This window comes from Diceros bicornis, chromosome 38, assembly GCF_020826845.1.
Source record: "Diceros bicornis minor isolate mBicDic1 chromosome 38, mDicBic1.mat.cur, whole genome shotgun sequence".
Classification (NCBI taxonomy): Eukaryota; Metazoa; Chordata; class Mammalia; order Perissodactyla; family Rhinocerotidae; genus Diceros; species Diceros bicornis.
Genome location: NC_080777.1, coordinates 7695878 through 7817438, shown reverse-complemented (window position 1 = coordinate 7817438; position 121561 = coordinate 7695878). Strand labels below are relative to the sequence as shown.

General features: G+C 40.6%; 2 protein-coding genes and 1 non-coding gene across 3 annotated transcripts; 1 reads left to right on the top strand and 2 right to left on the bottom strand.

Moving 5' to 3' along the window:
- The first annotated feature begins 28381 nt into the window (after positions 1–28381).
- On the top strand, positions 28382–31442 carry MIXL1 (Mix paired-like homeobox). Its single transcript, XM_058533919.1, has 2 exons — positions 28382–28972; positions 30165–31442. The coding sequence occupies exons 1-2, from the start codon at positions 28559–28561 to the stop codon at positions 30468–30470; spliced, it is 720 nt and encodes a 239-aa protein (XP_058389902.1). The 5' UTR covers positions 28382–28558; the 3' UTR covers positions 30471–31442.
- A 3372-nt stretch (positions 31443–34814) lies between these two features.
- LIN9 (lin-9 DREAM MuvB core complex component) lies at positions 34815–118018 on the bottom strand. Its single transcript, XM_058533597.1, has 15 exons — positions 117884–118018; positions 110963–110995; positions 109294–109388; positions 107428–107532; positions 98813–98946; positions 97197–97322; positions 93661–93818; positions 75866–75999; positions 74097–74216; positions 73701–73802; positions 69781–69861; positions 41099–41224; positions 37038–37217; positions 36786–36883; positions 34815–36297 (listed from the first exon to the last, which is right to left on the bottom strand). Exons 1-15 carry the CDS (start codon positions 117960–117962, stop codon positions 36192–36194), a joined length of 1677 nt encoding a protein of 558 aa, XP_058389580.1. The 5' UTR covers positions 117963–118018; the 3' UTR covers positions 34815–36191.
- Positions 109477–109589, bottom strand: LOC131399609 (small nucleolar RNA SNORA57). Its single transcript, XR_009217168.1, has one exon. It is a non-coding gene; the product is annotated as a small nucleolar RNA SNORA57 (small nucleolar RNA).
- Positions 118019–121561: the final 3543 nt, after the last annotated feature.

Genomic DNA, 121561 nt, shown 5'->3' with positions numbered 1-121561 from the left:
GGTATAATGGGCAGTAGGTGTATTCCAGAAAGCCATTCCTACACCCACGGTGAGCAATAATTTAACAGCATGCGGAAGTGACTGCAAACCACATAAATGCATGCCACTAAACCCAAATTAAATGTATTCCTTATTCAATCATTGTCCCCTTAGCCAGATCCCAAAAAAGCCCATGTCCATTCCTATGCCATCTAATGCAGAGGAGATGTGATGGAAGGAAGTCAAAATGCAAAGAGACAGTGGTCTTAAATATCTTACTTTAGAAACTTTCACAGAAACATTTGACCAGGTGGATATACTGCTAGGACTCCTCCAAGGGCCTTGGAAGGGGCCTGTGTAAGGGAGGGGCCTGAAGCTTAAGCTTCATTCATTCATGGTAAACCCACTTCTAGTTGGAGGGGACTCACAACTAATTCCCCTACTCCAAGCCCGGTGGTTTTTCCACTTAGCTTGGATCTTTTTTTTTTTTTAATTTTTATTTATTTATTTTTTTCCCCCAAAGCCCCAGTAGATAGTTGTATGTCATAGTTGCACATCCTTCTAGTTGCTGTATGTGGGACGCGGCCTCAGCATGGCCGGAGAAGAGGTGCGTCGGTGCACGCCCGGGATCCGAACCCCGGGCTGCCAGCAGCGGAGTGCGAGCGCTTAACCGCTAAGCCATGGGGCCGGCTCTAGCTTGGATCTTTAGATTTAGCTTTAAGTACTTAAAAATATGCATATAATAAGACCTAACCTCCAAGAAATCATAAATATATTACCTTATTGGGTCTAGCACAGTGTACCTTTAGTACTCAATAACTTTTGAGGGTGGTAACGGGATGGGTAAGTATAACTCTACTTCATGGGATTTTAGATTCTGTTTTCCAAGTTTTCTACAAAAAGTATTTCTTTTGTAATCAGAAAAAAACATTTTTAAAGACAATGTCAGCACAAATAATCCATAATCAACCTATAACTCGAAATTGGGGTGAGTTTATTACACAAGCCAATTTGAAGACTATAGCCCAGGGTGAATTTTCCACGGAGGAAGGAAGCTCTCTGAAGAAGTGAAGTGTACAGAGTGGTTATGTACCATCTCGGAACAAAGAACATACATCACACATGACAGGAATATCTCTTTTATTACAGTCACAAGATGTTTTGCTGGCACAGCAAGTCAGGGGTCAGCAGGTCAGTAATTAATCCTTAGTTTCTGGGAAGAAACGCTTATCCTTAAAGAAATGCTGATATGGGGGAGGCAGCATCCCTATCTTTAAGGACATCATTCTTGGCTTTGGGACATTATAAATGTTTAAAGCAGATGTACAATGCATGCTCAACAGGCCACGTCAGGCCTTTCTAGAAAAACAAGTTCAGGCCGAATTAGTTTTAAACCAAATGGCTTCCTCATATACTCCAATATATCCTTTTGCTTTTCATGTATTCATCAAACAGTATAAATATTAAAACCTATAGAATATACCTAGGAAGATGGATAGGTCAAGTATGATAAACTAATCATTGTTGATATTTTTTGATTGTTTGGAATTTAGCATATTGAATATTCTTGAAAAACCTGCACATCCTCTAGATCAAACATTTAAACCTCTTCCTAATAGAGCCATCAAGGAATGTCATGTAGGTAGTTGCTTTTAGTGACCTAAAGAAGATTAGGGAATATAACTTTCCTTTAACAACTCATTGTGGGAAATGAGTTCCAGATGTTCACTGCAATAAGCGGTCAGACTTGAACGTGCATGAGAATCACCTGAGGGTCTTGTTAAACTGCAGATTCCAACACAGAAGGGAGTCAGGTCTCCTAAGAGTCTGCATTTCTAATAAGCTTTCTGCGCTGCTGCTGCTGTCTGCAGACCGCATTTGGATAGCAAGAGTCTAGGCAACTTGTTCACAGCTTTATTGAGATATAACTGATGTCCAATTAACTGCAAATACTCAGTATTTACAATTTGATGAGTTTTGACTTTCGCATATACCTGTAAAACCATTACCACAATCAGGATAACAAACATATCCATCACCCTTCTGTAATCCTTCCCTCCCCCAAGACTTTTCAATAGACATTTGTTATAATGTGCTTGTCATAATAGAATCCGACTTCTGTAAACAGTTCAGAGAAACGACCTCTATTTCCATCCTCCTGTCTTCCATATGTGAGTGCGCGCACCAAGTTAGCAAAAAGGTATATTTTGTGAAACCTTTCAAATATTTTCCCCAAGGCTGTTGCTATACAAAAGAGGGTACTTTTCAACCAACCAGCTTTGCTGTGTGAGTTTCAGTCATGCTCTGTTTCGTTCAATCATTTGCCAGAGGAGTATTACCATTTCTGAAATGCTTTCTGAAGTTTCTTCCCTAAAATCAACCTTGCCCTTATTCTGTCCACGTATTTTCATCTCTCTGTGAAATATTGTTAGATCACCAGATGGACTTGATTCAGTTGTATGTTTCCTGCTTTATCTGGTGAACTAATAATCGGTGCTCAGTAAAATTTTGCAGTTAGTCATATTCAGTAATACAGTACACTTGAGCAGTGATAATTATTTTGTGCTCCTTGACTGCAAGCACCGGGACAGCAAAAGCCATGTCCCTGGACTCCCAGAGTCCCTAACACACGACGGGAAAGGTGGTAGGCACTCAGACTGTTTTACTGAGTGAATGAGTGAAGGTGTAATGACATCTATTACATTCAATATCAGTGCGGCTCAACGTACACGTAAGGAGCACCTCATATGCCAGACACTGTAGGAAATATGAAGGCAGGAGGCTGTGGTGTCTAAAACAAAGGAGTCGCGGTTCAGTAGGTAAGACCTTTCGAGAAGCACTATATTAGGGCCAGGCGACCAGTGCTGGAATGCACTTACGAACTCAGTGACCTTGAGCGAGTTGCTTAACTTCTGTTTCCTCCTTTGTAAAATGCAGATGATAATACTATCTCACTCTTAGACTGTTGAAAAGACTGGATGCACAAATACGTGTAAAGCGCTTAGAAAAGGACCTGCCTGGTGCATAGTGAGCTTCTAATAAATTTGGGCCACTGTCTTCCATTAAAATGTAGAAGAGAGGTTGCACACTGGAGGCTCAGAGGATAAAGCCTGCCTGCTGATGTCCTTTACTTGGCTTGCAAGAGTTGGCACTTATAGTGCTTTAAATTTTAATTGGTTGCTAGCATCTTAAAATCTGCAATTTCAATGTAAAAATCCAGATTTCTGACTTACCTTAAAAAATTAAGAAATTTGGTGACCCTGGGCCTGGCATTGGTGCTAGACAACAATGAGCTGGAACTATGTAGAGGCTGCCTCCTGAGGAGGGACATGTGCTCTCAAGTTTGCAACAACACCCCACACCCCCCAGCTCACTGTGATGGACACTGTCGTTGCTATTTATCATAGGCCTGTATCTGGTGCTGTTTATCATTTGACACCAACTCTATGTATTTGTATTTCTACCTGCCTGGCCGCTGTAGACATCTGTGTTTGTGACTCCCTAATATAGAAGAAAGAGAACAGGGCCGGCCCCGTGGCTTAGCGGTTAAGTGCATGCGCTCCGCTGCTGGTGGCCTGGGTTCGAATCCCGGGCACGCACCAACGCACCGCTTCTCCGACCATGCTGAGGCCGCGTCCCACATACAGCAACTAGAAGGATGTGCAGCTATGACATACAACTATCTGCTGGGGCTTTGGGGGAAAAAGTAAATAAATAAAATTATTTAAAAAAAAAAAAAAAGAAGAAAGAGAACAGCATACTGCCTGGAAGGTTGGGAATGGCTCCAGAGAGGAGATAATTCTGACTGATCACTGTGCATCTTTAGATTTGAAGAACGTGGAAACGACATCCCAGGCAGAGGGAATACCATTTGCGAACGCCCTAAGGGTTAAGAGAACCGAACATATTTTGTTAGCCTTGGCCCAGGAGGTACGAGAAGGGGAGGAGTGCGGGGAGATGAGCCTGAAGAGGTAGGCAGGGGACAGAAGCGCAGGGCCTAGAAGGCTAGGCCAGAGGTTGTCCTGAAGGTGGTGGGAGCCACTGAAGGATTTGACTCAGGGAGTATCATGAATGACTGGGGCGGGGGGAAAGAGAATCTGGAGGGGAGGCTGGCAGCAGGGAGCTCGGGGTGGGAGCTGCTGTTACAGCCCAGGCGAAGACCATGAGATCCTGAAGAGGAGCAGCATAGACCAATGCAAGGAAGAGATGGACTCCAAAGAGACGTACAACAGAGCCAACAGCCAGCCAGCGCAGGTGAGGGAAACGACTGAATCCGTCACTTTTTAGGCTGTTGTGACCTTAGGCCCACTTTCTGGACTGCTGTCTCCTTATCTGTAAAAGTAGAAATTGTTTCTGCCCTGGTTCCGTCACAAGATGTTGATAGGCCTAAATTACTTATGTCTGTGAAAGTGCTTTAGAAACTATAAAATACTGTGAACAGATAAGATCCAATTCATATAGCTGCTATCACCATTCCTCTCTGGCCTTCATGTGCAAACACTCTTAAGGGCCACTGTCCCATTATGAAATTATGTATATTTTTTCAGATTCAAAAGTTAAAATCGGGCCGGCCCCATGGCTTAGTGGTTAAGTGCATGCACTCCACTGCTGGCGGCCCAGGTTCGGATCCCGGGTGCGCACTGACGCACCGCTTCTCCAGCCATGCTGGGGCGGCGTCCCACATACAGCAACTAGAAGGCTGTGCAGCTATGACATACAACTATCTACTGGGGCTTTGGAGGGGGGAAAAAAATTAAATTAGTACAAAAGTTAAAATGATTCGAACAAAAGAAGTTAGAGACTTCTAGAAATTTGCATTTGAAAAATCAAGTCTCCCATAACCCTATTACTGAGATCTAACCAACATTAGCAATGTGGGGCACATTCTTCTATTCGCCTTGCAAATACTAATATCCATATAATAATAATACTGATAATTATTATTAAATAATATCCTTCACCCACAGTAAGAAGAGGCAAAAGGTTTAGGAGAGGCCCCTGATTCCAAGGATCTGTTCAAAAGATGCTCAGAGACTTGAGACTTAAGCTTCAGGGCCCCTCAGCCCCACCTGCTGGCCGGAGGCGGTAGTGCTGCCTCAGATAGGCTCCCTCTCCACGCCCGGTGGTGCTGTGACTGCCAGACTCGCCTCCGCGTCCGAGGCCCTGTGGCCACCTCCTGGGTGGGGAAGGGAGACGAGGGGGAGCGCGGGAAGAGGGGCGGCTGCTGTGGCCCCGCCTGGGAGCTGCAGAGCCGGGGCAAAAGCTGCGGCTCTGGGCGGGTCTGCCCCAAGCAAGACCCTGCGGATGATGAAACTTTTCTAAATGGTGGATATAAAAACCAAAGTTCCGTCAGCCATGCTAGAGGAGAAACTGAATTATCTTTCCATTCTCTCAATAGAAAATTAAATTATGAAACTATTATCATATGGAGGCCAAGGAATATGCAGCCAAAAAATTATAGGAAGAAAAATAAGTATAGAGATGTGTCAGGAAGTCAAATAATAATAGTAATAGTTGTTATTATTGCTATGCTATTTGAATTTTGTGATGCTAGCTAGCATTTTAACATTTGTGACTCATTGTGCTTTCTTTTCTCATTCTAAATAAACGTTCTTTTTTTTTGGTGAAGAAGATTCACCTGAGCTAACATCTGTTGTCAATGCTCCTCTTTTTTTGCTTGAGAAAGATTGGCCGAGCTGACATCTGTGCCAATCCTCCTGTATTTTGTATGTGGGTCACCACCTCAGCATGGCTGACAAGTGGTGTATGTCCACACCGGGGATCCAAACCCACGAACTCCAGGCTACCAAAGTGGCACTCACCGAACTTAACCACTAGGTCACGGGTCCAGGCCCTAAACATTCATTGTTTTTTGTACCTAATTTTCTATTCTTAAAGAATCCCCCTTCTCCCCCATAATTGAATCAACTTCAGGCCCCACAAAGTCTAGATGTGTCCTTGCTTGGGTATATCTGAGGGCTGCTCTCTCTTTTTTTTTTTTTTTGTGAGGAAGATCAGCCCTGAGCTAACATCCATGCCAATCCTCCTCTTTTTTTTTTTGCTGAGGAAGACCGGCTCTGAGCTAACATCCGTACTCATCTTCCTCCACTTAATATGGGATGCCGCCACAGCATGGCCTGACAAGTGGTGCATCGTGCTTGCCCGGGATCTGAACCTGGGCCACCAGCAGCAGAGCGTGAGCACTTAACCACTACGCCACGAGGCCGGCTGAGGGCTGTTCTTGAAAGAACATAGAACTGAAGCAGAGAGACCTGACTTCCGGGCTGACTCAGTCACTCGCTGGTCCTGTAACCAGCCTGTGCTTCCTTCCAGCTCCAGTGCGTACTCACCCATAAAGTGCAACTTTCCTATACCTGCACGTGTGCTTGAGTTCCCCGGTGGCCAAGTTGAAGACTGACCAGGGCTTCCTGAAAAATACCAGCTGTGGCTTAGGAGTGCGGTCTTCCGTTTCCTTACACATTCCCCAGGGGCCTTGAGTTGTTCTCCAGAAAAGTGGGAACACACCAGAAAAGTGGGAACACCCCAGAAAATTGGCAAGTGCAACCAAGTAGCAAGAGTAAAAATTGGCTCCCCAAGTGCTGACAGCATGACCAGAAAGGTCATGAATTGCTTAGTGCACTTTGAGAAGACTTCCTGGGGAAGAAGGGATATTTTCAAGCCTTAATTAAAATCAGCAGGCAGCAAGAGCGAGGAGCGCAGGATAAATGGATAGGTGAGAGGGAGGCTGAGCCGGGGGGAAAAAGTGTGTCAGGGAATCCGTGGTGACTGTCATTACATGTCCCAATGACTGTCATGTGGAGGAGGGGTACTTCTCCCATACACAGGGACTGGTCCTTCTTCTCAGTTGTGCTCACAGGCCTGGCACACAGGAGATGCTCAATCCATGTTTGTTGAATGATTGCAAGACATGCAGATTTCATAGCAATGCAAAGAAGTTACAGGGGACCAATTTCAGCTCAGCAAGAGGAAGAACTTTCTAACAATTAGAACTGACCGTTAAAGAGCACCAACAATAGCTACTAAACACGTTGTATGTGCCAGGGACTGGGCTAAACTCTTTATATACGTTGTCTGATTCAAGCCTCACAATAGCTGTTTGAAATAAGCATCATTGTCCCCATTTAAAAATAAGGAAGGTAAGTCACAGGGGTTAAGCCACATACACAAGGTGACACACCCTTGCCCAGAACCGGTGGAGGAGCCTCAATGTGCAGCCGGGTCTGTCTGACTCCAGAGCCACACCAGACCCCGCCTGGAAGGACTGACGGTGCCTCCAGCCTGGGTCTGCCTGCACCTCAGGGGTCCTGCTGACTCGGAGGGCGCTTGCGTTTCACAGGCGGAATATTCAAGGCCTTTCCCCTGAGGAGGCCCTGCCTGGGTGAGGTCAGCCTGAGTCAGCGGGCAGTTTGGACAGCACAAACTCTGCTTCTCTGTGCTCTGAACTTTGCTGCTATGGAGCCTAAGTCACCACGAGCCGTCACTTTCCCCCTGCAGAGCAGATCAAGAGCGTTCCTCAAGGGGACGTGTCTTTGCAAGACCAGGTCCACAGACAATGCACATCTGGACCCCCCATCCTGGTAAATGGGGCCCCCAGGATGTTAATAGTGGTCAGTTAATTTATTTCACTCATACTATGCCCCAGGGGCTTCACACGCTTTATCCTGTTTGTTTCTCAAAACGCTCACGAAGTAGATGTTATGAACCCATTTTACAGAAGAGGAAACAGAGGGTCAGGGAGATCTGTAATAACAGAACGTTATTTAACAGAGCAGTGAGAGAGAATAGTGCTAAGGACACTAGACTCTAGAGCCAGTCTGCACCATTTTGGAGCTGGTTCTGCCACCGGCCCAGCTGTGTGATCAGGAGCGTGTTACATAACCGCTCTGTGCCTCAGTTTCTTTTTTGAAAATCAGCCCTGAGCCAACATCCATGCCAATCCTTCCTCTTTTTGCTGAGGAAGACTGGCCCTGGGCTAACATCTGTGCCCATCTTCCTCCACTTTATGTGGGACACCGCCACAGCATGGCCTGGCAAGCGGTGTCTCACTGGGCGCCCGGGATCCGAACCCGCGAGCCCCGGCCCCCCGCGGTGAAGCGCGCGCACTTAACTGCTTGAGCCACCAGGCGGGCCCACCTCCCAGACTCCTGAATCAACAAGGGGGTAAGAAAGATCCTGTCACCAAGCCCCCACAACATAGTGAGAAACCCCAACTCCCACCCCACACCTGGGCTGTAGGTAAAGACACTTCCAGGAGCCCTGTGCAAGAAGGAAAGGCATTCCCTACCTCTCTCCAGGCTGTGCCATAAAACGATTTGAGATTCAGTCCAGGTTGCCTTTTTTTTTTTTTTTTCCCTGCTGTAAAAGTACATGTTTGTTGTAGAAAATTTCATCAACATAGAATAATATAAAGAAAAATAATCATGCAGAATTCTGCCACCCAGAGAGTCACTATGAACACAGGCTCTATTAATGGTATTAGCATTGTGTCCTAATGGCTCGCTCTCCTGGCCCAGCCCAGCAGAGGATGCTATTTGAGAGACAAACCCTCCTCCTCATTCCCCTCCCTCTGCCTGGGGTTGGCCAGGCGAGGATGAGATTTGAGTCCAGTCTCTTGGCGAGGGATGTAGAGGCTCCCTCAAATGGGTACCAAAATACAGGCACAGGAATGTTTATTACAACAGTGTTTATAATAGAAAAACTGTTAGTAGCCAGCAAAGTGCCCAGCAATAAGGGACAAGCCACATATGTAGTGGTACATCCATTTGGTGGAGTTCTAATAGCTGTTAATACGGATGCCCCAATGTGGAAAGATCACAGAAATACGTTGCAATGTTACAAAAGCAAACTGCACAGCTGTGTTTATGGTATGGTTCCTTGGGGTTAAAATACTCACGTAGCTAAAGAAATCGATATACATGGCATATATGAGGAAGGCTTTCACCTTTCATTGTCTACCTTTCTGTACTGTTTGAATTTTCTAATCCTGTAGAGGCATTTTTTTTTAAATGTCACTGAGGATGATCTGGGAAGGAAGATTATAGCTAATTTAAAAAATTTTTCTGTTGCGTATTCTTGAATTAAAAAATACACAATTCTCCTATTCTTGTATTAAAAATAACCTTCTATTCTTGTATTTTTAAAGAATTAATCTTTTTATAAAGCCTAGTGTAGGAATTTTTGAGATGGCAGCTGCTGTTGCTACCCAGACTGCTACTCCTCCTGGTGCCTGGCACATAGTAGATACCGAATAAACGTTTGTTCAATGGATGAATAAATGTGGTCAATAGGTGAGCAGCATTTCTTTCTGATCTTTATTTCGCCTCAGAGGACATTTCCTGAATTAAATTCACTACACCACTAGACCTCAGCGCCTGGACCTTCCCCTAATCTCTGAAGAGCAGTTAAATGGCAGGGTTATCTTAAATGTAACGTTTGTAGCTTCTCCTCTGCCCAAAAGCTCAATCATTTTCACACATTCATTTATGAAATATTTACTGGTCACTTGCTAAATGCCCCGGCCAGAGCAAGGGGCTGGTGTTGATTTCCCCAAAGTGTTTTCATAGCTAAGTTAGTCATTCAACACCTATCTATTGAGCACCGTGTATTCCAGGTGCAAGGGCTGATGGGGTGTGCAAAACAGCCGTGCTCCCTGCTCTAATGGACCTGGAGGTCTGAGTGCCATGGATCTGAACCCTGTCAGACCTCACGCCTCTTGGTAAAACAGGTCATTTTTAGCATCCCTTTTACTCTCTGAGAGAAATTCATGGATAAAACAACGTATCTATATGATGCTTTTTTTTGGGGGAGGGGGGTGAGGAGGATCGGCCCTGAGCTTAGATCTGCCAATCCTCCTCTTTTTGCTGAGGAAGACTGGCCCTGGGCTAACATCCATGCCCATCTTCCTGCTTTATATGGGACGCCGCTACAGCATGGCTTGCCAAGCAGTGTGTCGGTGCGCGCCCAGGATCCGAACTGGGAACCCCGGGCCACGGCAGCAGAGCACGCGCACTTAACAGCTTGCGCCACTGGGCGGACCCCACGATGACTTTTTAAATGTCCTAAATGTAATATAAAGGAAAAATGCAGGGAAAGGGATTAATAACAAAACTGCGGATGTTTGCTCATGACTTCTAGGACGATAGTAAAGTGGTCAGAGGCTTGGACCTCTCTGGAACCACCATGGAAACATCTGCTACAAAAGCAGACGGGTGACAGTGTGGCTGTTGGTGATATGGTCTTTGAAACTGTAAACGACTCTGGGGAAAAGAATTTGTTTCTACGTAGATACTTTCCTGGAGAATTTAGTGTATGTTGAAATGTGCAAAAATGTACTGTTTTTATTTGTAAATGCGGGTTCTATGCTCAGATAATTACAGACTGGCTTTTCGTCTCCATGACCTTCCAGCGGGACGCGGGAGGTTGGGTGAACTGAGCCGGGCACTGAAGGATGTTTTGCATCCCCAGCCTCGCCCACAGATCACCGGGCTTGTCGTCCCCATGGCTGAGAAAAGCAGAACTGCCCCTAAGAACACCGGGTCCAGGGGCAGCCGTTGGAGGCTTCAGAGGCAGAAACTCTGCAGAGCCAGGACCAGCCCGGTCACACCGCATGTCTGCAAACAGCGGGAGGTCCTGACACCCAGGAATAACGTGGTGTGTGAGCCCCAGAGCAGGACTGGGGTGTTGGCTTTCCAGGTGTCAGACAGCAGGCTTCCGGCTGAGGCAGATATGAAGGCGATAATCAAATAAAACCCCATTATCAAGAACCTCAAAATAAGTACCAAGGGTGCGCCAGCTCTGCTGCCCCCACGGCACAGGGCCGTGTGCCAGGCTATGTCTGTTTATTTAAAAAAGAAAAACAACATTTTTTAAGCTGCCTGAGCAGCAGGGCTACGGCAGGTCTTGTGTCCGGGTGTGGAACAGGGCCAGAGCCCCAGAGAGTGTACTAATAGTCAAAAGCCAGACTGTGGGACCAGGCAATATTGTCTTCTTATTTTTATTCCTTATGAATTTTATTTACTAATCCTTACTAATACGATATATTTTAATAAATATAAATATATTATATAACTATAATATAATCATTAATAGAATTACATAAATCTCAATAATAATTAACATTAACCCTTAATAAAGGAATATTCTTTATTAACTTATTTCTAATAGATTTATTTATTTATTTTTTGCCGAGGAAGATTGGCCCTGAGCTAACATCTGTGCCAGCCTCCCTCTATTTTGTATGTGGGTCGCCACCACGGCATGGCTGACGAGTAGTGTAGGTCCGCGCCTGGGATCTGAACCCATGAACCTAGGCCCTGGAAGCAGAGTGTGCCAGACTTAACCACTACACCACTGGTCGGCCCTCTTATTTTTTAATTAATCACAAAATAACGTATTTGTGGTAAAAAATATTCACACAGCTCTGAAGGGTATGAGGTGAAAAGTAAAATTCCCCTCCCCTCCTCTGAAACTCCCCCGTCCCACTTCTCAGAGGTGGGAGTTTCTCCTGTGTCCTTCTCTGAAATTTTTTCCATGCCTGTGCAAATATACACACATAGGTATAGTATAGAGCCTTTTTAAAAACATACAAATGTGCTTGTAGTATATATCTTGTTTGGCAATTTGCGTTGTTCATTTCACGATATCTTGAGGGACTTCTTTCCATGGTAGCACATTTAGAGCCACAAATTCTTTTTGTTGGGTCTAGATTTCCTTTGAACCAAGATACCTCAGTTTATTTAACCAGAGAGTAGGGGCTCTCTGGAAACTTGTTGGGGGGAGCACACTGCACACCCGACATGATGAATTCACCCATGCAGGAGTCTCTCAGGCCCACCTGGAGAAGGCAGGGGGGCCACGTTCCAGAAGGTGGCTGTGCTGTGTGATGATCCCTTCTCCCAGTCCCAGCTAGGTAAGGGTTTGAGTCATGGAATTGAAAGGGACCCAGGAGTCCAGCGCTCACATTGTATGGATGAGAAACCTGAGGGGCTAAGGGCTGGCCCAAGTCACTGCCAGCTGGTGGAGGGACCCATACTTGACCCAAGGTCCCCCAGCCCAGCTGACCCAGCAGCCCTCCCTGTGATGTCAGCCCTCCCCACTTCACGTCCCACCATCCCGGCCTTCTGGCGGAGAAAGACGGATTCTCCTGCTCCGGGCAGAGCCTGGAAAACCACTGGGGGCGGGGGGCTCTTCTTGTGCCTCACCGAGAATTGGGGGTCAGGCCAACAGGTAGCCTTTGAGGTAGCTTCTTTGGGGAATGAATCCATCTGACTGACGGATTTTCAGAATAACGTTTATTGGAGTATTTCCCCCCCTATTTAATGTGAGTACACCTTATAATTTCATTATCTAAAAATAAGCAGTGACTATTTTGAAGCATGCCCCTCCAGGAGCTTTTGTGTGATTATATATGTGTGTATATTTTTTATTTGTAGAAGATGGTATATTTTCCAAATTGTTTTGTCGTGTAGCTTGCTTTCCCCCTCAGCAATATATCATTTTCTCATGACAACAAAGGATATTTCACAGCACAACTTTTCACAGTTGCTTAATAGTCTATCTTATGAGTGTACCATAATTCACCCAACCAACACTCTACTGGTGCTGGGTTGTAAGCAAATCAACTGTAGTGGGTCAAGTTATCAACCAACACGTATTTCCCGTGCACCTTTTCTGTGTCCAGCACGTGCTGAGGGGAGGGCAGAAGGCAGGAGATCGAGGCTCCCGTCCTCAGGAAGCCAACATCTGCAAACACAGACCAAGGGTGAGGGGAGACCATGTGTCGCTGTGCTGGGTGATTTCAAATGTGCTAGAGTTGAGAGAAGGGAGTGATGGAGAGTTGTCATGGTGAGGAGGTTCAACTAGCGCCAGGCGGACCTGGGTTGGAGTCCAGGCTGGGCCACTAAGCAGCTTGGGCAAGGGAGTCTTGAGTAAGTTATTTGGTCCCATCCCCAAAGCCTCAGTTTCTTCATCTGTAAAACAAATGGTGATATCCATACACTGGAATATCATCCAGCCATAAAAAAAGAATGAAGGGGCTGGCCCCATGGCGTAGTGGTTAAGTTCAGCACATTCTGCTTCGGTGGCCCAGGTTCGAGGGTTCAGATCCTGGGCGTGGACCTACACTACCCATCAGCCATGCCATGGTGGTGACCCACATATAAAGTAGAGGAAGACTGGCACAGATGTTAGCTCAGGGCTAATCTTCCTCAGCAAGAAAAAAAAAAAGAAGAAGAAGAAGTACTGACACATGTCATAACATTAGATGAACCTAGAAAATATTACACTAGGTGAGGGAAGCCAGGCACAAAAGGTCACATATTGGATAATTCCATTTTTATGAGATATCCAGAATAGGCAAATCCATAGAGAAAGAAAATAGTGGTTGCTAGAAGCTGGGGGAGGGGGAAGGAGGAGAAACTGCTTCTTGGGCCTGGGGTGTCCTTTGGGGGTGATGAGATTGTTTGGAACTTTATAGAAGAGATGGTTGCACAACATTGTGAATGTACCAAATGCCATCGTATTGTACACTTTGAAATGGTTAATTTTATGCTACATGAATTTCACCTCCGTAAAAGAAACAAAATAAATGGTGATAATAATTGTACTTAAGACATAGGGCCACTATGAGGGTTAAATGAGATGAAGTAGAGAAAGCATTGAATGCAGAACTAAACACAGAGGAAGAACTCAATTAGCGTCAGCTATTGTTACAAAGTCCCTCCTCCCAGCAAAGCCTTCTGGGGCTCCCATCTCCCGGTAAAAGCCAAAGTCATTATACGGTCCACAAGGCCCCACTCAATCCAGACCCATTACCTCCCTGGCTTGTTTTCCTACTGCGCTCCCCTGCCTCACACACTGGACTTGCTGTTCCTGCAACCCGCCAGACACACACCGACCCCAGGACCTTTGCATTAGCTTTTCCCTCCCAGATACCCACTTCCAGTATTTGTTCTAACACAACTTCTCCCCGAGGCCTCCCTGAGTATCCCAGTTAAGAATGTCATCTCCACCCCATTCCCTATCCTCCTTCTCTACCTTTTCTTTCTACCACTCCTAACAAACTCCACAACTACACCACACTACATTCCTATATAATCAATCACTTATTTCGTTTATTGTCTGTCTCCCCTCGATCAGAACGTGAGCCCCACAGTGGCCAAGATTTGTGCTGGTTGGTTCAGTTTGGTGTTCCCCGCGCCCAAGACAGGTAGGTATTCCAGGAACACCTGTGAGTGAATCAGCTTGGAAGCCAGGTCGTCGTCCATGAGATGGGCGTCCTGCAGGAGGCCAGGGCCAGAGAGGGTGTCTGAGGCTCACTGAGGGACCTCGGGGCCTCAGAAATCCTAAACGTCTGCTCAAGGGCTCTGAGAAAGTGCAGGGGGGGGGACACATTGACCAGGGGGCAGGCTCCAGCAGAGCCAGGGGACATCTGTTTTGTCCCCAAATTAATTGTCTGAGGACAGTGTTGTCATCTCAAGACTCAGTCCCTTTGGGGTTCGTGTGGAGGGAACAGCTTGATTCCTGGAAGCTCCTAGGTGGCTGAAAGGGGGCAGGAAATCACCGAGGACGGCGGCTCTGGCTTTCCCATCGTCTCCAGTGGAGAGCCGGGAACCCGCAGGGTGGAGGTAGGAACTGCGTGGGGTGTGGAGGTGTGGGCAGAGCCATTCCCACCACACACAAGCTGTGGGCTCTTGGGCTGGTCACCTACATTCTCAGAGCCTCAGTTTCCCCACCTGTAAAATGGGAGTAAAGGTACATGAAGAGTGGATTATTGGGGAATGAATCGAAGTGATACGTGCAGAGCATCTAGAAAGTACCTGGCCCAGCATGGACGCTCCTTCCTCCTGGTTTCAACAGGGCTGAAGAGGTCTGGATTGGGTTGAACCGAGTCACTGAGAGTTTCTAAGTAGACGTGTACGAGAGCTAAGTCTCATAAGAAGGTTTGTAATGTGGGTCGACACTATTGGTCAGGGTCCACGAAGAGATTTCGTACTAAAAGCCCAGTGTATTGAGTCCTAAGGGGTTTTATGAGCAGTCGGATGAAAACATGGCTGCCTCTCCCAACAGAGAGGAGGAAAGGAGGGTGGCTGCCTGGGCAGCCGAGGGCTCCCTGCTGTCTGCCCGGCCTCATTGTATGATGTGCTGTACAACGGGGGCATACGCAGGGCCTGCCACTGAGCCTCAGACGTGGCAGTGGGAGGAGATTCTGGAGCAGCGAGGCTCAGCAGTGATTCTAGCAGCATGAGGGGCCAGATGCCAAAGAATTGGTGCAAATGAAAAACCCGCTGGGCATCTGGCCACCTCTGTCTGTCCCCTCTGTCCCGGCAACCCCAAACACAGCACTTTCCCCGGTTCCCTCAGCTGCCTGGGCAGGCGGCCTGAGCGCTGCGCCGAGTCAGGAGGCCCCCTCGCTGTGCGGGAAGTGGTCAGACCCCTGAGGTCATCTCCTCTCTGACGTGGCCTCTGCGTTAAAGAAAAAATTATCCATCACACTCGTTAAAGATGGTAAGGCAGACTTTATTCGTGACCACCTCGACAAAGACAGGGACCACTATGATAGGATTTTGCAGGGGAGGGAGAGAGATTGGTCTCAACTCCAAACACCAGACGGGCAAGTGGGAAGTAACAGCCAAGGAGCAGGGTGGGGGTCGGTGGATGGAAAATTAAGAGGTAAGTACTAAAATTATGTTAAAATTACTAAAATTACATCAGGGGTAAAGGGGACTCTGGCTAAACCGACCTAAAGGGATTCTTGGTGAAGGCAGGCCAGGGTGGCCAGACATCACCTGGGGATGGTGAGGAGGAGGAACCTGATCAGACATGGAGAGTGACAGATATGGGAGATGGAGGATTCTTGCTAAACTGACTTAGCAGCGTTCTTCCTAAAACTGGATTTTATAAGAAAGTGCATAGACGGGCCTAGGAAAAGGTTCAGGAGCCCAACTAAAGTTTGGTCAAGCAAAGAAGCCTTGTCACCCTCAGGCACTACAGTTTCCCTCTCCGCACCCAGGGTCCTGCAGGTCCAGGGCCCCGTCATGGGGACTTGGTGAGAATCTGAAACCAGTGCCCCTCCAGTCTATCCTGGGCAGGGATGAAGAGTATTAACTTGGAGTCTCCGAGGCAGAGAGGAGGAGAGGAGCCGGACATCAGGCTTAAGCCCCTCCCACTTCTGATGATTTGAGAGCCTGTGGCTCATCCTTGCTCCTCCTCTCTCCTGGGGGCTGGCTTCCAGATCATATCTCGCTGTTTATCGAGGTTTCCACCAGAACCAGGAGAAACGCAGAGATTGCCAACTCAAAGTAGTCTGATGGGAACATCCACTTGCAACTCTGTTTTTAAAAAAAAAAAAAAAAAAAACTGGTCAAGGAGGAGAATAAAACCTGACTATAAGGAGTCCTAGAAAGATTTTGTATGGATTTCACTTCTGCCGTATTCTGCCCTCTAATGTACAGTTGAGAATGCTTGGAAATAAATTAATAACTGAGTTCTGCACACAGGGGCTGCTCCAAAAGCCTCTGATACACGGGTTAGATTTCCAAATTTCCCATCTAATCCCCCAGGGACTCCTCACGGGGTGGGAAAGTGAGTTATGATTAGTGAATCACAGAATTCTAGAAATCCTCTCTTCCAGTCCTCAAACTAGGCTGCACACTGGAATCGCCGGGGAGCTTTAAAAACTTCTGATGCCAGCGTGCCACCCCCAGGGGCTCAGATTCACTCCACCTGAGGCGCAGCCTGGAGGCAGGATTTTAAAAACCTCCCAAGGAGATTATGATGTGCAGCCACGTTTGGGAATCCCTCCTTTACCTTTACACATCAGGACACTGAGGCCCAGAGAACGAACGGGAAGGCTTTGCCCAAGGCACTGCTTCTCTGGCCTCCATCCCTTGAGCCCAGTTACCCCAAGCCCCCCCTCCTCGGGGAAATAGATTTTCCTCCCCATGAGGGCCCGCAGCTCCCCCACCGCCCTCACGCCCGAGGTGTGGCTGATGGGCATGCTAATTCTCCAGCAGCATCACCCTGGGCGGTTTCACAAGTACCTGTCAGCTGGCCACTTCCTCCAGCCGCTCCTGAAGGCTTCAAAACCTGCGGAGAAACTTAACGTGGCCCCAAGAGCCTTTCATCCCATCCAGGTCTTTCATGTGAGCCTTTTAAAGTGCCGTGAAAAGTGTCAACTATCAAAGAACCCCCAGGAAGAAGGCAGGGGGCAGGTACCATTCCCCCCATTTCGCTGTTGGCAAAACTGAGGCTCTGGGAGAAGCTATCAGTTGCCCCAGCTGAGCCCTCCAGTTTATCTCGAGATAAGTCAGTTGATAGAAACCTGCAGGGGCTGAAAAAACCCCACTGCGTCTTCCAGAAAGATGGTGATCAGACAGCTGCTCTTGTATGCATGTTCTCCTGTGTCCTCTTGTGTCTCTGCATCTTGTGTGGGTTGTGCGCTCCTTCCTCTGCACCCTCTGCAGCAGCTCACAGCCCGGCTTTTTGCGCAACCACTGCCCCCGCAGCCACCGTCTGAGCTGGCGCCGGAGTTCAGCATCCACCTGGGGCCCTGCCCACCAGGAGCTCACAGGCCAGATGGGAGCCAAGACGAGCACACCTGAGAAAACACTGACTTTGCAAAGCAGTGCGTGAGATGTGACAGACCGGCAGTGCGGGCGCCCGCCGGGAGCCGGGCCGGGAGCGGGTGGGCAGAGCCGACGTCCCGCCGCCGCACTCAGCCCGCAGGGCCGCCCACAATGCGGTGGGGTCACCGCGATGCCCCCCGGGCCGGGTTCTGTGGCGCGTTCACCTCCACGCCCCCTATGCACCACGCATGTCAGCCACGGCTTGCACCTGGCCTGGGCTGTCCAGCCTAAAAAGCCCTCGCGTGGGTGAGCTCCTCTGCTCCTCGAAGGCACGTTTTGCAGGTGGGAAGAGCAAAGCTCCGAGCGGTTAAAAGACTTGCCTGAGGTCCAACAGCAAGAATCGGCACCTTCCTGGTGTTGGAGTCTTTTTTTTTTTTTAATTTTATTTACTTATTTTTCCCACCAAAGCCCCAGTAGATAGTTGTATGTCATAGCTGCACATCCTTCTAGTTGCTGTATGTGGGATGCAGCCTCAGCATGGCCGGAGAAGCGGTGCCTCGGTGCGCGCCCGGGATCCGAACCCGGGCCGCCAGCAGTGGAGCGCGCGAACTTAACCGCCAAGCCACGGGCCGGCCCGTGGTGTTGGAGTCTTGACCGGGAGAGGGTGGGAACTGACCACGCTCATGCAGTGTGCCAGCCACAGAGGCACTTTACTCATGATGAACTGTTCACTGAGCTGCCGTTGGTGGGAGTGGAGAACAAGTCAGATCCAGCTTCTGACAGTCTCTCCGGGAAGGCAGACAGTTACACAAGGATCCCCCCCCAGTGAGGTGGGCGTACAGACAGGAGGGCTGAGACCCGGTCTCAGGGTCAGCGCTCTCTTTGGGTGTCCGCACCCACACTTCGGCATGGGACAGAACCCCAGGCCATCTAGCTCAGGTCTGGAACTTCGGCGACTGTGTGGAGGAAGGGAGAGTCACTCGGATGGGGCTGTGTGTGGGGAGGGTTCCCCTGTCTGGCCCCAGGCTCTGGACAGGCACCTGGGCACGGTTCAGGGTCATACCTGAACAGACTTGCGCATGAGGAAAAGCTGTGGGGCTCAAACAGGGAGAGGCTTTTAGAGTCTGAGACGGGTGCTCCCCAAACAGCCGCGGCCAGCCCTCCTCATCCAGGCCCCGGCAGACTCCACCCCTTCAGCCCTCAGACTCAAGGATGCCTCATGGACCCCCAAGTCAGAGATGCAACCTAGTCCTCCAACCATCCTCTCCACTCAGCCTCATTCTCTTTCTGGACGTGCCAGGGGGCGGAGGTGTGCTGGCGTTTCTGATCCTCTCCTGACCTAACGGCTTTCAATCTTTGGGTCAAGACAAAGGCGCCAGCTCAGACCAGATCTCACTCAGGCCCTTCTCGGAGGGAACTAAATTACGTTCTCCCACCCCCAGAGCCAGCGTGGGACGCTTTCTAAGCAGGCCTCGCTCCAGGAAAGCAGGGTCTTCCCAGAACTGGAGCGTCCAGGGATTTCCCCCGGGGCATCCTGGGCATATCCTGAGAACTCCCAAAACTAGAACACATGGGAGATTACAAGAGTTTTGGAATGATTGCTGTACAATAAATGCAGATGCTTTAAATGCATGTAAGGTAAAGTGTGGCAGTCCCCCTTCCCCATTCAACCCCCGCCCCCCCACAGATGGGCATACACACACATTTTGGATTATGAGCTCTGACATTTCTTTCAATGAATCAATCAAATACACATTGAGAGCCTATTACAGTACAGGTTTTATAGTGTGCTAGGCACACGTGGGACAACATAATATTATACATTCATGCCCACAAAGAAATTATATTTGGGTTAGGGAAACAAAATTAGTCTACATAAAAACTATACATGAAATTTATATATATTATATATAATTAATATATATTTATTTTATATATATTTATATATTTTTATATATATAACACACACCCACATGGATGGGTGGACCCACACACACATGTAAACACATAGCAAAGGTTTTACATGAAAGGCTTGATAGTGGCTGCCCACAGATAGATTTATTTATGGGGGTCTTTCATTTTCTCTGTTTGATTCTGCACGTTCACGTTTGATTTCTGAAAAACTCACATGAAATGACTGGAGAACACCGCAAAATTAATCCAGGATCTGTGCCGTGGGCGGCTGAAGGCAGGCCCTGAGGGAGGAACCTGTGGCTTCCAGGAGGGAGGAGGACTGAAGCGGGCCTTGCAAGGTAGGTGGGATGTGGACCGAGCATCAGGAAGGTACCGTCGAGAAGGAGTGGGGAGGGGACTAGTGGGATTCGAGAGGTGAGGAGGGATAGCCTAAAGGGGGAGCAGGTGGCACACCCCCTGGATTTGGTCAGCTGGGCTCTGATTCCAACGACCTGGGGCCTCCTGGGCCTGTTTCCTGCTCAGTCACCCCTCACCCCACGGAGCCGCGGGGAGAAAAGGCTCCAAGAAATCACAAGTGCCAAGGAGGGCGCCGTGGGAGAGCCACGCGGGGACCTCCAGGCTGGGCAGCGCCTGGGAAACCTTCCATCAGGCTTACAGGAGGCAACGTGCAGAACTTGCAACAGGGTCTCGGCTGCTGTGAACCAAAGGCCCGTCTTTCCTATTCTGGAAAGCTCCTGGGGTGGACTCTTCAGTTCAGCACCCCCCGGGAGAGGTCCCCTGTCGCCTTCACCCAGCTCCTGCCCAGCGCCCCAGGACCAAGCGCGCAGGAGGCGGGGGTGGGCCCCCCCGCAGCGTGCGCCCCCAAAGCGTACCCCATCCCAGACAGGGCTGCCCAAGGGGATGCGCCTCCTGTGTCCGAGGCAGGAGTGGGGCCCACCCCGTAGTGGACAGGTTTCTTAAAGCCCACGCAGGGTCATTTTTAGGACTGTGGTTGCACCCGGGGAGTCTCCCAGACTTAGGAGGGAACAGTTCTAAGCTGACCGTCTGGCTCTTTGCACCTTTACTGACACGACTTCTGGCACCTTTTCATCTGGGGGAGACAACAGACAAGTCACTGTTCTCCAGACGCCCCAGAACTCAACCCAGAGCCCCCAGAAACTTGCACAGGACGGTGTGGGGGCGGGGGGCGGGATGAAAAGGACCTCCCGGGTGAAGGTTGTCTGCGGAAAGAGAAGGAGTTCTCCAAGAACAGAGGAATCAGAACGTTGATTTTCCCTCTTCGGGGGTCCTAGATCCTGCTCTGGAGTTCTCGGCCCTCGGGGTCCCTGCCCCCGCTAATGCCCGGCGCTGGGGATAAAGTTCAGTCCCCGCACGCCTACCCGCTGGGTTGGCTCTCCGGTAGGCCTTGCATGCTCCTGCGTTTGTAGCTTTGTTCATCCCTCTTCTCCCAAGGCGCTTCTCACAACCTGCCTAAACCCGCCTCCCTGCAAGGCTCAGCCCGGCCGCGCCTCAGCCGGGAAGCGTCCCTGCGCTCGCCAAGCCCGCCCCCTCCCCGCCCACACCTCTCCTCCTCCCCTCCTCCGCGGCACGGAGCACGGCCGGGGGGTCTAGGGGGGCGCAGTCAATACAGCCGTCCCCGGTATCCGCGCATGCTCAAGCCGCTTGTATAAAATGGCCTAGTACAATGAATACAGTTGGCCCTCGGTATCCGCGGGTGTCGCATCCGCGGTTGGTCGAATCCGCGGACGCGAGACCCGCGGATACGGAGGAAGGGCCGACTGGACTGACTTAGTGGCTGTGATTTGTGCAGCCTGGCTGTGGCAGATTCCCCAGAAGAAAAACCCAGCTACCGATCACGCTCATTTCCTGCACTGCCCTCCTCCAGCCCCCAGCTCCAAACCGAGGGACGGAGGCCCGCTCCTCTGCTCTGGGTGCACAAACTCCGTTAGACCCAGGCCAGCAGACGCTACCTTCCCAAAGTGGTATTTCTGTTCTCACGCTCAGTATCTTCAACTTATTTCCAAGATACTGCCTATTGCTTTTTTTTCTTTTTTTTAACTTTTATTCTGGAAAAATCTCTAACATACACAAAAGTAGAGACTAGTATAGTGAACGATAATGACCCAGCTTCAACTGTTATCAATTCATACCCAATCTTGCTGCTTCTGTATTTCCCCACTCTGCCTTTTACCCCCAAACTAGATTATTTTGAAGCAAATCCCAAACATCTTATTTCATCTGCCAATATTTCCATGTATCTCTAAAAGACAATGTCTTTAAAAAAATATAACACATCACTATCGTAATAAAATATTAATCACAATTTCCTAATATTATCTCATATCTAATGTTTAAATATCCCAACTTGTCTTAGAAATGAATTTTTACAGCTAATTTGTTCGCCTCAAGATCCAAACATTGGGTTGATACATCTCTTTGGTCTCTTTCAGTCTATAGGATTTTTTTTTTTCTCTCTCTCTCCCCGCAATTTTTTTGATGAAGCAGCCGGCTGTTTGTCCTGTAGAATTTCCCAAGATCTGGGTTTTGTGGATTGTATCCCTGTGGTGGTGTGTGACCTGTTGCTGTTCCCTGTACCTCTTTTGAACCGGTAGTGAGCTCTAATGGCTGGATTAGTGAGCTCTAATGGCTTCTGTATTTTGGTAAGAATGACTCAGAGGCAGTGATGTGTATTTCTACAAGGAAGTAGATTTAGCAGCCACCATGATTATTGCTTAGGTTTATTATTTCATTAGAAGTTGCAAAATGGGGATATTCTATCATTCCGTCTTCATTTATCAGCAGAACACTTCTATAAGGAGAAACTTTTCTTTATCAATAGTTTCCTTGAGTTAGTCGTATAGAAAAGGCAGGATTATATACTTACTTCTTTCTCTTTGTTTATCAGTTTTCAGGAATAAAGGGTTTGTTCCCTAGGACCCTCCAAAGATGACCAATTTTTGGTTTTTATGATCATTTTGAAATAATGGATTTTAATATAATTGATGTGTTTCAGTCTATTGCTTTTATTATTCTTATCGATGCTCAAATTGCCCTGAATTTGGCTAGTGGGAGCCTCTTCAAATTACTTCTTGAGAGTACTTTCTCAATAGTGTTTAATAGTTTTGTCATTTTCAGATATGACTAAATATTCCAGACTTGTACATTTGCTGTTCAGGCCTAGAATAAACTATTTCTTTTTTTTTTTTTTATAATTTTTTTTTTTATTTATTCCCCCAAAGCCCCAGTAGATAGTTGTATGTCATAGCTGCACATCCTTCTAGTTGCTGTATGTGGGACACAGCCTCAGCATGGCAGGAGAAGCAGTGCATCGGTGCACGCCCCGGATCCGAACCCGGGCCGCCAGCAGCGGAGCGCGAGCACTTAACCGCTAAGCCACGGGGCCGGCCCTAGAATGAACTATTTCTCAAAGGAGCATTTTTTTCCCCTTTTAATGGGAAATGGTAGGTAGATACCAAAATCTAAGTGCTAATGAGTTTAAATAATCCCAGAATAAGCAACCAAATTAAAAGCAGGGCCCCCCTTGGCACTGTTTGTACAAGGGATGAACCCAAAGGAAAGCCTATTTGGGGCAATATATGGGAGGGGGCCGAGTCCGGGTCTACAGCTGGCTCCCCAGAGTGCTGGGTCAGCTGCGGGGAGTGGGCTTCATTAACGCAGATGGCCACTCACCCAGGAAGCCAGGCTGCTGAACCGAAGGCCCAGCAGTAGGGAGATTCTCCTCGCCGTGCAGCATGGTGCCTGGTGTGGGGTTTGCGCTCGGAGCACATGAGGGCAATTGAAAGACCAGGAGGCCAGTGTCACTTCCTCTTCCATCCAAATGAGTGCCGAAAGTTCAGGTTACCACGAGAGCTAAATGTCCAACTGCCTGAAAGAGTGGAACCATTTATTTAAAACCACCCTTCCTAGTGCACACTAAAATGCATTAGAATCTACTTGCAAGTGCCTTATTATACCCTATATTCACCAAGAATCTGTGTTTGATCGGACCAACTGAGGGTAGTATTTTACCTGCACAGATGTCTCCCAGCTGTTATAGGCTTCTAACATCCAGGAAAAGGCAATATTTTGGAAATACACACCCATACATGCTGGCTGGGACACAGAGCTTAGAAGTGATCTTGGGTTACTCTGGGTATCTCCTAACCCTTTAATCAATTATTTGGGGGCAGAAAAGACAGAGATTGGCAGATTCTGTGTTCTCCTGATGCCTCTCTCTTTACTTGTCCTTGTTCACTGAGAGCTCACGCAAGATAGGTGATATGCAACAGCGTGTCACATGCCATCGAGAGCCGGAGAGCTTCTGCAGCAGTTTCATTATACGTAGAAGAGAACAAAATGATCAAAATGTGGTTTAAGTCAAATGACAAAGTTAAAGAAACTTGTATCATAAACCTTTAACCAGCAAGTATTCTGACTGTCACTTTTGAAGAAAGACCATAGATGAATGCTATAGTAATATTTAACACACTGTTTAGCCAAATCTGTATGAGACTGGTTTGAAAATGAGGGAATCATTTTGATGATCCAGAGTTCTGTTTAAACAATAAAAATGAGAGTCTAGAATCCAAATCTAGTGCATGATTGTGCACCAACTGAATACCTCTTTGTATCTATATATAAAAAATTATCAAAGAAATGATTTGCTGGATGATGATATAGAGCTGTGCTGTTCCGTATGATAGCCACCAGCCACATATGGCTATTTAAATTTAAATCAATTAAAATGAAATAAAAAATTCAGCTGCTCGGTCGCATTAACCCCATTTAAAATGCTCAAAAGGCACACTGCAGACAGAAATGTCAGACAAATGGGTTTGAGGATCAAATATTCTGCCAGTTCAGACAAACGAGTTTGAAGATCAAATATTCTGCTAGTTCTTCCTGTCAAGTGTGTAGACCATAAGCTTGGAAATTTATGGTTTCCTTTCTCTGAGGCTGCAATGTTCTTTTAACCTTATTGGTCAGCTATGTGAACGCGGTCGGGAAAGACAGAGGAGGCTTTCCTACTCAGAGGCTTTGGGTAGAAATAACTGAGAGAAGAAAAGGAATCCTCATTTTAAAAAACTCAACCTGTTGGGTTCTAAAGCTATTTTGTGTTTATTTGAATTTATATGGTGCCAACTAAACAACGAAAGAAGCTTCTTAACATTTTATCACTTTCCTGGCACATTAATGCCTTTTGGGGGTGTTGTCTCAATCTCCTGTAACCACTGGCTCTGAAATAAACTTCAGAAACAGACGAGGCCTGGGTCGCAGAGGAGATGAAATCAAAGTGAGGTCGGGATCAAAGCGCGGATCTCAAGGTGGAAGTAGAGCCATTGACCCCCTCCGCTGCCTTTTCCTGGTTCTCTCTCTAATAAACACCCAGGGCTCCGGAGCCAGGTCTTAGGGCCGCGCAGAGGGCCCAACCTGAACAACAAAGGGGGCCGGGAAGAGAGTACTTAGCACTTGGAGAGGAAAGGCAGGCCTCTGTGATATTTTTGGGGGGAGTCAGTGACAGCCACTGTGGCGGGAAATGTTGAGGACGCAGAACAGCACGGCGACCCCAATGGCTCCATCCTCCCCAGTCTGGGCTGCTCCGGAAAATGATTTTTTAACTCATCACTTTTCTACTGTGTTTTTACTTGTATTTACTGGCCTTCCTACTATACAGGAAGCATCTCTGAGGACTGTCTTCTGTTTCACCTTGCCCTCCCTTGTGTCTATTTCAACAGATATTACTGACAGAACAAATATAAATAATGGCCAAAAGCTCTCAGCAGATCAAGTGATGAGAGATTGGAGCCCAGGTGTTGGTGAGGGGGAATCTGACTGCTTATCCAGTGACTGGTGTCTTCAGCTAACCCTGAACTTCAGTTCATTATTCTGAAACCGGTAAACTGACTTGCTTCCGGAGAAGAAAGTACTTTATGGATCCTATTCAAAATGTACTTAAATTTCACAGATTATCTATTTGGGAAAAATAACTTGCAATAATTATTTTTTAAGATATTGCCAAGGATCAGGCTCTTTCCATTTGGGGAAATGGGTGTAGAAGAATTCACAAATATTCATTGTATGTCTGCAGCACGGTAACTGAGTAAGGAATCTAGAACTTGGATTTAGCAAAAGCCACTTCTGATTTTATAGGTGTCTGTCAAGCAGAAGCAGAAAATAACTAACTTTGCACACCTTGGAGCTTCTGTAGAGACTCCTTAGAAGCTGACACCTTGCTAACCCCAGTCAATGAAAATCCCAAGAGAACGGGGAAGTCCATTCCCACAGTGAAGTAGTATCTCTTTCCAGATGCATGACTGCATCCTCTGCTACAGCTGTTTAAAATTAGTTTTTTTAAAAAATTCAGATTTCACCAGTTTTCCCACTAATGTCCTCTTTCTTTTCCAGGATCCAACTCAGAATACCAGAGGGCATTTTGTCGTCAAAAAACTAGGTTTTAAACATGTACTTATAATAAGAATATGTGCACATGATTAAAAAAAGAATAAAGCAGCACCGAAGTGTATAAAGTAAGGTCTCCCTCTCTAACCCTTCACTCCAAGTGCCCTCCCTGGGTTTCCACGGAATCCTCACCCAGGTTAATTTTTAGGTACATACAAGCACACACAAGTAAAACTTCATTTGAGAGCCAAAGGAGGAGAGAAGGGAAGGCTGAAATCTTGTTTCAATATGGAAGATTATAACACCCCACACACTCTCAGGAAATGCCCTGAGAAGATCATGCTTGTTTAGTCCGGTCGGAGGATTATCAAGCTGCAAATTGAATCCTGGAATTTCTTACCAGTTTAAAAGACAGAGAAAGATGGTCTTACATGTTTAATTGCTTCATCAAACCATCACCAGTTTCCACTTAGGACCAGGCACTCTGTCCCTGCAGCCCATTTTCCTGGCCCACGGCAAAACAGGCAGGCTGGGGCGCCCCTTAAAGGGAGCAGACGGCAGCAGAAGGATGAGGCTTGCACAGAGGCCTCGGGGGAATTTCCACACAGGCTGCAGACTTCCTATGACCCTTGACCCCCGGGCAGAGTTTCTGGGTTGCTGGGCCATCTCTGGCTGTTAAACCTCAGCTGGCAGCCAGCAGCCAGCAAACCTCTGGTTTCCTCCCGAGGTTGGCCTCCTGGCCCCCACAGCCGCAGCAACGGAAGTCAGTCCACATAGATCTGGCTTCCTCACCACCGCCTGCAACTGGGGAATCTAATGAGCCCGGTGTGCCTGCAAGACAACGACCCCCGAGACTGGAGAGGGGCAGGGGCTTCACCCTCCTCCTGAGGGTGGCAGGGAGACCCGGCAGTGAGCGCGGAGTCATGTCCGGAGGCCAGCTTGGCACAGCGGATTTGGAATCATTTGGGCCGCGTCTAGATTGGGGAGTATTTCCTGATCTGGAAAATTGGGATAGGAATACCTGCCTCACAGGGACACACATAAAGCGCGACCTAGCACAGTGACACTTCATGATGGTTTTTGAGTTAGTGAAAGAATGAATGAGCATAGAAAAACAGAGGGTCTGACCTCCCATTCCATCCATCCTCTACCTGAAAACCCCAATGTTGGGTCTAAGGAAAAAGGGAGGAAGGGAGGAAGGGAAAGGAAAGAGGGGTGGGGGTGGGAGTAGATGATAGAGGAGCAGGTGGTGAGTATTGTCAGGCTGCCTAGAAGAGCCTCAGGGGCTGTGCAGGGGGTCTGGGACACAGTCCCTGACACCCCCATCCCCACCCCAACCAGGAGAGAATCAAGCACACAAGTCCTTGCAGCAGCCCCAAGAATCCTTTCTGCTGCGACAGCTGGCAAGTCCACTCAGGATGAAAATCTCCAGGCTCTTCCTGAGGTCGTCTTGTAGCATCCTAGAATGGAGAGCAACAGGAGAGGGACTGTCTGTCCCTGCAAGATCCTCCCAACAGAGAGAGCCCCCTTTGAGTCATCCACAGTGAATGGTCCTGGTGACATCAGGGCTCCGGATCTGGGAGCAGGAAGACCTGGGCCTCCTGAGGACCCGCACTGTGGTGGAGCAGTCCCCATAATGGACCACGAGTTTCTCTTTCCATGAAGTGAATCCAGTGACATCCGATTCAACAGAGGTTCACTGAGGGTCCAGCACAGTGCCTTATGCATAGATGTACAAAGTAGACACTCAATAGACTTGAATAAGAGAAACAGGTTCCTGTTAAGACTTTATAATCTTAGATACATAACAATAAACATAGCACAAATCAGGATAAAATGGGAATCTTAAATGAGGCCCAAAGGACCGAGGCAAGAGGGAGCAGAAACTCCACGAGCCCCTCTCATCTCCTCCCTTCTAGCTAGACGGGTCTTGAGCGTTGTTGGGTATCTCTAGAAAGGCCCAATGAGGCGTCTGTTGATGTGGGCACAGTTTCAACGCTGTCCTGCCTACGATACCCTTATTCCTGGGCCCACACGGACAGTCCTGACCAAGGGTCCACACCCCTACACACACCCCCTTCCTCAGGGTGAGTTACTGCCTCCCTCTGAGGTCCCCTTATCTGCCCCCTCCTTCTGATTCAGGATGTGTTAGGGAGGCGTTGGGAGGCCAAGGGCTGGGCTGTTTGACCAACCTGGTACAGGGTCTAGCACATAGCAGGGGGGGATAAATAAATACCTTTGATGAGGAAGGCGGGATAGCGGGCAAGGCTCCCCGCCCTGGTCATGGAGAGATGCGCGGCCCCAGGCCCTCGCCGCCCGGAGCGGTGACCTGACCCCAGAGGAGGGCGGTCCTGCCCGCACTCCGCCCGCGCACCCGAGAGGCGCACACCTCCTCTCGGGATGTGGATTGCGGCGGCGGGGCTGGCGGGCGGATGCACGGGGGAGGGGGCGGGAGGGGCCCGGGCCCGAGTTCACGCCTCCCTCCCTCCGTCCCACGGGCAGCGGAAGCGATTATTCCCCACCGGCGTCTGGCGGGGCCGGGGGCGGGCTCGCACCCCAAGAGACACGGGCCTCCCCCCGTCCCCCCTTTGATCGCGCCGCCGCCTGGGCCCCCTCCCTCGGCCGCGGGCCGTATAACTGGGGCCCGCGCCCTCCGGGCGGCGCACCGGGGTCGCGCAGCGATGGCCGCAGCGGAGCCCGGCCAGCTCCCGTTCGGGGAGGGCGCCGCCTTCCCCGCGTACCGGCCCGCGCGCGCCGGAGGGGCGTTCCCGCCTCCCCCCAGCCCCGCCGCCGCGCTGCTCCCCGCGCCCTCCTCCGGCCCCGGCCCCGGCCCCGAGCGCGGCGCCCCCGCCGCCTTCGCGGGCTTGCTCGGGAGGGGCCCCGGGCCCGCCGCGCCACCCCCCGCCGGCCTGGGCCCGCCGGCGCCCCCCAGAGGCGCGGCCGCCCCGTTGGCGTCGCAGCGCCGCAAGCGCACGTCGTTCAGCGCGGAGCAGCTGCGGCTGCTGGAGCTCGTCTTCCGCCGGACCATGTACCCCGACATCCACCTGCGCGAGCGCCTGGCCGCGCTCACCCTGCTGCCCGAGTCCCGGATCCAGGTGAGTCCAGCGCGGCGCGCTCGCCTGTGCGCCCTGGGCCGGGGTCAGCACCCGGGGCCCGCTTACTTGCCTGACGTTGGGCAAGTCGCTTCCCTTGAGCCTCGGTGTCCTAGGCTGTAAAATAGGGATAATATCAGTACCTGCTGCCTAGGGTCATTGTGAGGCTTAGGTGACATAATTCAGGCACGCGCTCAGCGACTTCGGTCTCTGTTGTTAAGTATCAGGGCCCCTCCGAGGAGGCTCGCTGGTCCCTTGAAACGGTCAGAAAGAGCATCCTCAGCAGGAAGGGGATAGGAAGTCTTGCACACTGTGCCCTTATCCAGGAAGAAGAGAGAGATGAGGCACAGTTGGTGTTTTCCCTGGCACGAGAATGGTAGCCGAGACAGGGCAGGGCTGCCTCCCCAAGTGCCCTGGGCCCCGAGGCCACTCTCTTGGCAGGTATTGGGTCTGGAATTTCGGTTGGAAAGGATGTAGCATCTTGGGGTAAAGCCTGAAACATATGGAGCTCCTTGTCACAGCTTGAAAAATCGAGTGCAAGGTGCGTGTATTGCCCAAAGTAGCTTAAATCAGAATCCTGCAGCTTGGCGGTAATAAGAAGCCAGCCTCTTTGCCTGTTCGTCTGTGGCGCCTTGGTCTGTGTCCAAGTGCAGTTTTAAGTAGGAGCCGTCATTTTAACCCTGGGAGAGAGGGCTTGCTTTTCCACACATCCCTGGTGGCAAGCATCTGTCAGTTTCAGCAGCTGGCAGGGAGTCTTCCTAGGTGGACCCCCTCAGTATTGGTGGGGAAATAGAAAAATGTATTCACAGAAGTGAAGTCCACTGAGCAAAACATCTCCTTGATTAATTTGAGAAGGGAGTACACTTTCAAAAACTGACTTTCTAATTAATTTTAACACCTATCATCCTTCAGCATAGTAGCATTTTCCCCTCAAATTCTAAGTGCTAGTTCTGTGACGCTGTCTTTCATTACAAATGTCCCTATATAATGCCTAGATAGAACCAGGCATTATTCCAGGTTTGCCCCTGGGGATGGTGAGGCAGAGGAAGCCAGGTGCTCTGAACTTCTAACCATCAGCATACGAGAGCTTTCTTAAAACCATAATGTTCTGGAGTGGAGAGCCCAGGCCTGTGAAACTGGAACTTATTATGAACTAGCATAAGGACTCCAACCGTTTTTCTCTGCCCTCTTCCAGGTGTGGTTCCAGAACAGGCGGGCCAAGTCACGGCGGCAGAGTGGGAAATCCTTTCAGCCTTCAGCCAGGCCCGAGCTTTTCCTCCACCACGCTGCTCGTGGGACCCACGAGAAATGTTTGAAGCCCCAGCTGCCTCTTGAGGTAGACGCGAGCTGCCTGCCCGATCCCAACAGAGTTGGAGGGGGCATCTCTGACCCTGGCTCCCGAGGTCAGCGGTTTGAAACCTATTCTCCTCTCTCTGAAGACATTGGTTCAAAGCTGGACTCCTGGGAGGAACACATCTTTTCTGCTTTTGGTAACTCTTGAGGATTCTGGGAGAATTCAGGATAAGCTCAGAGGAGCTGTGACTGACAGCCAGGGAGACACACATCAGGATACTGTCCTTTCTGGCTTCCATGTGAAGGACACATCCATGTCAACCTTGCTGATGGTTTTGAGTCATCTCTCACCTGTGAAGCTCCCTGCTCTTTCACCTATGAACCTTTACCCATGCCCAGTTCTCTCTCTGTAGCCCACACACCCTAGGAGTTCTGGCATTCATTTTTACCTACGTATCTCCAAATTTGCACATTCAATTCAATCTGCATCCCTGCTCTTTCTTGCTAGTCCTGTTCTTATTTTTTGGACTAGTTTTTCAGAACTCACTATCTTGTTCACAAGAATTCCTCAGCTTGACTCAGTTTCTCTCGTGCTTGACAAGCTGCCGTCTTCTCAGAGTTCCTCCAAGGCTTCTAACCCTACACTCACTCTAACCCATCTCCTTCGATCCTCATCCTCTCCCGGAGATTTAACACTTTTTACATTTGGCCTGTCATCTTGACACTCATTTGTACCTCCAGTGATTCTGCATCCAAATTATTTATTTCAAGAGCTCCCTGCCTCTAGCTTCTCAACTTTTTAAAAATGACTCTCTTTAGAAATCCATAGTAGCCTCTAATTGCTACCAAATTACAAGAACCTTTTGGTGACTCTCCCAGATAACTAAATCTGTAGCCTACAGGACAGTTATGCAGATCTTAAGGTCACCCATCCCCACTCTGTGCCTCTGTCTCAAAGCCATTCCTTTCAGTTTTGGAACCAAATGAATACCTCTCTATCTCAGAACACTCGAGAGCTCCCTCTTTCTGAAGTCTGAAGCTTTCTCTAATCCCGATTTTGTGCGTGTTACTTCAGTCACCCCAACATCACCCTTAGCACTTGTTATTGTACTTCCGTGCAACTTGAGTGGGTTATTAAATGGTTTCCACAAATGTTTCATTGTAATTCTGTTGAAATGAATTCTGCTCTACAGCACTTAGCACAGTGCTTCATTCCATGATTGCTCAGGACATATGATGTGGCCGTGAAAAACATTGCTAAAAGAAACAAGTTTCTGCAAATGTAGTTTATAGCCAGTAATCATTATATCAGCAGGCCACTGTGCTGAGAAATTTAACTTAGTTAGAAGCATATCTTTGGCTTGTTCAAAGTTTAGTAACGTGAGTCTTTTGGTTTCAGGAGATGTCTCTTTCTCAATTTATACATGAAGAATGTATGTCAATTACCGTTTCTAAATTAGCCTGAGATAAATTATTGTTTTCATATGTTGAGGGATCCCAAACTCCTGAGGACCGAAGGAAACTGTTTGTATATGAGGTAACCAGAGGTGAAGTTCCTTTGTAAACTGCACTTTGGAGGAGGCTCATGGCGAGGCCAGGACTCACGTCTTGATGGTTCTAGAAGAGTCCAACCTGCGTTGAATGGCTTAGAGATCATCCACGCCAGCTGTCGTAATTTTCATAGAGGTGTTATTCAGATGGCTTGTAGAGTAGCAAATCCACTATTAAAAGCAACCAGGACATAGTTCAGGCTTTAGTAGCAGACCTGACTTCTGAACCTGTCAAAACTGTCTGAAACCAAAAATGAGATGATAAACATTAGCTATCATTGTTTTTACTATGTGCCAAACCTTGTGCTCAGGGCCTACTGTGGGGGTGGCCAGGAGGTCTCACAATCATTTTCTATCTCATTTAGACTTGTGACGTGGCCAAATGATATGATACATTCACAAACTTACCGTTCACTAAGGATCACATTTTCGAGTAAATCTTGTATTAGCTTATTTATTTATTTATTTATTTGTTTGTTTGTTTTTGTGAGGGAGATCAGCCCTGAGCTAACATCCGTGCTAATCCTCCTCTTTTTGCTGAGGAAGACCGGCTCTGAGCTAACATCTATTGCCAATCCTCCTCCTTTTTTTCCCCCAAATCCCCAGTAGATAGTTGTATGTCATAGTTGCACATCCTTCTAGTTGCTGTATGTGGGACACGGCCTCAGCATGGCTGGAGAAGCGGTGCATCAGTGCGCGCCCGGGATCCGAACCCGGGCTGCCAGTAGCGGAGCGCGAGCACTTAACCGCCAAGCCACAGGGCCGGCCCTTGTATTAGCTTATTAATTGTACTATTGCATTTACGTTGTGTTGTTTTCCCCAGTGAACAATTTGAAAATCTACAGATATTTAAATCTGGTCACATTTTTAATTTCTAAAAATTGTGGGATCGTCTAAGAACAGTAGACTGCACCTCTCTCAAACTCTTGAGACCCTAACTGCTAAATGTGTTACAAGTATTATATGTTTAATCCTCACAACTGCCATAGGATGTAGGGACTACTATCATTTTAAAGATCAAGAAACTTAATTTGGGGCCAGCCCACTGGCCTAGTGGTTAAGTTCAGAACACTCTGCTTCGGCAGCCCAGGGTTCGGTTCCCAGGTGTGGACCTACACCACTTGTTGGCAGCCATGCTGTGGCAGTGACCCACATAAGAAATAAATAGAGGAACACTGGCACAGATGTTAACAGGGTGAACCTTCCTCAGCAAAAAAAAAAAAATAAAAATTAAGTAGTGGTTCACAATCAAACAGCTAATAAACGACAGCTGGGTCTCAACCTAGGACTAACCCAGTCCATCCATTTATCCCCCACCATATAATGCCTTCTATTTTGGCCTGGCCTTTGTAGTCAGGACTAACGATAGTGTGATGGCTTTAAAGACACCCCTTGAATTGGAATTTCTACCTCCAGGTGAGTACTGTCTCATCTTTCAGAGCAATCATCATGGGAGACTGGACTCTTATTGCAGGGACACTAATGTCGCTCAGCGCTCTTTTGAAACTCTTCTTTGTTGAGTCCACAAATATTTGGTGCCTCTAAACAGGCGCTTTACCAGGGCCTGGAAGTAAAATGGTGAGCAAAACCAGAAATGGTCCCTCTCCTCATGGAGCGAAGAGGCCAGTATGGAAACAAAAGAAGATACATAAAATTGCAGATGTGACAACTGCTGGAAGGAGAGGTACACGAGCACCTGGAGATGATGTGGTCCAGGAAAGCTTCCCCAGAAAGTGATGCTGAAGGTAAGGTCTGTAGGATGGTCAGGAGTTACCAAAGTGAAGAGGAGAGGGAACACAGAGGGCACTGCATGTGCAAAGGCCCTGTGGAGTAAGGAGCAGGATGCAGAAATTGGTAGGGGAGGCCAGACCATGCATGGCTTTGTAGGTCTTGTAAAAGAGTTCTGAATTTGTTCTGACAGCCATAGACTGTAGATGGGGACAACGTGACCAAATCTGCATCTTAAGAATATCACTCTGGCTGCCTTTGAGGAGGGCTGAGTGGATACTGGAGATAAGTTAGGAGATGACTGCCATGCTCCAGGCTAGTGATGACGGAAGCTGGGCTGAGAGTAGTGGTGATGATGAAGATGGAGAACGTGCGTGAATTCAAGAGAAAAAATGTAACAGGCAGATTTTTTGGTCGATTCTCAATGGTGAGCAAGTGAGGCTGACTTTTGGAACTAACTTAAAGTAATTCAGAACCAAATCTACACAACACGTGGTGTGCTTGTTTGTTTTTGCTCAATCTGGCTTTGATGGCTCTCTTTAGAGCTCCAAAAATGTGTTAACCAGTAGCAGCATCATTCAAATTAATGTACAGCTGACCCAAAGCGACTACTTTGAATATATAGCTTTCTTCTTCCTAAAATAAAACTCCAACATAATCTTAGGCACAGTTACTACCATCAACACATGATAGCACTGAAAGACACAGTGCTTGATTAAAAAACAGCTGTCCCTCGGTATCCACGGGGGATTGGTTCCAGGACGCCCTGTGCAGATGCTCCAGTCCCTTAGCTGGCCCTCTGAATGGGCCAGTTCTGCCTCCGTGGATTCAACTAACTGTGGATTGTAAACGTATTACACAGACCGATCAGCGGTTGGTTGAAGCCGTGGGTGCGGAACCCGCGGATACAGAGGGCCGACCGTATGTGCAAACGGAGGTACGTATAATTTAAGTGAGATGAGTAAGGCTTAAGTAATGGAAAAGGAATAATGCTTACCTAATTTCTAGGCAGAATATATTAAAATCAACCTTTCACTAGGTCTATAGTAAGCCAAGTAACTTACTTGCTTAGTGTTTTCCACAGTGATTTACTCAGATGGAAAAAAAAACCCTCCCTAAAATAATATTGGATGGTATCGTAATTCAAAATGACTTGGTAATTAATCTGTGCCATTTCCCCTCAGAATATAATTTAGTGGAAATTGCAATTCTTTAAAACTTTTTTAATAGAAGGAATACTTACTAACTTATATTAAATGAAAATGTAGACAATATTAATTTTCATAGATCAATTTATTTAAAATTACAAATATTAAGAATAAAAGATTTATGCATTTCTTAATTAACATAACAGTTTAGCTAAATATAAACTCTGCACTAAAGTTTTGCAGTGGCACAATACCAACAAAGAATATGGAAGCATTTTTAAACTATACAAAAATTTCAAATGGAAAATAATCTTATTTCAGTTTTATTATACATTAACATATAAAAAGTCTCATTTTATGAGACATCTAAAAGAATCAAAGCCACTTCTACAGCTATATCTTAAACTCCAAATCTGAAAACAATTTATTATATTTTGACTTTATAATATTCTATATTAAAACAAAGGAAATTCCAAATACACACTTTTTACAAGATTAACATTTTAGGCAGGGTTTTCCTTAAAAAAACAGAAATCAAAAACAAAAAAACCCCCACAACCGAATACAAACCTTTTTTCTGCATTTCACAGCACTGGTTATTATATTTGTTTTCCTTATAAAATCTTTTTACTTTATAAATTGTGTACTGTTGGATTTTAACCAGTAATCTGGTTCAAAAGTTGTGCAAATAAACAAAAAATAAGAAAATAGTGTATCAGTCTTTTTTTTTTTAATAAATCTCATAACAATAGCACTTTTTGCCCTGAATTGATGGGAAAAGACATGCCAAATCCACTTGCTGAAATTTAGCATTTTGCAGTAATTTTTTTTCCTGCTCCTTCATTTTCTTTCAACAAACAACAAAGGTTTCTTTTATAAATTATGATAAATTAAAATATTTATTATTATAAAATGATTTATAGAACCATGTCACATCACAAGTATATATCATATATACTTGTAAAGTCCATATTTCCCATCTATATTCCAGTGGCTTCCTTAATACTAGGACTTCTCATATCGCATGATGTTATCTTTTGAAGACTGAGATGGCGATCAACTAAATAAACTGGAGTTGTAATTTTCTAGATGGAATTTCCACATTGCCACGCGTATGCACAAAAAGACCATGTTTCTTCATGTTCTCCATTGCAGTAGTTGTCTGTATGTGTTGGGTTGAATTCATGCACGTTAAAAAATGGTCAACATATTCTTCCATGAAATTATATTATGTTCAGACATTTTCAGTTTAAAAATAACTTGCTAATAAACCTGTAACATAAGCAATGCTACTGCAGCTGAATAATAAAAGAAAAATAAATATAATGCTGGTCAGCAATGCTGGTTTAAGAAGCAGTACAGTATATTAAAATGCCTTATTTGGAGACTTAAATTTCTCTTTATTTTCCAGCAGTTAGGTTATTTGGTGTTGGAAGCCTATATAAAGGAAAAGAACTTCTCAAAAACAATGTCCTAAGCAGTTGGAGTAATTAAATCTTCTATTCAGTCTCTGTTGGTGTTATTTGCTGCAAAGGCATGTAAGTTTCCCATCTGGCTTAGGCCGCTCTGAATATGTGCAACATGGATTTCTACGTTATTCTGAAAGCAACTAAAGAAAGAAGAAAACATGGTTAACAACTTTATTTCACAAAATTAAGAAAAACGAGTTTTAAAAAAGGAAGAGCTGAATTGTAGTTAGGGAATAGCTAAGATAATGACCCCAGGGGAGGAATAAATCTCCTCTTTCCATTAGCCATAATTCTACTTCAGTACTAATTTAAAAAGTATGCTCAAAAGAAGCAAAGGAGCCACGGGAGTGCTGGAAAGACTGGGGAAGCTCTGTTTCCAAGTTTAAGTTTCATGCCAAACCCAAACCTAAATACTGTATGTCTTCTCATTCCTTTATATCAGAAATATAAAAAATCCATGTGAAATTTGTATTCTGTCAACAGATTGGATATAACTGAAAAGCTCTTTTATAATTTAAAGGATAAAAATTACATGAATGCTTCACAAATATGCGTAAGTCTTAAAACTTGTGCTGGAAATCACTATGAATTTAATATAAAAATGACTAGGGTACAACTTATGAATTACCTGATATTAGAAGCATCTATTGTACTTTTGATATCATTTAATGAATCTGTAAGTGATTTGAATTCAAAGGAATTCAGGTCTCCTCCTTCTGCTAGACACTAAAGGAAAAAAAAATTTCAAACTTTAATTGAAGTATAGTTCAAATACAGACAAAAATATCTGATATAATCTATGGATTATAATTTTTTAGTATCAAATTAGCATAGATTGTTTAGGTGTCAAAATTAAGAAAATATTTTCTCTGAAATTTACCTTAATTTGTAATAAAATAGCTGTAAGCTTGGAGATTAAGTCTGTCAGGTTTTCGTTTTCAACACAGGGCTGTCCTGTTGAGGAATTTGCATGCCGAACAATTTCCTGCGCTTCTTCCTCGCACCTTCGTCTCATGTCTGTTGGGTGATCTGCAGGCTGCAGCCCCTGGTCTGGAGCAAGCTGAATACAGATGATTGAAACATATGACGTACATTCATAAGGCCATGATAATTTCTGTGTGTTTGTGCCCTGTCTTCAGATTTGGATTTTTACAAAACTATTATTTATAACAAAAATGTTAACTCTTACCTTAGAAATTTTTTCTCCTCTAACAGTTTTTTTTTTCTGATTTGTTTTATTTTTTTGGTAACTTTTAATTTTGATATAATTTGAAACTTCTAAAAAAGAATAGAACAAAAAACTCTTGATAACCTTTCACCCAGATTCACTATTTATGGTTTACTCCATTTGTCTTATTTAACATTTGATCTCTGTGTGTATATAATTTTTTTCCCGTTAACTATTTGAGAATAAGTTGCCTCTTACCCCTAAATACTCCAGTTTGTATTTCCTAAGTACAAGGATATTCTCTTACATAACCATAGTGCAGTTATCACAATCAGGAAATTTAACATTGATATAACACCATTTTCTAACAGTCCATATTCAGATTTCATAAATGTCCCAATAATGTCCTAGACATAGCTATTTTCCCCTGAATGCATTTGGCTGTCATGTCTGTTTAGATTCCTTTATTCTGGAACAGTTCCTCAGTCTTTCATGACCTTGATATTTTTGAAGAGTACCAGCCAATTATTTTGTATAACGTCCCTCAATGTGGGTTTGTTTGTTTCCTCATGGTTAGACTGAGGTTATGCATTTTTGGCAGGAATACCACAAAAGTGATGCTGAGTTCCCAGTGCATCGTGATTAGGAGGTACATGATGTTGATCTGTCACATTACTGGTGATGTTATCTTTGATCACTTGGTTAAGGTAGTTAAGTGTCTTCCAGATTTCCCCACAGTAAAAGATTTTCCCTATGTAACTGATAAGTATTTGTGAAGGGATATTTTGAGGCTATGTAAAGATTCTGTTCGTCACCAAACTTTTACCCACCAGTTTTAGCATCTATTGATGATTCTTGCCCTTACCAGTCATTACTATGATGGTTGCCAAATGCTGTTTTACTCACTTACCATTCTTTCTACATTTATTAGCTGGCATTTTACAATTAGAACTTTTCCTTAAAAATTAATTAGTTAATTAATATTATGGACTGATGGATTCTTATTTTATTCAATGGGTTATGATCTCTTACTGTAATTACTTATGCTGAAGCTCAAATTGTCCCAGATTTGGCCAGTGGGACCCCTGTCAAGCTGGATCCTTTTGACCTGACCCCATAATTTTTGGGGCACATTTCACTTCCCTTGCACAATAAGATGGTCCAGGCTCATCTTCCACTTTCTCTGTGCTACCTCTGGAATCAGTCTCTTTTTCAAGAAGCCCTGTCTCCTTTTACTGGAGAACAGTGTTTAGAAACTAAGATCTGGTGCTGGGTGTATTCACTGCTATCAGGGTGTCACTGCTTCTAGGCTCTCTCTACAGATACACACCTTACTTACATCTGTATTATAAAAATAAGATGAACCATGAGTTCATACTGATTCTTCCTATTCTAATCTAACACCACAGGGTTTGTTCTAGTCTTCCTCTTCTCCATAACTCCCTACTCCAAAGGTGAGAGACCTGGCTCCCATTATCTTCAATAAACTTATTTACTCATGTGCCCCATCCTAGAATACACAGAGTTTCAGAACTGCTAATCCATACCACTATGAGAAAAAGTCCTACTAACTAGAGTTCAGTATTTGTTTCAAGTTTGATTTACCTTTAGACCAAGGGTATATAGTCAATACTATGTTCCAGTTACTTGGATTAGTTTTTGCCCCCTTCAGTGTGTTTATGTTATTCCTTTGAAATATAGTTAGGTTCATTTATTTCTGTTTGGATTCCATTTTACCTGTATTTGTTGGGGAAACAGACACTCAGAGAAACGTCACTCCTCCTTGCTCCCCAGTCCCCACCCCATTCCCAAATTAGTTTCTGGTTTATCCTTCCTGTGTTTATTTTTGAAAAACTAAGTAGACACATGTATATTTTATTTCTGCTTACCCAAAAGGTAACATACTATACATCCTTTTTTGTACTTTACTTTTTTCACTTAACATATCCTGGAAATCACTCCATACCAGTAAACAGAGAGCTTCCTCATTTGTTCTTCTAGCAGCACAGGAGTCCACTGTGTCGATGCACCATAAGTTATTTACCCAATTCCCTATGTATGGGCATTCAGGTTTTTCCTAATATTTTGCAATTACCAGTAAAGCTGCAATCAATAACTTTGTCCTCTAACACTTTTTAAAAAATTTTAATTGAAGTATACATAAATACATAAAAGTTCACAAAGCATAAAGTGTATGGGTTAATGAATTTTCACAAATCAAACATGCCTGAGAAATCAGCATCTCGATTATGAAACGAAACATTTATTACCAGCCCCTCAGAGGTCCCCCATAATGCCACCTTCCAGTGTAATACCCTAAGGGTAACCACCTTCCTGACTTCCAGCATCATACATTAGCTTCTGCTGGCTTCTGAGCTGTATATAAATGGAGGCATGCATTATATATTCTTCTGTGTCTGACTCCATCTGTTCAACATTATATCTGAGTTCATCCACAGTGCTCCATGTAGTTGAGTTCACTCATCCTCACTGCTGAGCAGTCTTCCATTATATAATTATATGACAGTTTACTGATTCATTCTAGTACTGATGGGCATTTGGCTAATTTCTAATTTTTGGCTATAATAAACAGTGATGCTATGAACATTCCAGTGTATGTTTTTTGCTAAATACGTGTTCACATATCTGCTTGGTATATTCTTAAGAGTAGAACTGCTTAGTCAGAGTGTTCTCTCTGAGATGTTCTTATTTTAAAATCAATATTGTACTTCCATGAGAGGTTTGTGAAAATTAAATCGTTTTATTTTAGAAAATGAGCCTATCACAAAAGGCCTTGTGTACATAATGAAATTATATATACAAAAAGATCGATGAGCAACCCACTTCTGCACCTATCATCAGCTTTGTTAAGTGTCCTCTTGAACACATTTGCTATGTAGGTAAGTGACAACTACCAGGAAAATAAAAATAAATGATAATGGATGGCTAGAGGAATGAGCAAAATATACTCAGAGTTTAGTTATAAGTAACCACAGTTCATTTCCCTCAGTTCAATTCAAGTGGATTGAGAACATCACCTATGGCAGATCTTGGAGATTTATCTATGAGGCTAGTTATCATAAAAAGCTAACAGTTTAAGAATCTCCTGTCACACATAGTGGTGGTTTTACTGGAAACATAAACCTCTAAGAATGCAAATGCAGGGGCATTCTAAACTCATCTCAATCATTTAATTCTGACCTTGTAGTAAGAATTTCTTAAGTAGTAAGAAACTTCAATTTTCGGTGAAATGGTTAAACCACCTTCATATGTATCATTTTATGTGCATGATAATGATAATTCACAAATAAGCCTATGATCTATGTGTTTGAAGTTCAAGAAGCCATAGTTCTAATGTAAAGTTTAAAGAAAGAGCAAACAAAATTGTATATACAGCATGGTCATAACTTTGTGAGAAAAAGCATGTATTTAAAAAAAAAAGCTGAGGTGAAATAAATCAAAATATAGTCTTTAGGGTAGTGGAAATAAGAGTAAATATTTTTCCGGATTTTTCTAAATTTTTTTGGAGAGCTGTATCATTTGTAATTCAAACAAATAAAACATCAACAGGATTGATAGCTTACTGTGTGAAAATCATTCTTCAACACTGATGCTGTAAGAAGTAAAAATATATATAAAATATGGTTCTGCTAAAGGACCTCATACATATATTCGCTTAGTTTAAGTTTTCTAAACTGTGAAGGTAACAGTATTAAGCTTCAAATAAGAGTGGAGGGCGCAGCCCCCAAGGGAAATGCATACAGATGACCTACCTCATAGCAGTACTGCTGAACTTTATGCAAAACTTTGTTTAGGTCCTTGTTCAGTTGTTCAAGCTCCAGAACAATTGTCGCATATCTCCGCTGAAATTCAATGCCAATGGGCATGGAATATGACTTCTGAGAAGGAAAAAAAATCAGATTTTGATCAGGGTTTTTTTGAGCAGTGCAATTTCAGTTATCTCACAGGAGATTTGACTTATTTTTTTTTTTAATTTTATTTATTTATTTTTCCCCCAAAGCCCCAGTAGATAGTTGTATGTCACAGCTGCACACCCTTCTAGTTGCTGTATGTGGGACGTGGCCTCAGCATGGCCGGAGAAGCAGTGTCAGTGCGTGCCTGGGATCCGAACCCGGGCCGCCAGTAGCGGAGCACGCGCACTTAACCATTAAGCCACGGGGCCGGCCCGAGATTTGACTTATTGAAAACAAACTAAAGGTTACTGAAATTGTCTATACTCAATATGATACTTCTTGTATGTGATAACAGTATTATGGTTATTTATGAGATTGTCTTTGTTCTTAGGAGCGTTGTGATGTCTGCCATTTACTTTTTTAAAAAAAGAGATGTTATATATAGAGAAATTAAATGAAGCAAAATTTTTGAATCTATATACATGTTCCTTATATTAGTCTTTCAATTCTTTCATAAGTTTGTCATTTTTCAAAATAAAAAGTTGGTATAAAATTGTATGTGCTCATTTAGACTGATTCTCTATCTGGAATCAATCCAATACAGCATAATGGTTAAGAGCATGGGTTCCAGAATCAGATTATATATGTTCAAATCCCAACTCGATCACCTACTAGCTGCGTGACTTGAAGCAAGTTCCTTAATCTCTGTGCTTCAGTTTCCTCATCTGCAAAATGGGGATAATAGGAATATATACCTAATGAGATTATGGCAAAGAGTAAATGAAATAATACATACTAGCATACTGCCTGCCACATGGAAAATGCTCAATAAACGTTAACTGTTATCATCAGTGCCACCACCATTCCATATTCGCTTCCTACCAGAAAGTGTAAATGGACTTGGGTTTGATGTGCTTGCCTCTCTTCACAATACCGCCAATAAATTACACTATCCATTTCACTCCAGCTACAAATGCTGCAATGAGACTTCTCCAGTCAGGCCAAATTTCACATTTCTTTTTCCAGAGGACTTCTGAGAAGGTGGATCATCATATACTGGGGAAGCACAACTGCTCCTTCTAGGAGGTACAGTTAAGGAAGGAAAGTGTACCTAGACTGTATAGGGAGAAACTGCTTACACCAGCTCCAAATCACAGAATTATAACTGTTTGAACTAACAGAAACCTTCGAGATCATCGAGTTCTGCCTTGTCAGAACTCGATGTCTTGTTGAACAGCACACACCATTAATAACGTGTTGACGACTTAATGATGAAGATGGCTAACGTAGTGACTAGGGCTGACTAACATGCCAGGCGCTGTTCTATGTGTTTGATGGGATCTTACTGAATCCTCGCAACAAGCCCACGAGGAGGGTACCATACGTCATTATCCCCATTTTGCATATGGAGGAATCGGAGGCCCATGCACGACAGCCAATAAGCACGTGGGATCTGAAGCCAGACTGCATCAGTCAGAATTCCTCCCCCACTGTGGGTCTGACGCAGTGAAAGAGGAGGAGGGGAAAGAATGTCACAGGGAGAGTAGGGAAGGGATAAGTTCTGTACAAGCCTGGAATCATCCAGGACATCCTACTTTTTAGTTTACTGTTGGTGTTTCCTGAGTTGTTTTCCCCTTCCTAAGGCTCAGTTTCTGTGAAGTTAAGCCCACTGCACTAACCAAAGGGTTAGTATTTTATAAGAATGCATGAATGCAATAAACAGGACAAGGTGAATTTAACTTCATTTCCCTGTTGGGCTGGATTAGGGATTACTGAGGACATGGTGTTGAGTTTAAGCATTTGATCAAGTCTTTCCTTGAGGATATGTGTATATTTTGGCAGATTCAGAACTAGTTATTCAAAATCAAAATGATTAAAGGCTCTGTATCATCCTGCATAGAATTCAGTAGAGGGGGTCAAAAGCCTTGATCCTCAACTTTTGTGTTCAACGTACTTATGAGTTATTTAAACAAAGGCATACAAGGACTTTACACTTGTACATCAAAATGTACAAAGCTGGGAGACGGCTAATTTGTTAGATAATAGAGTGAGGTGACAAATGAACGATTAAAAAAAAAAAAAACAAGCCTAAAATGAAATGGATATCATCCTCTTCAAAATTATCATCAGGTTATATCTCTAATTTCTCAAAATACTTTTGGAGCCCCCCTTTCTTTTCTTTCTTTTTTTTGTGAGGAAGATCAGCTCTGAGTTAACATCCATGCTAATCCTCCTCTTTTTGCTGAGGAAGACCAGCTCTGAACTAACATCTATTGCCAATCCTCCTCCTTTTTTTTCCCCAAAGCCCCAGTAGATAGTTGTATGTCATAGTTGCACATCCTTCTAGTTGCTGTATGTGGAACGCGGCCTCAGCATGGCCGGAGAAGTGGTGCGTCAGTGTGCGCCCGGGATCCGAACCCGGGCCGCCAGTAGCAGAGCGTGCGCACTTAACCACTAAGCCACGGGGCCAGCCCATCTTTTTTTTTTTTTTTTTTTTTGGTGAGGAAGATTGGCCCTGAGATAACATCTGTTGCCAATCCTCCTTTTTTTGCTGAGGAAGATTGTCTCTGAGCTAACATCTGTGCCCATCTTCCTTCATTTTGTATGTGGGACGCCATCACAGCATGGCTTGATGAGTGGTGAGTAGATCTGCACCCAGGATCCGAACCTGCAAACCCTTGACTGCCTAAGCAGAGTGCATGAACTTAACCACTACGCCACCAGGCCAGCCTGGAGCCCCCCTTTCTAAAACTGTTCTCAAAGTCTTCAGCATGTTTTTCTTTTTTTTTTTTTTTTGAGGAAGATTGGCCCTGCACTAACATCTGTTGCCAATCTTCCTTTTTCTTTTTTCTCCCCAAAGCCCCAGCACATAGCTGTGTATCATAGTTGTAGAGTTGTAGCTCTTCTATGTGGGATACCGCCTCAGCATGGCTTGATGAGCGGTGATTAGGTCCACGCCCAGGATCCGAACTGGTGAACCCCGGGCCGCTGCAAGAGAGCACATAAACTTAACCGCTACACCACTGGGCCAGCCCTGCACATCTTCCTGAATATCCCTAATGATGGCAAACGTTTTCCCCTATGTCTTTAAATATTCAAACTATGAAGTATTAATCTATAAAAATAAACGTAAAAGAATGACCAAACCAATTTTGGAAAAGGAGGACAAACAGGGAACTTGTACTGGTAGACAGACTAAATAGTGTGGTAGTGGCACGGATGACAAATATATCAATGAACAGAACAGCAGGCAGTCTTTATACAGTAAACGCCCATATATATGTATATGTATGCCTGGCACATATGCTTGTGTGTGTGTGTATATATATGTTGTTTATATATATATGTGTTTATGTGTTTATATATGTGTATATATAAATCTTAGGAATTTAGTATATAATAAAGTTGCCCTTTCAAATCAGTGGAAAAAGATGAACTATTAATAAATCGGGACTATTAGCTATTTGGGAAAAAAATAAAGTTAGATCTCTAACTCACATCATTCAGAAAAGTAATCTGAGGATGGATTGAATATCTAAATTAAAATAAACCACTATAAAAGTATTGCAAGAAAATACAGAAGAATATGTTTATGAACAAGAGGTAGAGAAGCTATTTTCTTTCTTTCTTTCTTTTTTTGTGAGGAAGATCAGCCCTGAGCTAACATCCATGCCAATCCTCCTCTTTTTGCTGAGGAAGACTGGCCCTGGGCTAACATCTGTGCCCATCTTCTTCCACTTTATATGGGGCGCCGCCACAGCATGCCCCGACAAGCAGTGTATTAGTGCGCTCCCGGGATCTGAACCCAGGCTGCCAGCAGTGGAGCGCACGCACTTAACCACTACGCCATCCGGCCAGCCCCCAGAAGCTATTTTTAACAAAACACGAAAACCAAAAACTAGAAAAGGGAAAATATTGATATATTGACTACATCAAAATTTAAATTTTCTGTACTATAACATCATGAACAAAGTTAAAAAAAAAAAAATACATAGCCAACAAACATACAAAAAGATGTTCAGGGGCCAGCCCCATGGCCTAGTGGTTAAGTTTGGCATGCCGCCCTTCGGCGGCCCGGGTTCAGTTCCCGGCGTGGACCTACACCACATGTTGGCGGCCACGCAGTGGCAGCAACCCACATACGAAATAGAGGAAGACTGGCACAGGTGTTAGCTCAGGGCGAATCTTCCTTAGCCCCCAAAAAAAGATGTTCAATTCTACTAGTAGCCTTAGAAATGAAAAAATAAATCAATGAGCGATTTGGTTTTCACCCACAATTGTTAACAATTTAAGAATCTTATAATACCTAGGATTGAAGAGGATGATCTACATTTACTGATATTGTGAAGTGAAAAGAAGAATACAACTTAGTATAACAATTATTTTAAAAATGTATCCCCACCCAAGAAAACCCCAAAAGTATATATTCTATAGGTACTTATACGTACAAAAGTGAATAGAAGGAAGAAAAAATACACATCAAATTCAATAAGAATAATAATTTTTTACAATACATTCAGGTTTTACATGTATAAATTTTTTTAAAAGCAAAAAATACAACATTGAGTTAGGTCTGCATGAATAAAGTGAGCCATAAAGTCAGATATTAGGTTGAGCCATATGCAATAATTTAATACTTAAGACAACTTTTGGTCAGAAACAAGGTATGATAGCAAAGTAATCAATAATTTTCTTGTGTGGCTTATAAGGGGATCCTGAAGGCAAACACTCTACAGACGTGCTTTTAGGGGATAAGATGGAAAATGCCAGGCTTAGCAGTTCATGTGTAAGGGTGTGGGAGTTTTAGCTGGCCATAAATTTCTATAAGCCACCATTGCAATAAGGCCAATGTCAACCTACACAGCAAGCGTACAGCACCCAAATATTGGATAATACTAATTCCACTGTATGAAGCATTAGTCTGACCTAATCTGCATTACTATATCCAACCTGGGCTCCACATTTTAAGACAAATCAAAATAACATCCAGAGGAGAGGAAGTAGAATTGTAAAGGGATTCAAAATCACATAATATAAAAAGTAACTCAAGGGAAAGGGATCTTTTAAAAAATTAAAAAATAAAAAAATTGGGAAATATTTATTACACAAGTAGTTCCTGAATATATTCCCACTGTGACAGAATAAAACAATATGAAAATAGAGCACAACAAGGAAGTCCCCAGTCACCTATCTGTGCCCGACACACTGCCCTCCAAGGCACCATTGTCAAGTTTGCTGTGCAGCTTTCCAGTCTCCTTTTTGAGGCACTTCATCACATACACATACAGCTTTTATAAAGATGGGATCCTGCTGTAAATATCCTTCTACAATTTGTCCAATTCACTTAATGTGTTTTGGAGCGCTTTCCGTGTCGAGTGAGATCAAGGTTGTTCCCTTGAGGAACTCCAAGGGCTCCAACAAAACGGCTACAGCCATGATTCGTTTGACTGGTCCTCTTTAGATGGACATTTAAATTGTTTCCTTTTATTCTTTTTGCTATTACAAACAATGCTGTGATGAACATTCCTGTATGCAAATCTTTGTGCATATACATGATTAATTCTCCAGAATGACACCCTAGAAGAATTGCTGGCTCATCAATACGGCCAAGGTGCCTTCCAGAAAGACTGTAATCACTTACATGCCCACCTATAGTGCATGAGTGTGCCCATTTCTGCACACATTCACTAACGCTTTATTTGAAATATTTACAAAACTGATGGGAGGACCAGGAATAGTTAATCTGAAAAGGAACAGAGGACGGCAGAGGTGTAAGGCGTCTTCACATATTTTAAGTTACCACACAGAAGATGTTCATACTTGCAGAGGGTAAAACTAGCACTAACGGAGGAGAGTTACTGAATCAACATAAAGAACTAACAATGAATTAGGCCACTTTCTTCTTCCGTTTTGGGAAATTTTCTTCTATTATTGTTTTGATAACTCCCTCTTCTCCATTTTCTCTGCCCTCTCCTTCTGGGTATCCTATTGGACCTTTTGGGATTGGTCCTTAATCTTAATTCTCTCTCAATTTTAATTTTGCTCTTATACTTTCTCTCTTAATTTTTCTCTCATACTTTCCATTTCTATTTTTCAATCATACATTTTGGGAGAATTCTTCAACTTTTTCTTCTTAACCTTCTATTGAAAATATTTAAAATTTTCTTGGAATAGAAAACACATTTGCATGTTTTAAAATTTAAAAGTTAAGTTTCCCTCTAAACTCAGCCCTCTAGAAAGCCGCTCACTTTCTTCTCTTCGGAAGCAACCAATATTATCAGTTTCTTCAGCATCTTTCCAGCGAGAGTCTAAACATCCTCAAAGAAAAAATATATATATATTTTTGCTCTCCTGACCCCACTCTTTTTTTCAAACAGATGGGAACATGTCATATACATACTCAGCACTCTGCTTTTCTCTCTAGACATCGTATCTTGAGGATTGTTCTATATCAAGTATTTTAAAAAGACTTTCCCTGTTTGTTAGAGTTGCATGGTGTTACACTGTAGACGAATTACAAATTTAACCAGTTCCTTACTGATGGGTATTCAGGTTGTTTCCAGTCTTTAGGCACTGTCAACAATGCAGCAATAAGTAACTGTGTATGCATTTTGGACAAGGGCAAATATCACTGTAGGAGAAGCTCCTAGAAGTGCAATTGCTAAATCAAAGGGCTTGTGCATTTTTAATCTTGATAGATATTGCCAAAACGCCCTTCGTAGAAGATGTACTAACTCACATGTAAGAAGGCCTATTTCCCCACATCCTCACCAATAATGTTTGTTACAACTTTTTATTTTTGCCAGTCTCATGGGTGAAAAGTAGGATGTTGGTATATTTTTAATCATTTCTCTTAATTATGATTGACTTTGACCACTTTTTCACATATTCAAGAGTCATTTGTATTTTCTTCCCTATGAACTGTCTATTCACAGCCTTTGCTCACTGCCTTCTGGGTGATCTTGTTTTTATTTTTGTGAGGAAGATCAGCCCTGAGCTAACATCTGATGCCAATACTCCTCTTTTTTATTTGCCAAGAAAGATTGGCCCTGGGCTAACAACCGTGCCCATCTTCTTCCACTTTATATGGGACGCCGCCACAGCATGGCTTGACAAGCGATGCGTCGGTGCACGCCCGGGGCGGAACCTGCAAACCCCGGGCCGCCGCACTTACCCGCTATGCCACTGGGCTGGCCCCTGGGTGATCTTTATCTTATTGCTTTGAGGGAGCATTTTCTATTTTAGAGAAATCAGCCCTTTGCGATATGAGTCGCAAAATCTTTCCTCAATTTGTTGTCTTTTGATTTTACTTACATGGTGATTCTTGCCATGCAGAAATTTTTACTTTTATGTAGGCAAATTTATCAATCTTTTATGACGTCTGGATTTTGTGTCATGCTTAGAAAGTTTTCGTATTCTTTAAATCTGTAAGCTCTTTTTGGTTCTTTGCTTCTTTTAATAGCATCCCATTTACGGACTCAATATTTTCTTTAATCTCTGAATATATTAGTTTTTAAAATTTATCTTCTTTTCCCTGAATTATGTTTCCTTAGGTGTTGGTTTTCTCTTTCATGCTACTTTCCTTGAATGGCCAGTAATCTCTGGTTGTTTATTCATATTTACTAAAGGAATGGGTAGCCTCTATGGGTTTCCCTAGTGTTGCTCTCTCTCTAGGTCCTTGTGAGAGGCAAGTGTAACTATGTATACAATGAGATACGTCAACTGTCAGGTTGTGTTTTAGGGTGAGTGGAGAAGGGGTACCTGCCAGGCTGTGGGCTCCCTAAATGAGACCAGAATGAGACCTCTCATTCTGGTATAACTTCATGCTAGAAAACTTAGTATTTTATTTTTCATTGAGAAGTATTACATACATGGAGAAAAGTGTACAAAATATAAATGTACAAGTCAATGAATTATCAAAAGTAAACACTTGTATAAAAACAACAGTTCTTAAAAAGTTAAACACACCTACCATATGATCCAAGAGAAATGAAAACACATGTCCATTCAAAGACTTGTACATGAATGTTCATAGCAAGTTTATTTGTAATAGCTAAAAACTGTAAACAACCCAAATGTCCATCAACAGGTGAATGGATAAACAAATTGTGGTACATCCATACAATGAGATACTACTTAGCAATAAAAAGGAAGGAACTATGTTGTGTGAACTTTGAAACACACAACCAACTGGATGAATCATTATACTGCAAGAAGCCAGGCAAAAAAAGAGTATTTACTGTATGATTCCATTTATATAAAATTCTAGAAAATACAAACTAATCTATAATGACAGAAAGCAGATCAGTGGTTCCCTGGAGCCTAGGGTAGAGGGAAGGATGGATTAGAAAGGGCTTGGGGAGATTTGGGGGGAAGGGGAGAAGACAGAAACATTTTTAATCTAGCCTATGGTAATGGTTTCATGGGTACATATGTGTATACATACATATACATATATACCTGATCAAGCTGTACATTTTAAACAGGTGTAGTTTATTGTACATCAATTATACCTCAACAAAGTTGGGGAAAATAATAATGGGAAAAACCCACCCAGATCAAACAATAGAACATTGTTAGCACCCCAGAAGCCCTCCTACCTTACAATCATCTCTCTCTTTTCTCTCCAAAGTAACCACTATCCTGACATCAGACATGACAGTTTAGTTTTTGAACTTTATATGAAATGCAATTATACAGGATATATTCTTTTGGTACTGGCTTCTTTCCATTAACATTAAGTTGGTGAGATTCTTCTACACTGTTGTGTGTATCTGTAGTTAATTCATTCATTGCTGTATAATATTCCTTTGTAGAAATATGATATATTCAGCCATTCTACTGTATTCGTTGCTGTGCATTTGGGCTGCTTCTAGTTTTTGGCCAATATGAATAGTGCTGCTATGACATTTTGTACTTTGTTTAGTTTTAGTAGATAGAGCTGAACAGATTCCCAAAGTGACAGAAAAAGAAAGTTCTGGTTGCTTCATGCTTTGCCAATCTTTGATACCGTAAGTCTCTGAATATTAGTTACTTCAGAGCGTGTGAGTGGTATCTCATTGTGGTAACAATCCGCAGTTCTCTGATTACTAACGACCTTGGGTATCTTTCAAAAAAAATTTTTTGTACATTTGAATATCCTCTTTTTAAAAATTATCTGTTCAATTCTCTTTACTGTTTTCTACTGGGTTGTATATCCTTTTCTTATTTACAGTTCTTTATATCTTCTCGATGCAAGCTTTTTGTTAATTATATTTGCTGTAAATATTTCCTTCCATTCTGTGGCTTGCCTTTAATTTTCTTGTAGTCATATCTTTTTGATGAACAGAGGTTCTTAGTTTTTTTTTTAATATATATATATTTTTTTATTGTGAGGAAGATCAGCCCTAGCTAACATCCGTGCCCATCTTCCTCTACTTTATATGGAACGCCGACACAGCATGGCTTGACAAGCAGTGCCTCAGGGCGTGCCCAGGATCAGAACCTGCGAACCCTGGGCCACCAAAGCAGAGCGCTCGCACTTAACCGCTTGTGCCACGGGGCTGGCCCCCAGAGGTTCTTAATTTTAATGTAGTTCAATTTATCAATCTTTTCCTTCAATTTATCAATCTTTTCCTTTATGGTTATTACTTTCTATATTCTATTCATCTCATTTAGAAAGCTTTACCCCAAGGTCTTAAAAATATTCTATAGTATCTTCTAGAAGATTTATAGTTTTGCTTTCAGATTTAGATCTAAAATACCAGTCATTTTGACTATGGTGTGAGGTAGAGGGTCGAGATTCCCCCCGCCCCATACTGATATCCAATTGCCTGAGCACCATTATTTCAAAGACCTTTCTTTCCTCACTGCTCTGCAGAACCACCTTTGTTATGCATAGATCAAGTGTCCATACGTGTGTAAGTCTATTCCTCGGCTCTTTATTCTGTTCCACGATTTATCTGTTTTGCCAGTACCACACAGTCTTTAATAACTCTAGCTTTGTAATAAGTCTTGATATCCAGGAGTAAGTCATCCCACCTTGTTCTTCAAGAATATTTTGGAGGGGCTGGCCCCGTGGTGTAGCAGTTAAGTGCACGTGCTCCGCTGCTGGCGGCCCGGGGTTTGGATCCCGGGCGCGCACCGACACACTGCTTGTCAGGCCATGCTGTGGTGGTGTCCCATATGGAGTGGAGGAAGATGGGCATGGATGTTGGCTCAGGGCCGGTCTTCCTCAGCAAAAGAATGCTTTGGAGATCATGGCTCTTTGCAGTTCCACATCAATTTTAGAATCAGCTTGTCAATTTGTATGCACTTATGCATGCACACACATACACATACAACCCAGTGGGACTTGGATTGAGATTACATTCAATCTATGGATAAATTTGGAGGAACCTGACACTTTTACAATATTGTGTCTGAAATCATGAACACGATATATCTCTCTTTTTATTTAGATCTTTTTCTCAACATTTAATAGTTTTCTATATAGAAGTTTAATACATCTTAACGTTATATTTATATCAAAGTATGTAATTTTAAGTGGTATTTTTTTTTAATAATTTTATTTATTTATTTATTTCCCCCCCAAAGCCCCAGAAGATAGTTGTATGTCATAGCTGCACATCCTTCTAGTTGCTGTATGTGGGACGCGGCCTCAGCATGGCCGGAGAAGCGGTGTGTCGGTGCGCGCCCAGGATCCGAACCCAGGCCGCCAGCAGCGGAGCGCGTGCACTTAACTGCTAAGCCACGGGGCCGGCCCAAAGTGGTATTTTTTTAAAATTTCATTTTCTAACTGCTTATTGCTGATATATAGAAACAAAACTGCTTTTTTAAAAAAACTGACCTTCAATCCAGCAACTTTGCTAAACTCACTTATTAATTTTAAAAGTTATCTGCAGGGGCTGGTCCTGTGGCTTAGCGGTTGGGTGCACACGCTCCCCTGCTGGCGGCCCGGGTGCGGGTCCCAGGCGCGCACTGGCGCACCGCTTCTCCGGCCACGCTGGGGCCGTGTCCCATATACAGCAACTAGAAGGATGTGCAGCTATGACATACAACTATCCACTGGGGCTTTGGGGGAAAAAATAAATAAATAAATAAAACTATAAAGAAAATAAAATAAAAAAATAAAAGTTATCTGCAGATTCTTTTAGATTTTTCTAGGTACATCTCCACATCATCTGTGAATGAAACAGTTTTACTCTTCCTTTCCAATCTTTACAGCTCTTACTTCTTCTTCTTGCTTTATTACACTGGCAAGGACCTCCAGTATACGCTGAGCAGAAACTGTGATAGAAGGCACTCTTATCTCATTCCCCATCTTCAAGTTTTTAACACTTCACTAAGAAGTACGATATTTCTTGTAAGGTTTTTGGTAAATATTCTCTATTGGATTAAAAAAATTCATTTCTAGTCGTAGTTTGATAAGAGTATTTGCGTTTCCACCACGAAGGGATGTTCAATTTTGTAAGATGGTTTTCTGCATCTATTAAGATGATCTTGTGGATTGTCTTTACTTTCTTAATGTGGTAAATTATATTTAAAATTTTTTTTCATTAATACATGATTATCTTCAAGAGTCTTACCTGCTGGTCTTTTAAACAAATATCTAAGGCAATTTTTTAGTTCATTTAAAGGTTAATAATCTACACTTTTACAAGCTTGGCCACTTTACAAAACAGATAAAAATTGCATCAGATCTGTTTTCTTTTTAGAAAGTAGCCTCGCAGTTCCTCAAAAGGTTAAACATAGAGTTACCATACGACTCAGCAAGTTCACTTCTAGGTATATACTCAAGAGAAATGAAAACATATGTCTACACAAAAACTTGTACACAAACCTTCATAGTAGCCTTACTCATAACAGCCAAAAAGTGGAAGCAACCCAAATTCCTATCAACTAATGAATGGATAAAATGTGGTATATCCATACAATAGAATACTATTTGGCAATAAAAAGAAGTACTGATACATAATACAACATGGATAGGTCTTCAAAACATTATGCTACATGAAAGAATTGTCACAAAGGATCACATATTGCAGGATTCTATTTACATTAAATGTCCAGAATAGGTGGACAGAAATTAGATCAGTGGTTGCCTAGTTAGGGGAGGATGAGGGGAAGTGAGGAGTGACTGCTAAAAGGTACAGGGTTTCTTTGGGGGATGATGAAAATGCTTTAAAATTGATTGTGATGGTGGCTGCACAGCTGTGAATTGAACTGTAAACTAAAATTGTCCACTTACTATAAATGGGTGAATTGTATGGTATGTGAATAATATCACAATAAAGGTGCTATAAAAAGAACCTGTCCTTTTAAATATGTTACTATAAGTAAGCATGGTTTTCTACCAATCCCCCTTGTAATCAACTAGTGTGCTTTAAGTTGCCACATACAGGTTGAGTGTGACACACAAAATGGATTCTACTTTGAAGACTGGTTAACTGGTAAGTAGAGTTCCGCAGAGATCCATAATCCCCAAAATAAAAGAAGTCTAACAAACATGATGAGGACAATTCTGACAACATATTCAGGGCAAGAAAAGACAAACTTTCATGGTGGTGGATATGAGAGAAGCAAGGAGCACAGAGAGCATAGTATCCAGAGTTTCCCAGAATTACTAATATATGGTTTTAAAAATGGGTAAGACAGAACTCTCAGGGATAAATCCCCTTTCCTATTCTTGAATTATTATTAATGTCCACGTATGACAAGACAAATTTTCAAAGTGGAAAAGCAATTATTAGAGACTGACAGTTCAATATCTACTTTCATATAGTGCTGAGGCAATTCAAATCTATATTAATCCACATGCACTATTCATTTGTATGTGAATGCTCTGTATACGTATCTTAAAAATATTTGAATAATCCAAAATACAAAAGGCAGATTGAAATTAATAAGCTTAGACAAACTTTCATTGACTTTAATATAGTATATAATTTGACCAAGAAAAGGTAGCTCACAGCTTTAAGTCTGAATGAACTTAATACAGACTTCTCAGGTATACGGTTGAGAAATTTGTCCTTGTTGTATCATAAAAGTGACTAAAGTATTTTAATATAATCTAAAGTAGTCCCCCCACCTTCACTTTACAAATTGAAAGTCTGAACATCTAATTTCATATTTTGACTACTTTGGCTTAGGTTGCTTTTGGTGGGTAAAGTATGAGATAAACAATTAAGCTTTCCAAAATTAAAGGAGACCTTATCAGACCAAGGTTCTATTTTCTTTATAAATTCCATAAGAAAATATACTTTGAGCAAAGAAGTATGTCAGTCCTTTGGGGTCAAAACCAAGGAACTACTCAGGTCATTTTGGTAAGAAGAGAACATAAATTAGCTTTCAACTTCAAAATTAAGTTAAATTAATTAAATAAAATGAAATATTTATTAGGACAGAGGCCAAGTGGATAGAGTAGATAAAATTACTCCTAGTTAGTGCTAAAAACACTTGGGATTAACAATGTAAATATTCAGTTAGTTCAATGTCATTAACCTGAAGCTTCACAGAAAAATAAGGGGAAAGATGTGATAAGGAACAAATGGAATGTATACCAAGAAAACCGGTAATCCAGAAATATGAAAGAATTGCTATGAAGGTTTTTTTAAATAATAGTTCTGAAGATATTAAAAATAAAATCTCACACTATAATACCTGGATTCTTCATTCTGCAAAGAAGGAATTAAACTAATTGAATAATTTGTTTTTGTCCCTGAAATATTTTGCAAACTTCTAATTCACAATATACAAAATAGGATAAATAATAGGTGTGTTAAGATTAAAAAACATAATTTGATTTTTACTACCTCTACAACGCATTGTACACATATTACAGCGATATAATAGAAATGGCACAGTCTCTGAGGATACTTTCTACATTTTATTTTCATTTTAAGACAAATCTCAAAATTACATATCATACAACTATTTCCTTTTTGATGATTCCACTTAAACTTAAGGGTATGGTTTGTCAAACAAAGGTTATAAACAAATATTTACCATGTTTGTTACATGTAATACAAAGGAGCTACTCTGAATAGAAATCCATCCCTCTCCACTATTTTTTTATTTTAAATTTTTTCTTATTGAAGTATAACTGACATACAATATCACATTAGTTGCAAGTATACATCATAGTGATTTGATATTTACATACATTACGAAATGATCACAATAAGTCCAGTTACCATCTGTCACCATACAAAGGTATTACAATATTATTGACTATATTCCCTATGCTGTACATGACATCCCCACGTCTTGTTTATACCTGGAAGTTTGTACTTCTTAATCTCCTTCATCTATTTTGCCTGACACTCCCAAGTCCCCTCCCCTCTGGCAACCATCAGTTTGTTCTCTGTATCTATAAGCCTGTCTCTGTTTTCCTTTGTCTGTTTATTTGTTTTGTCTTTTAGATTCCATATATAAGTGAAGTCATCCACCATTTGTTTGTTTTTATTTTCATTTTTTGGCTGAGGAAGACTGGCCCTGAGCTAACATTTGTTGCCAGTCTTCCTCCATTTTGTATGTGGGACGCTGCCATAGCATGTCTTGACAAGCAGTGTGTAGGTTTGCGCCCAGGATCCAAACCCGTGAACCCCGAGCTGCCAAAGCAGAGTGCACAAACTTAACCACTATGCCACCGGGCCAGCCCTCACCATTTGTTTTTAATAAATACAGGCATCGAAACAATCCTGAACATACTCTTGATTAGAAGTTAGCATCTTTTCAAAAGTCAACATGGTTAGCAATAGCATTCATTTTACTTGCTACTTTAAACAATTAAAATTTCACCCCCCCCCCCATTTTTTTTGTGAGGAAGATCAGCCCTGAGCTAACACCTGCCAATCCTCCTCTTTTTGCTGAGGAAGACTGGCCCTGGGCTAACATCCATGCCCATCTTCCTCCACTTTATATGGGACGCTGCCACAGCATGGCTCGACAAGCGGTGCATCGGTGCACGCCTGGGATCCAAACTGGCAAACCCCGGGGCCGCTGCAGCGGAGCACGTGCACTCAACCACTTGCGCCACCCGGCTGGCCCCAAAATTTCAACTCTTTGACTAAGCGAGCATGTGATTTATGCTTTTCCTTCTTTTGAAAACATATATTATTCCATAGCAATCTGATACTTCTTGCCTTGATCCTATCATGTAAACCTGAATTCCAGGTTTATGTTTAAATGACAGTGCCTTGATGTGAGAAAAAATACTGTGGTATATTTTTCCTCCTGCTGTCTGAAAACATAATAAGTGTACATGTTTTAAATATTTTATTACTAATGACCAGGTCATATTTACCAGTTGGAATTATTTTATTAAATGTTTGACTGTTTTGTACTGTAATACTCAATCAAGATATTAACATGAATGAGTAGAAGGTTACTGATTTGAGACAAGTTGGAGATCCTCTAAAATCACTTGTTGCATGTTTGCTCTTTTGATGCCTGTGGAAGTTTCATATTTTCTTTGGATGTCATTAGACTTCCTAGCTCTTGAAGTAATGTTTTAATGCTGTATGAAGTTGCCATGTTGCTAACACTGCTATGGTCTGTGAATCTACCATCTCACTGGAAATACTCTATCTATATTAAAATTTCTTACAAATCTAACTAACGGAGGAGCTTCTGGATATTTAGGTCATTCTAGTTTCCAGGCTTTATATTCTGTTTTCGTAATTTGTCTGTGGAGACCATCATCATCTTCTGTGTCTCTGGACTCCATTTATTATTTCTGAATGTAAAACCACCCTTACATTCCTGGAATAAACTCTATTCGGCTGTGATGATGTCCCTTTTTTAATATATACTAACATTCTCATTTGTTAATATTTTGTTTAGGATTCTTGCCTATGTTCATGAATGAGATTGGCTAGTAATTCTTCTCTTTTAAAACATTTTCGTTAGGTTTTTATATCAAATTGTACAAGCATTATAAACTTAATTGGAAAGTGTTCCAGTTTTTTTCTATTCCCTAGAAGAGGTTTTTGAGAGTGGACGTTAACAGTAAACACTTGGTTGAATTCATTGGTTTGGAAGAATTCATCCGGAGTTGTAGTTTCTTTGTGGTCAAGTTTTATTTTTATTTTTGATTCCTATTACTTAAAAAAAAATTGTTTTATTGAGGTAACACTGGTTTATAACATTATATAAATTTCAGGTGTACATCATTATATTTCGACTTCTGTATAGACTTCATCTTGTTCATCACCAAAAGTCTAGTTTCCATCCATAGCCATACACATGTGCTCTTTTACCCCTTTCACCCTCCCCTACCCCCTTCCCCTATGGTAACCAGCAATCTGTTCTCCCTGTGTGTCTGTTTATCTTCCACATGAGTGAAGTCATATGGTAATTGTCTTTCTCCGTCTGACTTATTTTGCTTAGCATAATACCCTCAAGGCCCATCCATGCTGTCGAAAATGGCAAGATTTCATCTTTTTTTTATAGCTGAATAGTATTGGGATTGCTGAATATGATTGGGATTGCACTGAATCTGTAGATTGCTTCAGGTAATATGGACATTTTAACTATGTTAATTCCTCCTATCCAAAAGCACTGACTATCTGTCCATTTCTTCATGTCTTTTTCAACTTGTTTCAATAATGTCTTATAGTTTTCAGTACACAGGCTTTCACCTCCTTGGTTAAATTTATTCCTAGGTATTTTATTCTTTTTGTTGCGATTGTAAATGGGATTGTATTTGTGATTTCTCTTTCTGCTAGTTTGTTGTTAGTGTATAGAAATGTTACAGATTTTTGCATGTTGATTTTGTACCCTGTAACTTTATTGTATTTGTCAATTATTTCTAATAGTTTTTTGGTGGATTCTTTAGGGTTTTCTATATATAGAATCATGTCATCTGCAAACAGTGACAGTTTTACTTCTTCCTTTCCAATTTGGATAACTTTTCTTTCTTTTTCTTGCCTAAATGCTCTGGTTAGAACTTCCCATACTATGTTGAATAAGAGTGGCGAGAGCAGGCATCTTTGTCTTGGTCTTGTTCTTAGAGGAATAGCTTTTAGTTTTTCACCGTTGAGTATGATGTTGGCTGTGGGTTTGTCATATATGGCCTTTATTACGTTGAGGTACTTTCCTTCTGTACCCATTCTATTGCAAGTTTTTATCATAAATGGATGCTGAATCTTGTCAAATGCTTTCTCTGCATCTATTGAGATGATCATGTGATTTTTATTCTTCATTTTATTAATGTGGTGTATCACACTGATTGATTTGCGGATGTTGAACCATCCTTGCATCCCTGGAATAAATCCCACTGGATTGTAGTATATGATCCTTTTACTGTATTGTTGTATTTGATTTGCTAATATTTTGTTGAGGATTTTTGCACCTATGTTTATCAGCAACACTGGACTGTAATTTTCCCTTTTTGTGTTGTCCTTGTCTAGTTTTGGTACCAGGGTAATATTGGCCTTGTAAAATGAGTTAGGAAGTGTCCTGTCCTCTTCAATTTTTTGGAATTTTGAGAAGGATGGGCATTAAATCTTCTTTAAATGTTTGGAAGAATTCACCAGAGAAGCTGTCTGGTCCTGGACTTGTTTTTTGGGCAGTTTTTGATTACTGTTTCAATCTCTTTACTTGTGAATAGTCTATTCAGATTCTGTTTCTTCTTGATGCAGTTTTGGGAGGTTGTATATGATTCTCAGAATTTATCCATTTCTTCTAGGTTATCCAATTTGTTGGTGTATAGCTTTTCAGAATATTCTCTTATAATCCTGCGTATTTCTGTGGTATCCGTTGTAATTTCTCCTCTTTCATTTCTGATTTTATTTATTGGAGCCTTCTCTTTTTTTCTGTGAGTCTAGCTAAGGGTTTGTCAATTTTGTTTATCCTATCAAAGAACCAGCTCTTAGTTTCACTGATCCTTTCTATGGTCTTTTTAGTCTCTATTTCATTTATTTCCACCCTGATTTTTATTATTTCCTTCCTTCTACTGATTTTGGGCTTCATTTGTTCTTTTTTCTAGTTCTTTTAGGTATAATGTTAGATTGTTTATTTGAGATTTTTCTTGTTTCTTCAGGTAGGCCTGAATTGTACCACTTCTGCTACGTCCATAAAGTTTTGGCATGTTGTGTTTTCATTTTCATCTGTCTCCAAGTATTTTCTTTATTTCTCTTTTGATTTCTTCATTGGTCCAATAGTTGTTCAGCAGCATGTTGTTTAGTCTCCACATATTTGTGACTCTTCCAGCTTTCTTTTTTTTTTGTGAGGAAGATCAGCCCTGAGCTAACATCTGCCAATCCTCCTCTTTTTGCTGAGGAAGACTGGCCCTGGGCTAACATCCATGCTCATTTTCCTCCATTTTATACGGGACGCCACCACAGTATGGCTTGACAAGCGGTGCGTCGGTGCGCGCCCGGGATCTGAACCGGCAAACCCCGGGCTGCCACAGCAGAGTGTGCGCACTTAACCGCTTGCACCACTGGGCCGGCCCCACAGCTTTCTTCTTGTAGTTGATTCTGATCTATCACTGTGATCGGAAAAGCTTCCTGATATGATTTCAAACTTCTTAAATTTATTGAGGCTTGTTTTGTGTCCCAACATATGGTCTATCTTTGAGAATGTTCCATGTGCACTTGAGAAGAATGTGTATTCTGCTGCTTTTGGATGGAATGCTCTATAGAGATCTATTAAGTCCATCTGGTCTCATGTTTCACTTAAGGCCACTGTTTCCTTGTTGACTTTCTGTTTGATTGATCTATTCACTGATGTAAGTGGGCTGTTAAAGTCCCCTACTATTATTGTGTTGCTGTCAATTTCTCCCTTTAGGTCTGTTAATAGTTGCTTCATATACTTTGGGGCTCCTATGTTAGGTGTAAATATATTTATAAACGTTATGTCTTCTTAGTGGAATGTCCCTTTTATCATTATATAATGTCTATCGATGTTTCTCATTACCTTTTTTGGTGTGAAGTCTATTTTGTCTGATACTAGTTTAGCTACACCCGCTTTCTTTTGGTTGCCATTTGCTTGGAGTATCATCTGCCATCCCTTGACTCTGAGCCAATGTTTGTCTTTAGAGTTGAGATGGGTCTCTTGGAGGCAGCATATTGTTGGGTCTTGTTTTTTAATCCATCCAGCCTGTGTTTTTTGATGGGTGAATTCAATCCATTTACGTTTAGAGTGATAATTAACATATGAAGGCTTAATATTGCCATTTATCTTTTGTTTTCTGCTTGTTCTATATTTCCATTGTTTCTTTTTCCTTGTATTTCTGTCTGGCATTTCAGTTTGGTGGTTTTCTGTGACGTGTTTCTGAGTTTCCTCTTTTTTTACGTTTTGTGACTCTGCTCTGATTTTTTGTTTTGTGGTTACCATGAAGTTTGTATAAAAGATCTCATGTTATAAACCAATGTTACCGCAATAAAAAAAATAAAAGATCTCATAGATGAGATAATCTTTTTTCTGCTGATAGCATCTTATGTTCATTAGCCTATGCAGGTTTGATCATTTTCCTCTTCCCCTTCTATGTTTTTGTTGTCACAAATTACCCTTTTTTGTATTTTGAGTTTGTTACCAAATTGAAGTGGGTAATTTTTTTTATTGATGTTTTAATGGTTTTTAACATTGTGAAATTTTGGGTTGTGCATTTTTGTTTGTCCATCACCATATATATGACTTCCTTCACCCCTTGTGCCCACCCTCCACCCCCAATGCCCCTGGTAACCACAGTACAGTTTTCTCTGTCCATGTGTTGGTTTATATTTCACATATGAGTGAGATCATACAGTGTCTGTCTTTCTCTTTCTGGCTTATTTCACTTAACATAATACGCTCCAGGCCCATCTATGTTGTTGCAAATGGGACGATTTTGTCTTTTTTTATGGCTGAGTAGTATTCCATTGTATATATATACCACATTTTCTTAATACAATCATCAGACGAGGGACACTTAGGTTGCTTCCGCTTCTTGGCTATGGTGAATAATGCTGCAATGAACATAGGGGTGCATGAGACTCTTTGGATTGTTGATTTCAGGTTCGTTGGATAGATTCCCAGTAGTGGGATGGCTGGGTCATAGGGCATCTCTATTTTTAATTCTTTGAGGAATCTCCATATCGTTTTCCATAGAGGCTGCACCAGTTTGCATTCCCACCAGCTGTGTATGAGGGTTCCTGTTTCTCCACATCCTCTCCAACACTTGTTTTTTGTCTTGGTGATTATAGTCATTCTAACAGGCGTGAGGTGGTATCTTAGTGTTGTTTTGATTTGCATTTCCCTGATGATTAGCGATGTTGAACATCTTTTCATGTGCCTATTGACCACCTGTATATCTTCCTTGGAGAAGTGTCTGTTCATTTCCTCTGCCCATTTTCTGATTGGGTTGTTTGGTTTTTTGTTGTTCAGTTGTGTAAGTTCTTTATATATTATGGAGATCAACCCCTTGTCAGATGTATGTTTTGCAAATATTCTCTCCCAGCTGGTTGGTTGTCTGTTCATCTTGATTCTGGTTTCATTTGTCTTATAAAAGCTCTTTAATCTGATAAAGTCCCACTTTAGTTTCCCTAGTCTGGGTAGGCATGTCATCCGAAAAGATTCCTTTATGACCAATGTCAAATAGTGTGTTGCCTATATTTTCTTCTATGAGTTTTATAGTTTCAGGTCTCACCTTCAGGTCTTTGATCCATTTTGAGTTAATTTTTGTGAATGGCGATAGCACATGGTCCACTTTCATTCTTTTGCATGTGGCTGTCCAGTTTTCCCAACACCATTTATTGAAGAGGCTTTCCTTTCTCCATTGTATGTTCTTAGCACCTTTGTCGAAAATTAGCTGTCCGTATGTGTGTGGTTTTATGTCTGGGCTTTCAATTCTGTTCCATTGATCTGTGTGTCTGTTTTTGTACCAGTACCATGCTGTTTTGATTACTATTGCTTTGTAGTATGTTTTGAAGTCAGGGATTGTGATGCCTCCTGCTTTGTTCTTTTTTCTTAGGATTTCTTTAGCTATTCGGGGTCTTTTGTTGCCCCATATAAATTTTAGTGTTCTTTTTTCTATTTCTGTGAAGAATGTCATTGGGATTCTGATTGGGATTGCATTGAATCTGTAGATTGCTTTAGGTAATATAGACATTTTAACTATGTTTATTCTTCCAATCCACGTACATGGGATATCTTTCCATTTCTTTATGTCATCATGGATTTCTTTCCATAATGTCTTGTAGTTCTCATTGTATAGGTCCTTCACCTCCTTGGTAAGATTTATTCCTAGGTATTTTATTCTTTTTGATGCAATTGTAAATGGTATTATCTTTTTGAGCTCTCTTTCTGTTAGTTCATTATTAGCATACAGAAATGCAACTGATTTTTGTAGATTGATTTTGTACCCTGCAACTTTGCTGTAGTTGTTGATTGTTTCTAATAGTTTTCCAACAGATTCTTTAGGGTTTTCTATATATACAATCATGTCATCTGCAAATAGTGAGAGTTTCACTTCTTCGTTACCTATTTGGATTCCTTTTATTCCTTTTTCTTGCCTAATTGCTCTGGCCAAAACCTCCAGTACTATGTTGAACAGGAGTGGTGAGAGTGATCAGCCCTGCCTCGTTACTGTTCCCAGAGGAATGGCTTTCAGTCTTTCCCCGTTGAGTATGATGTTGGCTGTGGGTTTGTCATAAATAGCCTTTATTATGTTGAGGTATTTTCCTTCTATTCCCATTTTGTTGAGAGTTTTTATCATAAATGGATGTTGTATCTTGTCACATGCCTTCTCTGCATCTATTGAGATGACCATGTGGTTTTTCTTCTTTGTTTTGTTGATGTGATGTATCACGTTGATTGATTTGCGGATGCTGAACCATCCCTGCATCCCTGGTATAAATCCCACTTGATCATGGTGTATGATCTTTTTAATGTATTGTTGTATTTGGTTTGCCAATATTTTGTTGAGAATTTTTGCATCAATGTTCATCAGCGATATTGGCCTGTAATTTTCCTTCTTTGTATTGTCTTTGTCTGGCTTTGGTATCAGGGTGATGTTGGCCTTGTAGAATGATTCAGGAAGTGTTCCATCTTCCTCTATTTTTTGGAATAGTTTGAGAAGGATGGGTATTAAATCTTCTTTGAATGTTTGGTAAAATTCACTGGAGAAGCCGTCTGGTCCTGGACTTTTATTTTTTGGGAGGTTTTTGATTACTATTTCACTCTCTTTACTTGTTATTGGTCTACTCAGATTCTCCATTTCTTCTTGGTTCAGTTTTGGGAGGTTGTATAAATCTAAGAATTTATCCATTTCTTCTAGATTGTCCAATTTGTTGGCATATCATTTCTCATAGTATTCTCTTATAATCCTCTGTATTTCCATGGTATGCGTTGTAATTTCTCCTCTTTCATTTCTAATTTTATTTACTTGAGCCTTTTCTCTTTTTTTCTCAGTGAGCCTGGCTAAGGGTTTGTTGATTTTGCTTATCTTCTCAAAGAACTAACTCTTTGTTTCATTAATCCTTTCTACTGTTTTTTTGGTCTCAATTGCATTTATTTCTGCTCTGATTTTTATTATTTCTCTCCTTCTGCTGGCTTTGGCCTTGTTTGTTCTTCTTTTTCCAGTTCTGTTAGATGTAATTTAAGGTTGCCTATTTGGGCTTTGTCTTGTTTGTTAAGGTGGGCTTGTATCGCTATGAGTTTCCCTCTCAGGACCGCTTTTGCTGCATCCCATATGGTTTGATATGGCATGTTATCATTTTCGTTTGTTTCCAGATAGTTTTTGATTTCTCCTTTAATTTCATCAATGATCCATTGGTTGTTCAGTAGCATGTTGTTTAATCTCCACATTTTTGTCACCCCCAGTTTTTTTTTCATGGTTCATTTCCAGTTTCATAGCCTTATGGTCTGAAAAGATGCTTGTTATGATTTCAATCTTCTTAAATTTATTGAGGCTTGCTTTGTTTCCCAACATATGGTCTATCCTTGAGAATGTTCCATGCGCGCTTGAGAAGAATGTGTAGTCAGCTGTTTTTGGATGGAGTGCTCTGTATATGTCTACTAGGTCCATCTCGTCCAGTTTTTCATTTAAGTCTACTATTTCTTTATTGACTTTCTGTCTGGATGATCTATCCATTGATGTAAGTGGGGTATTAAGATCTCCTACTATTATCATGTTGTTGTTAATGTCTCCTTTTAGGTTTGTTAATAGTTGTTTTATGTACATTGGTGCTCCTATGTTGGGTGCATACATATTTATAAGCGATATGTCTTCTTGGTGGAGTGTCCCTTTTATCATTATATATTTCCCTTCTTTGTCTTTCTTAACCTGTTTTATCTTGAAGTCTACTTTGTCTGATATGAGTATGGCAACACCTGCTTTCTTTTGTTTGCCATTAGCTTGGAGTACTGTCTTCCATCCTTTCACTCTGAGCCTGTGCTTGTCTTTAGTGCTAAGATGTGTTTCCTGAAGGCAGCATATTGTTGGGTCTTGCTTTTTAATCCATTCTGCCACTCTGTATCTTTTGATTGGAGAGTTCAATCCATTTACATTTAGGGTAATTATTGATATATGAGGGCTTAATGTTGCTGTTTTATCACTTATTTTCTGGTTCTTTTGTGTTTCCTTTGTTTCTTGTCCCATTTGTTTCGGACTGCCAATTCAGTTTGGTTGTTCTGTCTTATGACTCTTCTAGTTTTCTCTTTGTTTATCATATGTGGTTTTTTGTTTTGATTATTTGTTTAGTGGTTACCTTGAGGTTTGGGTAAAAAATCTTGTGTATGAGATATTCCATTATCTGATGGCCTCCTATTTCCTTATACTAAGTCAATTCAATCACTTTCCTCTTCCCCTTCTAAGTTGTTCTTGTTATACTTTATTCTATCTTGTGTTGCGGGTGTGTGTTTACAGTGATGAGGTTAAATTTATTTTTGATGAGTTTCTTCCTTTGATCTTTGAATTTAGTATTTAAGTGGTTGCTAACCTATTCTAGTAAAGATCTACTATTTTTCTGAGTTTATCTACCTATTTTTCTCCTTGCTCCAAGCTTTGTATTCCCTTTCTCTTCTTTTTTTCAGGCCTGAGGGCCTTCTTGAGTATTTCTTGTAGTGGGGGTCTCACGGCCATGAACTCCCTTAGCTTTTGTTTATCTGGGAGAGTTACTATTTCTCCATCATATTTGAAGGATATTTTTGCTGGATAGAGTATTCTTGGCTGAAAGTTTTTGTCTTTCAGTATTTTGAATATATCATTCCAGTCTCTCCTCGCCTGTAAAGTTTCTGTTGAGAAATCCACTGAGAGCCTGATGGGAGTTCCTTTGTACGTTATTTTTTGTTTTTGTCTAGCTGCCCTTAATATTGTTTCTTTGTCATTGACCCTGGCTAGCCTTACCACTAGGTGTCGTGGAGAGGGTCTTTGTCTGTTAATATATTTAGGTGACCTGGTGGCTTCACTTACTGGTATTTCCTGCTCCTTCCCCAGATTTGGGAAATTCTCAGCTATTATTTCCTTGAATAGGCTCTCTGTTCCTCTTTCCCTCTCTTCTCCCTCAGGAATACCTACAATTCTTATGTTACATTTCCTAATAGAGTCAGATATCTCTCGGAGACTTTCTTCATTTCTTTTTAGTCTTACTTCTCTCTCCTCTTCCATCTGGAGCATATCTGTATTCCTATCCTCTAAAATGCTAATTCTTTCCTCCATATTGTCAGCTCTGTTCTTTAAAGATTCAAGATCCTCCTTTATCTCCTCCATTGTGTTCTTCATCTCCATCAGCACTGATTGATTTCTCTTTATGATTTCAATCTCTTTTGTGAAGAAACTCCTAATCTCATTGAATTGTCTGTGTTGTCTCGTATTTCGTTGAGTGTTTTTATGATAGCTATTTTGAAATTTCTGTCATTTAGATTATGGATTTCTGTGTCTTCGGGGTTGGTTTCTGGGTGCTTGTCATTTTGTTTCTGGTCTGGTGATTTCATACATCTTTGCATCATGGTTCCTGCGTTGGCTTTGTTTTTCCTCATCCTGGAAATCTCTGGTTGCAATTTCCACCCGCTGCCACTGTGTGGTGGTAAAGGGCTGTGTAATCTAAGCCCCCTGCACTCTGCCGCGGTTTTTCCGCTGCGATCCTCGGTTTTTCTGCTGCGATCCGTGGGTCAGATCGCTTGATCTGGTCTGCTGCGGATAGCTTGGTCTAGTCTGGTCGGCTGAGCTGCAGGGTCCGGTTTTCGGGGAGGGGGGAGCTCTCTCTTTTGCCCTCTGGGTCCCTGGTGTGGGGGGCTTCTCGTTCGCCCCTCGTTATCCGCTCTCTGGGGTGCTCAGATGTTGATGGCAGCCCTGTGGCTCTTCTGAGTCCTCTGTGTGGGAATTTCCCACTGGCCGAGAGAGCCCGAAGAGCTATGGTTTACCCGCCAAGGGCCGCCCCTCCCCGCTCTCTGGGAGCCGAGAGGCCCAGGATCGCTGATCTGATGGGGAGGGAGAGGAGTTCTCCTTACCTCTTCCCACTTCCTCCGGGGGCCCAGCAGTTCCACTCTCAGATGTGTGGCAGTGTGGATCTTTCCGATCTAGCTTTTCACTGTCTGGGATTCCGTTGTTGGTCTCTGACTGTTCCTTTTGTTGTATCTTATCAGGGGAAGAGTTAACGGGAAAGCTCACTCTGCCACGATGCTGATGTCACTCCGAATCGAGTCCTTTTTTATACTGCATCTCACTTCTGCACTCCTCCAGCATATTTGCAACTCCAGGCCTAGAGCTTCTTCGGGTTCCAACATGCAGCCTCTTTTATACAAGGTTTTTGTTTCATCCAAAAACACATCGTGAAATTTTAAAAAATCTTTCATACATTGTTAAGTGGTCTGCTTCCATTTATTCTATTTATTTTTTTTTGCACTTCTTATTTTGTGTGGAATTATAAGGGATAGGAAGAAAATATGTGTTCAGCCTTCCATCTTAAATTAGATGTTTCATTAAATCTTTAAAATGTTCATACACTTTGGCCCAGCCGCTCTACTTTCTAAGACTTTATCTTAAGATAGACATGAACAAACATACAAAACTACATGGACAAGGACATTCACTGTGGCACTATCTTAGTTAAATAATGGAAAAACCCAAATATCCATTAATAGATTATTTAAATTATGGTACAATACAGAAATTTTAAAAGACTGAGATTCCATTTTTGTTAGAAAATAATTTCCAAAATCACATGATAGTATATGCATAGAAGAAGAAATCAGTATGCTAAACATATAAACATATTTATAGCAAATGCTAAACTAAATAATATTTATCTATGGGGGAGGCATTATAAAGAACTACCGTTTTCCTCATTAAATAGTTTTACAATATTTGAATATTTATTTTTATTTATTTATTTATTTTTTGTGAGGAAGATCAACCCTGAGCTAACATCCGATGCCAGTCCTCCTCTTCTTTGCTGAGGAAGACTGGCCCTGGACTAACTAATCCATGCCCATCTTCCTCTACTTTATATGCGACGCCGCCACAGCATGGCCTGACAAGCGGTGCATCAGTGTGCACCCAGGATCCAAACCTGCAAACCCTGAGGCCGCCCAAGCGGAGCACACGCACTTAACTGCTGCACCACCGGGCCGGTCCCTATTTGAATCTTTACAATGGGAATTATCTTTAATCATAAATAAAACAAAACAAGTGATAAAACATATCAAGCCAACTAGACTTCTGCAGAGTTCTCACATGCCAAGATGCCAAGCCAACATCAAAACAACCCCCTATTTAAAAGCAGGTAACACTGTGCAGGCTAAGGCAAGCCCAATACTTCAAGGCGTGGAACTCAGACACAGGGAAAAGTCCTAGCTAGTGATATGAAAGTGAAATAATTTGATTATGCATAAAGATGGAAGAGATGATAAAGTGATCAGAGGAAATGTAGTGGGGGAGCATTGAAAAGGCATAGAAAAAAGGGTAGAAGCAGAACTGATAGAAACCAAGATAAGAATTATAGTCCAGGGCCGGTCCCGTGGCTTAGCGGTTAAGTGCACATGCTCTGCTACCGGCGGCCTGCATTCAGATCCCGGGCGCGCACCGATGCACTGCTTCTCCGGCTATGCTGAGGCTGAGTCCCATGTACAGCAACTAGAAGGATGTGCAACTATGACATACAACTATCTACTGGGGCTTTGGGGAAAAAAAGGAAGAGGACTGGCAATAGATGTTAGCTCAGAGCCGGTCTTCCTCAGCAAAAAAGAGGAGGATTAGCATGGATGTTAGCTCAGGGCTGATCTTCCTCACAAAAAAAAAAAAAAAAGAATTATAGTCCAGTAGGAAAGAACCAAACACATACATTTTTATGTTTAGGATACGTAATGGCAATGTTATGGCTAATTTTTTTCCAATCTTTGATAGCTGTGTATCTGACAATACTAATTTCATATCATGCCTAAGTGAGTTAAACTGGGACTAAGAAGGCTGTTTTGGTATCTGTACTACTAAAATAGCAGTACGATCTTAGACTGAAATCCCTTGACATCTTTTGTCTTCCGTTTCCAATTCTATAAAATGATGGGGTCAAATTAGACAATTCAAAGTCATGTTCAGATAAAAAATTCCAGAATTCTGAAAGAGGATCATTCCTCATTCAGTCAGGTATCTACTTGTCCGGCTGTTTACCCACACCTAGCCCTTAAACCATTCCCTATCAGAGATGACTAATGCTATGACTCTCTACTCCTGCACTCCTGACAGGTATTAGTAATTAGCTGCAGCACTTCGCCACCCCCCGCCGAGTCCAGTCACTGAGCTCTCCCTTACTTTCATACTTCCATGCAGCCATTGTCAATCAATTGGATATGGTAGTTGAGAAGAAATCTATTGGCCATCCTACAAATCCATAAGCAAGTTATGACTTTCAACACAATTCAAAAACTTTCTTAATAAATATTTTTTTACATTTTTTTAAACTCTGATAATTCTCTCCTATGAATAAAATTAACTCTCATATTTTTGGACTCATCAAATAAAACAGGATATAAACTGTCAACATAATTTGAAGATGCCAACTTATATATTTCCTGACTTATTTATTCGGAATCACTTTTAATAACTTCTGTTAATATGTCTTCCTTAGTCAGAGGTACCAATGCTAGGGATTCTACACTTGCACAAACTGTCAAAGACCTCATATATCCATTAATCCTATTCAACTGTACAGTCAGTAGCATAATGGGGTCTAGGGTAATGAACTGCAATGCACTGCTAATTTACTTAGTGTGTGTTCGGTATAAAGAGATAGTGACAGCAAATGAGGATTTAAAAATAACATTTATCTCATGGTTTCCTTCCATAAAATATTTTTAAATCCTTAGATATAGAAGTCCCCACCATTCACTCATTCATTCATTTGTGCTGAGGAAGCTTCACTCTGAGCTAACATCTGTTGCCAATCTTCCTCTATTTTGTACGTGAGCCACTGTCACAGCATGGCCACTGATAGCCAAGTGGTGTAGCTCTGTGCCTGGGAACCAAACCCGGGCTGCCGAAGCAGAGTGCACCAAACTTAACCATTAGGCCACTGGGACTGGCCCTCCCCACCACTTTAAAATTAGACAAGTAAACAAAGAAAAAAGAAAAACCTTACCAATTTTTCTGCTTCTGTGTTCATTTCCCTTAATTTCTTGATATGTTCCTTTTTAATCATGAGAATTTTTGATAATTTGGTCTACAGACAAAGAAGAAGAGATGTTTGGGAATAAACAGAGGCATTTAAGTATGTCAGACAACAAATTTCTAATTTTTCACTAAAATATTTTAGCAGTAGATTTTAGTGTTTCGATATAAATATAGCATAGGCATTTTCTTTCCTAAGTCTGACTGGCTGACAGGAAAATACTATTTTAAAATCCACTGGAACCAGGACACGTCAAAAGAACTAAGGAGTCAACCTGTGTGTCTGACAATGCTAGTCGTGAAGTTTTCACTGGCCCCAAATGGGAAACTGTGGACCAATAAGAATAATAACTGCAATGGACTGAAGCACACGTATGTTAAAATCTATGCATTCATATCGATACTTTAAAAGAACTAACCATTGTTGAAGAATCCTAGTGACCAAACTCATTATTTTATAGACCGGAAAACGAAAGAGGCAAGCATTTATCCTGCCTTTTCTATACAAACTATACCATCAGGTAACCAAATAAGTAGATTAAGGGAATTTTAGCTAATAAACGAAGAAGGAATGATAGAACAAGAATAGCACCATTTGCAATCTTAATGAATGAATGGATCTAGACACTGATAATCAGTGGCAGCTAATTTTATAATTATACAAAAAAAGAGAAAATAGTATGGGTCTACCAGAACACAAAACCATCTACAACAGTAGTCACATAATAACAAGTAAACCAACCAAATAAAAAATCCAAATCTAATCAAACCTCTTTATGAGCAATTTAAATGAAAACATTGAGCAATTTAAATGAAATACAAAAGACAGAAGACCATGTTCAATGATACCACAAGGAGTCAGTCAGCAAATCTAGACTGTGGGAGACTCTATGGACAAATAATCCAGTTTCTTCAATTAATAAGTTGAATGGGGAAAGATAGCATTCAATATGTAACAGACAACTAAAAAATCTGAATGCTGACTGGATATTTGATGATATTAGAACATTTTTGTTAACTTTTTAGATGTAAAAATGGTGTTACAGTTATGTTTCTTTAAAAAAAAAGAGCCCTGATATCTTAGAAATATCCAATAAAATATTTACAGATAAATGATGTGATGTCTGGTATTTGCTTCCAAATAACACAAAAGGGAGAGAGTGGGTAGGAGTATAGATGAAATAGGAGTGGCCAGGAGCCGTTGATACCGTTATAGCTGGATGATGGATACACAGAGGTGTATTATACAATTCTATCTGCTTTTACATGCCTTAAATTTTAAATAAAAAAGTCCAAAAAATTAACCTAAGTTGATACAGGCAGAGGGCCCAGTGAGATATGTTACATACTTTTTCACACAGACTTTATTGAGTGCTCAGTAGGTCCAGAGCTCTGCACTGGTCTCCCTTCTCCTCTAAGTTGTTGGGTTTTTATGGAAATTTGTGTGATTCTTTAGAGTTAGAAGCAGTAAAAGATGAGATGAAGGCAACAGGATCTCTCCCATTTCTTTGTTTCTATTTCAGTTTTGTGTTGCTTTTTCATTTTAATTATTTTCAAAACTGAGTCCTGTCTAAGAAGGTAGATCAGTCTTTCTAGATTCTTCAAAATCCCTAACCCTAGGAAATAAAAAGTTCCCGCAAAAAGAAAATTCATCATAAACTACGAAGTATGAAACTTGCAAGATGATTTTAATGATGTTTAATAGTCATAAGAAAAAAAATTAGCAACAGAAAAAGATAAAAACATATCCATCTACTTCAAAGCTTAATATTAACAAGGGCAAACCTGAGTTTTATAAAACCTTACATATTACAAAAGAAGCACATAAAAGGACTTATTTTTACCTCTTAGCTTAAAATAATAATGAAAGCAGTGTTTCAACTAGGCACTACACATAGATTTTGAAGTTAAAATTAAGCACTGAAATCAAACATCTAAGCATCAATAAAAATATCAATACTTTAGAAGTAGTGCGGTAGTGTTTAGCTTCTGGCTCCCTCTGCTGGTGGATCTCTCTCTCTCTCTCACACTCTCACACACACACACACACACACACAGGCGTGAGTGCACACAGAGAGAGAGAGAGAAAGGAGGGGGAGAGAAAGGAGGGGGAGAGAGAGAGAGAGAGACTTGTCTAAATACGACATACTAGGTTCGTTTTTACTTCCACTACTTAAAAGAAAGAATTTCTTTAAAAACAAAAAAACAGGGGCTGGCCTGGTGGTGCAGTAGTGGTTGAGTTCACACGCTCCCCTTCAGCGGCCCAGAGTTCGCAGGTTCAGATCCCAGGTGCAGACCTATGCACCGCTTATCAAGCCATGCTGTGGTGGGCCACCCACATATAAAGTGGAGGAGGATGGGCATGGATGTTAGCTCAGGGCCAATCTTCCTCACCAAAACAAAACAAAACCTCTCCCAAAAAACTCCAAAAAACAAGTATCCTATTTGTGAAAAGGAATAAGCCTTGGCTCTTTTCATAATTTCAACTTTTCATATAAAAATATCTAACTTTGGAAGCCAAAAGGCATAAGAAATTCTGCATTCCAAGGATAATTAACAATACATGATTGAGGAATACAAAATGCTACACACATGCACACAAATGATAAGTAAGACGTTTCCTCAAAATAACACCAATTGCAAAAGGTAACACTGTGAATATTTTAGTAGATTATGTTATAAACATTTTTATTTATAAAGACTCTGTCCCAAACCAAAGTAGTTTGGTTTTTCTTTTCTTTTCGAAAAAAAGAAAAGAAAGGAAATGAAGCAAACATTATTATACTATGATTTGAACAAAATTATTTAATTTTCAAAACAAACAGCTCATTACATTCTTAAGAGTCAGGCTATTCAGGAAAATTGTTCTATATAATAATACTACACTTGTTTCAATTTAGGCTTAGATTTTTTAGTGTCTAATCACTAAGTACTTAGCAAGTGAATAGCTATTTCTAGTCTCAGAAGAGAAATAAAGTTCCTTCTAACCACAGAGCTGGCCAACACATCATATCTGTGGAGTTGACTGATAATGGCAGGACACACTGAGGTTACTAAATAAAAGCCTTTACACTTATGTAAGTTATAACAGCTAACGATTCAGAGTTTCACAAAGCATATGCTACAACGTTAGTCCTTTTTTTTTTTTTTTTTGGTGAGGAAGATTGGCCATGAGCTAACATCTGTTGCCCATCCTCCTCTTTTTGCTGAGGAAGATTGGCCCTGGGCTAACATCCATACCCATCTTCCTCTACTTTATATGTGGGACACTGCCACAGCATGGCGTGATAAGTAGTGTGTAGGTCTGCACCTGGGATCCGAACCTGTGAACCCCAGGCTGCCGAAGCAGAGTGCACGAACTTAACCACTATGTCACTGCACCAGTCCCCCCAATGTTAGTCCTTAACATAGCAAAATAATAAGAACCAAATCCAAGAAAAGCCCAACAAAAAAGACCTCTAAGTCTTTTTCGGCTGTTATAGTTTTTATTTTCAAGCTTTGTTGGCAATAACAGAGTTCTTTTTTTGTGTGTGTGAGGAAGATCAGCCCTGAGCTAACATCCGATGCCAGTCCTCCTCTTTTTTTGCTGAGGAAGGTTGGCCCTGAGCTAACATCCGTGCCCATCTTACTCCACTTTATATGGGATGCCGCCACAGCATGGCTTTGACAAGCGGCGCGTAGGGGATCCGAACCTGCAAACCCCGGGCCGCCGAAGCAGAGCGAGCGCACTTAACTGCTTGTGCCACTGGGCCGGCACCAAAAACAGAGTTCTTAAAAACAACAATAAAAAAAAAAAAAGTAAAAATATTTGGTCCTAGAAAACTTTTCAACTTTAATAACACAAAAGACATTGAATTTCTTAACAAACAGCCAAGATAGAGCAATTCTTACCACTTGGATAAGGAATTCTACTGGAAAACCACCTAACGTTTCAGTGTCAGAGCCAGAAATTTTACTTCTCCAAGGTGACTGTCCTAACAAAGGATCATTATCCTATGGGAATAAAAGGGAATCATTTAACCATTGACTGTTCAAAAGAAGTATCTTTTTTTTAGATAAAGAGCAAATTCTATTATAATCAATATTATATTAAAAATCCTACAAAAAGGAAAATATTTCCAGAGTTGAAGTAACTATTTACTTATTTTATTTGGTATCTGACAACTCAAAATAATGTGGGTACTTCATGAAGTTGCTGTAATAGATGAGTACTTCATAAGAAAGAACATAGTTCACCTTCATTATAATCATTTAAATTACTGATGACATTTAAAAACTATTACTCACCGTAATCGGTGACTGGAGAGGAGGAGTATAATGTAACCGTGGTGGAGTCATAAAAAACCGAGAAGGCCGCTGTTTTTGTCCAAAGGCAGCAATTGGCATTGTCTCATGAGGCTCGTTACTCTTTGGGAAAAGAGAATAGTTCACAAGACTTGAGGGGCTTTATCAATCATTTTAGCCTTATAAACATTATATTTCAGCTTGAGATATATATACATTAGCTCATATGACATGATTTATCATAGGATATATTATCCTAAAAAGATCAAAGGGCTACAACTTAAGTCAGAGTATGAAGATACTACTTTGCTAGGAAAATAATGAACCCACAAAACAGAAGAATTAAGAAAAGAAAAAGACCAAAGGATCAAAACAGTTAGAGGATCAAAGATTAATATTCAAGTGTTCTACAGCCCCCTTTGGTTGTCTGTGTGTTCAAGACTATCCGAATACACCTCCTGTAATTAAAGTCAACTCTTATCTGGCCAGGGAGAAATATTTGGGTGATCTCATAAAAGAAATCACAGTAATGAAACAGAAAAAGTAATCTTTCTTTTTTGAAAGGAGAGGTTTAAAGATTTTATCCTTTAATGAAAAAACAAGGTTGGTGTACTTTGCTCTATATTTAGTGCAAATTTTCTTTCTCTCCTCTAAAAAGTATGTTTGATAAGGAAACCCTCACAATAAACAAAGACTCAGTTTTTAAACAGATCAGAAAAGGAAGATTCTCCTATGTTTACACTAAAGAGATAAAGAAATTTTGACTTTTTTTTTTCCTGGGGAATATTTGCCCTGAGCTAACATCTGTTGCCAAACTTCCTCCTTTTTTATGTGAGCCACCGCCACAGCATGGCCACTGACAGACAACTGGTGTGGTTCTGTGCCCAGGAACCGAACACAGGCCGCCAAAGTGGAGCGCGCCCAACTTTAACCATGAACCACCAAGGCTGGCCTGAGAAATTTTTATTTTTAATTGTAAGATCATAATCCTTAAAAAATCAAGTTTATAACAAGGAAATGAAAAAAGGGAGGCTAAAAGTGAACAATTTAATTTCCATGATGCTTAGAGGCAAATAATTTTGTTATAAAAAGTTCATTATTCACTTTTTCAAAACTTTATTAGAGAGTTATATTAGTTCTTAAAATTATTTTAACTTATTAGAAAAGTGTTTAATTTCCATGACACTGCTAAACCAAGCATGATCATGAAATAATGGTCCAGTAGTTTAATGGACTGTATCAGAAATTCAAAAGATCTGGATTCTAGTCTCAGCCTGGCAGGAAACCAGCTTGAGAGCCTGGAATAAATTACTTAACGTACTTATGTCTCAGTTTCATCATGCAAAAAGTGGGGGTAATTAACATTCACTCTGCAGAATTCTGAGGATAAAATAGGAACATATGGAAACATATATTTTGAAGCACAAGATGTTATGTTACTTCATACTGTTCAAATCATTTTGCAAGAGAACTACACAAACAGCTGGAATGAAAGTGTCGTCACCGGATTATTTAGTTAGGAGTGATCAGTTCTGTCACACTAAGGGCTGTGTGGCTGAGGTACAATAGCGGGATGCTAGCTTCTGGAAAACGTGGAAGACTTCAGTATAGTTCTGCTCCAGGGGTCTAGCAGGCAGGGCTGGGAACCCCTAAGGATCTCTTCCTCTGTAACCCGAAATTCTGATTCTGTCATAAGTTACAACCTCCTAGAAAACTCTACAAAACATATTTAATAGGCATAAAACACATATGTCTTATGAAATAATACTTACAAGAACTTCATAGTCAGGGATGGTATGAGTTCCAAGCCCTGCCCTATCAAAAGTCACTCTATAAGTAGCATTAAGAGTATCTACAGCATCTATTTGTCCAGTGAACAGACCATCATGAACACCACGCAATCGTGCTGAGAAAAGAAACAAAAAGGCATGATGTTTGGGAGATACAAAGAATTGTCAAATACAAAACTGCTCCAAGCATGTGATTTAAAATGTAGAAAGTACAGTATTGTTGTCCACAGTAGTTTCAAAAAGAGAATGCACTTTACTTTAGGTTTAGAGACACAACAAAAAATTTTTTTGAAACAAAAATCAAAACTATAAATGCTGATACCTAATTTGATATATGAATGAAATCATATATCTACCAAACCAAGGGGTATTGTTTTAAATCCTTAGTTCAACTAAAAAACAAACAAACAAACAAGGGTGCTGTGCAGAAAAGAATTAATATATTAGGTCTGAGACTATCCTTAGAAAAGCCTGCCTATAAGACTGGCAACTGGGAAGCTGAATTTCGAGAGTGGTCCCAGTGTTCCCATACTAATAAAGGTGGTTTACCGTGCCTACACTGTTTGTGCAAATAATGTGGTTTAGGTTGGAGACCTGCTTTCCAATTCCTGTATATGCTAGGCAGAGGGTGCCTATGTGACCAGCTCCCTATAAAAATCTTGGGTACTGAGTCTCTGAAGAGCTTCTCTGGTAGACAACATTTCACGAGTGTTGTTACAGCTTGTTGCTGGAGGAATTAAGCAAGTGTGGAGTGACACTACAGGGAAGGACTCTTGGAAGCTTGTACCTGGTTCCCTCTGGACTTTTTCCCTTCGCTAATTTTGTTTTGTATCCTTCTCTGTAATAAGCCATGGTGATGAGTACAACTATGTGCTGGGTACTCTGAGTCTTTCTAGTGAATCACCAAACCTAGAGGTGGTCTTGGGGACCTCTCACACAGATGAATTCTTGTGCCACTATTATTTAAATCCAGTCTGAAATAACATCAGGAAAATCCAAGCAAACATCCAGCAAGAGTGAAAAATATAATAGTAGCATTTAAGGCATTAAACTAGGCAAAGTGACACATTATATACAGACAAAAAAGTACAATACACACTATCATTTTAACAGAACACAGATATTCAGCACAAAACTGTTTAAAAGGATTAATTGATAAAAACACAATTGTAGGAGACTCAAATATTCTCAGTCTTTGCCAGATCAATTAAGGGAAAATTAAACAGGTATATAGAAGATATGAGTAATAAATAAAGTTGAATAAACAAACATATATATATATATATATAGAAAAGGACTTTCAGTTATGGCAGAGTGAAGAGGTTGGTGATTCTTCTCTGCAAAAGACAAATATAAACCTGTACAAGACTGTCCAAGACAACCATTTCAGGGTACTAGAAATGGATCAAATGCAGAAAACAATTAAGAAACGTCTACTGTTGAAAAACTGCTAAAACTTCAGGTAAGGACAGGTGAAGTTAGTGCCCTTTTTCATGAGGCTATTCACATCCCCACCATCACCACCAACTTGGTTGGTGAGAATGGTTTTTCTAGTGTACGGCTGGTCACAAAAACCAGCAGTCTCATTGCCAGAGGGGATAGACCTGATGTGGACAGTGGGTAAAAACCTGTGACTGTGCCAGTTAAAAGTGGTGAACTCAATCAGGAAAGAATAACAAAAATCTGCAACTTGGTAAGCTCAAGGCGTAGTCCTGGCTGAGATGAGTGGCAGAATAGCCAGAAATTTAACACGGAGATCCTGGAAACGAGAGAGCCATTAAAAAAAAAAAAAAAAAAAAGAGCCATAAAAGGGCTGAAATAAGCTCTCCATAACTCCTTGGGTAACTGGAAAACTATGTGAATGGATGGGGAAGATCTAAGAGTCTGGTAAAAAGTGAAAGCTAAGAATGACTTGAAAACTCACAGCAACTCGGTATTTCCCAATCCACACACAGATAAGTCTGAGGCCTTTTTGAATTAAGATGTGTGAGCACAATCTCTGCCAAGTCATCGCCTGACCACTAAGTTATGCAAACACAGGGGCAACCCCCAGGAAGCCAAGCTTAAAAATAAATACAGTCATGCATCGCTTAATGACAGGGATACATTCTGAGAAATGTGTCATTAGGCAATTTCGTTGTTGTGCAAACATAACAGAGTGCACTTACACAAACCGAGATGGTACAGCCTACCACACATCTAGGCTATACGGCACTAATCTTATGGGACCACTGTCGTATATGCAGTCTGTCACCAACCAAAACATTGTTATGTGGCACATGACTGTATAAGAATAAAAAACCTGAGCAGAGACATCAGCGGTTGCATAGGCAAGTTACTAAAGCAAACACAACTCAAAAAAAATTAGACTACAGAGTTGCTAGAATATATTATCAAAAATATCTAGTTTTCAACCAACAATTACTAGACAAGTAATTAAATAAAAAAGCATGACTCTTACTCAGGATAAAAGTGTAGTAAGTAGAAATTGACAGAGATGATAGATTTAGCAAAGACTTCAAAAGTGGATATTATAAATATGTTTAGAGAATTAAAGGAAAGACAATGACTCAATAGGGAATCTCACAGAAACTATACAAAAGAAAACTATACAAACGGAAACTCTATACAGTTAAAGAGCAGATTTGAGATAGCAGAAGAATCAGTGAACACTTTAGCATTGAACATACAATTGAACATTGTAGCAAGCCTGGATTCTGACCTTTTAAAGAGAGATCAGTAGAAATTACCCAATCCAAAGAGCAGAGAGAAAAAAAGATTGAAGAAAAATGAACAGAGACTCAGAGACCTGTAGGAAGATGTCAAGTGTACTAACATATTTGTAATGAGAGTCCTAAAGGAAGGAAAGAAGCAAAAAAAATACTGGAAGAAATAATGGCTGAAAACCTTCCATACTTGATTAAAAAATTAACCTACCAATACAAGAAGCTCAATGAATCCCAGGTAGGATAAGTATAGAGTATCACACCTGGACACATCATTGTGAAACTTCCAAAATCCAAGGACAAAGCGAGAATACTGACAGCATCAAGGGAAAAATGACTCTTCACATACAGGAGAACAGCAATATAATTAACAGGTACATCTCATCAGAAACAATGAAGGTTTGAAGGCAGTAAAGGGACACATTCAATGTGCTAACAAAAAAAAGACTGCCAGGTAAGGATTCTGTATCCTGTGAACCTATTCTTCACAAATGCAGGAGAAACAAAGACATTCTCACATAAACAAAAACAGAGAATCTGTTGATAGTAGACAAGATATTCTAAATACTAAATACTAGTATTTAGAAATACTAAAAAACATCCTTTCAGACAGAAGGAAATAATACCAGACAGTAACTAAGATCCACACAAAAGGAAAGAGCACCAGAAATGGTAAATATGTGGGTGCATGTAAAACATTGCATGTGTGTACACAATACAAACACATTTTTTCTATTCTCTTCATTTCATTAAAAAAAGTAAGATTATTTAAAGCAATAATTATAATTCTGTATTCTCAGGTTTATCACAGATATAAATGTAACATATATGAGGACAGTAAAAAGGAAGTGGGAGAAAATGTAGCTATACTGGAGTAAAGTTGCTATATTTTATCAGAATTAATTAATTAACCTTAACTAGGTTGTGATATGTTAAAAATGCACATTGTATTTCCTGGAGCAACTCACACACACACATCCCCCTCAAAACATACCTAAAAATAACAATAGAAAAATTAAAATTGTATACTAATATACAAATACTAACTATACTAAAATTTCTATACTAAAAAATATTTGTTTAACACAAAAGGCAGCAAAGGAGGTACAGAAGAACATAAAAGACATGGCATATCGTGGGCCAGCCTCGTGGCTTAGCGGTTAAGTGCGCGCACTCCGCTACTGGCGGCCCGGGTTCAGATCCCAGGCACGCACCGATGCGCCGCTTGTCCGGCCATGCTGAGGCCACGTCCCACATACAGCAACTAGAAGGATGTGCAGCTATGACATACAACTATCTACTGGGGCTTTGGGGGAAAAATAAATAAATAAAATTATTAAAAAAAAAAAAAAGACATGACATATCGTAAACAAATAGCAAAACGAGGGACACAAATACAATCATATCAATAATTACATTAAATGTGAACGGACTACACACTGATCAAAAAGCAGAGGGTGAAGGAGGTCAAAAGGTACAAACCTCCAGCTATAAAATAAATAAGTCCTGGGGATGTAATGTACCGCATGGTGACTACAGTTAATAATATTGTATATTTGAAAGTTGCTAAAAGAGTAGATCTTAAAAGTCATCATCACAGAAAAAAAATTTTTTGTGACTGTGTGGTAATGGACGTTAACCAGACTTATTGTGGTGATCATTTCACAATTTATACAAATATTGAATCATTATGTTGTACATCTGAAACTAATATGTCAATTATACCTCAATAAAAAAATAAAAATTAAAAAACTGTAAAAAAAAAAAAAAGGCAGAGGTTTGCAGATTAGCTAAAATAAAAAAACAAGACAACTATATGCTGTCTATATATTTCTACACGTGTCTGAGACACACTTTAGATTCAAAGACATAAATAGGTTGAAAGTAAAAGGATGAAAAAATATATACTACAGTAACAATAATCATAAGATTACTGGAATGCTATATTAATAACAGACAAAAATTTAAAATAAGGACTATTACTAGAAACAAAGAGGGACATTTCATAATGACAAAAAGGTCAATATATCAGGAAAATATGACAAATATAAATGTACATGCACCTTAACAGAGCACCAAAAGACATGAAGCAAAATCTGATGGAATGGTAAAAAGAAATAGTTCAACAATTATAGTTGGAGATTTTAATATTCCTCTCTCAATAAGACAGAAAATCAATAAGAATATAGAAGACATGAACAACACTATCAATCTATTTGACCTAACTAACATATAGAGAACACTCAACCCAATAGCAAAATACACAGGCTGTTTTTTGTGGTAATTCAAAATTTATTTTGCATGAGTAATACATGCACAGTGTTTTAAAAATTCATATAACATAAAAGAGTTTACAGTAAAAAGTAAATTTCCTCCTCTATCTCATCCACAAGTCTTCGAAATTTTCTGCCTGGACATAATGACTGTTACCAGTTTCCACAGTATTATAGAGAGAGATTTCTCCTTTTATCAGGTGGTATTTTACCACATTCTATTTGCATCTTTGTTATCAATTAACAATATACTCTAAGACTATTTCATTTTTTTTTTACAAAGAAGTCTGGTTCAGTTTAAGGTACTGATAATGACAATTCTGTCACTCCTGATTTTTAGAAATTTACTAAGTATAGCATAAATCATCCTATTCCATGGTAACAGAATTTTGTCTGGGCACAGGGCCACGCAGATCAAAAACTGCATTCATTCTCCAGCTTCCCTTGAGGCTAGTAATGTTCACCTAAGTTCTGGCCAATTAGATGAAGATGTGAAGTTGTAGGTCTTATCCTTAAGGGAAGGACACCTTACCTCTTTCCCTGCTTTCCTTGCCTGCTCATGGACCATGACATGGTCTTAGGTATCTTCAGTCATGCTAATAAGGGCAGCACTCCAGGGACAGCAGAGAAGGCAGGTCATAGGAACCCGGATGCCTGGACAACCTCGTGGTGCAGTTCCCCAGCGGCCCTGGACTGCCTGCCTCACTGTCATGTGGGACACACACAAGCTTCACCCTGTTTAGACCACTATTATTTGGGTTTCAAAATACACAGTCTTTTGAAACACACATGCGACACTCTCTAAGACAGACCATCTGCTAGGCCATAAAACAAGTCTCAGTAACTTCAAAAGAACTGAAACCATACAAAGTACATTCTCCAGCCACAGCAAAATTAAATTAGGCATCAGTGAGTCTTTGGTTATGCAAAATAAACCGAGAATACTCATAACAGGAAAAATGCAAGAACTTGAATAAAAAGCAGCTAACTCCCCTTTTTTCTGAAGGAAAATTTGGAGGGAGGAGCATTTTATGTTCTGGCATATACTCTATGCTTAAATATACCAAACATAGAGTCAGAAGTATAAAATTTCAGGGGATACTCACTTTTTACACTTCTGTGGGGGTCTTTTTGAGTATGTATTGCTTTACAAATCAAGAAAAAAAAGATATTTCCACATTTTTAATAGATTATTTGTGGATGACATTTATGTCTCTCCTCCACAGATCTATATTTGAAGTACAAGTCAGGTTCCCCTAGCATTACAGGAGTATCTATCTGTTCAAGTGACGACTAAATTCTGTTCCGTTTTACTGAACTGGTTCAAAGACTAAAAAAATACTTAAACTTCTTTGTCTCTAATGTAGCCTTCTCCTTAACAGCCATTTCTGTATTGGATTACTTGTGCTGACAATACAAAGCTAAAAAAACAAAAACAAAAGCAGCAACCTAAGTCAGTATACATGATCATTCAGGAAAAAAAAAAGCAGATTCTGGGTCAGAATGCCAAGTTTAGGAAAGCAAGAAAAAAACACATTATAGCTATCCGCATTATCCTAAGGCTTTGAGATCATTTTATAATAAGAAATAAATCTCAAAAACATCCTTTAAGTTTGTTATTGTTAGTGCCATCGAGTGGATTCCGACTCCTAGCGCCCCTGTGGACAGCAGAGTGGAACCCTGCCCGGTCTTTTTACACCATCCTCTTCCCTTCTGGTGCTGTATCAGACAATGCTCCGTTGCTATTCACAGGGTTTTCGTGTCCAATTTTTTCGAAAGTGGGTGGCGAGGTCCTTCTTCCTAGTCTGTCTTAGTCTGGAAGCTCTGCTGAAACCTGTCCACCGTGGGTGACCTTGCTGGTATATGAAATCTCGGTAGCACAGCTTTCAGCATCACAGCAACACTTTATAGCTGCCACACTATAGCAACTGACAGATGGGCTGTGTGGTTCTCTGACCAGGAAATGAACCCACGCCCGGGTGAGAGCCGAGTCTTAAGCACTAGACCATCAGAGCTGGCATCCTTCAAGTAGGGTGACCATAAATCCTTACTAGCTGATTAGCCCAGGACAATGTCCATTTACACCTGTTATCCTAGTTCAATCATTAACAGCAAGCACCTTCTCTTTTACTCTCAAAAGTACGCCTATTTGGGTGATAAATTATATGCTCGCTCTACTTCTCTGACTGTTTATAAGGTCAAATACACAATGCAAGAAAAAGATACACTTTTTCAACCACAATAGATGGTTTGCTGGGAATGTGCTGAACACACATAATGGCATCCAAAAAATCCAAATCTAGAAAGTAATTTCATTATAAACATCAAGGGACAGCCTTAAAGATTACTGGTCAGAGCCCGAGCTATGGGCTAGGATTCAGTCTGGGTTAACCAGCAGCTGTCAAATCTTAACTCTACATTTACTTCTATAAATCACATCTTTCATGTCTCTTGGTGATTTCTTTTCCCTTTTCCCCTTTGACTTAGACAACCTGTGTTACTTTTAGGACAGTTCAGATTCTTACAATTTCTTAACAAACCACTGATTTTAAAATCTCTTATAATACCCTGACTTCTCTGACTACACAGAGTTCTAGAACTATTCAGAGTAACGGACACTTGATGAAGCCCTTCCTGTACAATGTGGCTAAAGTATCATGTCTGGACGTTTCCCCAAAACTTCTCCACGATTCAAATTTTCCATCATTTTGATGTTTGTCAAAACTTTTGTGCTCTTAACTCTGTACCGAAGAATCATTTACAGTTACCTTTTACCTGCCTTCTTTGCTCCTACTGCAAAATCCCTAATATAGTTACTTTTAAAATTCCTTTTGTTGTTGTTTTTGAGGAAGAATTTGTCTACTACTCCCTGTTTACTAAACAGTTTTTCCCAGTAAGGAACGTAGAATTTTGTCAGTAGTACTTTTTCTTTCTAGGTAAAATTTACATACAGTAAAATGAAAAATTAAGTGTAATTAAGTGTAATTCTCTAAGTTTTGATAAATGAATACATCCATGTAAAACACACCTTTATCAAGTCACAGAATATTCCTATCATCCCAGAAAGTTCCCCCTTCCCAGTCAATCCTTTCTTCAGAAGCAACCACTTTTCTGATATTTTTCCACCATGAATTAATTTTGCCTGTTCTACAACTTCACATAAATGGAACCATGCAATATACGTTCTTTAGTTTTCAGCTTCTTTTGCTCAGCATATTGTCTGAAGTTAATCTATACATCAATAGTTAGTTCCTTTTTATTGCTGATTTGTATTCTATTGTAAGAAAATATCATGTTACGTTTATCCATCCTCCTGTTGTTGGGTTGATTCTGGGTTTTGGTTATAAAATTACAAAGATGCTATGAGCACTCTTATACATATCCTTCTGTGGACAGCTGTTTTCACTTCTCTTAGGTAAATGCCTTGGAGAAGAACTGCTGGATCACAGGGCAGGCATATGTTTAACTTTCTAGAAAACTGCTACGCTTTTCTCCAAAGTGGTATAGCATTTTACAATCCCACAAACAACGTACAGGAATTATGGTATCTCCATATCCTTGCCAACATTTGGTGTTATCAGTTGTTTCAATTTTAGCCATTTTGGCGTGTGTATAGTGGTATCTCATTATGTTTTTAATTTGCATTTCCCTGATAACTAATGATGTTGAGTACTTCTTCATGTGCTTATTGGCCATTCATATATATTCCTTTTGGAAGTGTCTATTCAAGTGTTTTTTTTTTTAAATTGGATTATCTTTTTATTACTAACATAGTTCTTTATATTTTCTAATTATGTCCTCTTTCAGATATGTTATAGAAATATTTTTCCCTAGTATATGGCTTGCTATTTATTTTCTTAATGGTGGCTTTTAATGAGAAGTTCTTTTTAATTTAAGTTAAACCTAAAAATCATCTTTATTTTTCTTTTTTGATAATTATTTTCTTTGATAGATCCAAGAAATTTCTGCCTACTTACAGATCACAAGGATATTTTCCTGTATTTACTCATGGAAGCTTTATAATTTTAGCCTTTATGTTTAGCCCTTTGGTCCATCTTAGATTAAGTTTTTTGTATAGTATGAGGAAAGGTCAAGGTTCATTTTATTTCCATATGGATATCTAGTTGTTCAATCATTATTTATTGAAATGCCCTTCCTTCCCATTGAAATGCTTTGGTGCCTTTAGGAAGTCAACCTCACATATGTCTGGGTCTATTTCTGGATTAGGCTATCCTTCCCACCTCCATATAAACATTACAATAAGCATGTCAATTTCATTTAAAAAAAAAGACACCTGCTGTGATTTGGACTGTTTACCTCTACAGATCTTGGCATAACTAACATTTTTAACTACACTGAGTCTTCCAATCCATAAACATGCTTTCTCTCTCCAATTATTTAGGTTTTTTACACTATTATCAATAGAATCATTTTTTAAAATGTCATTTTCCAGTTGTTTCCTTATATTATACAGAAATAGAGCTAACTTTCATGTTGACTTTATATCCAAAGACCCTGCAAAAAAAATTCATTTATTGATTCTACCAGTTGATTTGCAGATTCCTTAGGATTTTCTTGTAGGTGATCATGTCATCTGTGAAAAGAGACAGTTTTACTTCTTCCAATCTTTTGACTTTTATTTCTTTTTCTTGTCTTATTACACTCTAGCAGAATGTTGAATACAAATGGTGAGTGTGTCCTTGCATAGTTTCTCATCTTATGGCAAAGCATTCAAAATTTCACCATTACGTATGTAGCTGGACACGTGTTTTTTCATATATAAACTTTGTAAGGTTGAGGAAGTTCCCTTCTATTTCAAGTTTGTTGAGAGTTTTATCATGAGTGGGCAATATTACTGTCAAATGATTTTTGCTTTTCTACTGATAGGACCATGTGAGTTTTTTCCCATTTATGCACTAAATATGGTAAATTACATTAGCTGATTTTTAAAAATAGACTCTTTTTTAGAGCAGTTTTAGGTACACATCAAAATTCACTGGAAAGTATGGAGTTCCCACGTACAGCCTACCTCTCCTCTTCCTAAGAGCCTCCCCAGCTATCATCAACCCATATAGCTCCCCCATGACTTACACACAGGCTCTCCCACTATCAATATTCCATACCAGAGTGGTACATTTGTTACAGCTGATGAACCTACACTGACACATAATTATCACCCAAAGTCTATAGTTTACACTAGGGTTCACTCTTGGTGTGGTACATTCCATGAGTTTTGACAAATGTATAACGGCATGGGCCCACCATTACAGTATCATTCAGAATAGTTTCACTGCCCTAAAAACCTCTGTGCTCCATCTATTCATCCTCCTCCTCCTTGACCCCCAGTAACAACTGATCTTTTCATTGTCTCCATAGTTTTGTCTTTTCCAGAATGTCATATAGTTGGAATCATTCAGTATGTAACTTCTTCAGATTTGTTTTATTCACTTAGTAATATGCATTTCAGGTTCCTCCAAGTCTTTTCAGGGCTTGATAGCTCATTTTATTTTAGCGCTGAATAATATTCCATCATCTGGATGTACCAGTTTGTTTATCCATTCACCTACTGAAGGACATAGTGGTTGCTTCCAGGTTTTGGCTTTTATGAATAGAAAGCTGCTATAAACATCTATGTGCAGGTTTTTGTTTAGAAATAAGTTTTCAGCTCATTTGGATAAACACCAAGGAGTGTGATTCCTGGATTGCATGCTAAGAATATGTTTAGTTTTCTAAAAAACTTCCAAATTGTCTTCCAAAGTGGCTGTACCATTTTGCATTTCCACCAGAAATAAGAGTTCCTGCTGCTCCACACCCTCGTCAGCATTTGATATTGTCAGTGTTCCAGATTTTGGCCATTCTAATAGGTGTATAATGGTATTTTATTGTTGTAATTTGCATTTCCCTGATGACATATGACGTGGAACATCTTTTTATACACTTATTTGCCCTTTGTATATCTACTTTGGTGAGGTATCTGTTCAAATATTTTCCCCATTTTTTAACCAAGTTGTCAGTTTTCCTATTATTGAGTTTTAAGGATTCTTTGTATATTTTGGATAGCAGTTCTTTATCAGACATGTCTTTTGCACATATTTTCCCCTAGTCTGTGGTTTGTCTTCTCATTCTCTTGACATTATTTTTTCAATTATTTTATTGTGGTAAAATACACATAAATGTTACCATCTTAACCATTCTTAAGTGTACAGTTCACTGATAATAAATATTCGTAATGTTGTGCAACCATCACCCATATCCATAACTCTCTTCATCTTGTAAAACTGAAACTCTACACCCATTAAACAATAACTCAACATTCATCTCTCCTCCCAGCCCCTGGAAACCACTATACTACTTTCTGTCTCTATGACTGTGACTACTGTAAGTAGCTCATGTAAGTGGAATCATAGAATATTTGTCTTTTTGTGACTGGCTTATTTCACTTAGCATAATGTCCTCGAGGTCCACCCATGTTGTCACAAAGGGCAGGATGTCTTTCTTTTTTATGGCTGAATAATATTCCTCTGTACATATATACCACATTTTCTTTATCCATTCATCCATCAATGGACACTTAAGTTGTTTCCATGTCTTTGCTATTGTAAACGCTGCTGCAATGAACATGTGGGTGTGTATATCTTTTCGAGATAGTGATTTTGTTTCCTTCGAATAAATACCCAGAAGTGGAATTGCTGGATCGTATGGTAGTTCTATTTTTAATTTTTTGAGGAACCTCCATACTGTTTTCCGTAGTGGCTGCAGCAATTTACATTCCCACCAACAGTGCATGAGGGTTCCCTTTTCTCCACATCCTCACCAACACTTATTTACTTCCTGTCCTTTTGATAATAGTCATTCTAACAATTGTGAGATGCTATCTCACTGTGGTTTTCATTTGCATTTCCCTGATGATTAGTGATGCTGTGCATCTTTTCATGTACCTGTTGGCCACTTGTATATCTTCTTTGGAAAAATGTCTATTCAGGTCATTTGTCCATCTTTTAATCAGATTATTTGGGTTTTTTTGCTATTGAGTTGTATGAGTTCCTTATATATTTTAGATATTAACTCCTTATCAGGTATATGATTTGAAAATATTTTCTCCCATTCTGTAGGCTGTCTTTTCATTTTGTTGACCATTTCTTTGGCTGTGCAGAAGCTTTTTAGTTTGATATAGTCCCACTTGTTGATTGTTGCTTCTCTTGCCTTTACTTTCGGGGTCATACCCAAAAAATCACTGCCAAGACCAACGTCAAGGAGCTTTTTCCCTATGTTTTGTTCTAGAAATTTTACAGTTGCAGATCTTAAGTCTTTAATTCACTTTGAGTTAACTTTTGTGGGTGGTGTAAATTGGGAGTCCAGTTTTATTCTTTTGCATGTGGATATCTAGTTTTCCCAACACCCTTTATTGAAGGGACTATCTTTTCCCCATTGAACCCCATTCTTGGTTCCCTTGTCAAATACCAGTTGACCGTATATACATGGATTTATTTCTGGGCTCCCAATTCTGTTCCATTGGTCTATGTTCTATGTCTGTTTTTATGCTAGTCCCATATTGTTTTAAACACTACAGCTTTGTAACATAGTTTGAAGTCAAGAAGTGTGAGTCCTCCAGCTTTGTTCTTCTTTCTCAGGATTGTTTTAGCTATTAGGGTATTTTGTGGTTCCATATGGATTTTAGCATTGTTTTTCTGTTTCTGTAAAAAATGCCATTGGAATTTTCATAGGGCTTGCACTGAATCTATAGATGGCTTGGGGTAGTATGGACATTTTAACAATATTAAGTATTTCAATCCATGAACATGGAATAGCTTTCAATTTATTTGTGTTTTCTTCAATTTCTTTCATCAACGTCTTATAGTTTTCAGTGTACAGATCTTTCACCTCCTTTGCTAAATTTATTCCTAAGTATTTTATTGTTTTGGATGTCATCATGAATGGGACTGTTTTCTTATTTTGTCAGATATTTCCTCACTAGGTTATAAAAACACAACTGATTATTGTATGTTGATTTTGTATCCTGCAACTTTACTGAATTTGTTTATCAGTTATAACAGTTTCTGATGGAGCCTTTAGGGTTTTCTATATATAAGATCATGTCAACTGCAAACAGAGACAATTTTACTTCTTCCTTTCTGATTTGGATGCCTTTTATTTCTTTTTCTTGCCGGACTGCTCTGGCTAGGACTTCAGCACTATGTTGGTGAGAGTGGTCACGCTTGTCTTGTTCCTGATCTTAGAGGAAAAGCTTTCAACTTTTCCCTGTTGAGTATGATGTTAGCTGTGGGCTTGTTCTTTAGCTTACTAAGGGGAAAATTTAAACCTTTTAAAAATATATAAGCATTTTTTTTCTGATATAAGTATTTAAAACTGTAAATTTCCCTGTAAGTACTGCTTTAGCTGCATCCCACAAATGTTTTTGTGTGTGAAATTTTTGTTGTACATTATTATTTGTCAGTCACCATATAAATGCATCCATTTACCCCTTGTGCCCACCTCCCACCCCCTTGCCCTTGGTAACCACCAAACAGTTCTATGTGTCCGTGTGTTGGTTTATCTTCCACATATGAGTGAAATCATGCAGTGTTTGTCTTTCTCTTCCTGGCTTATTTCGCTTAACATAATACCCTCCAGGTCCATCCATGCTGTTGCAAATGGGACGATTTTGTCTTTTTTATGGCTGAGTAGCATTCCATTGTATATATACACCACATCTTTAACCAGTCATCAGTCGAAGGACACTTGGGTTGCTTCCATGTCTTGGCTATAGTGAATAATGCTGCGATGAGCATAGGGTGCACCCCACAAATTTTTATATATTGTATGTTTATTATCTTTCAATTAGAAATAGTTTCTATTTTCCCTTGAGAATTTTCCTTTCACTTATAAGTTATTTAGAAGTATGATGTTTAACTCCAAATATTTGAGTGTTTTCAGGGATCTTACAGCTTCAATTTCTAATTAAATTATGTTGTGCTTGGAGAAATTCTGTGTATGATTTCATTCTTTTAAAATTGACACTTGTTAATGGGCCAGCATATGGTCTATCTTGATAAACAAAGCAAGTGCATTGCAAAGAATATGTATTCTGCAGTTTTGGGGTACAGTGTTCTAAAAATATCAATTAGATTATCATGATTGGTGGTGTTATTCAGATTCTTTATATCTGTACTCACTTTTTGCCCCTGTTCTCAATTACTGGTAGAGAGTTGTTAAAATCTACAACTGTGATTGTCGATTTGTATATTTCTTCCTTTAGTTGTCTTAGTTTTTGCTTTAAGTATTTTGAAGTTCTGTTATTAAGGGCTTACTAATAAATACATATTAGGATTGTTGTGTGTTTCTAATGAATTGACCTTTTTATCATTATCAAATATTCTTCCTTCTCTGGTAATACTCCTCATCTTGAAATCTATTTTATCTAATATTAACACAGCCACTTCAACTTTCTATGGAAACTATTTCTATGGCATATCTTTTTCACCTTTTTGCTTTTAATCTATCTGTGATTTTATATTTTAAGTACAACTCTTGAAGACAGCATATAGTGGGTCTTTTTTTTTTTTTCTTCCCCAATCTAGTCTGATAGTCTCTACGTTTTAAGTGTAGTGTTTGGTTCACTGACATTTAATTTAATTAAAATATAATTTAATTATTCAAATTAAACTATTTAAATTTAATTAATATAAAAAATAATTTAAATATGGCTAGACATAAGTCCATCATCTTGCTATTTATTTTCTACTATTCCATCTGTTTTTTGTTCTTCTGTTCTTTCTTTCCTGTCATCTTTTCACTTAATTATTTGCTAGTATTTGAAAATTAATTTCTCTACTGGCTTTTTGGGTATACTTCTTAGCATTTTTTTTTTTTTGGTGAGGAGATCAGCCCTGTGCTAACATCTGCCAATCCTCCTCTTTTTTTCCTGAGGAAGACTGACCCTGGGCTAACATCCATGCCCATCCTCCTCCACTTTATATGGGACGCTGCCACAGCATGGCTTGACAAATGACGCGTCGGTGCGCCCCCAGGATCCGAACCGGCGAACCCCAGGCCGCCGCAGCGGAGCACACGCACTTAACTGCTCTCGTCACCGGGCCGGTTCCACTCTTAGCATTTTTTAAAATGTAATTCCTCTATTAGTTCTCAAAGTACAGTCCCACACCAGCAGCATCAACATCACTTGGAAACTTCTTAAAAATGCAAATTTTCAGGCCCCACCCCGAACTTCTGAATCAGAAATTCTGGGGTCAGGTCTAGTAATCTGTGTTTTATCAAGCCCTCCAGGTGATTCTGATTCTGATGGACCTCAATACTCTAGGGATTACAATATTACCTCTTTAGTCTTTATTAGACTAACTTAGAGTTAATACTGTATGCTCTCATAAATTTAAGAACCTTGCAACACAATGGTTCCATTTTACACATATATTTACCATATCTGGTGCTCTCTGTTCCTTTCTATAGATTTTAGGTTCCTTCAACCTGAAGAATTTTATTTGGCATTACTTGTAGCATTTTTTTCTCACGTGAAGTCATTCATATCATCGTTCCTCATGTAACATGCTGTTTTCTATGACTGCTTTCAAGATTTTCTCTGTAGTTTTTCTGTATTGTCTCTAATTATGAGTTTTGTATACATGTGGGTTATATGGCTTGGAGTTCAGAGTATCTTGGACCTATACTGTTTTTCAAAATCAAATTTGGGAACATTCTATCCTTAATTTTGACTGTTTTTTTTTTTTCCTGTGCCATTGTGTCTCTCCTCTCCTTTTAGGGACTCCAATCACACATATACTATATTGCTTAATATTGTCGCACAGGTCTCCGAGGCTCTATTACTGATTTCTCCATTTTTTTCTCCCTGTTTTCATAGTGGCTAACTTATATACTCTCAAGCTCACTGACTCTTGCTTTTTCTTTTTCCAATCTTTTAAGCCCATTCCAAATTTTTCTTTTCAGAAATTGTACTTTTCAGTTCTAAATTTGTTTTATCTAAATAATCTTCATTTATCTATTGAGATTTCCCCATTCATTATGACCATATTTACATTTAAGTTCTTGAACATGTTTTATAACAGATATTTTGAAGGCTCGGCCTGCTAATTCCAATATCTGAGTCATCCCAGCATCTATTTCTATCGATGGCTTTTTCTCTTGACTACAGAACCTGATTTCATGCTTCATGGGTCTAGTAATTTTTTATTGTACATTGGACTTTTTCTGGTAGACAAAAAATTACTGGCAAATCTTTCTGGCCCTATCATGTTGGCTCTTATTGCTAGGGTTAGTCTGTTTCAGTTATGAACTTAATTTAGAGCATCTTTACTCGTAAAAGAGACTCTTCGAATTTCATACTATTTTCATGTGTCACAAAATATTATTCTTTTGCTTTCTTCAACTATTTAAAAATGTAAATATCATTCTCATTTTACAGACCATATAGAAATAGGTGGCAAATTAGATTTGGCCCACGGGCCATAGTTTGCTGAGCCCTACTCTAGACCACACAGAACTTTAAAAATCTCTAGTAGTTGATTCCTATATATTTTTCTCATATCTTGATACATCCAGTCTGACCTATTCTCCATTGTAACAAGAGTACATACTTATAGATCCTCTATAAAATTTTCAGTCTGATCACATAATATCGCCAGTCCTTAAAATTCTGGAGCAATTAACTTTTAAGGATTTCCTAATTGGGTCTGTGTGTCACTCTATTCATGCCAGCATTTCTCTGATTAGTAGTTATACTGCAGAGTGTATAGCTGTACTTATTTATGGGGGCTTTTACAACTAACATATTTTTTTCACGAATGTTGTCTCTCCCTTACTCCATCTCCACTCCCACTCCCAGACTACTGCTGTTAAGAGAAAGACCGTATCATTTGTAACTTCTATGTGTGGTAAGTTATGACTAAATCCGTTCTTCTCTTTTCCATCTGCATTCCATATGCATGACAGTCTCTTCCCTATTATTGACTTTTCCTCTTAATTACCCATTTTTACAATACAATGCAAACATGTACCACTTCTCTAATCAGAAAAAAATGACATAAATATGTAACTCAAAGCTCCCTTTCCTCCAGAAAATATTCCTCGATTAATCCAACCATTTTTCAAACTCTTTTAGTACAATTACTACTCTACCTACCCACTTAACAACTTGTTATTTCTTGTATTACATAAATTGTAATTTTAGTTCACCAAATCATTAAGGATTAACTTCAACTTGAGGTTTTGGTGGTACTTTCCCCCCATGTTATAACTGAAGTGAATACATAGAATCACATCTACAAATTGGCAGAATTTACACCCTTACAAAATTTTGAGCAAACTATCTACTGAATAATTTAGTTTATTCAGTAATTAGAAATGGACTATTTCTAGACCTAAGATCACAAGAACAATGGTGTTTGTGAACTAACTAACTAAGACCGGTTAGAAAGGAAAATAAATGATGTGGAATCAAAAGACAGAATAATTTCAAATTTTAAAAATTTAAACAATACATAGCTATACTTACTCCAGGGAATTTTAAATTTCATCTCTGTGGCAGTTTGCTTTAGTTTACGTTGTAGTAGACATTGCTTTGAACCAGTACACTTTTTTCCAACTATTTTAAAAAACAGACTTCACAGATGAAGGAAAAGTAACCTCTACAGTATACTGCTGTAGAACTATACTTTAAGCTTTCTAAATTGAGAACCCATTTCTCTAATAGAGGTTTTCTGGGTGAAAAATCACAAGTCAAAATAGTAATAAGTTTATCTTTACTTACCTGTGACTTTGGTTCCAATAACTAGAGGCAAAGGAATTTCATCCGGGAGATCTTTGAACTGTGAAACATCTGCAACTTTCCTTTGTTGTAAGAGCCTTATTTTCTGCCGTTTCTGTTTTAATGCTGATCTCTCTTCCTCAAAAAATGCAGAAGAACATCTAGAATAAATTATAAAAATCATATAAACTGGTAACTATCCTATACAAAAATTCAAATCAGACCATCCATCTCACTGTTCTTTTTCCTCTCATTCTTTTGAGTACTGTATTTAACAATGGGTTCTTAGAAATAATAATTCTTTCTCTTCAAAGTAAATTACCTTTATATCTTTTTATAAATAGGACCTTGCAAGACTCAAAGATATATAAGCAAGACCAGATTATTCCTTCCTACAAAGCAGGAGGATTTGTTCACCATCCTTTGACAAAACTGCATTTGGATCCCAGATCTCCTCTTAAGGACAAAGTTTGATTTCAATATTCTATTCAGAAAAACATGATATTTTCCCTGTGACCCAGTGAGCATATCAATATAGGAATTAAAGATGAGATCTACCACTGTGTAAACTTTTAATATAATTCCTGCCTTGAAGTATGAATACTGAATCTACTCTCATCCTTAGGGTCTTCTTCTATTTTCAAATTCTAGGATGAACCAAAGATATTTAAACATAGTTTTCATGCCACAAGAAATATATATCAGTAAAACCATCACCATGTAATAAACACATGAAGACATAAATCATCCCCCAAAGTTTCCTTGTGCCACTTTATTATCCCTCTTTTGCATTCCTTCCACTTCTATACCCTCACTTTTCAAGTAATCACTAAGTTGTTTCTGTCATCACAGTTTCTATCTTCTAAAATTTTATATAAATGGAATCATCGAGTATGTACTCTTTTGTCAGGCTTCTTTCATTCAGCATAATTATTCTAAGATCCATGTTTATCAATGGTTCATTTCTTTTTAAACTGGAGAACAGTATCCTATTCTATGGATGTGTCACAATTTATCTATTCACCTGTTGGTGGACATATATTTTTGGCTGCTACAACAAAGTTGATATGAACATTTGTGCATAGGTTTTTGTATAAACATATTCTTTTATTTCTCTTGACTAAATACCTAGGAGTGGAATGGCTAAGTCATTTTGTCAGTGTATGTTTAATCTTTTCAAGAAAACAAAGAATCCAAATGTCACCAAAGAAGATATACAGATGGCAAATAAGCATATGAAAAGATACTCAATATCATATATCATCAGGGAAACACAAATTAAACAACAATGGTGAGGCTATGGGGAAACTTGAACTCTTGTACACTGCTGATGGGAATGCAAAATGATACAGCCACTTTGGAAGACTTTGGAAGAATCTGGTGGTTTCTTACAAAACTAAACATACTCTTACCATACAATCCAGGAATCACACTCCTTGGTATTTACCCAAATGAGTAGAAAACTTATGTCCACACAAAAACCTGCCCATGGAAGTTTACAGCAGCTTTACTGATAATTGCTAAAATTGGAATCAACTGAGATGTCTTTCAGTAGGTGAATGGATAAATAAACTGTCATACATCTATAGAATGGAATATTAGCGCTAAAAGGAATGAGGTATCAAGCTGTGAAAAGACATGGAGGAAACTTAAACGCATACTACTAAGCAAAAGAAGCCAATCTGAAAAGTCTATGCGCTATATGATTCCAATATATGAGATTCTGGAAAATGCAAAACTATGAAGACAATAAAAAGGTCGGTGGTTGCCAGGGGTTGGAGGGGTGGGGAGAGGGATGAATAGGTAGAGCACAGAGGATTTTTAGGGCAGTGAAAATACTCTGTATGACATTATAATAACGGTGGATATATGTCATTATACATTTGTCAAAACCCATGGAATGTACAACACCAAGAGTGAACCCTAATGTAAAGTATGGACTTTGTGTAATAATGATGTATTGATGCAGGTTCATCAGTTTTCACAAACGCACCACTCTGGTGGAGGATATTGATACGGGGAAGGCTATGTATGTGTGTGGGTGGAGGGTATATGGGAAATCTCTGTACCTTCCTCTCAACTTTGCTGTGACCCTAAAACTGAGTCTTTAAAAAAAGAAACTGCCAAACAGTTATCCAAAGTGGGTGTACCATTTTATTTATTTATTCATTTATTTTTTGTGAGGAAGATCAGCCCTGAGCTAACATCCATGCCAATCCTCCTCTTTTTGCTGAGGAAGACTGGCCCTGGGCTAACATCCGTGCCCATCTTCCTCCACTTTATATGTGATGTCACCACAGCATGACCTGACAAGCGGTGCATCGGTGTGCGCCCGAGATCCGAACCCAAGCCGCCAGCAGCGGAGCACGTGCACTTAACTCCTACGCCACGGGGCCGGTCCCGGTTGTACCATTTTATATTCCTATCAGCGGCATACAAGAGTTCAAGTTTCCCCATAGCCTCACCAACACTTTGTATGCTTAGTCTTATAAACTTCAGACACTGTGGATTTAATTTGCACTTTCCTAATGACTAACTACGTTGAATATCTTCCTTTTAGTGATTTGAAACATTTTAATAGCATTGGAGTCCTCTGGTTTGATACAGATTTCACTGGTGAAACCTTCTGAGCCTAGGGCTTGCTTGCACGTTCTTTCTCTCAATAGTAGCAGAGTTCTTACTGGTCTTTTCTGGCCTAAGAACTCTAGGAATATTTTTCACCAGTATCTTCTTTCTGCATACCTAAATTGAAATTGTACTGCAGCGCAAAAATGGTGGGGACAAATATTTCACCTTCATTGTCAGAGTTTATTATGAAACTGAAGGCTTTAACTTTGTAAGAAATAATCAGAATGTTTATTTGTTAATAATAAGGAAAACTTCCATGATCTTGGATAAGAAGATTCAGCATCCTAAGTTAACCTGTAAATTAAAATCAGTCCCAATAAAAATATCAGTAGACTTCTTTTTTTTTTTAACTAAAATTCACATTTAAGAGAGGAGAATTCAAGTAGGAAGATCTAGGAACCAAACCCAGGCCGCTGAAGTGGAGCGCGCTGAACTTTAACCACTAGGCCATCGGGGCTGGCTCAACTTCTGTTTTTATATAAAGTAAAATATGCACTTGTGGGAAGGCTCTTGAGCTGATAAGAAGAGTTTTACAAAAGAAAATAACAATAATGTATGTCTAACCTTATTAAATACTTACTAAACTTTATTAAATACTTATAAAACCTTATTAACCTTATTAAATTCATTAAATACTTTTTAGTGCATTCTTAAATATATTTTGGAACAAAGCAGGGCACAGACAATACAAAAAATTATGTTCAAGGCCTATGATCTGAACAAAAATGAAATTATTTAATTAGAAGATGCATAAGTATAAAAAGCACCTATATTAAATTTGGTTTAACATATAATTAATTATTCTGAAAAGTTTGGTACTATTCCTTTTAAAGATGAAAAAAATCAATGTAGTAATGGTACTACCAACTAATCTACTGATTTTATTTAAAAAAAAAAAACATGATTAATACCTCCGAGGTTTTCCCATAAGGCGCCTGATTTTTCCCCATTCTACTCTTGTTAACTTTCTTGTTTTCAAATTAGGGAAAGATTCCTTTAGACATACACAGAAGTCATTATCGCCTTCAAAAAGTGGTCTGTAAAACAGAAATGGTATTTTAATGGTTAATGTACAATGTGTTACTTAAGAGACACAAATTCAAAAAATGCATCCAATTTTCAATATCATACTAATCACAAAATGCCAAACTTTCACTCCTACCCAAAACATATACAAAACAGGCACAAATTCAAAGTGCTAAAACTAAACTAAATTCTTGGCGTTTGTGAAACAAATAATGTGTAAAAATTACTTAGGAAACATTGTCTGTGCTTGAGATTCCAGGAGACACTGATTTTTGTTAAATCTCCTCTACAAGTATACCCTTTGGGAGGCTATCCTAGCACTGTCATTTTATCTGGTGAGGATAAACAATGTTAGCTACAAAGTATCTTTGTCCCAAAGGTAATACCATCACCAAGGAGTCTTCTTTGAGATTAAATCAGTTTTAGAAAACTGGAGGACTCTAGAGGGTTAGATTAGTTCTTGGGAATTCCAGAAGAACTCAGATCACACTAGGACACCCTGAGAGCTCTCTGAAGCTTATGGAAAAAATCTGTGGACAAAATTAAAACAATTTTATTCATGAGTTTGGGAAACCAAGAACCAGTCTTAGCAATGACATGTGAATGTCTCGGGCTTAAATATGAATATTCATGAGATTCACAAGCTTCAGAGTAGGCAATTGGTTTGGAAAGCAGAGAAGGGAAGTAAAGATAAGCAGCCAGAAAAGCGAGCACCAATGACTGGCATGGATTAGATTAGGAGGTATCAGAAATCAAAATTTTTCCTCAGTAAATTCTGTTGCTGAATAATTGGATTTCACCCAATCTCTTACTATGTGCTTTTTTAATTTTTTATTTATTTATTTATTTTTCCCCCAAAGCCCCAGTAGATAGTTGTATGTCACAGCTGCACATCCTTCTAGTTGCCGTATGTGGGACGCGGCCTCAGCATGGTCGGAGAAGCGGTGCGTCAGTGCGCGCCCGGGATCCGAACCCAGGCCGCCAGTAGTGGAGCGCGCGCACTTAACCGCTAAGCCACGGGGCCGGCCCACTATGTTCTATTTAACCATTTACATATAACTAAAGTGCATTTCTACCCCCAAATAGAAAGACTATCCTCCTAAAAATCTTAATGAATCATTTTTACCATTAGTAACTGTTTCTCTACTATTATACTAGCATTTAAAATCCCAAGATTTATAAAACAAGTCTCATTCACTGCAAATAATGGTGCTTTGTTTCAGGGTATCTCCACTCCATAGTCTTTGTAAATTATAATATAGAGATTATACTTTCATTTGATTTTTCACAAAAATGTATAACAACTTCTTCCCCAAAAGGGGGAAGGGGGAAGAAAACTATGAGAAAAGGAAACGGATCAAACTTGAATGAAGAATAGAAAAAGAAATTCAGGAAAAAAAATAGAATCAAAATAGATCTCTAGAAGAGGTTGAGGTTTATAACATTTGAAAACCCTAAATTTCTGGTTCAAGTGATTTATGATATCAGCGATGATACATACTTATCTATATTTGAGTAGAACCACTCATATATGCACCATTTATGTGCTTTGGGAAGCTTGAGTAGGTTACGTAATCGAAAACCAATCTTCTGTGAGGCTTTCTTATCCGGTGTTGACATTGTTGCTGTAAATTTCTATACAGTAAAAAAAGAGATTAATTACGGTTTCATTAAGTAAAAATGAACATCTATAACACTGAACACATTTGTAAAAAGACTGATTATGGTCAAGTACTCAAAAAGATTCAACAATATTCAACATGGAATTTTTTCTTATTATTTAACAAATAAGCATTGTGATTATTTCTTACAAAGTTAAAGCCTTCAGTTTCATAAACAAACTCTGACAAGAAAGGTGAAATATTTCCCCCCACGTTTGCACTGCAGTACAATTTTAATTTAAATATGCAGGAAGAAGATACTGGTAAAAAATATTCCTAGAGTTCTTAGGCCAGAAAAGACCACTAAGAACTCTGCTACTATTGAGAGAGAGAGTGAAAGAACATGCAAGCAAGCCCTAGGCTCAGAAGGTTTCACTAGTGAATTCTATATCAAACCAGAGGTCTCCAATCCCACTAAAGTGCTTCAAATCACTAAAAAAGAAAAAAAAAAGCTTCCCAGCTATTTTTATAAAGACAGCATAACATAGATAACAAAGTCTGCCATAGATGTATAATAAAAGAAAACCTCAGAAAATACCACTCATTTGTATGAATTTTAAAAATACTTGGAAAGATATTTCATACTCATGGATTGGAAGAATTAATATTGTTAAAATATCCATACTACTCAAAGAAATCTACAGATTCAATGCAATCCCTATTAAAATTCTAACGGCATTTTTCACAGAAATAGAACAAACAATCCTAAAATTTGTATGGAACCACAAAAGACCTTGAATAGCCAAAGCAATTTTAAGAAAAAAGAACGAAGCTAGAGGCCTCACACTCCCTGATTTCAAACTATATTTCAAAGCTACAGTAATCAAAATACTATTGTATTGCCGTAAAAATAGACACATAGATCAATGGAACAGAATAGAGAGCCTAGAAATAAACTCACGCACATATGGTCAATTAATTTATGACAAAGGAGTCAATAACAGAGAAAGGGAAGTCTCTTCAATAAATGGTGTTAGGAAAACTGGGCAGTCACATGCAAAAGAATGAAACTGGACACTATCTTATACTATACACAAAAACTAACTCAAAATGGATTAAAAACTTGAACATAAAAACTGACACCATAAAATGCCTAGAAGAAAACATATCAACATAACAAGGAACTATCGGTAAGCTCCTTGTCATTGGTCTTGGCGATGACTTCTTGGATTTGATACCTTTGAAAAGCAAAGGCATCAAAAGCAAAAATTAACAAGTGGGACTACATCAAACTAAAAAGCTTTTGCACAGCACAGGAAACCATCAACAAAATGAAAAGGCAACCTATAGAATGGGAGAAAATATTTGCAAATCATACATTTGGTAAGGAGTTAATATCTAAAATATGTCAAGAATTCAATCAACTCAGTGAAAAAAAAAATCTGATTAAACAATCCGATTAAAAAATGGGCAGAGGATCTGAATAGACGTTTTCCCAAAGAAGACATACAAATGGCCAACAAGTACATGAAAAGATGCTCAACATCATTACTCATCAGGGAAAGGCAAATCAAAACCACAAAGAGACAGCACTCACACCTGTTAGAATGGCTGTTATTAAAAAGATAAGAGATTTAACAAGTGTTGGTGAGGACGTGGAGAAAAGGGAACTCTTGTGCACTGTTGGTGGGAATGTAAACTGGTACAGCAATATGGAAAACAGTATGGAGATTCCTCAAAAAATTAAAAATAGAACTATCATATGATCCAGCAATTCCACTTTTGGGTATCCAAAGAAAAAAACACTAACTCGAAAAGACATATGCAACCTCATGCTCACTGTAGCATTTTTTTTGTGTGTGTGAGGAAGATCAGCCCTGAGCTAACATCCATGCTAATCCTCCTCTTTTTGCTGAGAAAGACCGGCTCTGAGCTAACATCTATTGCCAATCCTCCTCGTTTTTTTTTTCCCCAAAGCCCCAGTAGATAGTTGTACGTCATAGTTGCACATCCTTCTAGTTGCTGTATGTGGACGCGGCCTCAGCATGGCTGGAGAAGCGGTGTGTCGGTGCGCGCCCGGGGCTCCGACCACATTTAACCACTAAGCCACGGGGCCGGCCCTGCAGCATTATTGACAACAGCCAAGACACCTAAGTGTTCACTGATGGATGAATGGATAAAGAAAGTGTGGTACATATACACAACGGAATATTATTCAGCCACCAAAAGGAAGGAAATCTTGCCATTTGTGACAACATGGATGGACCCTGAGGGCATTATGTTAAATGGAATAAGTGGGACACAGAAAGACAAACATGGTATGAGGTCACTTATATCTATAAACTAAAAACAAAAAAAAACCAAACAACTGAACTCATAATACAGAGAACAGATTGGTGGTCGCCAGAGGCAGGGATGGGGGGTAGACAAAATGAGTGAAAAGGTTTTTACAAAATAAGTAAGTCCTGGGGATGTAATATATAGCATGGTGACTATAGTTAATAATACTGTATTGTATATTTGAAAGTTGCTAAGAGTAAATTTTAAAAGTTCTCATCACAAAAAAAAATGTTTTTAACTATGGTGATGAATGCTAACTAGACTAGACTTATTGTGGTGATAATTTCACAATATATACAAATATCGAACCATTATGTTGTACACCTGAAATTAATACAATGTTATATGTCAATTATATCTCAATTAAAAAAAAAGTTACCAGATAAACACCATCAGAACATCAAAAGAATACAACACAACCAAGTGGAATTCACGTTAAGAATGCAAAGATGGTCCAGTATTAGAGAACTATCAATATAATCTGCCATTATTAATAAATCAAAACAACAGAAAACATATGATCACCTCCACTGATGTTAAAGGCATTTGATAAAATTTAATATCCATTAAAAAAGAAACTCTTAATACGGGCCGGCCCTGTGGCTTAGTGGTTAAGTGCATGCGCTCCGCTGCTGGCGGCCCAGGTTCGGATCCTGGGCATGCACCAACGCTTCTCCAGCCATGCTGAGGCCGCGTCCCACATACAGCAACTAGAAGGACGTGCAGCTATGACATACAACTATCTACTGGGGCTTTGGGGGAAAAATAAATAAACAAAATTAAAAAAAAAAAAACTCTTAATAGAATAGAAATAAATAAAACAACATAATATACCAAAAGTTAAATGATATGGCTAAAGTAGTGCTTGGGGGGGATATTTAATTTATAGGGTAAATGCCTATATTAGAAAAGAAAAAAAGATCTCAAAAAAAAATAACCTATCCTTTCACCTCAGGAAACAACAAAAAAGAAGAGCAAAGAAAACCCAAGGTAAGCAGAAGGAAGAAAAATAATAAAGATTAGAGCAGAAATAAATGAAACAGAAAATAGAAAAACAATAGTAAAAAATCAATGAAACCAAAAGTTCTTTGAAAACATCAACAAAAATTGACAAACCTTTAGCTAGACTGACCAAAAAAATAAAAATAGATGGATACGTTCTTAACCTGTAAAACACATTTCTCCCCAGTATCATATTCAATGTTAAAATACTAAAAACATTCTCATTAAAATGAGGAATATGACAAAGATGTTGAGTATCACCACTATTTTTTTTAACATTGTTTTGATCACATTAGCCAATTAGATAAGAGGAATAAAAATTGTAAAGGAGAAGATAAAACTACCATTATTTGCAGGTGATATGACTGCTCGAGAAAACTCAAGAAAATCAACTATAGCCATTAAAAAGAATAAGAGAATTTAATAAAGTGGGCAAATACAAAGTTGATATACAAAAATCAGTATCTTAAAAAAATAATTACCTTTTCTATATATAAACGAGAACTGGTGAGGAAATAAAACAGAAGAAATATCCTGTTTATGACAGCAAAAATGACAAGAACAAAAGTGTTAAATACCTAGGAATACACTCAAGAAATGCGCAAGATTGACATGGAAAAAATTTCTGAAGTCTACTGAGAGACATTAAGGTAGTTCTTGAATAGGCCGTCTCAAAATTACACATGTGCAATACCAATAAAAATTGCAACAGGACTTTTTTCCTAGTCAAGTTGATTCTAAAGTTCATACAGAAAAATAAATGTGCAAGAATACTTAGGAAAATCTAAAAAAAGAATAATGTCTTACCAGATATTAAAACACAATATAAAGTCACATTAAAACAATATGACACTAGCACATACAGAGATATACTAGACCTAAAGAGACAGAAAGCCTAAAAATAATCCCAAATACATACAAGAATTTAGCTTGTGATGCAGGCAGCATTTTAATACATAATCAATGTATAAAAAGATGGATTCCTCAGTAAATGTTACCAGGACAACTAAGTAGTCCTCTGGGAAAAAAATTAGGCTGCAGTCTTGCCTCATTCCTTACTCCAAAATAAATTCCAGATGGACTGAAGATTTAAACATTAAAAAAAAAAAATGAAAAAGAATAAATATGAGAGAATTCTAAAATGATAAATTTTAGACTAGGGAAGGGCATGCTGAGCATAAACTCAAGAAGTCATAAAAAGGAAAGACAATTATATTTGACCTTTGAAACTTTTTTCAATCCTGCATGCTGAAAAATACAGAAACAAAGTCAAAAGAAAACTACAAACTCTGAAAAAAAATAAAACCAATACAAACAGCCGAACGGCTAATATTCTTGATATATACAAAATTCTTACAAACTAGTAATAAAATGATCAACAATCTAACAGAAAATTGGAAAAAAGACAACAGCTTACAGGAAAGAAATAGTTTTTAAACATATGAAAAGTATCTCAACATCATTCACAGATGAAATGCCAATTAAAACAAGTGAGATGCTATTATCAGATTAGCAAAAATCTGGATGTTTGGTTATATACTCAGTTGGCAAGCATTTGGGAAAATAGGCACTATGATATAGGGTTGGTAGAAAGTATAAACCAGTACAATTTCTTTGGAGAATAACTTGGCACTACTTAAAACATTTTAAATGTGCATATCCTATGATCCAGCAATTCCACATTTAAGGCATCTGTCCTAGAAAAACACTTGCAAATATATACAAACATGCTTGGGATGCTCACTACAGCATTGTTTGTAATAGTAAAAATGCAGAAACCACTTAAATGCCTATAAATAGGAGAATTTATAAATAAATTATGGTATAAGATTGAATACGATATAACAGTAAAAAGAAATGAAATATTGAAGCCTGCCTATCTATCTATCTATCTATCTATCTATCTATCTATCTATCTAAATCAACCAGCATGGCCAGATCTCAAAAACAGGCTGTTGAGTGAAAATTACAGAATAATGCATGATACAGTATCATGAAAATAATACTATAAATGTAATTCTAAAACTACATATATTAAACAATACCATGTATTTTCTACAAATACATATATAAAGTCTTAGAAGTATTAAAAAGGTCTAAAAGGATAATCAAACTAATTACAGCAGTTACCAGTGAATGAGGGAAGTAGATCTGGAGGGTAGGTAGAGGTCAAAATTAACTTTTTATTTTTTATTATAAACTTTTCACTTTGCAAAATTGTAGATTTATACAAACATTGCAAAGATAGTAGAGTTCCCATGTGCCCTTCACCCAGCTTTTTCTAATGTTAACATCTTACATAATTGTGGTTTGTCAAAACAAAGAAATTAACATTGGTATAATACTATTAACTAAACTACAGACCTTATTTGGACTTTTCCAGTTTTTCCACTAATGTCTTTTCTTTCCCAGAATCCAATTAAGGATACCATATTGCATTTAGAAAATTAACTTTTTAATGTAAAAAAAAATTTTGTATGCCAGGAGTTGTTTAGCATAAATAATAACCAAATTACTATAAAACATTATTATCAGAAAAAGTGCTATTTTGCATTCTATTGAGTTATTTTCCCAGATTTTTAAATAGGGTACTGGTGGCTCATTGGATATAAAACTATATTAAAGATCCCTCTGTCGAGTGTAGGGGAATATATTCAAACTGTTAGTGGAAATATAAATTATTAAAACTTTTATGAATAGATTATTTGGTAGTATCTTCCAAAGTTTAAATGTAAATATTCTTGTAGCAATTACACTTCTAGGGGTTTATTCAACAAATGGGAAATGGAGAATGACTGCTACTGGGTACAGGGTTTCTTTTGAGATGATGAAAATGTCCTAAAATTGGTTGTGGTGATGGTTGCGCAACTCTGTGCATATATTAAAACCACTAAACTGTATGCTTTAAATAGGTGAATTGTATGATATGTGAATTATCTCAATAAATTTGTTAAAACAACAACAGAAAGGAGGGCTCCGGAGACAGGCTGCCTGCCATTTTAGTATCAGCCTTCACTTCCTACCTTTGTGATCTGGGGCAAGATATTTTTCTGTGTCTGTTTTCTCATCTGAAAAATGGGAAATAACAGCAACCTATTTCACTGGGGTTGTCAAAGATTAAGTCAAAGTAATAGATATAAAGTGCTTAGAACAGGATCTGGTATATCTAAGTACTCAATAAAAGTTGGTTTTTATAATTTTTCAGCTCTGGATAGTACTCCTTAAAGAAACAGACAGACAGAATACAACAGATTTAGAGGATGTGACTACAAGGGTAAGGGAACAAGCCATATCATGTAAATGAAGATTGAAAGAACTAGGCGTGTTAAGACTAGAAAAGAGAAAACTCAGAGGACATAAAAACTTTTCACGTATTTGAAGAAGTCTCATATCTTGTGTGTCTTATGTTATAGTTGCTCTGAATTGCTCAGAAGTAGGAAGGACTTGGTAAAAATAGTCCTAGAAGGAATGATGTGCCTGGGAAGAAGGGCAGTGGATCGAGTTGGGGCAGGATGGTGTCACAGCCATAAAGACCCGAGTTTTCTGTATGTTTGAAAATCTTCCCAATAAACAGTTGGAGGGAAAAAAAAAAAGAACTTTTAGGACTGGCCCCATGGCGTAGTGGTTAAGTTTGGCGCATTCTGCCTCGGCGGCCCAGGTTCCTGGGTTGGGATCCCTGACGTGGACCGACACCACTTGTCAGCCACACTGTGGCAACAACCCACATATAAAGTAGAGGAAGGCCAGCACAGATGTTAGCTCAGGGCTAATCTTCCTCAGCCAAAAAAAAAAAAAAATATATATATATATATATATATGTATATTAAAAAAAAGAACTTTTAAAAAAACCACACATTTGGAAATTTAAATAATCTAAACAGAGTTAAGTCATCCAAATTATCCTAATAACACAGCTCTTCTAAAGTCAATACAGACGCTGGCCCTGTGGCTTAGCAGTTAAGTGCGTGTGCTCCGCTACTGGTGGCCCAGGTTCGGATCCCAGGCACACACCAATGCACCACTTGTCCGGCCATGCTGAGGCCGCGTCCCACATACAGCAACTAGAAGGATGTGCAACTATGACACACAACTACCTACTGCAGCTTTGGGAAGGAACAAGGAGGAGGATTGGCAACAGATGTTAGCTCAGAGCCGGTCTTCCTCAGCAAAAAGAGGAGGATTAGCATGGATCTTAGCTCAGGGCTGATCTTCCTCACAAAAATAAATAAATAAATAAATAAAGTCAATACAATTATTTCTTGTTATTTAACTATTTCTTGTATTCATTCAACCTTGTATCCAACACCTATCAAGCCAAGCAATGCACACTGTGTGTTAGTTACAACAGGGTCAAATTTTTAAACTGAATTTTAGATACTTATGTACACTTGTCCATGATGTTAAAAAGCTCAAAATACATTTTTGTTTGTTTTACAGAAAATGAACATATTTTACTATTTGAAATGATCATAAAGGTATGTAAGAGTTTTTTTGTTTTTGGTAGGGCATATTGCTGGTCATACCTTTAATTTATTTGATGCCAAATCCTTGGTTGACAAAATCACCTCTACTATGACCCATCCTACTGGAAAATCTTATAACACTTTTGGAAAAAAATGAAAAGGAAGTAGGGAATAATTATATCAAAAATTACAAATTTGATAGAAAAATCACATTATTTTTAAAGTTAATATTTCCTTGTCCAATTTTCATTCATTCCTTTGATTCTCACATGTCCACTATGATTTTTTTAAAAAAGAAACCAAAAATGAAAAAGGAGATACGATACCATGCTATATGTTTTCTTCTTTTCGATAAAGAAAGTCTTTGACATACTTCCCCTAGTGATAAAATAAAATGATTTTGCCCCTCTCGTTTCCACGAAAAACTCCAAACTGATTTCATATTGCCAAATCCATTTGCTTAATGCCCACTATCTCCATGCTTAAAAGTGTGCATTTGTAAGACTGAGGACTGGCTTTCTACTCTGGTTTAAGTCCATCAATAAAACAATGGCCTTTTCTAGGTAACTAAAATAGGAGCTGAGCTGGAGTACTGATTTAAAGAAAACAACCTGTTACTCAAAATGTAATAGAATAATAAATATAAACTTAATTATGCTGAGCAGTTGCTCACTTTCTTTCAATGGAACAAAATTTTAGCACACACATACCTGTGGAATCATTGCAACTCTCTGGTTCCTTTTAGGTGACCTTGTATTTATTTGTCTGTCATCTTCATCAGAAAAGAGTCGACTTCGTTTTGAATTTCTAAAAGGCTATGATAGAAATTTTTTTTATTGAATGAAAAGGCTGAACATTTCCCATTTTTGTTCCAAAATACAATTCTACATTTGGAAAACACAGCTAACTCTGGATTATCAGCAGTACGGGAGGATGAAGTATAGGTAATACAAAGCACACAAAGTCAAATAAAAATAATCTCAGATTTAGAAAGTAGTAAGATACATATTTATGCAATACGTTTACAAATGAAATACCTGGCTGATGATTAAAACTAGAACCCAAGTCTCCTTAGTACTCTAGCAGCCTTGAATGGTGAAGATAGAAAAATAAGTTCTGGAAATTCCAGTTCTCATTATGTTGGCGCTTGGATTAATACCAGTCGGGTGTATCATATGACACGTCTGCTGTATAGGGTTGGGCTGGGCTGGGCTGGGCTGGGAGGAAGTTACTAGATCATGCTAGAGAGGAAACCTAAATGTATATAATATTATACTAGATCTGCCATCAAAAACTGTTACCCAAATTTCCATTTGTAAATAAAACCAGAAGATACCTATAATAGGTACTTAACAAATGCCTGTAGGACTAAATTTTTTTTAAGTACCCACAGTACATCATACACTTAAGGGTCTATAATATAAAGTTTACACTTCATCCTAGGTTCAGAGGCTTCAATTAATAAAGAACAACAGAAATAATATCCAAATAGCACCCACATCCTCTTTCAAATCTTCCTCCCATCATTCAAGACAGAGTTTCAGGCTAGTTGGAAGGGAAGCAGGTGCAGAGGGCTAGCAGCATAGCGCCAGCACCCAATTAGGTGAAGGCTAGAGGTATGGACCCTTGAAATTACACCCATTAAGAGTCTGAATACTCCACAGCCCTGACAGGAAGTCCCTCTATCCTGCTCCCCTTCCCTGACCACAGTCAGGGAGAAGGAAGAGAATGGCTGGGTTGGAATTGACAGCGTGTGGAAAGTCCTGCACACTCACTGTGGCCAGCTGCCCAGGCTACTGTGACAGCTGCTGTCTCTCCCAGCTCCAGGCTTGTTCCATGACTGACCCCTAAAACTTCCTGGCTACTTGGCAGGGCAGGGGAGGAGCACAGAATCCCCCCAAATCATTAGTCATGCCAATTATATACTCATCTCTACTTCCCACCCCTAAATGCACTTACCCTTGACCTACACAAGATTTTATATCTTACCACTTATTTATATATCTTTTTGCAGGGACTAGAGCAATGTAAAATTTTTTACATTCTAATAAAAGTATGATTTTGGATTGTTGTTGTTTTTTGTTTTTGCCTATTTTAAGAAACTACAGGGGCTGGCCTGGTGGCGCAGCAGTTAAGTTTGGGCACTCCGATTCGGTGGCCTGGGGTTCACAAGTTCGGATCCCAGGCGCGCACCAATGCACTGCTTGTCAAGCCATGCTTTGGCGGGATCCCATATAAAGTAGAGGGAGATGGGCACAGATGTTAGTCCAGGGCCAATCTTCCTCAGCAAAAAGAGGAGGACTGGCATCAGATGTTAGCTCAGGGCTAGTCTTCCTCACAAAAAAAAAGAAACTACAGTTACTCAACAAATGCTTAATAATGATTAGATTCTACAGGTTACAGATTATTTATCTAAATATGATCAAATACTGCTCAATGACACTTGATTCAAATGCTTGGAGCTGGGGAAAAATCTTGGAAAATTTTTCCTGTGCTGTAAGAACTTGCACATAACAATAATACAGAGAATTTAGCTATCATATTCTAAAGTGTAAAAAAAAAAACTAATTCCTTACCATTTCCACAGCAGAGCCTGTATTCCTGCCTTTCCAAACAGGTGTTTTTTGTAAAGAATTGTACTTTTCATTCCATGTGTTAGATAAGCTTCCCTCTGTAATAAATAATTATTACTAATGAGATTTAAGTTTAGCTCAAAGTATTTCATACTATGAACAGTGCCTTTTTTTTTTTTTTTTGCCCCGTGTCCGGGCGCTTAAGGATAGAACTGGCGGACTGGAAGCCTCCGGCACCGAAGACGTGACGCTGAGGGGGCCGGAGCCCTTTCCCTCTGCCTCCGTACATTACGGGGAGAACAGTGCCTTTTTAATAGCAGCAATGTATCTGAAATATTTACCAATATGGAAAAAATACACTGACCAATAATTTTAGCTTCTAACATAAAAATCTCTTCCGTATTTTTTGGTCAAACTCTCCAAATAATGTGACAAGGCAATGCATCTTGAAAGTACCAAATTTTCATATTAAAACATGTGGCTTCTTTCTTTTTGGTTGTCAATAATTCTTCTATTCTACTTTGCCAAGAACTATCTCATAAGAACAATCTGACTGAAAGCAGGGCAATGGAAAAAGCTCCTTTTAACCTTGAATTTAGAGCATATTTCTAAATGTTTTCTGCTTTAATATGTGAAACCCTTGATATCCAAAAATGAAATGTGTGGTGTTTTTGTTTTCTTTAATTCAAAGAAATGTCTTCAGAGTTGTATGCAACCAGAAAAAATCCAATCAAGTAACTGATTAGACATATTATGAAAATAAAGAAGGGTGAGTTTAATTTTTACAAAAAGGATATGTTTATATAGAGAGAGACATAGAAAACTGGGCTAAATATACAAAAGTAGTTATTTTTATTTCCTTCTAGTTGCTCATCAGCATTTCCTATTTTCTATAAGAAATTTATATCACTTGTATATATTTTTTAAAAAAGAGAAATGGTTTTAATTTGGGAAGAAAAAGAATAACAGAATACTTTTTCAGACACATTTTAAGAAGTACAAAAGAAAAGAGGTGAGATGGGGTTGATCTTGCTAGGCAAATAAAGTAGGGTAATTCTGGAAGATAAGCATTCTCAAATCAGAAGAACTTAATTTGGTAAATCACCCATTCAAAGCACAACACAGTAGCTCTAAAAACTAAAAGGACTAACGAATCTTTGAGAATATCTAGATTGGTTCTAAATTTACTTACCCAGTAGCATTCTGCTCAAGTGGTAAAATTTCAAAATCAATTATATTAAGAGAGTTGGTCTAATGTACTTATAGAAAGAAACACAGCAAGACCAAGGAACACGTCTAACTTTCTTCACAGAAAAAGAAAAGTACTATCATTCTTTTATTTCAAGAGACTTTCATGATTACTTAGAAGGCAAGATTCTTAAAAAATAAATGACTACGCAAAAATACAGCATTGCACAGTTGTTTAATAAATGCTTTAAATCTAGTAAGATCTGTCAGAAATGTTTAGTGAGAAAGTTCTTTAATCAATATTCTAGGGAAAAAAACCAAAGGCCAATTCTCCATATGCATTTAAAGTTATCATCAGTGAAAACCAATACTTAACAGATATAATGAAGCATAACTTAGAAAGAGAAACACTATATTCAAATTAATATAATGAATTAAGTTTCTAACTTATGCCATACCTAAAGAATCATGCTATGATTCTTACCTTTTAAACTGACAAGGGCTTTTGCTGAAGAGCCTGCAATTAAAACAAATCAATATTATTTCATAATCAAAGTGAGAACAAAAGAACTTGGTTTAGAGGTAAAAGTGATCCATTTAGTTTTAGCAAGGCTGAGTTTGAAGTGATAGTGGGATGTGCAATTAGAAATAATTAGCAGACAATTCAAGCTACAGACTAGAACTCAGATACGGTAAAGAAGGCCTGGAGAGAGACATTTGGGAGTCCTGCTGAAGTTGTGAGACTTGGAGACCTTCCCACGAGAGAAAAATGTAGAGAGAGAGGAAAGAGGAAGAGTAAGGGCCAGAAGCAATTTTAGATCCTCATCCAGAAGTGTGCTGGTGCTGGAGAAGGAAAAGAGAAAGGGAACCGACATTTACTAGGGCAAGATGAGAAGTGGAAATAGAGTGGGGAAAACAGAGAATGGAAATGATCCAGGGGCCGTCACAGCAGGCGCTAGATCCCCTAGAAGTCAAGAATGCAGGTATATGCAACACTTAAAGATCCAAGCCGGAAAGGGGGGTTCAGAACAGCAAGAAGGGCTGGCACAAAGCTGAAGAGATTCACCGATAAAACAAACCTTCCTGTGGATTAGAATAACCAGGAAGCTCCTCATACACAAAGAATCTGTATGATTAATAAAGCTCCCCAGGAGATTCTGTTGCAAGTAACCCTCAGGTCCACTTGGAGAAACACTGGGCTACAGGTTCTGGTGTGAATAAAGGATAGGATCTACGGGTGAGGGGAAGGCAGAGAATGGATAGGGAAAGAAGTTTTTAGAGAGAAGGAGAACATGAAATTGAAAATCTCAGAATTGGACATGTATGTTGCAAAGAAGTTCAAGTCATTTGAAAAATAATAAAGAGGGCCGGCCCCGTGGCTTAGCGGTTAAGTGCGTGCGCTCCGATGCAGGCTGCCCGGGTTCGGATCCCGGGCGCACACAGACGCACTGCTTCTCCGGCCATGCTGAGGCCGCGTCCCACATACAGCAACTAGAAGAATGTGCAACTATGACATACAACTATCGCCTGGGGCTTTAGGGGTAAAAAAAAAAAAAAAAAATTTTTAGAAAAATAATAAAGAATGATCTCTCTCCCTTATATGTGGCATAAAAAAAAAACCAACTCATCGATACAGAAAACAAATTGGTTGTTGCCAGAGGCGGGTAAAGGGGGGGCTGCGAAACAGGTGAAGGTGCTCAAAAGGTACAAACTTCCAGTCATAAGTCAGTCCTGGGGATGTGATATACAGCATGGTACTATAGGTAACAATACTGAATCGTATACTTGAAACCTGCTAAAAGACTAGATCTTAAAAGTTCTCATCACAAGAAAAAGAAACTTGTAACGTAACTATGTGTCGTGATGGGTGTTAACTAAACTTATTGTGGTAATCGTTTTGCAATATATACATATATCAAATCATGCTGTACACCTAAAACTAACACAATGTTATATGTTAATTATATCTAAAAAATTAACAGAAAAAAAACCCTTTCTATGCTCCAAAATAGGGGCCAACCCATGGTGTAGTGGTTAAGTGCACGCGCTCTGCTGCTGGTGGCCCACGTTCGGATCCCGGTGCGCATTGATGCACCGCTCGCCAGGCCATGCTGTGGCAGCGTCCCATATAAAGTGGAGGAAGATGGGCATGGATGTTAGCTCAGGGCAAGTCTGCCTCAGCAAAGAGGAGGACTGGCAGATGTTAGCTCAGGGCTGATCTTCCTCACAAAAAAAAAAAGAAAGAAATTATTCATAGAATTATAGATGAGCAAAATCTCCCTCTTTTAACTTTAAAAAAACTGTTTAGAACACCTTTTCTTCTTTTACTATAGTCAATGTATTACTTCTTATCATTCTTCATTGTGAAATTTGTTTTATTTTAGAACCAGCTACTACTTCTCATCTCAGTTACTGTGACATCCACTTATGTTTGAAAGAATATAATCTAAGATCAGGCAGTTGTGATGTTATTGGAAAGGCTGGTTTACTTGCATTGAGAAAAGACAAACTTTTAAATGGCATGTTCAAAATGTGTGTAAATATCTTAAGGAGCCAGTCCATTATGCCATTACACAAAAATACACAAAGAAAGAATGATCTCAGGGGACAAGAAAGAAGCACATGAACCAGGTACAAAAATCAGAGAAGACGTTAATTCTCCTTTATAAATGAACAACGGACTTCATTTGAGAAGTAACACGAAGTATCTTGGCTCTGGCTGTGAAACATTTTTAAGTATCTCAGATCCCTAGACCTCAACTGACTTTCCCTCTGCAGGGCAGTGAGAGGTTTGGAGAGCAGACATCCATCAACATCAAAGCCATTCCTGATGGGCTCACCCTACTCTCTTGCCTAGATGTGGAGAACGGGTAACGGGACGCCTTGACTTTTACATGGCAAACGGGACACCTTAGCTTCTACATGGCAAACTGAAGTTTAATGACCAAAGGCAGTAAAATTGGTGGGGAGAAGTGGGGCAGAGATGCTACGAAGTCTTGCTAAAAGGCCTCAAACAAGACAACACAACACTACCGGGAAGCATCAGTTCACAGGGCACATATCGATGCAGCTACCAAGAGAAGTACGGCTCATCTGAGAAAAAGCAGTAACCATCCACTCTTTCAGCGAGTGCGTATAGAGGGCTGACTGCATCCCAGTCCCTGCTCCGGGCACAGGGCATACGACAACATGCAAAACAGCCCAAGTCCCCGCTCTCCTGGAACTTACATTCTATTGGACACAGGGACGGACGGGGACACACGGACACACACACACACACACACACACACACACACATGTCAAGTGATGATAAGCACTACCAGAAAAAAAATAAAGCAGGGTAATAAGGATATGGAATGTGGGGTGGGGGCTGAGGGAGGGAAGACTATTTTTTTTCATGATTAAGAAGCTCATGATTAGTGTCTCTGAAAGGTGATATTTGAGCAGAGATCTGAAGGAAGAGGTGTGAGCTGCAAGCATATCCATTCCTGTTCCATAAAGGCAGGAACTACATCTTGGAGATTCTGACCTACTACCTTTAACTTTCTTCCTTTTTTGAGAGAGTATAGTATAGTGGTTAAGAGCACAGATGGAGCCTAACTGTGTTTGAATCTTGGCTCTGCCACTTTCTTGCTGTGTTACCTTAAGCAAGTTACTTAACCTCTCTGTGCTGATTCATTTGTAAAATGGAGATTAAACGAGTTAATATATGTAAAAGTGCTTAGAGAACAATGCACATACCACATGGCTAATTTTTATATCATGCTCACTGTATTACTGTGATCAATCAAAAAAACTGCTAAGAACATGGATTTTACAGGCCAGTGAATTTGATTAAGTTAGAATCCTGCTTTAACTGGGTATGCTCATTCATTCATTCAACAAATATTCACTGAATGCCTCCACAGCACTATTCTAGGGGCTGGGGTTACTGAAGGAAAAGACAGACAAAGCCTCTGCTCTCAGGGAGCTGACAGTCTAGTGGGAGGAGACACACAATAAACAAGTCATAACACGAGAACTATGCTCCTGGCAGTCGCTATAAAGGAGACAAGCAAGGTGATGTCAGCCTGGGGGAGTAACTTTACACACGGTGGTGAGGGAGGCTTCTCTGAGGAGGTAACACCTGGAAAGGACCAGGTGTGAGCGAGCAGGTCAGAGCAACGAGCCTGGGCAGAAGAGTAGGTAAAAAAGCCCCGAGGGAGAACATTTAGACTACTCAAGGAAGGGGGTGCGGGGAGTAGCTAGCAAGGGAAGAGTGGTCTGAACAAGTCAGAGAAGTAAGCCAGGTGTTATGCATGGAACTGGAATGAAGCAGGAAGACAAAGAAATGGAACTTCTCTGGTGGGGCTTCTAACCAAAGCTAACCACACACACACATTAACAAATGCAAGGCTGCATTGTGTCGGCTGCCACTGAGAAGTTAGAGAGTGGTACGAACAGATTTAACAAGAGGATGTCATCGTTATCAAGGAGGACAGAACATGGCTCTCTGAAGAAGCTTAAAATGGGATCTAAAGGATAAGCGGAAGTTAACTGGCAGTGAGAGGAAGGAAGAGCCCTCCAGGCAGCGAGAACAGCATGTGCAAAGGCCCTGCAACAAAGAAAGCCTGCTAAGTGCAGGGAATGAAAAAGGTCAAGTTTAGCTCAAAGGGACAGAACGAGAGGAAGAGTGGTACAAAATGGAGCTGGAGTGGGGGAGTGGCCAGGCCACAAAGGGTCTTGTAGCTACTGAAGTGTTTTAAGCAGCAAGATGACACACACACATTCTGAGAGGATCACTCCGGCTATGTGTAGGTTGGAGGGGGGGCGGTAGGCGAGGGGTGGTGGGTCAATGGGAGGCTGAAGTGCAGAAGAGATGGTGACAGCTTGGGCCAGGGTGATGGTGAGAAGTAGGCAGAGCTGAGAGACATTCAGAAGGTAAAAGTGACAAGATTTAGTAAAGGCTTAAATACGGGAAGTGAAAAACAGGGAAGTGCTGAAGATAACTTCTAGGTCTCAGCTGAATGCAGTGGAGCCATTCATTAAGACGGGGCCCCCTGGGAGTGTCTCTGTCCTGGGCTGGGATTATGAGGTAGATCTTGAACCCAGGAAGTTTGAGGGGCCTCTGAGGTGCCTAGAGGAGATGTGAAATAGGCAAGAGATATCAGGTACAGGAGCTCTGAGGAAAGACCTGGGCTGAAGACAGCCTCAGTGTCCTCATATATAAAATCAAACTAACACGACGACTTTCCTCAATTGAAATGAGGATTAAACAAGCAAATGTATGTAAGACGCTTTGCATAGCATCTGGTTCATAGTAAGTACTCAATAAACGGTACCTTTTATTATTGATAATGTTATACTGGCTATTGGCTAATTTATTAGCTAGCCCCCTTGACTAAAACTGGCAAAGAAACATACAGCTATTTCCAATATCAAATTGAAATCACTTTCCCTTTTCAGGACTCTGCTCCAGTTTCATTCATAATGCCTCTTACCCTACGTGCAATTTCATATAATCAAGCATTTCCGTATACCTGATTTGTGGCACTGTGTGACAAACCAGGTAAGGCGATCCCTTCTTTCTATGAGCTGTGGTCAAGGTCAACGAGACACACAGCACACAAACACGCACGCCCACACCCCCCCAACCTACCAGAGATGTCACAAAGCAATATCAATGATTGTTATATAGTTTGCGAGTGGAGCTGGAATTAGAACCCTAGGATGAGCCCCAAGTCTCTACAAAGAACCATAGTAAGTCCTCAATTAACGCTTAATGATGATGAGCCGATATTCTAAATGACAGTTATAAGAAAGCCACTTAAAACACCTCTCATTTCACCAGAGTGACTACGGTAACCAAAATAACAGCTCTAGTGGCTGTGACTTTTACGAGGTGACAACACATCTTCATGATAAAGAGAGTGAGCCTTTTCGGATGACAAGCACCTTGTGCTTAGTAAGTAGGCCCACCCTCATCTAGGAGCATCTTAAACCAGTCAACTGTATTCTCCAAACAAGAAACAAGAAAACTCACGCATGGTCTACAGTTGTGGCCTGTCTCATACAGTAGCCACCAGCCACACGTGACTATTTAAATTAACAAAAATTACGTGATCTTTATGATTTGGGTCCTCAGCCACTCTGGCCTCACCGGAAGAGTTCCACAGCGCGTGTGGCTAGGGGCTACCCTACTGGACACTGCAAAATAGAACATTCCCGTCCCTGAGAAAGTTCCATTGGAATTTAGCGTTGGTCTAGAGCAAATCTGAAACATAAACTCTTTCAATCCAACTTTTGACCAGCTGGAACTTTTAGTGCAACTTTATAACACATTAAAAGTCTATGACCCCACAGAGGAAACGGAATCGGCTGTCTCTGGCTCTCATTTTGAGCGTCTATCTGCCTCTGGCGCAGACAGATTTCACAGCCATTGGGCCTTTTTTTTTTTATCCTCAAACTCTCACACATAGCACGCATCCATAAACTGAAGAGCGAGTGTGGATCAGGACCCTTCTGTCATTAACTAGGAGATCCGCCTTTTTGCACACCTTACACAATCTTGTAAATGACAACAGTAAGTTCTCTTGTGCCGAGACTACGACCTCCGTGCTTTTACTGACAACACCAGTGAGCACACCTGTGCGAGACGGCAGGGTGAGTGACAGGAGGGTGTCAGGGAGGGGACAGTACGCGCGTGCTGCGAGGGTCACACCCGGCTATCAAGGCGCCCCCGCGATGCTGAGGACGCGCCCGCACAGAAGGGGGGTCTGCGGGCTGGGGGCCCCCTCGACACTGTGCCCCCCGTCTGGATTCTCTCCGGGAAGGTCCACGGCCACCTGTGGTCCCAGGGGAAGGGGCCAGCCCTCTGACACGGAAACACTTCCCGGGCTGGACACGCCGGAGGAGGGGGAGGACGTGCAGATCGCAGGAGCCTGCGGAGGCAGGAACCGACAGGACGACACCGGAGGCCGGAGGCCGGGGCCGAAGCAGGCGCTGGCCCCCGGCCCGGCCCGGCCTCCCCCGGCCCGGCGGGTTACATAAGCCCGCCGGGCGCCCCGCGCGCCGGGCGAGCGGGCAGGCGGGCGCACGGCCCCCGCGGCCGGGGCCGCTCCTCCCCACCTCGCCGGGCCCCGAGTCGGGCCCGGGAGCGGCCCCCGCCTCCGCGCGGCCGGGCCCGGGCCCCCGGGCTTTCGGTTTCCGGCCCTGGCGCTCCCACAACCCCAGAAACCAGCACACCGACACCATAACAAAGGCGGCGACGCGGCGGCAACCGCGGGGTGCGAGGACCGGGGGGCCCCGGCGGCGCTGGCAGTCGGCCCGCCCGCTCGGCGGAGGGCACGGCCGCCCGTCCCGGCCGCGGCAGCCCGGGGGCAGGCGGCCGGCGGGGAGAGGGGGGGTGCTGGGAGCCGCTACTCACTCTCGTCAGGCAACTGGTCGAGCTCCGCCATCTTGAACGAGCCGCGCCGCTTTTTCAAAGGCTGCCCGCCGCGGTGCATTGTGGGGCGGAGACTGTCTTTGCGAGGGAGGTTCGAATGCGGAGCTCGGCGCTCCCGCCGCGGCGCTGCCGGCTGAGGCGGGCCCGGCCCCGCCCGTCCGCCCGCCCGGGGGAGGGGGCCGCGCCGCGCCCCTCCGCCCCCGGCCGGCCCGGCCCGAGCGAGGCCCGTCTCGCGCCGCCCCTGCCCGGCCCGGCGCCGGAGCGCGGGGGTGCAGCGCGGGCTCCCGAGTCCGGCCGGCCCCCTCCCGGCGCGCGCTGGGCGGCCCGCGCTGCAGCTGCGGGCGCTGCAGGCCGTCTGTTCCGCGCGGGGAGAGGGCGGGACGGCGGGAGGCGGCACCGGTGGGCCCGGCGCGGGGGGGAAGCCCTGGCTTCGTGGTCACGTTACCCGGGGGGGCTCTGCTTCCAGGCAATTTCTCACGGTTCCCAAACCCACGTTTCCCCGGCGAGCCCCTCCCCTCCGTGCGCTGAGAGCTGGCGGAGGGAGCGGGGAGCAGGGTCGGGCCGCCGCCGCTCCGTCCACCACTCGGGGTTCCCCAGCCGGGGACCCCCTCCCGAGTGTCGGAACCGGGGCTGCGTGGAGCCTGGGAGGGGGGCCGTGAGAGGTCGCGGAGTTAGTCGTTTAGGTCGGCAGCTGAACTGTTGGGCTCAGCTCTTCCGTCCCTTCGACACTTCGACCAGGTAGCGAGCTGGGAGAGAATTGCAGACCCAGTGCCTGGAGGATACAGACAAAAATCGACGGTGACTCGACAAGAGGGTCAAGTACCGCCGTCGAAATGTTACGAGAACGCTAGATGAGAATTCATCCCGTTTTGAAAGAAGCCTGGGGAAAGATGTCACAATTCCTGTCTGTAACGCTGTCCGGTAATAAACCACTGTTGCTTTTCAATAATGTATTTAACAAATGTTACTGAGCTCCAATCCTTGCTCTCCAGGAATTTATGAGGGGTCGGGAGATGGGATAGTTAGGCAATGACAATACAACATGGGTGAATTCCAGGAGCTGAAAAGTTGAAAGGTGGTAGACGCAGATGAGGACAGAGCAGTACACAGAGGCCAGCCCAGGCTAACGGAGTTGGACTTGCTAAGAGCGTGGGAGAATGGAGAAGTTGGGTTTTACATAATGCGGATGGCATGTTTCCCTTTGTTGTAGAACAAAAATGTGGGAAACGGATTGGAGTGTGACAAGAGGAGAATCCTGGAAATTAGGAGAAAGCTTGTTGGGGCAGGCAGGCAAAGGCGAGGAGAGAGGTGTCTGCACTAGCCACCCTAGAGGTTCAGAGGGTGGGCTCTGGTGCCCCAAGGCCTGGTTAGGATTCTGGCTGCTGGTTGTATCATCTCAGGCAAGTTGATTTGTTTTTTCTTTTTTTTATGAGGAAGATGAGCCCTGAGCTAACATCCATCACCAATCCTCCTCGTTTTGCTGAGGAAGATTGGCCCTGGGCTAACATCGGTGCCCATCTTCCTCCATTTTGTATGGGACACTGCTACAGCATGGCCTGACAAGCAGTGCGTCCTGCATACCCGGGATGGGACCCCAGGGCAGCTGAAGCGGAGCATGCCCACTTAACTGCTGCGCCACCAGGCCGGCCCCTCAGGCAAGTTGATTTCTTAACTTAATTCTCTGTGACTTGGTCTCTCATGTCATTGGTGATGCCAACTTTGTGCCTTGGATAATTGGGTGCTGCCACTTTTGAAGTAGGCGGGGGAGGAGGGTGTAGGCAAAGTAATCTTACAAAGTAATTCTTCCTTCACTGATCTACCTTCTGAGAAGACGAAAAACAACTGATCTGTTGTCGACACCTGCGGGGTAGGTCACTATCAATTTGGAGATGAGTTCAAGGAAAGGTCAACCTTTGAGAATGAAAGGATAGAAATAAACAACCAAGTTAGGGTAGGTAGGTAGGTTAGGGGAGTGGGAGAAGTTGACACTTTGTGACTGTAACCCGTGGTCAGTGTATCATGAGACCCACGGGAGCCAAGTTTTATCCTAAGGCAGTTTTCACACACTCACAACAGCAGGTCTGCTGTTTAAATAAGTGTTTTTAGGCCCTTCCTCTGATAATCTGAATTTTGAACAAAAACCCTAAATGTGTCTTACACTCTGAAGCCGAAAGCTATATCCCAGCCCCAGATCTACCACTTATTAGCTGTGTGACTGTGAACAAGGCCTTTCACTATTATTTGCAGTGAGGTTCCTTGCTGAATATTTATGACACAGGTTTTATATTCATTGGTTTACTTGATTCTCCCAACAACCTGATAACTTGTTCAAGGGCAACATTGACCAGGTGATAGAATCGGGAATCTGGGCCACTCTCAGTGCCTCAGTTTCCCCCTCTGTGATGTGAGGATAACATCTATCAGAGGACTGGTAAATTTTAAATTGTGCATTTCAATTTAAAATGACGTGATTTATAAGAGTCATTGTCTGCTTTAAAAAAAAAACTAACAAAATTTGGACAAGGATGTTAACTCATGAAGAATCTAGATAAAATACACCATAAGAAAATCAAACATTGCCACATTTTGTGCATATCAGGTTTGATCATTTCCAGTCCCATTGCCCATTTATCAGATATTGAGTTATTTCTGTGCAAACTTGCATGCTTCAAAGGACACTATCAAGAAGGTAAAAAGACAACCCTCAGAATGGGAGAAAATATTTGCAAATCGTATATTTGATAAGGGACTTATATCCAAAATATATAAAGAAGTCTTGAGGGCCCTCCCTGTGGCGTATTGGTTGAGTCTGGAGCACTCCGCTTTGGTGGCCCAGGGTTCACGGGTTCGGATTCCAGGTGTGGACCTACACCACTCGTCAGCCATGCTGTGGTGGCGACCCACATACAAAATAGAGAAAGATTGGCACAGATGTTAGCTCAGGGCTGATCTTCCTCAAGTGAAAAGAAGAGGAGGATTGGCAACAGATGTTAGCTCAGAGTGACTCTTCCTCAGCAAAAAAAAAAAAGTCTTACAACTTGATAATAAAAAGATAACCCAATTCAAAAATGGGCAAAGGATACCAAAAAGATATAATAAACCAATAAGCGTGTGAAAAGATGCTCAACGTCATTAGTCATTAGGGAGATGCAAATCAAAACCACAATGAGACACCACTTCACACTCACTGGGGTGGCTATAATAAAAAAGAGAGATAGTAACAAATGTTGGCAAAGTTGTGGAGAAATTGGAACCCTTGTTCATGGCTGGTGGGAATGTAAAATGGTACAGCTGCTGTGGTGGTTCCTCAAAAAATGAAACATAGAATCACTGTATGATCTAGTGATTCCACTTCTGGGTGTATACCCAAAAGAATTGAAAGCAGAGTCTTGAAGAATATTTGTACACCCGGGTTCATAGCAGCAGCGTTCACAGTAGTCAAGAGGTGGAAGCAACCCAAGTGTCCAACGATGGATGAATAAACAAAGTGTGGTATACACATACGATGGAATATTAGCCTTAAAAAGGAAGGAAATTCTCACATATGCTACAACAGGGATGAACTTTGAAGACAATCTACTAAATAAAATAAAATCACAAAAAGACAAATATTGTATGATTCTACTTATATGAGGTGTCTGGAGTAGTCAAATTCATAGA

Excerpts from the sequence above, each read along its gene's own strand:
- LIN9 (XM_058533597.1), bottom strand. The coding sequence starts at position 117,962 with ATGCACCGCGGCGGGCAGCCTTTGAAAAAGCGGCGCGGCTCGTTCAAG. Across the intron at positions 98,947-107,427 it reads GAGTTGCAATGATTCCACAG|AAATTTACAGCAACAATGTC; the intron begins GTATGTGTGTGC and ends TTTACTGTATAG. Across the intron at positions 73,803-74,096 it reads CTCTCCAGTCACCGATTACG|GATAATGATCCTTTGTTAGG; the intron begins GTGAGTAATAGT and ends TTATTCCCATAG.
- MIXL1 (XM_058533919.1), top strand. The coding sequence starts at position 28,559 with ATGGCCGCAGCGGAGCCCGGCCAGCTCCCGTTCGGGGAGGGCGCCGCC. Across the intron at positions 28,973-30,164 it reads TGCCCGAGTCCCGGATCCAG|GTGTGGTTCCAGAACAGGCG; the intron begins GTGAGTCCAGCG and ends GCCCTCTTCCAG.